Here is a 121,896-nt window from a genome sequence, read left to right on the forward strand (position 1 = left end):
AGATATATGTAAGAATCTTCCTTTAGTGGGGGGAAAAAAAACCCAAGTTAAACCTGTATCAACCAGTTTTAACCAAGGTTTTTTAGATATTGGACATAGGTATTCTTCCCAAAGTCTCTTCTAGCCATCCTGGGTCCACATGGTACCCAGGGCAACCGTGAAAGGCAGGACCCATGAGGATTTACATACCAGGTGCTGAGCCCATTTTTACCTAGGCTTTTAAGAATACGACTGGTCTGTTACAAGGTTGTTAAGAACTGGACAGTTACAGAGATCCAATCCCAAAACCAAGAGAATGTCTGTGAGTGGAATCCCTAACTCTTTCCCTGCTATCAGGGCTCTTCTCTGGTACCAAGCCTTCCTAATGGAGGTCAAATCAGGACTTCCTAATGGAAGTCAAAATCCAAAAAGAAAGAAGGTAAAGGTTTGGTCACTCGTACCAAGGTTACTCACCCAGAGACATCTGAACTAAATGCATTTTTTGTTGCAGAAGTGAAACTTATGCACTGAAGATTGATGGTGCCATGCTGGGGAAAGCCTAGGACAAGTCCCTGGAACAAATCATCCAGGCGGCTGCTCAGATGCAGCCACAGGCTTTTAATCCCAATGAGGGGATGGCAAACCATTGGCAAAACATCCACGTAGGACTGGGTTCATTTGCTCGATGCACAGCAAAACCAAATGCTGAGACACCAGTTTTGCAGGAGAGAAAAGGTTTATTGCCAGGCACTGAGCGTGGAGATGGGAGAAATCTTTCTCAAATCCACCTCTCTGATGGCAGAGTGAAAGAGATATTTATGGGAGAGTGGGTAGGGGTAATGTAGGACATGAGGGATGGTGATCGGTTTGAGGGTTTGAGGAAGTCTTTTATTCATCTCTATGGACACAAGCAAGCTTCATGCCTCTTCATGGGTCACATATGCAGAAAACGGCCATGATAGCATGATCAAGGAAGGAGTTTTTGGCTCTCTGATGTCAAAAGTTCACCTGTTGGTCACTAGCCCAGGTGCAGTCTCCAGGTCAGGGGTCAGAGTGGGTTACAGTGGGTTTTGTCTGCTTCAAATGGAGTCTTCTTGCTTCCTGGGAAAACAACTTTAAGACTCTGAGTCATGCTTAAGTTTTGGAGGTTAACTCTTTGAGGGTTGGTTTCAGAATGAAGGACTGATACATCCTACATCATGCATGAACCTCAAAAACATTATGCTAAGGGAAAGGAGCCATGAAATGTCCCAGATAGGCAAATATAGAGAGACGGAATGTAGATTAGTGGTTTCCAGGGGCTGGGAAGGTTGGGGGCATATTAAGGAGTGTGATTGCTATTGAGTATAGGGTTTCATTTTGGGCTGATGGGCTACCAGCCATCAGCCCATGCAATCCCCACCCTGCTCTTGCTCTGAGGCTTCCACCTGCCCACAAAGCCACAAACTGCCTATAATGAGAACACCCACATCACAGCCAAGGGTGCTCTTCATATCCTCCTGCAAGTCCCAGAATGGGACTGGGTTCTGTGCAGAGGCAGGGGGGAGCACTCTCTCCCCAGTTCGGTGACCTTGGATTTACCTGGGCCCCAAACCTCAGCTGGGCACTCAGCCTCACAAAACATCCCTCAGCAGATTAGTCAGCTTGTACCTCCAACTTCTAGCTCCCCACAAAGGAAGCTAAAGGAGTGGCTAGCCCAAGGAAGCCCAGAGGAATAGACACTGTCTTAGTTCATTTGGGGGGGACAGGGGGGGAGGATGTCTTATAAATGAGAAAAATTTATCTCCCACAGCTATGGAGAGTGGGAAGTCCAAGGTCAAGGTACCAGTATCTGGTGAGGACCTTCTTCCTGGTTCATAGATGCCCATCTTTCTGCTGTGTTTGCACATGACAGAAGGAGGAAGAGAGCTCTCTGGGCCTCTTTGTATAAGGGCATGAATCCCATCCATGAGGGCTGCAGCCTTATGGCCTAATCGCCTCCCAAAGACCCTACCTTCTAACCATCACATTGGGGATTAGGTTTTCAACATATGAATTTGGGAGGTGGGGGAGAGGTACAAACATTCAGTCAGTAGCAGACACTTTCCAGTCCATCTTCTCTTTTCTAGCTCCTTCTTTCCACCAAATAGCCCCATACCCAGGCCAAACAAGTACGTGTGTGTGTGTGTGTGTGTGTGTGTGTGTGTGTGTGTGTGTGTGTGTGTGTGTGTGTAGCCAAATGTGTGTGCATGTGCATGCACATGTGCAGCCAGCCAAAAATGCCCTGTTCTCTCCCCATCTTTCAGATGAACAAACTAAGGGAGGAGCACAATTCGGAATCTAACTCTTAATCCAGTGCTCTATTCCCCTACTCATTGGGTGGGGAGGTTTACTGCTCATCCCATTGCTTGTTGGCCGGCTGCAGAGGAAGCCACAAGAAGTGAATCCTGGGGAGATGTGTTGGAGCCGGGGAGGGGTGCTGCTGAGGTAAGGGAATCTCAGCAGAGGAAGCTGGGCAGCGACAACCCTCAGTCAAGGCATCTTGCTCCCAGATACAACCTAGACTGTCCCCTTCTTCCTCCAACTCATCCACCACTTTAAGATCTGGTTGGTCCTTGGGCCCTAAGAATAGCAGCAGCCACTGAGGGGTGATTGGATGTTCTGCAAGGTATCTTCCTGCCTTTTCCCTGGATGGCTGCAGGGGCCACCCAGCCCTGCACAAGTGTTGCATCCCCTCATTCTGAGGCCCTTGGAGCATTCTTCAAACAAGATCAAGGACAATGTCCAGGATAGCCAGGAAGGGAGTCTAGCCTACCAGCCAGGCAGTGTTTAGCCCTTGGAACCCCCCAACAAGGCATCTGACATGGCCTCCTGGGTGCTGGTTCCCACCCAGTCCAGGTACTCTGGATTCTGCCCCTGCTCCCATTAAGGGCAACCTGGCTCTGTCCAGGGAAATGTCCTCCCAGAAAGGTGACTGAAGCCAGGGGCAGAGAGAGACCAAAAGTGCCACATGCTGCTGAGGTGTACTGGGTCTGTCTGGGGTCAAGAGATCTGGGTTCAAGTCTCCAGCATGTGTCAGTCCCCTTTTCTCTCACTAGGCCTTGATTTTACCATCTGAACAATGAGAACCTGATGTTCTCCAAAAAGAAAACATTCCTCTACTCACATTTCTGACACCGAATACGTGGGTTTTCCATACCAAGCAATTCTCCAGTTCTCTACAGACACCAACTGAGTGTTCTACAATTTAATTCAAGTCTGAAACTAACTACCCAGAGTTAGTGCAGACCCCATGGGCTAAGGGCTCAGTCCCATAAGGCTGCTCCCTACTTCAGATGCCAATTGGAAATCCGGGTCACCTGTACTTCTGACTGATAGGCTATAAGTCAAGGGTTCCCATGACGCCCTCCTCAGGTTTGATAATTTGTTAGAATGGCTCACAAAACTTGGGAAAACACATAGTTATATTTACCTGTTTATAATGAAGGATACAGATGGATATCCAGATAAAGAGGAACATAAGGTGAGGTCCAGAAGAGTCCCAATCACCTGGAGCTGGGATGTGGCAGCCCCTCTCCTGGCTTGTGGGTGCAGTCACCAACCTGGAAGCCCATCAATTCTCATCAGGCAAGAGCTTTTATAGAGCTTATTCTCCAGTAACCCTCTCCCCTTCCCAGAGGGAGGTCAGTGGGTGTGGCTGAAAACCCTCTAATACTTGGTCTTTCTGGTGACCAACTTCACCCTGAGGCTGTGGAGGGGCCCCACCTTAAGTCACCTCATTAGCATAAATTCAGATGTGATCAAAAGGGGCTCCTAATGAATAACAAAAGGCACTGCTATCACTCAGGAAATTGCAATGATTTAAAAGCCTTGTGCAGGGAACCAGGGACAAAGATCAACTAGACAAGAATACTTCAAAAAGTTAGTAGAAAAATAGAACTAACAGATTAACACAAGGCAAAAAAAAACCCCACAAATCTTTCCACAAACTTTTTGAAGTACCCTCATATTTCTTATTATACAGTAGTCCCCCCCAACCCAAGGTTTTGCTTCCCATTTCAGGTACCCACCGTCAACCTCAGTCCAGAAATATGAAGTGGAAAATTCCAGAAATAAACAATTCATAAGTTTTAAATTGTGTGACAAAGTCTCATGTTACCTTGCTCCTTCCCTCCCGGGACATGAAACCTACTTTTTTCTAGCTGTTGCCACTACCTCCCTGTCCATTAGTCACTTACTAACTGTCTGGGTGATCAGATCAACTGTCACGGTATCACAGTGCTTGTGTTCAAATGACCTTATTTAACTCCATAATGGCCCAAAGCGCAAGAGTAGTGATGCTGGTGATTTGAGTATCCCAAAAAGAAGCCAAAAGTGATCCCCCTTAGTGCAAAGATGAAGGCTCTCAACTTAAAAAGGGAATTTAAAAAATTGGATGCTGTGGTTGCTAAGATTGACAGTAAGAACAGATCTTCTATCCCTGAAATTGTGAGGACGAAAAAAGAAATTCATGCTCATTTTTCTGTTGCACCTCAAACTGCAAAAGTTATAGCCACAGCTCATGGTAAGGGCTTTGTTAAGAAGGAAAAGGCATTAAATTTGTACGTGAAAGACGTGAGCAGGAATGTGTTCCAATTGACAGCAATCAGTTTTGGTACTATTTGTGATTTCGGGCATCCATTGGGGGTCTTGGAATGTATCCCTACTGTACCACGTGTTCTCTGCAGGCCTCTGCACCAAAGATGCTGTAGGATTCCAGGTGGGATCAACAAGGCAGTAGCTAGTCCCCATGCACTCAGTGTACACCAGCCCCAGGTCAGCTCTCCAGGCTGGTTGTCAGCCTCTCAGCTTAGCAGGACCTGATCCCAACTTTATCAGTTATCCAAGTCTCCAGGTCTGGGAATTTCCGCATTGCTCAAACTCATAGGAGACATTTATGTCCAGGAACACACACAAGCATTAACCTTGGGCTAACAGAGGGATACCTAGAGGGACCTCAAATGTTGCTACTTCAAGGGGCAGAGAAATTGAGGCAAGACAGAATAGGGACACACCCCAGGGAGGATGCTCATAAATATTCAGACTGAATCAGCACTAGCCTCCTCGTTGTTTTGTGGTTAATGAAACCATAATGAGCTGATGACAGCTTAACCACCCTACCAATCAGCATGCTATACCTGGGACTTGGTGGTTTCCAAAAACCGCAGCTCCTGCACACTAAGAGGAACAAAAGTGCAGATGACCACTATACAATCTTCCACCCATGACACTAGACCAGAAAGGACAAAGTTAAGGGAAAAGTGACCCCATTGCCCATGACCAAAAACTTCAGAAACTCAGGGACACATGACAGGAAGCTGATGCAAACTTGCATCAGCCTGTTAGGCCTTAATTACAGTAGATCCTCCCCCACAGCTGAATATTCCTCCTCTTAGTTAGGATAGAAAAACACCCCCATCCCAGAACAGCATATAAACCCTCCCTCTAAGAATCCAGGGGTGCTCCGCACTCATGGCAATGCCCATGCACACTTCTGCATGTACTTTTGCTTTGTAATAAAGCCCTACATTTTGAATGTCTGTCCCTCTTCCTTTCCTTTTGTTGTACGGGTGTTCACCACAATGTGGGCTCCTCTCAGTCCCATGAAAGATTTTTCTTCACAGTTTGACCAAGAACCTTGAACTTCCATCCAGTAACAAAGTGACACTGAAGGGAACAGGGAAAAGATTCTATAGGAGAAGAGATGTGAGGAGAAGAGCTTCAGACTTCTTACAGTGGGGAAGCAATGAATCAGAGATTCCCAAATACCCAGCACCAGTGCACATGCACTCATTCCTGTCCTCCCAGAAGACATTGCTATTCAAACACCACCCTCTTTCCTGCAACCGTCCAGACCATCATAATCAATCAATCACACCCAGCACTTGAAATGAGATCTCCACTTTCTGTCAGGAGTTGCCTCTTCTGTAGGAGGTAGATTCTAAAGTCCTCACATAAAAGGAAAACAGAATAGAGTCAAAGAACACCCTTGAAAATCTCCGAAATATCAAATAAAGTCTAGGATAGCTCAGGCTCTTAATGAGTCCAACCAGGTGGTTTTCCTCCAGGCTTGCCACAGATCACTGTGTCAATGATGCGCTTGCCTGCTGTTGAGAGTCTGGGGTGTATGAAAATGCCCATCTTTAAAAGCTAGAATCACTTAGGGCAATGTAAGAGGCACCAGGTACTGAGCACTACTGAGGGGACAGCAATAATAGAACCACATTTCCTCCTATTCACTCCCAGGTAATTGGTCACTCACTGGTCAGTTAAAAACAACTGTCCAGACATGCTATTACTTTTCTCTCCTTCAACCTGCAAACACACAGTTGAGAAAATGCAGAATTTGCATTACTTAAATGCCCATATGATGCAAATACACTTAATTTGCATCCCCACAATGGGACATTTGTCCCAGCAAAGCTGGGAAGGAGAAGGAGGTTACCAAATATGTTACGAGCACCTGCTGGGCATTTTATCTGTTCTATTTCCTTTAAGCCCTCAATCATCTTGTGAAGTAGAGATCCCTTAACACTGGGATAAATGTTTATTGTTTTTTGAAGAACAGATTCCCTAGTCTGAGGCCCTTCTGAGTAACTCTTCCCCTTGCTAGATTTGTAGATTTGTTGAGAAGCTGATAACACCTCCAGCTACAGACACTGAAAGTGCCAGGTGATCACTTACTTGGGCTCCCTTGCAGCTAAGGTGCAAGCATGTGACTTGAACTCTCTAAAGCAACTAGAGGTACCTCTCCAGACATACAGATGCAAAGAATCGGAGACTATATTTGAAGGGGAAGCCATGGAGCAGTAGTGGCCATAGCAGCAGAGGCATTGAATTTACAGAGGCAGCCCCAGGGAGTAAAGCAATTAGTCCCACAGATCAATAAGAAAAAGACAACCCACCAGGAAGAAGGGCAATGGAGATGAGTAAACAAGTCACAGAGGAGGGAAGCAAATAGCTGTGAACTAGTGAAGAGATGCCCAAGTGCAGTGGTAAACAGGGAAAGGGAAAGTGATGAAATGCCGTTCACACCCATCAGGTTGACAAAAACACTAAAGTCTGAAAGGTGTGGAATGGCATCTCCTGTAGTTTTACACAAAAAATGTAAAAATACAGTAAAGCTGGCAATGTGCATACCCTACATCCTACAATTTCTCTTCTAGGTATATCCCAAACCCAGAGCACAGAGATCAAACCCTTTTGTGCAGGATGAAGATATTGATCCTCACAGGCCTCAAAGCAGTGATGAGGGGAAGAGGGAGCAGCTCGTGCACCCCGCCAGCTGCCAACACAATCAGCCCACTCCAGGGCTCTAAAGTCTTCACTGTTTACCCCGGGGTATATACACATATTATGATATTCTATCTATACTGCATGATGTGCAAAACAGGGAATTATTGCTCATACATGTGCACAAGGAGAGAAATGTGCAAAGATGTTCATTACAGCATTGTTATGATAGAGAGAAATTGGGAAAAACTTACCTCTCTGTAGTGGATACTGTTATGAGCTGCTCAGATCCCTCTTCAGGACTAGGGTAGTATTAGCTGCTCATGGCTCATAGCCAAGTTTCTCTCTGAGAACGGTCCTCACTTGAAGACAGCTGCCTTGTGCAAGGTGACTCACCCTCCCCACGGGAGCCCATGTCCAATGACTGGTCAGCACAAGAGTATAAGGGCCCAGATCCTTGGCCTCAATCCAACACAATTCAGAAGGCCTCTCCCAGCTCGAGAGCTGCCCCTAGGATCCACTGAGGCCTCTGGTGAGACATGGTTGCAGCTCCACTCCCATTCGACCCTGCTTCCCACAGTCCCTCACAGGTACTGATCCCCCAATAAACCACCTGTGTGCAAATCTCTGTCTCAAAATTTGTTTCCCTTGAAACCCACCTTCAACAAAAGTGGTCCAATGACAGACACTCTAAGTTGGGATTTTGAGGATAGATCAGCCTAGTGGCCAGTTAGCAATGAGGACGCCATAACCAGTAGTAGGTAGAACATAGAAAGCACCTGGTATGTGGAAATGGTGCGATTGTTATAAAGTAACTGGAATAGGATAAGGGTGGAAGAAAATGCACTAGCTAATGGAATAGCTCAAGCATTTGAGAGGTGCTGTGGATAGCTGTGGTTGAGCGCTATCAATGCACTGGAGAAGGACAGTGGAAGGCCTGAGATGAATAATCACCAATTTAAGGTGAAATACAAGACTCTATCTCCTGCAGTAAGAGGGCATAAAAAGCTCAGGATCAAGGCCGGGACTTAATTATAAAAATAGCAGTGCTCCAAAGAAAGTTGAATTCTCAACCCTGAAAAACCTGCTTATGCCAAAATCAGCACCCTGATTGGGAAGGAGCAGGACCCTGACACTTGAGATGGGGTCAACATGTTCAAGAATCTTGAAACCCTCTGGCCCTGCAGAAATGGCCCCTCCTCCCTTTTAAAGGCCAGTGTTCCCCCATGCTCAAAAATGGTGCAAAGGCCTCTACCTTGTAGAATGGCATGTGCCCCCTTAGGGATTATCTCTCTCTCTCCCCCTGGCCACCAGACCAATAACCAGGGTCAAGTCACAACCTGACCAGGGTGCTGGGCCTGCTGAGTGATGGAAAAGACTGAAGGACCTGTGGGTCCTCATCGCCTATAGTGGCAGGAGCCAGGAGAATACATGGAATTGGATCCTTGAGGGCTCTGATTTAAGGGGGTTGGAGAGGAGCAGGCAGTAAAGGTAGATAAAAGAGAATGTATTGATACAGGAGTACTCTCCCATGGTCCTGGCAAGGACCTTGGGAGGTGACACTAACATGCTGCTAGGATGGACCTTGTGAGCTGGGGACCTTCCTCCTTGTGGAATAATTGTGAAGATGCAGTGAGGTGACCATACAGCATGCTCAATCCTGTCCCTGCAGCATCGATGGCCCTCCATAGACGCCAACCCTCAAATCAGGGAGGTTTCTCCCAGAGTCTCCTGCCAGGTGCTCCTCCCAGGAAAAAGTCACTTTGCCTTGGGAATTAGTAAAGAGAGGAGCCCTTCCTAGGCAGTCCCCAAATTCCTCACTCCTCAAACAGGAGGGGATAAAAGAGTTCCTTAATTGGTACCACAAAGACTTTTCCAGGGAGAAAGAAATAGAACTGCTAAATTAAAGGCAGATTTCTCTGCAGGAGGGGCAGCTGGCCTGGAGTCAGAGCCCAGCTGCCGAGCCATTTTCCAGGAGGGAGGCCAGGGTGGACAGAGCATGTTCACCCCACCCAAACGTGCCTAAGTGTCCTCGTGTTTGTTATCTGATGGGCACCTTACAAGTGAGGGGCGGTGCCAGGGATGCACAATAGTATCTCTAGACGCAGCTGGACATGGCCAATCCATTGTGATGGGACCCCAGGGAACAAGATAGTCTCTAGGAGGGTCCAATCCAGCAGGCAGGCAGAGCTCTGCCTCAGGAAGATATAGCTCCAGACAGAGCACAGGCCTGCCAGGGCACTGGGTGGAGGGAGGGGCATCCACACACCAAGGTGAGCTGCCCCACAAGATCAAACACTGTCAGAGACCCACTGAGAGATCTCACAGTGCATGGTCGGACTTCAGTTCTGACTTGGCCTCCTGAATGAACTCTGGCCTGAGAAGGACTGGGGAACCTAAAACCCACGAGCAATTTCAGGAAGCCCAGGAGCCCAGAGATAGGGCTAGATGAGCACGCCCTTACTATACATTCATATGTTCATTTGTCAAGAAGCATTTGTGAGGGCCGCTATATGCCCCAGGGCCTGGAGACTCAACACTGATATGGTCTGGCCTGATGGACATTTCAGTTAAGGGATGCGTGAAGCCTAACTTGCACCCTGGCTGCTATAGGAATGGGTTTCCCGGCCTCCTCCCATCTCAGGCCACCTCCGCCCCTGGACCTGGTGAAGGTGGTTCTAAGACAGATGGTCTGACCTGAGGGGAAATCAGGCCACCAGGGACCAAAGCCAGGCAGATTTCAGACCAAACCTTAGTTTTGCAGAGTGGAAATGCTGGGTCAAGATTTCACCCTGGCTCCTAATGAAGTAATTGATTCAGGCAAAGTTTATCAATTGATGTGTTAAGATAATGACTTGGTCTGTTCTGGCTGCTATAACAGAATACCTTACTTAGACTAGGTATTGTATAAACAGCAGAATTTATTGTTCACAGTTCTTGAGGCTAGAAAGTCCAAGATCTAGGTGAGGGCCTGTTCCTCATAGATAGCACCTTCTTGCTGCATCCTCCTGGCAGAAGGGCAAGAAGGAGCTAACAAGCTTCCTCAGACCTCTTCTATAGGGCACTAATCCCATGACTTAATCTCCTTTCAAAGTCCCCACCTCTTAATACCATCACCTTGGGGGTTAGGTTTCAACATATGAACTTGGTGGGGACACAAACATTCACACCATAGTAGGCCATTAGGAATAGCCAATGCATAACTTGACATTCAAATGGTGCCAGGGCAAGACCCCTCAGGCTTCCTTCTGGCCCTGCAGCAAGTAACAGAACTGGAGTGGTCAGGCTGTCCCCACCCTGATCTAGGAGTCAGCCTTACACAACCAACAGTGGGACAATAAGACATCACGTGTCTCCCCAATGATGCAGTTTGAAGCTCTCGGCATCTCCCATGATTTGTTCCAGCGAAAAATGTTTACCTGGAGTCCATCAAACTTCAGGTTTGATTTGGAGTTCACAAGATGTAGAGGAGACCAAGGAACAAGCTAAATGGTGACAAAAGGAAGCAACCACACAATCCAGATGGTAGAATCTTCTGCAGGATGTCAGACCCACCCTCTTCACCCACCACAGTAAGGAACACTGTGCTACATGGAAAGCAGCAGAGGGACATAGTGCCCAGGGACCATGCATGGCCCTGGACCAGATTCTACTTTGGACAAACCAACTAAAACACATTGGTTGAGACAACTGAGAAAATTTAAAGAGGGACCAGGTATAAGATGATATTTAGAAATAACTTTTTATTTATTAGATATTTAGAAATAATTATTTAGAAACTTAAGAGTAATTATTTATTTTCTTCAACAGGATATGTTATTTTGGTTCAAGAGGAAATGTTTTTATTTTTCAAAGGTGCACACTTGAATGACACCAGAATATTCACTCCAGAATATTCATAGTTGCTTGTTATAGAATTCCAAGACGGCCCCCAAGATTCTCATCCCATGGTGTACACACCCTGAGTGTGAATATGATGGGCTGTCATTTCTGTGATTAGGTTACATCAAATGACAATGGTGAAGGAAGTTTGCAGATGTAATTAAGGTTCTTAATCAGTTGACTTTAAATTAATCCAAAGGGAGATTACCTGGGTGGGCCTGACTTAATTGAGTTAGGCCTTTAAAAAAGGTTCTAGAGGTCAGAGTTGGAAGTCAGAGAGATGTGAATCAGTAGCAGATGTACTCCTTCTGTCCTTGAAGAAGCAAACTGCCATGTTGTAGAAAGGGCCATGTGGCAGGGAAGGTGACCTCTAAGTGCTCAAGGCTCCCATCCTACAACCACAATTCTGTGAACTTAGATGAGGATCCCAAGCCTCAGATGAAATTGCAGCCTTGGCTGACACCTTGAGCTAAACCTGGTGAGACCCTGAGCAGAGAACCTAGTTCATGCATGCCTGGATGCCTGGCCCACAGAGACTGTGAGATAAAACATTTGTGTTGTTTTAAGACACTAAGTTTTCAGTAATTTGTGATGCAGCCATAGAAAACTAATTTACTGCTTTACTCATAGCAGCCAAAAACGAAAACTACCCAAGTATCCATCAACCAGGGAACAGATAAACAAGCTGTGCTACATTGGCGCAATGGCATACTACCCAGCAATAAAAAGGAATGAACTACTGATACATGCAACAACTTGGATGAAACTCAAAAACGTTACGTTGAGAAAAAGAAGCCACACACGGAAAGATCGTGAGTCTACGATTAAAGTCAATGATTCCATTTATGTGATATTTAAGAACGGGCAAAAACTCATCTGTAACAATAGAAACCGGAACTGTGTTTGTTTGTGTGTGGAAGAAGGGAGGGTTCACTGGAAAGTACCATAAAGAACTTTCTGGGGTGATGAAAATGTTTTATATCTTCATTGAGGTGTGTGGTACATAAATTGTACTGATTTGCAAAAACTCATCAAACTGTGCATTTCACTGTATGTAAATTATTCCTCAATTTAAAAATATGGGTAATAATAACTGCACCCCAGGTGTCTAGAAGTCGGCAGACAGTGCTTCCAGAGTCTGGGGGCGAGAGAACAAAGGGAAGGGCGGAGGGGACAATCTTCAACGCATTCACCCTCACATGTGCCTGCACACACAAGCACACACAGATGGTGGCATTCCAGGCCGAGTGCGGGTCCCCTTTGGCCTTTGCCTCGTTTTATGTGGAGAAGGCAGCTGCCTCCCAGCTCCCAGGTCACTGCTCTATGTGTCCGCCTGTCAAGATAAGAAGGCAGAGGCAGATGCTGCTAATTACCTGGCCTTTCAAGTGGTCCTCCCGCCTCACATCTGGCTCCATCTCCAACATCCAGCTTGAGCCAATAAAAGCCAAATAAAATCATGAAGGGCTAATTTGGTGGTCAGGGATATGGCAGGCTGCACAGGAGGAGGTATGGGGGCAGGAGGAGGACATAGGTGGGAGCCTGGGGCAGGAGAGAGGGCAGAACAGGGAAGGGGTGAGAACGCCACGCTCTCCTCGTAGCAAACTGCTTCCACCCTGGTCAAGTCTGGAGCAGGTTCTGGATGAATCTTTGCAGCTTGAATTTGTTGTGCTGGGCACCCAGGGAGGAACCACCTGCCATGCCAGCCAGCAGCCAAAGCCAGAGCCCTCTTGGGAATTTCATGGCTGACCTGCAGATAGAGAAATTCCAGACATGAACCCCAGAGTTACAGGGGTCCAGTCTCTCATGGGAACCAGTTTGTGTCCTAGCAGGTTTATGGTAGAACAGGAACCTATGCCAAATATTGCTGGGGCAGGGGGAGACCTACACCAGGAACACTTAGCATTTGAGGGACTTTTAAAAAGCCCTCACCTCATTGCCCTGTCACTTTGAAATTCCACAATTAAAGAGAGACATTTCTTTACATTGTAAAGTTTTCTAGGTCTCTGTTATTAAAAGTCAAGTCCTGGGGGGAATGTCACAACTTAAGTCTCACATCTTGGGGAGTGACACTGTTAAGTCTTACATTTTGGGGGATAACATGGGGGGCAGAGGCAGTAGGTGGAGAAGAAAGATGAGAGAGATTTCTGAGTGATGGTCCTCAGTCTCCCCATCTGTGACATGAGGTTATTGAACTGGATGACCTCTCAGATTAAATAAAAAAGGTGAGTCTGCCCTCCCCACTTTCTATCTCTGCGCTTTGATCAAAGATTGCTAACTGGCAGCCCTGCAAGCCAGATTCAGCCAGAAAACATGTTTGGTTTGGCTTACAGAGTGTTTTAAAAGAATTTGGGCCAACATTTAAAAGTGGAGAGATTTCACATTTTTAAAATGCCACATGTCTTGCTTCTTTTGGAAAATGGGAAGCTCTGAGGGCACTGGGCCCACATTCCTGCATGGCGACAATGATTCGGCACTGAAGCCAGCTGCCCCATTCTGATAGGGCACGCAGTCTCCAGTTTGCCTCAGTCCCCACCACTCCTTATTGCTTCTGCCTAGCTCATGTGGCCTATTTATGTGCCTAACCCCTGCAGGCATCTCAGTTGGCAACCCTGGTCCTGGATGGTCCTGGCTGGCAGCACAGTGAACAGTGACCCCGAGACCGCACTCTCCTCACTGTTTGACTCCCTCTTTGGACCAGAATAGAGCTGGGGAAAGCGTGATGCTGAGATGCCTTTGAAGGCAATGCCGTGGGATTATTTTGCTAAACATAAAAATTCAAAGGCAGCAGAGCCACTGATATGTTTTTGCAAATTCCAGCAAATTAAAAAAATGTGTGTGTAGAATTCAATTGGGGACCAGGGGCTGGCTTTCATGAAAGAATAAATTGTTGGCCAAGACAAAGCAGCAGATTAATTTTTAGAGAATATGTTTCTTTACGGGATGCCACTCCCACGAGTAGGCTCCTCGTGTCTGTGACGAGATGTGCCGCTTGAACTTTTATCTGCAGCCGGTTGAGCTGCCATGGCCAGCAGTGAGCCTGTGTAGCACTTTAAATGTCAAAGCTGTTTGATCTGCTTTTAGAAAATCACCTTTCCAGGCGCTGGAAGATACTTGACACTTTGCAAAGAGATTAGAAACTTTTCAGCTGACTTGGAAAAAAGGACCAGACAGGTTTGATTCTGTGGAAGCACGAGGGTGACCCCAGAGGTGCCCAAGACCGGGGAGACTGAAGCTGGTGGCTTCACTCTCAAAGTGAAGAGCCAGTTCCCAGCATGGCCTCACTGCCAGTCCCTGCCTGTGGCATTTGGGATGGTCCCGGAGCAGCTTTCCTTTCCGCATCCAAGGGAGAAGAGACAGTTACAGACAGGGTTGAGACTGAAAGTAACAAGTGGGAAGTTGTGTCCATCAGCATTCAGCCAGCTGCTAACAACCTGCCCCACCATCCCAGCCCACCAGCTGATCTGAAGGCCACAGGCAGATACTCAAAATACAAGGCAGGGCCTGGGCTGGTCGGACCAGGATAAAATTGGAGCAGTCAACACAAAGTGGCCCGAGACATGCTGAGTGGGGTTGTGCCACCATGACCACTGCCCAGCTCTTCCATCACCAGGTCTCTCACCACTGTACTTCCCCACCACACACAGGCTGTCCTTGCTGGTCTGGACCTGCAGCAACTCCTGCTTGCATTTTTGCAACTGCTTCCCAGCTGGTCTCCTTCATCTTTCCCTCTCTCCAATCCACCTTGTACAGGGCCACCAGCTTGATCATCCTATAAAGTTCTGCTGCTCTTAAGCTTTCTTGTCACCTATGAGACAAAAATCCTGCCATTCAAACAACCACAGTCTTTCCTTAATAATAGGGACTATTGTGGCTTCCAATTTTTCAATCATGTGTCAAGTGCTTTACATGGTTTAATCTAATACAAGCTCCTTCTTATTGGCCTCATTTACGACTAAGAAAATTGAGGCTTCATGAGATTAATTGACTTACCTAAAGTCATAGAGCTGGTCCGTGAGACTCAAGCTAAACTTGGGTCTCCCTGACCTAAAACCCATGCATAGAACCACCAGACCATACACATGCTTCCTCTTCTTATAAAATATTGCCCCAAAAGCTTCTAAAATCCTGGCAAAGATTGGTGAGATCTCTGATAAACTAAAACAGTACCCACCCACACACCACAAGTAGCTTATCTCCACAATGAAGAGATTTGCATTGTAACAGGGAATGATGCTTTAAAAATGTGGACTAACAGTGGGCTTTCAGGCACAGGGACCATGGGATGAGAGAGTTACTCTGAGAAAAAAGATCCTTCTGGCGTCACATCAGGGTGCCTGGAGATGTCAGGTCAGCCCCTTGCAGAAACCTACAAGCTCTATTAGAAGCCAGTAGTAAAGAATCTAAGACAGGGGATTAGGGATGTGGTTTCCATCCCTATTTCTAAAACCAAATTAGTTGTACGACATTGGGCAAGCTCCTGCGGCTCAGTTTCCTTATCTATAAAACAGGGATGATAGCACTCCTTTACTAATCAGCATAGGCTAGGTTATGCTGCAGTAATGAACAAGCCCCGAATCTCTGTGGTTTACTACAACAAAGGTTTATTTCTCGTACACATTGCACATACAATGAAGGTCAGTAAAGGGCTGTGCTATGCTGGAGTAGTCATCCCTCAAGGACCCAAGGTGACAAAGGCTATCACCTATAACCAGCATCTTGAGACAAGGTTTCAGAGTTCTCTGCAGCAGGCAAAGAGAGGGCTGGGGAGTGAAGCACCAGCAATTCAATGCTTCAGCCCAGTAGTGATACATGTCACTGCTGCCCACATTGCATTGGCCAGAACTTGTCACAAGACCCCACTTAACTTCAAGGAGTTATGGAATCACAATCCTGACTACCTGGAAGATAAGAAGTGGATCTGAATGAACATTAGTCATGTCCACCACGTTCAAGTTGCTATCAGCATCAAATGAGGAAAAGTGATTGGAGAATCGGCTTACAACATAATTCTGATCCCAGATAGATAGAAGTGCAGGTCCAGGAAGCTGCATGTGACCTTGGGAAAATTACTAAACCCTTCAGTTTCCATTTCCTCCCTGGTGAAATGGGGATATTAATACCTATCTCATAGAACTGTTGTGAAAAATGACATGAGATCATGCATGAAGCACTCTGAGCACAGCACTTAGTAAGTCGTTGACAACGGTTGGTGATATACGATGAAATAAGCTTTGCTATGAGTTGGTCATTGTTGAGATTGGTTGATGATTTCATTGGGGTTCCTTAAAATACCCTCCCCACTTTTGTATGCTTAAATTTTTCCATAATAAAAAGTTAATTAAAAAAAATAAAACCCTGGGAAATGTGGAGCGATGTCACAGAAATGGAGGAGTAAGGAACTCTAAGAATTGTTTCCTCCACAGAAGCAACCATTAAACTGGCAAAAACTGATAGAATCAACTCTTCATGAACTCTGGAATCTAGTAAAAAAACTTACAGCCACTAGAGGAGTACTTAATAAAGAAATAGGCTGCTAAATTCAGTAAGAAAGCATGTAGCATTTTTGCTTATCTACCTACCATACCCCAGCCCTCAGCTCAGCAGTGGCCATGAGGATGGCAGTCTGCCTTCCTGGTGTGGCTTGCTGGAGGTGGAGGGCAATGCAGACCATGTTCTTTAAAAATTGTGATGTATTTTGGTCTGTCTGACAGTTCTCTGAGGGATCAGCACAAAGGCAAACTTTTGTCTCACCCCCCTGAGGCTGGAGTGGCTTTCTTTGTGGTATCTGTAGAAAGCATTTAAAAACATACACTACCTATAACCACCTAAGACAAGGGCCAGACAAGGCAAGCAGCAGACAGACCCAAAAGTCTGGGAAGGAAGCTAAGGGGGAAGATTCTTGGGGTAATAAGGGCTTTGAAGGACCCCCACATATACCAACTGATCTTTGGGAACCACTCAAGTAGGAGGTAAAGGCTAAGACAGAGTTGTATGTGGCCTGGCTTTGTACTGAAGGACTTTCCCAGCATACAGCCAATCTGCAAAGACTGGGAGAGTATTTTTTCTACTTTTTGACTCCAGGTATTAGAGGAAATCTCTGACAGGTCACTGGCTAACCAGTGAGATAAAGGAACAAAAACTCCAATAACCACCCACAAGGAATACAGGCTTTGTAAAAATACTTAGAAAAGCCATTAAACAAATGGATGGTTGCAGCCATCCATAATCAACAACAGCAAATCCTGGGAGCGGGGAGAATGTGATTTCTAGAGTTACCATATTATAATATTCAAAATGTCCAGTTACAATAAAAAGTTATGACATACAAAAAATAGGAAAGTATGGCTTCTTCACAGAAAAAAAAAAAGATGTTGCAGAAACTGTCCCTGAGGAACCTCAGATATTGAACTTACTAGATAAAGACTTTAAGTCAACTTTTAAAAATATGCTCAATGAACTAAAGAAACCATGGACAAAGAACTAAAGAAAACCAGAAGAACAATATGTGAACAAACAGAGATTATCAATAAAGGATGGAAATTATAAAAAGAAACCAAATGAAAATTCTGGAACTGAAAAGTACAATAACCAAAACCAAAAATTTACTTGAGAGATTCAACAGCAGATTTGAGCAGGCAGGTGAAAGAATAAGCAAACTCTTGAAGATAACTGAAATTATTCAGTCTGCTATGGACTGCCCGGTCAGCTCAGTTGGTTAGAGCGTGGTGCTGATAACACCAAGGTCCAGGGTTTGATTCTTGCACTAGGCAGCGGCCAAAAAAAAAAAGAAGAAAAGATCTCAAATCAATAGCCCAATTGTACACCTTAAGGAACTGGACAAAGAAGAACTAGACCCAAGCTAACAGAAGGAAGGAAATAATAAATGTTAGATTGGAGATATATAGAATAGACAAACACACACGCACACACGTCAAAGAGAAAATAGAAAAACAATAGAGAAAAATAAACTAAACAAAAAGTTGGTTCTTTGAAAAACATCAACAAAATTGATGAACCTTTATATTGACTAAGAAAAAAAGAGAGAAGACACAAATAACTAAAACCAGAAAAGACAATGGGGACATTACTACCAATTTTACATAAATAAAAGGGATTATAAGAAAATACTGTGAACAACTGTATGTCAACAAATTGTATAACTTAGATGAAATAGACAAATCCTAGAAACACAAAAACTACCGAAACTGACTCAAGAAGAAATAGAAAATCTGAATAGACCTATCACAAGTAAGGAGACTGATTTAGTAATCAAAACCTTTCAACAAAGAAAAATCCAGGACAGATGACTTCACTAGCGAATTCTACCAAACATTTAAAGAATTACTCATTCTCGAGTTCTTTCAAAAAAAATGAAGAGGGAACACTTTCTAACTCCTTCTGTGAGGCCAAAATTACTCTGATACCAAAATCAGACAAAGACAGTATGAGAAAGGAAAACTACAGGCTAAGATATCTTATGAGTATAGTTGCAAAATCCTCAACACAATATCTAGAAAACTGAACTCAGCAGCCTCCTGAAAGGACTATACATCATGACCAAATAGGATTTATCCCTGGAATGCATGGATGATTCAACATAAGAAAATCAATCAATATAATACACCACATTAATAGAATGAGGAGAAAAAAATATCATCATCTCAATTGATACAGGAAAAGCATTTGCAAAATCCAACACTCATTCATGATAAAAACACTCAGCAAGCTAGAAATAGAATGATAAAGGTTATATGTGAAAAACCCACAGCAAACATCATATGCAATGGTGAAAGACTGAAAGCTTTTCCCCTTAAAACAAGAACAAAACACTTTCATCACTTCTATGCAACATAGAACTGGAATTCTATCTAGAGAAATGAGACAAGAAAGAGAACTGCATCCAAACTGGAAAGGAAGACATAAAATTGTTTCTTTTCACAGATGACATAATCTTTTATGTAGAAAACCCTAAAGAATTCACACACACACACACGCGCGCGCGCACGCACACACACACACACAAAAACTGTTAGAGCTAATAAACAATTTCAATCAATACGCAAAAGCCAGTTGCATTTCTATACATTAGCAATAAACAATCAAAAATAAATTATTTTAAAAATTCCATTTACAATAGAACTAAAAGAGTAAAACACTTTAAGGAAGTGAGAGACCTGTACACTGAAAACTACAAAACATTGCTGAAAAAATAAAGATGACCTAAATAAATGAAAAGACATCTTGTGTTCATGAATTGGAAGACTGAATATTGCTAAGATGACAATACCGCCCAAAGCAATTTTCAGGTTCAATGCAATACCTATCAAAATCCCAATGGTGTTTTGTTTTCTTGTTCTTTTTTGTGGAAACAGAAAAACCTATCCTAAAATTAATACAGAATTTTAAGAAACTCCAAAAAGTCGAACCAATCGAAAAATAAGAACAAAGCTGGAGGACTCACTCTTCCAGATTTTATAACTTACTATACCTACAGTAATCCAAACTATGTGGTACTGGCATAAAGAGACATATCAATCAATGGACTAGAATATAGAGCCTAGAAATAAATCCTCACATATATGGTCAATTGATTCATGACAAGGGTGTTAAGACCATTCAATGGAGGAAGGACAATCTTTTCAACAAATGGTGCTGGGAAAACTGGATATTCACATGCAAAAGATGAAGTGGAACCCTTACCTTACACCATATACAAAATGGATCAAAGATCTAAATTATGAAAGACCTGAAACTATAAAACTGTTAGAAGGAAACACAGAAAATCTTCATGACCTTAAATTTGGCAATGGTTTCTTAAATATGACACTAAAAGCACAGGCCACAAAAGAAAAAATAGATAAAATGGACTCCATCAAAATTAAGACTTGCATGCACCAAAAGACACTATAAGAGAATGAAAAGACAATTCACAAAATGGGAGAAAATATTTGTAGATTGTGTATCTGGAAAGGAATTAATATCCAAAAATATTTAAGAACTCCTACAACTCAATAACAACAAAAACCAAGTAACCCAATTCAAAAATAGGCAAAGGACTTGACATTTCTCAAAAGAAGATATACAAATGACCAATAAGCACATGAAAAAATGCTCAGCATCATTAGCCATTAGGGAAATACAAATTTATTTTATTTTATTTTATTTTATTTTATTTTATTTTATTTTATTAAGAATATTCATGAAATACAAAGCTAATTGTCTCCCCTCGTGCCCATGGTATGAGGGCCAGATTCATACCGGGGCCTACCCCTTACCAGAAATTACATTTGTACCCTGTGTCCCCACCCAATTATCTCCCCACCTCCCTCCTCCTCCCCCCACACCCTTTGTAGCCCTAGGAATGCTCCCTCCCTCTGTAAGATCACTGCACTAAGCACATGTGGTATTTATCTCTCTGTGCTTTGCTTATTTCACTCAAACTAAGTTTCTCCAGGTTCATCCATGTTGTTGCAAATGGGAGACTTTCATTCTTTTTTATGACAGAATAGTATTCCATGGCGTATATATACCACAGTGGGAAATACAAATTAAAACCGTAATGAGATACCACTTCACACCCACTAGGATGGCTATTATTTTTTTAAAAAGGAGAAGAAGATGACAAGTGTTGGTGAGGATGTGAAGAAATTGGACCCCTTGTGTGTTAAAGGTAGAAATGTAAAATGATGCAGCCACTGTGGAAAATAGTTTGGTATTTCCTGAAAAGTTAAACATAGAATTACTCTGAGTATGATCCAGCAATGCCACTTCTGGGTATACACCCTAAAAAATTGAAATCAGGGACTCAAACAGATACTTGTACACTGCTGTTCATAGCAGCATTTTTCTCAATAGCCAAAAGGTGGAAATAACCCACGTCCATCAATAGATGAATGGATAAACAAAATGTGATATATGCATGCAATGGAATATTAGTCAGCCTTAAAAAGGAATGAGATTCTGATATATGCTACAACATGAACGAAACTTGAAAAATAAGCCAGACAAAACAGGGTTTATTGTATGATTCTACTTAGACTTGTATGAGGTTCCTAGAGTAGTCAAATTCATAGAGACAGAAGGTAGAATAGAGGCTGCCAGGGCAGGGGGAGGAGTAGGGAAGGGGAAGAATGGGGAATTATTGCTTAGTGGGTACAGAGTTTCTCTTTGGGATGATGAAAAAGTTCTGGAAATAGATAGTGATTGATGGTGGTTACACCACATTGTGAACGTACTTAACGCCACTGAATTGTACCCTTTAAAATAGTTACAATAGTAAATTTCATGTTATGTATATTTTACCACAATAAAAAATAAATAAAAAGTCAGTAAAACAAAAAAATGTTAAAGGAGAAATTAGGACATTGCCAGATAAACAAAAGCTGAGGGAGTTTGTCACTAGTAGACCTGCCCTACAAGAAATGTTCAAGGGAGTCTTTCGGGCTGAAATGAAAGGACACTAGATAGTAACTGAAATCGATATGAAGAAATTAGGAATTCTGGTAAAAACTGTATAGATAAATATAAAAGGCAGTGTAATTACATATTGGGTTTCTAACTCCTCTTTCTGTTTCCGATCTGACTTGAAGGACAAATGCATAAAACAATAAATAAAAACTTATATTAACAGGAATACAATGTATAAAGATGTAATTTCTGAAAATAAAATCATAAACAGAAGTGGACAGAGATGTATAGGAACAGAGTTTTTGTATGCTATTGCAGCTAATTCAAACTAAATTGTTATAGATTTGGGATGTTAATTGTAATCCCCATGGTAACCACAAGAGTAAATCAGTATGACTTTATATTTGGCAACAGACCCTTTGATAAGACACCAAAAGCACAGGTTACAACAACAACAACAAAAATAGATAAATTGAACTTCATCAAATTTAAAAACTTTGTGCATCAAAAGAAGAGAGTGAGAAGACGACACACAAAATGGGAGAAAATATTTGCAAATCATATATCTGGTAAGGGATTACTATCCAGATTATATAAAGAACTCCTACTATTCAACAACAGTGAAAAACAAAGAACACAATTCAAAAACAAAGGACTTGAATAGACAATCCTCCAAAGAAGATACACAAATGGCCACTAAGCACATGAAAAGATGTACAATATCATTAGTCATTAGGGAAAAGCAAATCAAAACTACAATGAGACACCACCTTACACCGACTGGGATGGCTACATTCAAAAAAATGGAAAATAACAAATGTTGGTGAGAATACGGAGAAATTGGAACCCTCAAATTTTGCTGGTGGGAATGTAAATGGTTCAGCTGCTGTGGAAAACACAGCCTGGCAGTTCTCCAAAAAGTTAAACACAGAATTTCCATATGGCCCAGCAATTTCACTCCTAGGTATATAAACTAAAGAATTGAAATCAGGAACTCAACCAAATACCTACACATGCATGTTCATAACAGCACTATTCACCATAGTCAAAGGTGGAAACAACCCAAATGTCCATTAATGGGTGAATGGATAAACAAAATGTGGCATATACGTACAATATTATTCAGCCATGAGAAGAAATAAAGCACTCATACATGCTATGACATGGATAAGAACCTTGAAAACATTATGTTAAGTGACAAGTCAGACACAAAAGGCCACATATTGTATGATTCCACTTATATGAAATATCCAGAATAGGTAAATACAGAGAGAAAGAAAGTAGAAAGGTGGTTGCCAGGAGCTAGACTGAGGGGGTAATAGGAGTTACTTTTTAAAAGGCAGAGAGTTTCTGTTTGGGAAGATGAGAAAGTTCTGCAGATGGAAGGTGGTGATGGTTGCACAATCTTGTGAATGTACTAAAGGCTACTGAATTTCTTGCTTTAAAGTGGTTAATTTATGTTATGTGAATTTCACCTAAAAAACAAAATCTGGGAGACAGATTTTTTCATCTTTATTTACTGATGAGAATCTAATGTCCCAGGAGGCAAGTAACTTGTTCGAAGTCACACAGGCCTTTCTTAGCAGCCAAAGTTGAGAATCGCAGCTTCCGAATCTAAGGGCAAGCCATGGTCAGTCTCAGCATCAGGGGAGGTGACAATAAAACCGGGAGGGTGGAGGAGAGGTGAGACACAATTTGTAGACTCCGCATGGATTTTATGGGCATGGCGGTTTGTTTATTGTTGTTGTTTTAAGATTTTCCAGGGGCACACTCACCTTTACACATGTGTTTTTTGTGCAGATGCCAAAGTATTAAATGAATTTTGTAAACCCAACCATAAACCCAGCAATGCCTCCCGTAGGAGCTGGCAGGCTACCAGCAGGGAGGGTCTCATGCACTGCAGCAAAGCCACCACCCGCACCTCCCTCAGGTTACTGTCGCTGTGGGGACCATAAAGTCAGCATTTTATAGCATAGCCCATTTTTTTCCTAAATCAGTCACTGCCCCAATATCTTTGCTGTTTGGGACCAGGCTATTAAGAGATTTAAGTTTTCGTATGTACTGGAATATTTATATTTTTAAGTTTTTTGAAGACATGTTTGAAATATACTGAAAAACAGACTAGGAAAATGAACTTCCATTAAGTTCCTTCTAGATCTAACATATTTGCTTCATCCATTTTGGGTTTTTGTTTGTTTGTTTGTTTGTTTGTTTGCTGAACCATTTGAAAGTAAATGGCAGATATCATGACAGTAATACTTCCGCCACACATTGCCAAAAAATAAGGATATTTTCCATAATATCATTATCATGTCTAATAAAACCAACACAACTTTCTAATACCATCTAACAATCTGTCCATATTCAGATACCCATTTGTTCCAAAAGTGTCTTTTATGGCTGTTTGTTTAAACTAGGACCCAATCAAAGACCACACTTTGCATCGGGTTATGTCTCTTAGATCCCATTTGGTCTAGAACCATCCCCCTTGATCTTGTCTTATTTTCTTTCCCTGTGACATTGACTTCAGAAATATTCCACATTCTGTATTTGTCCATCTCATCGTTTCCTTGTGGTATCATATAATTTGTCCCTCTGTCTTCCATAGCTTCTATAAATCAGAATTAGGGCTAAAGGATTGGATAGAGGCAGATTCAACATCACTGACAGTTGCAAAATGGCCATTTTCTAATTTTCCCATTCCTTCATTTATTTGCTGGCATTGTTCTGTAAAGAAGAGCTTTCCCTCCTTAATTGGGGCTACTGGGCCATACTGAAATGCAGTTCCTGAAGAAAAACAGGATAAACATTTAGACATTGTAACCTTAACAGAAAATCCAGAACCAGAAGTTGGACACCAGCGATGGCTCAACCAGCAGAACCTGACCCGACACTGCTGAGGGATGGTAGATGTGTGTGGGCATTGGGTCTGCCCAAGATCTACCAGCATCCTTCACCCGTCTGGTAAATATCAACAGCTCCAGGTGAACTGGCAGATAGAATAACAGTCAAAGCAAAAGATCAGGAGCTGGTGAGTTAGCTCAGTTGGTTAACGTGTGGTGTTATAACACCAAGGTCGAAGGTTTAGATCCCCACACAGGCCTTCTACAAAAAAAAAATCGGTCAGAATTAGTCACCAGCTTTCCTTTCTTTTTTGTTTAATTTCTCATAGATTAGTTTTTTCACAAATGAATAGTTTGGCCACAGTTTATTTTATTACAGCCAGTTTTCAAGATTTGGTGGACTTTTGGTTTCTCTGAATTCTGCTCTCACACAACTTTTTTAAAAAATGCACTTACCAGTGTTTTGTTCATCTTTAACATTTTTAATTGCAAAATCATCTTCAGGCAATCTTGGCTGCCCCAATACCTTCACAATATTGTCATGAATATTTAAATTTTTCTCTGGTGCTACAGGAAATGCCCCAAAATGAATCTGGTCAAAATGAACATTTTCATTGATAACTTTGGTTGCACCCAATGGTGATTTTTCTTTTTTTTACAACTTTCTAAATCTTATTTCAAGGACTACTATCTGCAAGCTAAGTTATTTTTGCATTTCTAAATTATAATTCCATGTAAACCCAACATTTCTTACTTTATATACTTAGCTATGTTTCTCAAATTTTTATTATGTATTTACTTTGTATTTAAGTAGTTTTCATAAAGAAAAATAATACTTCCAACAGTGACAAAGGCATGGCCAATTTCTTTCATTGGCTACTCCTGAAAAGAACATTAAGATTTTAAATGTTATCCTGAGATTGGAATGTGGAATAAAGAGGTGAGAAATAGTTGCATAAACCGTTTCTCCAGTTCAGCATTCCAATCATCGGAGTCATTGCTATAGCTGTCACCCTGCAGATGTTCGACAGTGTTCGATGGTGCTGTGACTTCACTTGAACAAATCATTGTCGGAAAGGTACTGAGCCCTTCATTTGGCTATTCTTTGTTTCAGGCAAGCAAAGACACTATCATGAAAAAGAAAAAACTCAAGATTCCAATTTCCTGTGGGTACCTGCCTCACCTAAGGGAGGCCTACAGCAGCCTTCCTGGTCCTCTGCTTCCAGCTCTTTGGCACGGGGTTAGAGTGGGGGCTTTTTACACGAAGAGGGCCAGGATCCATGTTCAGGCATATTCAGGTTAACAGGCTGAGGGGGTTGTGGCAGACGTGAAATCATAAGTGGGGAAGCAGCAGAGAGAAAGAGAGGCATTCTCTATGTGATTGATTCTATGAGCTACCCAATACCCTTCTGATCCATTCCCCCTATGCTTAAGTCTGCCATTGTCCATTTCTGTTGTATGAAACCAGAACTCAGACTAAACAGGGACCCCTAAAATATAAATCCTCCTGAAGGAAGAAAAGACTGATATTATGAGCCAGACTTGGCAACTGGCAACTGGCTACTAAGCCTGAGGGGGGTAGAGGAATAATAATTCTTGTCCTGCTGGCTCTTATTCCAGCCCCTCCCAAGTAACTTCCCTCTCTGTATCTCAGTTTCCTCCCCTGTAAAATGGGGTGGTATCAAGTGTTCCTACCTCAAAGGGTAGTTGTAGGGATTAAGTCAGCTAATTCTTATACAGTACTTATACCATGAACATAGCAAGTATTCAACAAGTGTTGTTATTGTTAGTAATTGATGAATGTGCTATTTTGGCATCTATAGTTCTACATAGGAAGGCAGGAGGGGGTAAGGGGCTGTCCAATCAGGGAAATCAAATGAGGTGACCTCATTTGAACCCACAGGCTGGTGAAGCTTAAGGACATTCAGAACACCTGAAAACTCAATGGTTGGTTGTAAGCCCTAATGCAATCATGGGTCTAGAGTGAATGGAACTCCCAGGTACTGTGATGGGAATGTAAATTGTTTGGCAGTATATAACTAGAGCTAAAGATTTGTTCCTCAAGAACCTAACTATCCTACTCCTAGGTGTATACCTCATAGGAATTCATGCATGTGGTCACCAAAAGACAGATACAAGAATGTTCATTATGCTTAATAGCCAAAAAACCCAGAAATTACCCAAATGCCCAGCAGTAGTAGAATGGTAAATTGTAGAGTGTTTGTGAGTGTGTGTGTATCATAAAATACTTCTTCAGCAGTAAGAATAAACACACTAAAACTGTACCCAACCCACAATACAGATGGATCTCACAAAACGTTGAGCCAAAAAAGCCAAACACAAAAGAGTACTCGCTGATAATTCCATTGATATGAAGTTCAAGTTCACAACCAGGCAAAACTAAGTTATGCTGTTAGAAGCCAGGAGAGTGGTTGCCCTTGGGAGGTGGGGGCTATCTGGGACAGGACAAGAGAGGAGTTTCTGGGGTGCTGGTGAAATTCTACTTTTCAGTCTGAGTGCTGATATCATTGGTACGTTCACTTTGTAAAAATTCATCATGCTCTCATGATTTGTGTTCTTTTCTATATGTATGTCATATTTCAATTAAGATTCACTTTTTTTTTTGAAGGCTGGAAAACATCACTTTTAATTAGTTTATTTTCAAGCAAGTTATTTGCTTTGTGCCATCCAGAGGAGGACCCAGGGTGGTCCAGACATAGCCCTCTCTCCTACAGGGCTCAGATAAAGCCTTGACACTTGGCACATGTAATTAAACCTCTGCCCTTTCTGTTCTAAATCCTTATCCCATTGCAGGCCTGGGTCTCACGTGGCTGATTCCACAGGGGGATTTTCCACCATGCCTTGAGTCTCAGAACTGCTGGAGAGGTTCCTAAGCCAGAGACATCCCATCTCCTCCAGGCTTGTTAGAGCCAGGTCTGTGTCAGCTCCTTCCCCTTCTTTATCTACACCCTACCCCACCCACTTAAACTTCCTGAGCCTTTCTCTTCCAGGCCCACCCCTCCTCACAGAATCCCAGCAAGAGGAATTAGAAACAGGATTCAACTCTGCATTAAAGAAATGTGATTTCATGGCTCGGCTCCACCTTATTCCAGCTGTGTGACCTTGGGCAAATCCCCTCACCTATCAGTTTCCTCAGGAACCTCAGTTTCCTCATCTGGAGAAGGAAATTTCACCCTTACCTACTTCACAGGGTTGTTCAGAGGAAAGAAGGGGCTAATAAATTTAGCACAGTGCTCGGCACATAGTAAATGGCTGTGACAATGATTCAAATATCACAGGTATACATTCACTTAAATTTCATAGGGAAAGGTCTCAACCAAGAGATATAGAACAGCCCAAACCTCGTGGTGAAAGAAAGTCATAACCAGAGCATGAGGGCGGAGAGAGGGGCCTGGTGGCTCCTCTTTACCCTCTTAATCAATGACTTGGAGAATTCTTTTAAGGAGAGCCCAGGGAGACAGGAACCCACGGGCACAGCTCACAGAAGAATAGACTGCAGCCAGTCTGAGAGCAACCAGCAGTATTCAGTGACACTAGGTACACTTATGACCTAGTAAAGGGGTCCACAAACCTATAGGCTCCTGACTGCTACACTGTACAGACCCAATACCTTTCTGTATATTAAAAACACATCCTCTAAAAAGGTAAAGTTTATTTTATGTGTACTTTACCACAATAGAAAAAAAAAAAAAGAAACACACATCCATATACAAAGCAACATTATGTATTTAAGGACATTTACCAAACACATTGGAAGGCTGCCTCCATGCTGGGGGAGCCGGGGGAGGGACTAAAGGGTGGATGTAACACACAGACAAATGAGGGCAGCCTGCTATGAACTGAGCAGGGTGATAAACCTCATTCTGTGCACCTAAGATCCATAATTTTTTCAACTTCATAAAAATGTTAGAGAGAATTCTAGCCCTCCAAGTCCAACAAGGGGGTCCAGTCTGAGGCTGTGGCCAACTCTGCCAGCAGCTTCATCCCCAGCCTCGCCGAGCCCTCCTGCAGCCCAGCAGCTCTGCGGGCTGTCCCAGCAGCCGCCGGCAGTGCAAGGACCAGGGCTGGCACTGTGAGCATGGCAGGGCATGGCAGGCTGGCTTGTCTTATCGCACCGGACAGAACAAACAGCGTGGGGCCTGACACGGGCCCTCCCTGTGGCCGCAGCGGGGCAGCCGGCTTTTTTTCCTGACCATCTTTGAGCTGGAGATCAGACACAGGGAAAGATTAAAACAAATATGAACTTAATCAAGGGATTCTGCTGTCCTGGGGTGGAAACAGGAGCCTGCTGACATAAAGAGAGGCTGGAGCGCTGGGGAGCCCGAGTCGAATCAAAGCCGCTTGCTTACCACTAACCGCTCAGATGATCCATATCATAACAACAAAAAAGAAAAACAATTATTTATTCTTTTTGATGTTGCAGCTCAGCAGCAACTTGCTTTTTGAAGAGAGCAAGGTCAAAACCAAGTTATTGTTTTTGCCTGAAACTTTGACAGGGACTCCGAGTTCTTCCGTGTGACCTACTTAGATGAGAGATGTGGGAAAGTTGGAGATGTTCATTTCTTCTGGGCCACAGATTAGGGCTTCCTTTCTTCTCCTTCCCTCCCTCCTCCTCGCTATTTCTCTCTCTTCTCTTCCCTTAAAGGACCCGAATAAGATGTCATGGGGAACACAAAGGCAGCCAAGAAAGTTTTGTCTCTTCTGGGAGAGCTAGAAGCCAAAGTCTCTAGCTTCACTTCTCCGGGTGGGCTGGAAAAAAAAGTTGCCCTTTCTTTCACTCTCTAACACCAGACATTTTCTATGCAACTGAAACTCAGGCATGGTGCTAAATGCCAGGGATACAACCACGAACAAATCAGACTAGGCCCCACTCTAGGAGAGTTTATCTGATCACAATTCAGGGGCATCCAAGTAACCACAGGGAAAGTATAGGGATTCATGAGAAAACAGGCTCCTGTGACCTAGACTGGGGTTTCAGGAGCATTTAAGCTAAGCCTAAAGGATAAGTGGGAGTTAGCCAGGAGAGAAGTGGAGAACAGCATGCATGAAGGTGAGAAACTAAGTTCAAGGAACTGAAAGCAGCTCGGCTCTGCAAGCATGGGGAGGGTGTTAAGGAGAGTAGAGCCAGTGGACACTGGAGGTTTGTCAAGGACCCGCTCCTGCAGGGCCTTGCTAGGCCACCCCAATGTGTCTGGTTTCCTCTTCGCAGCTATGGGGAGCCACAGCCAAGGGCTTACAGCAGGGTGCCCTGTGGTCAAGGTTGCTTCAGAAAGTTCACTCAGGCTGCAGGAGGGGTTGTCGGGAGGAGAGACTTGGGGTGATAGAGGGTGCTAGGAGGGGCCAGAGAGATGTCAAGGGAGCTGGAGACAAATGGAGAGCTTTGAGAAAGATGCACACAGCAATGAAACAAGACCCTGCATGGCTAAGTCCAGGGAAGTGGAGGTCAGTGATCACCTCATTGCCTGAGACCAGCCATGCAGGAGAGGAGACAGGTGGGTATGGGGGCAGGTGTGGGGGGCAGGGATGATAGTTACATCTTAAGCTTGAGGGCCCAGGTGGAGCCACCAATTAGGGAGCAGGAAAATGAGCACCTGCTCTGGGGCGGTGCACCAGAGTCCAGGCTTGCCCTTACCTTATGCTCCAGCTTCCTCTCCTGCCAGCCTCTGCTCTTACATGCTCCCACACACACACCTGGGCCACAGCCACATCTGAGTCCCCCACCCTCCCAAATAACCGCGGTGACATGTATTGCTTATACCCACCCAGCATCCAATCCCCTTCTGCTGTTAACAGTGCCCTGATTTTCCTTAGGGAAGGTGGTACGTTGTCATGATGGTCCCAATTTTTCTCCCCTTTCCACATCTATACCCTTTACCAACTGACTTTACAGTTTATCTTATTAAAGAAGCAAAATTTATGTCCCCACCCTTTGAATCTGGGCTCAGTCTTACAACTGGCTGTGGCCAAGAAAATAAAGCAGAAGTAACAGTGTCCTCAGTCAAACCTTAGGCCTTGCAAGGACATCACTGTTTCTGCTTGTTTTCTTGTGACTTTGCTGTTGCCATGAGTTAAATTGGTCAGTTGGTCCCAGGAGGAGAAGAAGAGAGAAGAGGCACAGAGCTGTCCCGGCTAACTACCCCAGACAAGCCCAGCCTGGAGCAGAGCCTCCAGCCAACCCACAGACGTGTGAGCAATAAACACTTCCTGCTGTATGCTACCAGCTTCTGTGGTCGTTTGTTATGGTAAAGGGAACCATTCCCACCCACTCTCAGTCCACGCAGTTCAGGTGGAACTGAGCCCATCTTGCAGCTCCAGAAGAAACATGTGCCCATCAGTACACTCCACACCCTGGCACCCTGGCCTCAACTACTATTTCACAAATGAGTGTGTGATCCAAGCTAGGCCAATGAGATACAATCCTGGCACATTTCCTGGAACTCCTGGGAAAGAGGTACTCACTTTCCTCTGGGGTCGCATCAGTGGTGGGATGTCAACCACTACAAAGGAAATGACCTTTGGAGAATGGAGTAGTCACGTGCTGGTAAACTAGCTGTATACACACACACACACACACACTCAAGCCCTGATTTGTAGCAGAACAGATAGATGGATAGATAGGCAGTATCCTGGTGATATTATCTGAGCCCCTAGATCTAGCTATGCCTGAAATCCATTAGTACCCCTTGACTTTACTCTTACGTTAGCCAACAGCTTCCTTTTGTTTCTTCTAAAGTCAGTTTAATTTGGGTTTCTTTAATGTGCAATTGAAAGACTGACTAATAATACACACCCCCATGCTCCCCCATGCCTCTGTGACTTGAGGGATCATAATAAATCATTAAAAAAATAATACTGGTGGCAAAGCAACCATCTGTGGAGCACCAACTGTGTGCCCAGCACTTCATAGAAAAGTTATCCCATAAATCTTTATATCCACCTTTATAAGACAGACATTGTTGGGTCCATTTTTTAGATGAGCAAACTGAGGTACAGAGAGGCTGAAGGACTTGCCTGATGGTCATACACTTGAGCCAGGAGAACCCAGGTCCAGCTGACTACAGAGCCCATGACTCACCCACCACCCTCTGGGGCCTCTCTCACCTTAGCCACCAGCCAGCCCTTCTGCCCAGAATGCTTTTTGAATCATCTCTGACTCCTCTTTTAAGCAACTAAGTAATTTGCCCAAGATCACCAAGACAGAGGACAGCAGAGCCAGGGTGTAGACTCTGGTCTTCAGCCTGCCTGACCCCCTGCATTGTTCATTTTGCTAACTGCCTTTGAGGAATGGAATTTTTAGATCATGTAATTTCCCAGAGAACTCTTAGTAAAGCAAAAAGAGAAACATTGCTGAACGTTGCTGAGATGTTCATTGACAAGTGGTCAGTGAACCATGGGCCTCAAGCCAGTGTCTGGCCCTGGCCTACACCTGGGCTCCACTGAATGAAACCAACTCTGGGCCAGGACGGGTTCTGCAAATGGCCAAGTCCTCAAGATCAACGTGATCTCCTAGAATTTGCTTCTTTCTCCTGACTGTGGCGAAAGGGTTAGCCACCTTTGGTTCATGCTGGTACATTGGATTCTGGTAGAATCTGCATCTCCCCACACACAAAAAATGGCTTCTTCTCCCACAGGCCCTGTCCCTGCTCTCTGTATCAACAACCTCTCAGGAACCCAGGCCCTGACCACTCCTTTCTTCTCTGCCCCTCCTTTTCCTCTGTGCAAACACATGTACACACAGAGCAAGTTGGCACTGCAACCGCAGTCTCAGGACTTCTGTTTGCAAGCTGTAGACAACTCACCTCAAATTCATTGTCTTAAGTACCTGAAACATCCAGGAATATGCCTGATTCAGGGGCTGCAGTCATGGCCTCAGGACTCAGTCTCATTTCTCCATCTCTCACTCTGTTCTCATCTATGTGATTCCATTCTGCCTTGTATAGGCCCCAGAAATTTCAGATTCACTTCCTGTCAGCCACAGTCCACTGGAAAATAGAATTCCCTTTCCCTAACTCATGCGATGAAAATAGCGGCCCTGACATTCATTGGCCCAAACTGAGACATGGCCATCCTTGAACCAATCATTGTGGTTACGGGATAGATACAAAGTTAGCTTAGGCCAGGGTCACCTGCCATGCATGCCCTAGGTCAGAGAGTGGAGTCAGTCCCACCCAGATTACATGGCCAGAGTCAGGGGGGAAGGATGGCTTCTCCAAGGAAAATGAGGAGGTTCTTAAAAGAAGTGAGCGTGGAACATAAAAACAGCAAGTTCCTGTGATATCCACCTCCACTCTAGGTCACCATGCAAGTCTAGATCGCCATTATTTCTCACCTGGTCTTCTAACCAACTCCCTGATTTCACCCTCCCCATCTTAACCATCCTCTGCACAGCTCTGAATCTTTCAACTTCCACTCAAGAAAGCCCCACTCCGATGGCTCCCCACTGTCTGGCCAATAAAATCCAAGGTCTTAGGGCCGGCCCCATGGCTCACTCAGGAGAGTGCGGCACTGGTAGCGCCGAGGCCGCGGGTTCGGATCCTATATAGGGATGGCTGGTGCGCTCACTGGCTGAGCGTGGTGCAAACCACACCGTGCCAAGGGTTGCAATCCTCTTACCAGTCAAAAAAAAAAAAAAAAAAATCCAAGGTCCTAGACCCGAAACTCAAAACCTTCTTGTTCTAACCCCAACATAACTTTCCAGCCTCATTGCCTTCAGCTCTCCTTCACTCGTGTGCCTGACATCTCAGCCAAATAAGACTAGCTGCTGTTCTCCTAATGCGCCTTGCGTTTTCTCTCCTCTGGGCTTTAGCTCATGCTGTGTCCTTGATCTGGAATGCTCGCCAACTCCCATCTGCATTTCTCCCAATCCCCAAAGCCAAGGATGGCTCATTTCTGCTGAATCCACACCCACTCCAATTCTCCAGCCCAATCACACCTGCCTCTGGCTCTCAAGCCTCATCCCCTGGTCCTCAGCACTCTTCTGGTGGTGCAGTTCATCTGAGAAATGACCATGAGCTCTTTCAATTGTGAGAAACCCAACTCAAACCTCTTTAAATGCAAAGGTAATTGGCTCAGTCATAAGCATACACAGAGCAAGAGTTGTAGGCATGGCAGATTTAGAGCATCATGTTCTCTCTCTCTCTGCCTCCCTACCTCCATTTCTTATTTCTGCTTTTCTTGACTTTATGGCCTCATTTCCTCCTACTGTTGATATCTTCCTTCATGCAACTGGAGAAGATGGCTTCTAGTGATTCCAGCTTCCACCACCCTTACAACCTGGAATCACAGAGGATGGAAGCCTGTCTTTCCTGACATTCTGGCAACAAGATTCTGGGGAGGACTCTGGTCTGGCTTGGTCACATGACCTTCCCTGAGCCAATCACTGTGGCCTGCGGTATAGGGTTCTCTGATTGGCCAGGCCTGTGTCACACGCCCGTGGTGCCTTTAGAACTACACAGAATAGGCCCCCCCAGGAAAGAGGGGTCTGTTGCCAAAAGACAAGGAAAGAGAGGAAAAAAGTGGTCATTTACACCAGGACCTTCACAGTACCCAAGCATGAGGACTGATTTACGTAGTGGATTATCAGCTTAGCTGCTGCTGACGATGATGGGGATAACAACCACAACAATAATGCTCACACCTGGTGAGCACCAGTGTACCAGGCGCTGCTCTAAGCACTTGACACGTATTAACTCATTTATTCCTCATGACAACCCTGTGGGGTAAATGCAATTATTAGTACCATTTTACAGATAAGAAAATTGAGGTACAAAAAGGGTACATCACTTGCCCAAGGGCTCTCAGCTAAAACATCAAGGAGCCAGGATTCAAACCCCAGGATTCTGGTCCTGAAGCCTATGTCCTCCCCATGGCCCAATACTGTCTACAAGGAGAGCTTGGTGGTGTCCAGTGAGTACTACATGTGCAGAGCAAGAGAAGTCTACCCCCCGCCCCCCGTGAAACAAACACACTACATCCTCTAATCTGCCCAAATTCCCCTTTATTAAAACAGCCCAGAGGCCTGGCAAGCAGCTTCAGCCGGCTCTGCCCTCTGCCCCAAGGGAGGAGGCATGATATGACACCCCAGCCCTTGCCCCCTGGCCACCCCTTCCCCTCCCAGCTAGCCTCCACCCCCTCAGTCACCCTGGGCTTCCCAGCTCCTCACTCAGATACAGGTGCAGCAGGTAGATGAGGCATGAGAAGTGCTGGGAGACAGGAGACCACGGAGGCTCCTGAGCCAAGAACAGAAACCAGAGCCCCCTGCCAGGACATCCCTGGAGAGGTGAGGAGAGGGAACAGACAGACAGACAAAGTGAGGAAGACACAGGGAGAGACAAAGGCACACAGTACGGAGAAAGGGATGAAGACACAGAAACGGGCCTCCTCCTCGCTTGCCTTTCCAGCAGCACTTGCCATCAGCACCGCAGCACCTCTCTCTCTCCCCACCCCCCACGGCCCCTCCTCTCTGGGGCTGAGGACAACACGAGGAGATAGAAGGCCCTTTCAAAACAGATGTGAGCTGGGCAGCTATATTTATTTAGTTTTAATTCTCCTCAAGTTCTGTAAGCAAGGTAAGAGCCTCCAGAAGTGAAGTTAGTAAGGACAGATGCCCATGGGGGTGGGAGGTATCCCACGCTTTACCCAATCCTAAGGAATGGGCCTGATGCTCCAAGGCCCCAGGATCACCTTGTTCTCTTGGCCAAGGCTCCAGAGGCCAAAACCTATAGCCACTGAGCTTTGCAAAGTGGCCGGGGGTGGGCGGGGGGGGGGAGAAGGGGGTGGAGGAACAGCCTAGGACGAATGCACCAGACCCTGTCCATCTCTCCCCACAGGATCTGAACTCTTCAGATCCCACGACACACAAGACCCCCTTCTCAGAACACCTGATTCCTCCAGTGAACATGGACTTGAGGTCTAACTTTGTCCCTAACCAGCTGTGTGACCTTGGTTACTCCCTTCCCCTCCTCAGATTTCAGTCTGCCATCTCTACAGTGAGGGGCCCCTCCAGGGCTGGCATCCTGTGGTCCTGTGACTCTGTTGCTCCTCACCAGCCTTCAAACCAGAGGATGCTACTCAGGGCCCCGCACACCTTCTACCCTGCCCCTCCCCTGGAAGCCCCCCATACTGTCCAGTTTTCCCCCTCCTGCCTGCTGGCCTATCAAACCTTAGCTGTGTCAATCCCTCAAAGTCTTGCCAAGTAGGTGACCAGCTGTCCATGTAACTAGGAGGACCCGAGGTGAGAGCAGCCTGGTGCCCCAGAGACCTCGGTGGCACTTCTGGGCCTGGCATTTTGGCTGATGGTGGGGATTTTGACCGTGGGGATTTAAGATCCTATGTGTGCTCAGGAAAGAGGGTCTGTGGCCCTTCCCCACCCGTCTAACTCCCCACGGAGCAGGACCGACCCCTAAAACAGAGAGCCGTGGGGCTGGAATGGCAGGTCAGAAAACCCCTCGGCAGGTCCCTAGAGACAGACCTCGACACCTTACAGGAGCGCGAGCGGGAGGCAGGACGGCCCGGGGACACATGGGCCTCCTTCCCGCGACTCACCGGGCGTTGGCGGCCCTTCTGCGACGAGCGACGGCGTCGCGTACCCGCAGCCCGCGCGCCAAATGTCAGCCGCGGAGCGCAGTGCCCCACCCCGTCCCCGAAAACCAAAGGCGCCCCTTCCAGAGAAGAAAAAGAGGGAGCCTCATCATTAATAGCGCTGGCGGCAAGGTAAAGCCGCCCGCCCGCCCCCGCGCCCCGCGCCCCGCGCCCCGCCGGGGCCCCCGCGCCCATAATTATGCCAGCGCGCCTTTCATCCCCACGCGCACCCGCGGAAAGTTGATTGTTGTATTTCGGCCTTTTTTCAGTCTCCTCTGCCTTTCATGCAAGGGGAAGGGTGCTGAGGGGTCAAAGCATCCTCCCCCAGCGCCTCTCCCTGCTTCAGTCCTTTTAGAAAAACACCCAAAGCCATAATTTGTCTTAGAATTTCTTTTGAAACAGCTACAAGAAAGACTAACGACTGCTCTTTTTCCTCTGTTTCTGATTCCAGCCATCCCTTTATCTGGCTTTCATTAGAGCCTCGGCCGCGCCTCTTTTGTGGGAGAGACTTGAGGGAGCCGAGGCAGTTTCCCAGCCGCTGTGATGTTGCTAAAGATTAAAAAGGAGCTTTGAAGCCGCACCAGTTCTCTCTGCGCCCCCTCGGTACAGGACCTCAGAAAGACCCAAGCCATCTGGCAAACCTGACATAAAGACAAAATCAAGTGATTGAAACAGTCTCTTCAAAGCCACAATGGCAGATTTGTTGATTTGGGCGTTATCTTTCATGCGAGGCCCTTAGAAGTCACCAGAACACCTAGGTAATCTCAGGCGGGCCTGACTGGAGTGGATGGAACCTTCCAGTCCCGGGCTAGGAGAGGGGCCCGGCCGCGCCTGGCGGGGGCTGAGGGATGGACCGACTGCCCCTGGAGGTAGCCCCGGGAAACTCAACAATTGGATCCAGAGCCAGGCCTCCACAGTGGCTTCCAGCAAGGCCTGCTCACTCCAGCCCCCTCCTGGCTGCCCCCTCTGGAGGGGCGCTGACACCACCCAGACAGAGTTAGGACAGGAAGCTGAGGCCAAACTGTCCTGAGCAGGAGGGGAGTGGCCAGAGATGAAAGGCCGCTGCCCTGATTGCAACCGACAGCCCGTTAGTAACGCCCTGGCAGCTTTGGTATCAGAACCTGCTTCTCACGGCTCCCAGCTGGGCAAGGCCTGGGCGGATGGCTGTCTGCCAGGGCCCATGGCGGAGTCCCTGGACCAGCAAAGATCCTGGAGGTACAGAACCAAGCACAGCTCTGATCCGGTTCTGCATTAACACCCTGCCTGACATCCACATAACCCCGAGCCTGGCCCACTCTGGGCCTCAGCTTGCCCTCCTGCAAAAGGGACAGGGCATACCCTGCTGGGTGGAGTTCCTCTTATCCTGTTGGGTGGCAGTGTCTGGAGCTTGAAGGCTTGGATCATGGGTGCTCCGCTGGCCTTGGATAAGGAGCCTGGAAGAAGTGGTGTCAGAAATAGTACTACAGCTGAGCAGACCCTTTCACGCTGAGTTTCAGTACAGGGATTTGGGGGACACCAGCCCACACCCCACTACTGATGCAGTCTCAGACCAATCATTCCCCTCTCAGTGCCTCAATTGTCCTAATGGTAAAATTTGAGGGTTAGGGTACATGAGAGGTGTTCAGGTGCTGGGGAGAACTGGGGTTCTGTGAACATTCCTGAAGAGGCTGAAGTGGGGTCAAGAGGGAGCTGAGCAGGTAGTCCTCAGTTTCCCTCACCACAAACAGAGCTGCACTGCTGTTAACTCTTACATACCCGGCCTTCAGAATAAGATCTCCAGGCTTTTTTTAAAGATTCTGCTAAAACACACATACAACTTAAAAGTCACAGGTCTTGAGGGCCTCTGTTCCTTCCTGCTCACCTCCTTGAACCAGTGATTCGAACTGGACGCTGATGAGCGCAATAAAAGCCTAACTTTCCAGTTTTAGCAAAATAAGGAATTCACAAAGTCCCACTATCGATCAACAACGAAGAAACTATTGAAGACCTACTCTGCACTCCCACCCAGAAAAATGTAACACCTGCGTGTCCTCAAACATCAGGCCCAGAAAAGATTTCCAAAGGATGTTCACATTCACAGGATATATAATAAATAGCCAGGGAGAGAGTGCCCCTGGTTACAGGCCTTCGAAACAACTTGCCTGTTCCCATCTTTCTTAGCCTGCTCCCTCTGGCCAGATGCAAGACTAGGGTCCCAGCTCCTGCTCTACTACCCTGCCCCCTTCAGAGGATCCAAAGAAAAAATGTCTCATCCCAGCTGGCTCCCAACTGCCCTTCCTTCCTCCCAAAAACACAGATGGCCCCAGCACCAGGGTGGGAGGCTCACAACAGAGATTTCCTGGCCTCTTGGCAGTGACGTGCCACCCTGAGATTAGACTTCCATCTGTGTGTCCTCCCAAAGAGAAAGGAGAAGTCCAGCTCCCCAGAGAGACAGAGCCACAGAAGAGCAAATGTGGGAGGGGGCAGCCGGCCCACCAACCCCTAAAGTGAACCTTCCAAGTAGACAATTTGCCCCTCTTATTCTAACCATGTCTTCACATCACCTCTTTCTAGTGAACTCCTACTCATCCTTCAAAACCCATCTCTAGTGTTACTCTGTCTGGAAAACCTTTCTGAGCTTTTGTCTCCTTCAACTCACATGCCACTCCACCTACATCTGTCTTGGGTAGCTCTGAAATTAAATGACAACAATTTTTTTCAGGAAAAGAGCACACATCTGGAAGTCAAAGGACTTCAGTTCAAATATCAACTCCCTTGTTCATCAGCTATGAGACCTTGGGCAGGTCACTTTGACTCTTCACACCCCAATTTCTTCATTTGTAAAGTGGAGAAAATAACACATCTTCTAGGGTTGTCTTGAAAATTAAAGAAAGAAATACATGTGAAAGAGCCTAATATTATGACCAGCACATAGAGGCACTCAAAAGAAGTGAGCTTCATTACTTCCTTAGCAGAGTGTGAGCTTCTCAAAGATAGGAACCACGTCTTCATTCATTCATTCATTCACTCATTCATCCAGCCATCATCACTGAACTCCTGTTGAGGACCAAGCCCTGAGCCAGAAGCTGGGTTACTATAGCAGGTCACAAGACAGACTCAGTCCGGGACCCACAAATCTCTCAGTTAGTCTTCCTCACCTGTGTATGTCCAGCACTGCTTTGGCTAACACTGTCCCCACCCTTCCCAGGTGGTTTGGCCAAAGGCAGGTCTTCAGAGTCCGGGCTGAAAGTTGCCTGAGCCTGAGGATGGTTGGCAGGCCTCTTTCCTGCGTCCTCTGAGGACAGAGCTTTGTCTGGACACTGTGGAAGGAGAGAGCTGTTGAAGAGCCATCAGCCCCACTCTTGGGGAGCTCCTGGTCTGATTGATGGAGGAGACATTCACCTCATCTCTGTGGAGTTTTCAGACTGATGGAAGAGACAGACACATAATTCTCAACCTTGAAAACTCCCAAACTGATGGAAGAGTCACATTTTTCTGATTTGGTGAACTCCCAGTTTATACCAAAGAGCAAGTTTTTTCCTGATACTGCTAACTCTTAGACTGATGGAAGACACACATGGTTCCCAGCCCTGGCTCAGTCTATCTCTGATGTGGGTGAGATTTTTCCTATCACAAGGGGACACCTCCTCTGATAGGAGAGGCATCCATGCCCATAGATAGCTTGAGAGTCAGATAAAACATGTATGGAAAAAAATAGGTCAGCCTAGGGTCCCTTTGAAAAGCGAGCTGTGCAATGTCTCTGTCTGTTTGTCTGTGGACTCAGAAGCAATATCCTTGGCTCCGCAGATGCGCCATCCTAATCCACAGAGCTGGACACAAATGACAGAATCGTCCGCCTTATAAGCATCCAGCCAAGCCGGCTCACCAGAGAATCCAAGTCAGAGCTGGCCTGAGGCCCCTGTCGCTGGCATCTCGTGCCAGCCTTGCCAAGGGAGGCTTTCTCACGATCAGGGACATCTGGGCTGGCCCAGCTCCCAGAGGCCACTGACATAAAAAGCGAGGGGCTCAGCGGAAACACCGTCTGTACATCATAAAGCCACTTGGTGGTTCCCAGAGGCTGCCTCCAGCTGCAGCTGTGTTGCCCAGGAAAAGCAGAGGAAGGCACCAAGTGGCCATGATGGGGAGGCCAGGGTAAGAATAAGGATGGCCATGAGGGGAGCGTTGCCCTGGAGTTCTTCCACCTGGTACCCCACACACTTTGGAAATTAATGGCACCTGGTTTGTCTCCCTGTTGCTGCCTGGGACCACAATGGATTATTCCTGAAGGTGACTTGATGACAGGGGCAGTATACAGTAGTGGTTATGCATTCAGATTCTAGAGCTGCACTGCCTAGGTTCAAATCCCAGATCCACTCTTCAGGGAAGTGGATTGACTTCGCTGAGCCTTGGTTTTCATACCTGTGCATTGGAGATAATAATCACACCTGTATTGCAGAGTTGCTATGAAGATTAAAAGTAATACATGCATTGAGCTGTACACTTAAGATCTCTGTATTTGTTATACTTTTGAGATAGGAGGTGCTCAGTTTCCCTGGATTCAGATTTCAAAACCCACCTCCAGGTTTCAAGCCACTCCCCAAGGTCTCAGGCCCCTCCTCTAAGTCCTCCCCTAAAGGAGAGTTACTGTTGCTTATTGCACTTGTCTTTGGCACCAATATTGGAAGACTAAGACCACAAGGGGAAGACTTATGCAAATCTAGTGGCTGAGAATGCTTGGTAGAAAGGAATTACATAACTCTAGTAGCTGAGCATGCTCAGTAAAAGGAATTTATACAAGCTTATACAACCCCAGTGACCAAGCATGCTCAGTGGAAGGGAGTTTATCCTTTGAATGACCTTCCACTAGAGGTGCTAAAGAGTACAGAATATACTTGAATATGTCTGGTGTATGTGATAGGATTTGCCCTAAAAAGAGACCAACTGAGCACGTGCAAGACTATGTTACATAACCAGGAATCACCCTCCCTTAGTTGAATATTAATTACATAGTGTGAATATGTATTAGATAGTGAAACTATAAAAGTGGAATCCCAGTTGGAGGCAGAGCTGTTGCTCACTCACTGTGGGGCTAGCTCGCACTCTGCCTGTGGAGTGTGTACTTCTTTCTTTTTGTATCAAACTTAACTTTAGCAGCGTGCTGCTCACTCTAGAGCCAGCCTTCACTTTGTCTGTGAACATGTATTTCTTTCTTTCCTTCTTTCTTTCTTTCTTTTTTTTGAATGTGTATTTCTTACTTTTGTATTAAACTTGGTGCAGGCCCTGCTCAGTCTCAGGAGCTAGGCTGCACTTTCTCTGTGAAGTCTGTATGTATCTCTTATTCATTACATTAAACCTGTTCTTATTTCCCACCATGACTCTGATATTGAATTCTCTCCTGCGGCAGAGTCAAGAGCCTGGTAAGGGGAAAAGGTGGGTTGGGGCTGGCCATTGGGCCTCCTCAAACCCTCTCCTTCAGTATCATTTTGATAAAGTCTAGTTATAAAAGAGGTAATGTGTGTCCCATGTCTGATTTAAAGTAAATGCTTAGTCACTATTGGCTCTTGCTTCATCATCGCATGCCTCCTAGACCCTGTCCTGAAGCTCTTGGAGCAGACATCTGTCATGGGCGGAGCTGTTGAGGATATTTCTTTGGATGTCCTGTCTAAGCCCCCACCCCAGCACCAAGTCTACCGCTGATTGGGCAAGGGATAGGGCCTCACCCATGAGAAGCTTTCTAACTGGCAGTTGTGCGCATTCTATCAGAATCACTGTGGAGAACTTGAACTGGGGTCAGTTTGCAAGGACTGGTGATCACCTTGGGCCATGTGGAAGCAGAGGAAGGAAGCCAAGAGGAGGAAAAAGACACAAAGAAGTGAGAACAGCAGAGATCAGGGAGATACAAGTTTCCTGAGAGACAGGAAGGATGAGAGAGGGAGAGAAGGCCACTAGTCCTGTATTTTGGGTTCCCACCCAAGTTCCCAGTAGACAAGGCCGTACCTATGAGACAAGTTCTGCCAAGAAGCACAAACACAAATTCGCACATACCGCACATCCCCCCCACATCCCATCATATCAACATACACACACACCTTTTTATTTTTCTTTACAAGTCACCACCCACATCTGAACAATTTCCAGAATGGTGACTCTCAAAGGAAACTAATTTTGTTTAGTGGGGCTCAGAAGCCAAGAGAGAGAGAGAGAGAGAGCAAGAGAGAGCGAGCGCTGAATACTTCTGGACAATAGAATTTTGGATGGAATGGAGAGAGGAGAAAAGAAGAGAAGGCTGGCTGCAGGGGAAAAAGTATAGGTGTACAGAGAGATCTAATGGGGAATTCCATAAAGCATCTGAACTGTGGTATGTGGTCTTTATAACAAAACATCATCAAAATCACATCACTTGCCATCTCTCCATTCTGCTCTCCCCCGTGTTGGCCGTTCTGGGAGGGTCTGCCTCTTATGGCTGACAAGACAACTGCCAGCTCCTAGAGCTGCATTGTCCCTTAACTATAGACAATAGAAGGGGCTCCAGTGTCTTGGTTTGAGCTCTCCCTGAAGCAGACCCCAAGTCAAGGACTTGAGTGCAAGTGGTTTCTTTGGGAAGCAATCACAGGAAACACTAGTAGGGGAATGGGAAGTAAGCCAGGGAAGGGAATGACGCCTATAAGAGGTATGTGGGCACCCAGAGCCTAATCCCACTAGGGAACTATGAGAGACAAGGTGAAACATGCACCACAGAGGGAACTGGGGTATCTATCCACCGCCTCCCACTAGCCATTGGTTGAGGGCTGTGCCAGGGCTGGGACTAGGCCTCCTTAAATTTTGCAGCTGGTGCCTCACTTGCCTCCTTGGCACTCCTTGGTGGCATTAACTTTCTGACACTCTAGCCTGCTGCACACATGGACAGAGTGGGCTCCAGCAGCCTGAGAGATCCCTCAGGCAGGTACCCAAGGACTGGCAGTTGGAAGTTCAGCCAGCACTCACGGAAATGGCAAATGCCAAGGGGCTATGGGCAGGGCACAGACAGCAGCTTCTCCACCCAGCAAAAATCTCATCGTATCTCAAAGGTTCTGACTGGATCATATGTTCATCCCTGGACCAACCACTGAGACCAGGGGGATGTGATGTGCTAATTGAGGTAGTCATACGGTGGGGGTGGGAGGGAGTGGGGTAGAGGGAATGAGAGGGGAATGGGGTGTGCTCATCGGAATGGATGAGGGTAGTTCAGAAATAAGGTGAATAAACACTGGGCAGCCAAAAAAACAAGACACACAAATGACCACTCCTCAGCCCCAAGTTGCCAAGTTAATTGGAAAGTGAGATGGTTAGGTTTGGCTTGTCAAAAGCCCTTCCAGCCAAACTCTTTAGTTGGCCACTTGCCCTTATCAGAGTTTAAAGCATTGATTGAGCACTGACCCCTGCCAAACATTGTGCCAGACTCTGAAGGGGCACAGGTGAAGAGGTGTCATTTCTGCTCTCTGGGAGCTCACGGGCAAGGGTGGCAATGGGGATGGAAATGACAATGACTACTGTTTCACCAATCATTTCATCCAGTCTCTTCCTGAGATGCTACTGATTGCAATACACACACATAATTACTTTATGAGCCACCAAGAAAACCTGAAAGCTGCTAATTAAATTGTTACACTATGAATTATAAAATTTATCCCAATTGCAGAGATAGAAAACGTTTAAAAAAAAATGTGTCTTAGAACTGATGGATTATGGTAATATTTTTATAGTTCAGCAAGGATTTTTTTCATAGACATTATCCCATCAGATGTCCACTACAAACCTGTTGGAGGTAATATCTGTGCTCTTTTCCATTCCATGAAACTGCATTCAGAGAGGTCAAGTGACTTGCAGAAGGTCATTAAGCTACTAGATGGGCAGTGTGGAACTCAACCTCAGGTCTGTCATGTTGCAGAATCAGGACACCACTAAGTCTCCCTGGCAAACTTCTTTAACTCCTGGTTATTCTTTTTACAAAATACATACTCCACCCACCTCTGCTTGCCTCCCAGCTCAAAACAGGGAACCCAGCCAGCACCACCTCCTCTGCTCCCACCCACCCACATGCCCAGGCTTGAAATATTTGTCTTCCCTTCCAGGCAAAATGGTCTTCTTTTGTGACCACGGGCAGATGGTACAGTTGCCCACTCATTTCCAATTCCCCTCAAGACTCCTGCCATGGTGAGCACTTCTCAAATCTGAGTCCCTGCCCAAGATTCTATTTTTAAGGAGCCAGACCCTTGCTCCTCCAAACACCTTAAATTAGACCTGTTTGATAATAGTTTATATGATAGTTTCCTCACAAAGATGCCTATAATGGTCCCAAGCTGAGAAGTAGCGCTGGCTTTATGAGTGAGTAACATGTGCAGTTCCACAGAGGGCGGCACTTGCTTTAACTCTCTGCTGTTGCCACCTTGCAATTCTTAATAATTTTGAACAAAGGACCCCGTGTTTTTATTTTTGCACTGGACCCTGCAAATTACATCGCTGGTCCTGCTGAGAACTATCCCACTGCTCTTAAAAGCAAGGAGTTAGCCTTGTTGCCCCCATTTCTGGGACTCCTGAGGTCAGGAATGGCATTCTGCTCACCTCTGTGTGCCCTGGGAAGAGGCAATGCTCAGGTCCCTGAACAGAGGGAGTGCTCAGTAAGCAGCGAATGAAGAAATGAATGAAGTGTGTACGCATACGCCTGCAGGCACCTGCACACATGAGTCAGCCTATGTTCTTTCAGTTGCAAGTGACAGAAATATAGTTCAGAGTAGCCAAAACTCAAAGGGGCAATTTATCGACCCACTGTATTGAAAAGCGTAAGAGGTTGATGAACTTCAGGCTAAGTTGGACCCAGGGACTCAAGTACTGTCACCAGGACACTGACTCCTGGCTCTGATTTCTCTACCATTGACTTTATTCTCAGGCAGCGCCTCCTCTCAAGCCTCAAAAGCTCTAGACTGACATACCACTCGCTTAACAACCTCAGAAGAAAACTTTTCATGGCAAGTTCCCACCTAAGTCAAGCTACAGTCACATGCCCACCTCTCTACCAATCACTAAGCCAAGAACTATTCTCATTGGCCAGGCCCCGGTCACATGCCCACTCTCTGAACCAATCACTGGCTCTGGCAGCTGTGATACTCTCATTGGCAGGCTTGGGTCACATGGGGAAGAGGAGGCTCTCCAGGTGAAAGTCAGGATGCTCTTCTCAGAGAAAGAGGAAACTTGGTGCTGGATGAGCAAAAACAACCCGTGATACTAGGGCTTCTCTCTGCCCATCTCTTGCCTGCTCCCTTAGCTCTGAGCAACCTGAGAACCCTGTTGACCTGAAACAGCAGCCTTGGGAACCTAGCAAAAGGGGGAGGTCTGGGAAATATCACGGGCCCAGGCAAACAAAAGGCCAAGACTGAAATGGTCAGCAGGAACAAAGTGGAACAGGCAGGTGCCAGGGGCCCGGCAGTCACTCTACATAGTTACTACCACAGGGTAAGCAGGAGGAGGTCAGGTAGCTACAGGGACATCTGCCCCTGCCCAAGGCATGACTGATAGTAATACTTACTGCCAACCCTTATTGAGCCCAGCTCTGTCCTAACCACTTTTTGTGCATTACCTCATCGAATGACCACCATTGAGGTTGGTACGTTTATTACCCTCATTTTACAGATGAGGGTTTGGAGAAGTTGAGTAAAGAGCTCCAAGAGCATACGGCCAGAAAGGGGGCAGGTCATGTATCTATTCCACTAAACTCTGAGCCTCCTGAGGTCAGGCGCTGTGTCTTGTTCTTATCTGAGGTCCCCATGCACCCTAACACAATCACTATTTGTTTAATAAATACCTGTTGAAGTGAGAGCTTGGGGGACTGAGGGGCTGTCATTACATTCCCCACCATCCACACTCCCAGATGAAAGCACTAGGCACAGCTCAGGCAATATCCCTCCCAGGTGTGCTGCATCTTGGAAAATGATTCTTAGAATCTGCCCTGACTCTGTTGCAATGTAATCTCAGGCACTACAACAAATCGATGGAAGGGAGAGGTTTAGATTTTGCTGTGGCTTGGCAACTCTGAAATTTTAAGTATTGCTCACCGTCTATGCCTCTTCCAGGCTGGCCGTGCAGTTGGGGGAAAGAGGAAGAGCATACTTAATGTGAGTTCATTCAGCAACCCCTACTGGGTTCCCACAGTGGATCTAACACTAAACTACGTGCTTTGAGGGGGACAGAAATAAGCATGACACAGCTCCCTCCCCTCATTCCTCTCTTGGGAGAAGAAATAAGTCCTGATCAGAGGAAAAACACAGAAGGAGTCCACCCCCCTAAGAGGGGACCTCAACCATCTGATCATTAGGGCAACAGAAATGGTTTATGGACATGCTCAGTACCAGGTAGAAGGGATATAGCAGTGAACAAAACAGAAAAATAGACACAGCTCTTGCCCTCATGAAGTTCTCAGTCTAACGCAGAGACAGGTAGTAAACAAATAAATATGTAATTGTGAATGTGATGTGTTTTAAAGGAAACAGGAAAAGCACAGGATACTACGAGAAAGTAAAAAGAGACTTGTTTGAGCAGGATTTTTAGGATCACCTTTCTGAAATGGTGAGAGATGAGAGGGAGCCTGCCATATAAAGAGTGTGGGAACAGCGTTCCAGAATAAGGGAACAGCAAGTATCATGCTTTACCATGTGCCATGCTGTATGGTGGAAGTGTAGCATGTTCAAGGGACAAAGATTAGGTAAGTTACGTCTGGAGGAAAATGAGTAAAAGGGGATCATGACCAAAGATGGGTAGAGAGGAGGCCATTGGGGCCTGGCCACACAGAGCCTTGTAGGCTACGGAAGAGAGCTTGGGCTTGATCTAAGTGGGATGGGAGCCCACTGAAGGGTTGTGAACAGGGCAATGATGTGATCTGATCTAATCTACATTTCTAAAGATCACTCTGGCTGTGGTGGGGAGAGTGGATTGACATAGGGCAGAGTAGAAGTTGGGAGACATGGCCGCTCTTGCTAAGTCAATGTCAAGGGTGCACAGATGAGGTGGCTATTTCTCCCTAATAAAGACATCTAGAAAGGCTTTGAGGAGGTGATTTTACCCCAAGGTGAATGTTGGACAGGCAGAAAGGCAGGAGAAGGCTACATTCTCCACTCCAGACTTTTTCCTCAAATAAAGGGAAATCTTGTATTTCCCTTTTCTGCCTCAGAAACTAGAAGGAGATGCCCATTCATTAACAATGCCTTCCAAAACACCTACTGTGTAGCATTAAACACTAACAACAAACCAATCAGCAGCTTCAAGTGCGAATAACTCAATGATGTAAAATTTGGCATAAATGGATCTGGCTGAGCCTCATAAATTTTCTCCTGAGGCTGACAACGTCAGCAACTCTAAGTCTGATCCCCACTGGCTCTGAAAGGCAAGAGGACAGTAGAGAGAGGGGCAGAAAATTTCCCTGAGCAAATGGGGACATTTGCCTCTGTGATGAGCAGGATAAGTGTCGACCAAGCCAATCAGAGTTGGATCAATAGGAAAGAACCTCTCTGCTAGCTCTTTATTGATGACCCGTCTCTGGACGGGCAGCAGTTAACATTTTGTGAAGCACGTTGTGTTTGTTAAATACAGTGTGTCTCTATTCACCAAGGCATTCACTTGTCAGCCCTAGTTTGCTCAGGGGCAGGAGGTGCTTCAGGGCTCCACTCATCTCTGAACACATAACAGTCCTCATTGTTTACATCTTCCTCTCACTGGATCCTCACAAAAATAGTCCCCTTGAGGCAAGGAGAGAAACCAAGTTTAGAAACTGTTTTGTTTTTGTTTCTGCGTGGTTGCTTTGCCTATTCAGCATCCATGCTCCAATCCTATGAGAAAAGCACCCTAGTTTTTCTTGGGGATCCCAACTTAGGCTATGTGGTTTAGGTGGCACTAACCTCCCACTCAAGCTGCAGGGACAGAAGATTTGTGATCTGGGTTTGGCTTGTTTCTGAATTCCATCACCACCATGACCACCCCCTACCTCTTCATAGTGATTGATTCCGGGTGTGCACATAATCTAAATCCATTCAATCAGATAATCCCATGACTCTTGCTGGGACAATAGAGAAAAGGACATTCTCTTTTCTCTGGACTGGGACCTATGAGGATGTCATTCTGGAGGTCCTGGAGGCCAGTGAAGCCTGTCTGAGAATGTGACCAGTGCAGAAAGAAGCAGCAGAGCCAAGAGATAGAGAAAGCCTGAATCTTGTGACATCATTTGAGCTCCTGGATATAGCCATACCTAATATCCAACCTCATTAGGGGTGTGTTTCTGACTGTCACATGGAGGCAAAGCAATGCAAGGACAGGAAACAGGCAACCTAATTTCCAGGACAGTGCTCTTACCTGCCTGGTGTTCCAGATGACTTTATCCAGCCACACTTACAAACTCAACTAATCTGTGTGTGGTTTTATGGTCTGCTAAGAGATGGATATTTCAAAAATAAAAACTTCTGATCATAACAGTGTTTTATCTAGCTGAGCTGTGGAAGGAACCCTGAAGGTCAGATCATTGAATAGTTTTCAAAGATTTTAGCAACTACTTGTTTCAAATGAAGTCTTAGGCAGAGATCCTGTGTGTAAGAAATAAAAGCAGAATCTTGCTACTGCAAATGTATTTTTTTTGTTGTTAAAAGTTTTTAACATTTACTTTTTAAAATCAATGAAGACCCAAATTTTAATGTAGTTGTTTCCAAGGTATAAAGTTTGATTATATAATATATTTGCATGTGCGGAGGCGTTATCACTTTTTTTTAATAGTTAAAAATACTTTTTAAATAATTGGGGTAAATGAAAAAGTCCCTCAGATCTTTTCCATCTTTCTGTGGGCTTCCAAGTTTAAAAAAAAAAAGGACATTTGAGTTTGTCTGGCTTTGTCAAAGGGCTCCTTTTGTTGTCTAGTCATTCTAACTTTAGAGAGAGGATCGTTTTTTCTTGTGCAAGAAAATAAAGTCTAAGTGTATGCTAATGTTCTAGAACGGTGCTTTTCAAACTTTAATACATGTACAAGTATATGAATCACCCAGGGATCTTGCTAAAAATGTAGATTCTGATTCCACAGTTCGGGGGGGGGGGCTGAAATTCTGCATTTCTAGCAAGCTCCCAGGTGCCACCAATGCAGCTGATCCACGGACCATACTTTGAGTAGCCAGACTCTAGAACACATAATAAAAGAGTATCATGAATATATCTGCTGAGGGAGGGAGATGAGAATCACTACCAAACTCTAATTTCAAAAACAAATTGGAAAATATCTGAAATACAATATATCAAAATGTTACAGAAATGGTGGGATTACGAAAAAATTAAAATTTCTTCTTTATCCCTTTCATTTTCAAATTTATCTATAATGAACATGTATTACTAGGCAGAAAATAAGTTTAAAATTAAATAACTGAATCAAGAAAAATCTAAAATACACACCTATTTTTAAAATAAAACTTTTATCCGACATGGAGAGAACATCAGAAGCACTTTCCCAGAACCAAGAGAGTTGGAAAGCAACGAGCCTTGTCCTCTTTCTACAACCCTGGATAGACGGATAGGGTGGGGCCCAGAAAGGGAAGAGCCCTGCCCAAGTTTCATAGCCAGTTTTCAGCAGAGCCAGGACTATGACATTAGAGATCTGGGTGACACGGTGCAAGCCCGTGTCCACAGTCTGATAAGTTCATCAAGCACACAGCGGCTTTCTATGCAGGGAATTTGATCCTGGCTCCATCACCACAGCAGGGGCAGCGTGAGCCTGGGCCTGCAAGACCATTTCTGAACCACAGACTGACTGTCCCAGCCCAAGCCTCCTGGAAAATGCCCAGCTGTCCCCAAGGAGGCCATTTGATCTGGTTTATCCCATTTTACAGAGAGTGAAGGCCACACCCCATAGCCTTGAGTTCAAGGCCTCAGCCATCCCCGCTCTACTTCTCCTTCTCATCATACCTCACCCCCAGCACCCCCACCTTGAGGGCCTTGATGCACTATTCTCCTGGTTTGATCCACCCTTCCCCAGCCCTGCAGACCCTTCCAGGGCTTGAAGACTCCCTGCGGCCCAGCTGGCTCTCCAGCCTCTGCATGTCCTCCTGGGTGGTCTCATTTACTCCTGAGGTTCTGGCAGGGGTGCTGGAGCCACCACCTTCTTCGGAGAATTGCCCTGAGACATACTGGAGTCACCTCTGTATCAGGGGACCACCAGGCAGACCCCACTGCCTGACATAGGATATGGAGGGGCCTAGCCCCCTCCTCTCAAGGCAGGACTATTTTGTGGTGCAACTCATGTTCCACGTCCCCGCTCACATGCCACCACCGTGGGGCTGGGCTGGAGCTGAGACCATGTCCTGTCCTTCTTCTCTCACTGCTTTGCAGATTTTACCTGATTGCTGCCCCAGTGAATCCCCATCTCGGGTTCCATTGTTAGAGCACCCAACCTAAGATTCATCCTCCAGGTCAATTGTGGATTCTTCAGGGAGGCCTTTCTTGAACCCCTGGGCTGGGTCAGAGCCCTACCCTAATGGCACCCTGTTGTTTTCCTTTATAACACATAGCACAATTGTAATCAAATCATCTGTGTGATTACCTGTTTACCATGTGTCTCCCTCATGGAGACTGTAAACTCCATGAGAGTAGGAGCATGTCTTTCTTGCTCCCACCTTACGCCAGCACCTAGCACCCCCTGGCACATAGTAGGCCTGCAACAAATATTGGATGGAAGCAGAAAGGAAGGAAGAGAAGAAGGAGGAAAGTAGGAAAGGAAGGAAGGAAGAAAGGGAGGGAGGGAGGAAGAAAAGAAGGTCCTTGTGTTGCCTCTTTCTTATTTGATTGAGGGACTCAGGTTTATTTTTGTCATGGCCAGGATCTGAGTCCAAAGGACTTTTTGGGTTGGCAGCCACCAGCACATGGCTTGGACTTGCTGCCCTCCAGCAAGCAGCCCTGAGACCAGGCAGCAGAGGCAGCACGGGATCCCCCCGAAGACAGCTGCCATCACCACCTCTCTCGCTTGCACATGCAGAGGCAGGCAGCTGGGGCTGCTCTGCCAGTGACCGTGAGCAACCCTGGAAGTTGCACTGTCAACAGCTTGTCATAGCAAATCACCTCAGGCCACTGCATCCCCAAAGAGCTGCCCACTGAGCCAGCCGCAGCCCCCTGGGGGTCTCTCCCAGCAGCTCACAGGCAGTCACCAGGAAGACCCAGACCTGCCCAAGCTGACAAAGAGGGCACCCGCTATGGCCACTGGGGGTCTGGGCTCAGGAAATGCCCCCTCCAGTCCCTCCCCAAGATAGAGGGTGGGGCTCCCCCAGAGGACCCAGGAGGGAAGGTCTTCACCGTGCCACCCACCCTTGCTGACTCTCATGCCAGCCCCATAGGCTGTGCAGGGCTGATTCTGCTCATTCCTCAGAGGAGAACACTGAGGCTCAGACAAAGCAAGACAAGAGAAGAAGTAAGCGGACTGTGGACACCCTGCCTCCCCGCTCCACGACGGGGCTTGGAGGAGTAAGCCAAGCAGCTATGAGAGGGGCTCAGAAGCCCTTTATGGTCAGGGCTTTTCATCTGTCTGGATCATGGGCTGGATCCCAGTAAACCTTTTTGGCTGGGGGCATCCACTGGCTATGGGAGATACCTGTAAAGTGTCCCTAGTAGGTGTCCCAGAACCAGGCACTGACCTGTATCCACCCCTACCCTCTCCAACTAAAGAATCAAGTGGCCAGAACCTCAGTTGTGCCCAGAGAACCTCTTCAAGAAGGCCCAGCTGCGGAGGGAGCGTGGCACACCTCAGGGCAGTGAGTCTGCTAAGGGCCTGGGCCTGCCCCAGCCTCCGGCGCCCTGGGCAACTCCTGCTCTTCAGAGAGGCCAGGCCTGGAGAGGGGCCACCCAAAGCCGAGCTGGGCAGGCATTTCCTGGGAATGCCACACCCCCCAGTGGCCAGCGTTCCTCAGTGCCTCTCTCCTGTCCCCAAAAGGAAGCCTAGGAGAGGAAAGAGGCAGAGAATCGTTTTGACGACACAGTAACAATTAGGCAATTCATTCATGCAGCAAATATTGCTCAAATATTGAGCTCAGCCTATGCTAGCTGTAGGGGACACAGCCTTGAGTGAGATAGATCCAGTCCCTGTCCTCGGGGTACTGGGAGTCCAGCAGGGGAGATAGATGATGAAAATGCACACAGATACCTAACAGATATGTAACATGTTGTCGGTGGCAACAGGTACCACTAAGAGAGGCCAAGCAGCTCAGGAGCCAAGGGCACAGGAGAAAGGCTTCTGTGAATCACTAGTCTGGAAGCTTCTCTGAGGCAAGCACAATAAAGACTAGGATAAGATGAGGGCAGGTGCCAGGCCTGGAGCAGAGAAGAGAGTTCTCTAGGCACAGGGAGAGCAGAGGCCAGGGTCCTGGGGCAGAAACCTGGTGTGTTGGAAAGCAAGAGAAGAGGCCATGTGGCTGGGCCAGTGATGGGGGGGGCGGGGTGGGGGTGGGGTTGAGGAGACAATGGGGCCAGACCAGGTCCTGAAAGCCAAGGTACTGATTTGGCTTTGACTCTGAGTGAGAAAGGGAGCCATGAGACAATTTCCAGCAGAAAAGTGACGTTACCTAAATTATGTTTCTAAAAGGATCACAAATATTTAAAAATTAATACGAGCAGCTGATATTTATTGAGCACTTAGTATATATCAGACATTATACGTGGCACTCTGACCACATTGTTATCTTCCTGCACCCTTTCAACTGCCCTGTTGCTATAGTAGGCCCATCACCTCGCCTTGTTCCAAGGGGGAGATGGAGGTTTAGAGGAGGGCAGCCCTCTCAGGATGTGCCCAAGGCCACAGAGCAGGTAAGTGTGAAGCTGAGGCTTGGGCCAGCTCTGTCCTACTCCAGAGCTGTAGGGTTTCCCCGGCCTGGGTCCTAATTCTGATTCCCACCAACTAGCTGTGTAACAGGTGATTGCTGTCTGGTTCTGCCACAACAGGGGCTTCTCAACCTAGGCAAAGGAGACTGGGGGAGGACCCTGGATCCAGGAGAGCTGCAGTCAAACCAGCTGTGTGGCTTCGGGGAATTGCTGCCCTTACTGGACCCCAGCTCCACCCTCTGTAAGATGAGCAAATATATCCTCCTCCCAGAGCTGCAGAGAGGACGCTAAGTGCAGGATGTGGGCTGGTGGCAGGTGCAGAGCAGGTGCTAACTGTGTTATGTCGGGTATTCAACCCCAAAGCTTTGGGGGCCACGTTCTAGAGATCTGGTAAAACACGTGTCGGGCAGGAAGAAGAGAAGGCAACCATTAGGCCTCCACAGTGGGGCTCAGTAGCAACCAGGGTGCAGGAGGAGTGATGAAGGCCTGCAGATGTGGGGAAGCACAGGTAGGACTAACCAAAGTGCACAGCCGGTCTGGTCCTCTCCTGAGATCTCCTCCCTCGTCTTCAACCAGTAAGTATGCAGCAGAAAAGGCTCTGCCTCCTACAGTGCAACGTTCTGCTGCCAAGAAGCCTCCCCTTCATGGCCCAGTTCAGGATCATCCCCTACCCAGGTGGCACAATACCTGCAGTTCCACCATTCCATCAAGGTAGGCAGTCATCTTTTAATGGTCAAGTTCTCCTTCTATATTTAGCTCCACAGGACCCACCAAAATCCATAAACAGCAAATAACAACTATTTTCATTCTTTAAATGATCTTCTGACCCTTTTCAACGCACAAACATGTATACAAGCATATGCGTCCTCTTCTGGAATTTGTTTTAATTTAACACTATTCCAAACATGCAGGAAGGGACATTGGAGATGATCTGGACCTTTTTTAAAGAGCAGTGTGGCGTAATGATTAGAAGATGGGGTTTGGAGGTAGGCAGGCATGGATTCAAATCTCAGGTAGGCAAGCTGTGTCACCTTGGATAAACCACTTGACTTCTGCAGGCCTCAGTTTCCTCACCTGTGGAATAGGAATAACAGTGCTCCTCCCACCAGGTCACAAGGATACAAAGGGATAATGTGGGCAACACGTTAGCCAGGTGCCCTGCACAGGCTAAATTAACAGTAGCTGTTGTTACTGTCACTTTAGTCCTTCTTATTGAGATTTGTAGCAGGCTCAGAAAGTTTTCCTGTTTGGGATGATATTTGTATAACCTATCTATTGCTGTGTAACAAATCACCCTAAAACTTCGTAGCTTCAGTAAGCACACATTTATTACCTCCAGTTTCAGTGGGTCAGGGGTCTGGGCACAGTTTGGCTGGCTCCTCTGCTTTTGGGTCTCTCACAAGGCTACAATCAGGATGATGGCCAGGGCCGAGGTCTCATCTGAACATGCCACTAAGGAAGGATTCACTTTGAAGTTCAGGTGGCTTTTAGCAGGATTCAATTCCTCAAGGGCTATTGGACTCAGGGCCTCAGTTCTTGCTGGATGTTGGCTGGAGGCAGGCCTCAGTTCTTTGCCACATGGGCCTCTCCAACATAGCTGCTTTCTTCATCAATAGTGCAAGCCCAGAAAGCAATAGAGAGAATCAGGTGGCCATACTGAAGTCATAATCTTACGTAACCTAATCACAGAAGGGACATTCCATCATCTTTGCCATGTTCTGTTGGTTAGAAGTAGCTCTCTAGGCCAGTCCACACTCAGGGGGAGGACATGAAAGCCAGGAGGCAGGAGTCCTTAGGGGTCATTTTAGAGTCTGCCTGTCATACATAGCATGATGCATTTCAACTAGCACTCTGTGGTGCTTTCTATATACCAGGCAATATACTGGTGCTGGAAATTAAAAAGTGAGCGAGTTGGGGTTCCTACTTATCAGGAACTTTTCTGGGAGGTGTTTTCTGTTTCGTACTTTTACCCTTCACTGCTGTGAACACTTTGTGTCCCATGAAAAATCGCTCTTAAGGGGGAAAGGAACTTACTAACTACATAGTGCAAATGCGTTAACCAGATCCTTTTTCTCCATCACAGGGTGAACAGAAGAGAGAGAGAAAAAACAAAAGCTCTGAGGGGCATTTGGAGTAGGGGTCATGTGCTGGGTGATATAGGCACCAAGGAGAATGAGACCAGATCTTGCCCTCAGGGAGCACACAGGGTAAGGGGGAGCAGAAAGGTAAACTCGCAGGTTCAGCCTGCAGTGAGACATGCCACAGTGAAGGGGGAAAGGGGAAGGTGGAAGGGGGAGGGGGAGGGAAGGGAAAGAAGTGCAAAGGAAGAGAGAGAAATGGCAAAGGAAGGGAGAAATAGAAAAGGGAGATTCGAAGCGTTGCATCCCGCCCCTGGTTTCGTCCCCAGGCCCGGCTCCGCCCCCGGCCCGCAGGCTGCAGCGCCACCTCCGACCGCCAGGGGCCGCCCGCGCAGCCGCCCGCACCCTGCGCGCGCGGCTGGCCCTCTCTCCGGCTTCTGCGCCTGCCGCTCGCTGTCCCACCGCCACCTCTCTCGGGCTCCGGCCGGGTCTCGCGCGTCGTCTTCTCGTGAGGGTCCTCGCGCCGCCAGGCGCGCGCCGCCCCCCTGCCTCGTGGCTCGGGGTCTCGCGGGCCCCGCTCCCGCCCTCCACTCGCCTGGCCCGGACCGGAAGCGGCGCCGCACGGCCTGGGCCTGGCGCGGGGGGTGGGCACCGGGGCCCGGTCGGACATGGGCAAGAAGCACAAGAAGCACAAGTCGGACAAACACCTCTACGAAGGTGAGGAATGGGCTGGGGTCGGGGGGCTCGTAGCGAGCCCGTGTCGGCTCTGTGGGGTTTTCGTTATTTCGCGATGACCCTAGAGCGCCCGAGGCGGACCGCCCCTCCCACGGCAGGCCCCGGCCCCCCAGGGGGCGCGGTCCCCCCGAAGCCACGCAGACCCCAGCGGGGCGGCATTCGAACCTGCCCTGGTGGGTCTCTGCTGGGGCGGTGTGAGAAGGCCCCGAGAAGCCCGGGAGCGTTGGGGGCGGCCGGCGCCGCCGCACCCCTTGGCGAGGGTCGTCATTCAACAGGTGCTTCGTGGGGCGCCCACTGCGCGCCCAAAGCCACCTCGGCCTTGCTGTACCTTCGCGATCTGATCGGCGGCCACCGGCGAGCCCCTCCTCTTATCGAGGCTCTTTCCTTTTGTTTAAGAATATGTAGAGAAGCCCTTGAAGCTGGTCCTCAAAGTGGGAGGGAACGAAGTCACCGAGCTCTCCACGGGCAGCTCGGGACACGACTCCAGCCTCTTCGAAGACAAAAACGATCATGACAAGCACAAGGACAGAAAGCGGAAAAAGAGAAAGAAAGGAGAGAAGCAGGTTCCAGGGGAAGAGAAGGGGAGAAAACGGAGAAGAGTAAAGGTAAATGTGTTTGCATCACTTCAGCGTTGCTGATGGCACCGTTTTCTAAATGGTCCCGCCTCCAGCTGCCAGCCTAACTTTTCTCTGTGTCTAATGAGCCTCTGAAGTGCCTGTAAAATCTGGCTTGTTTGGGAGAGGAGTAGGGCAGAATAGAAATGTGAATCATCTGTGAGTTTCAGCAAATCTTTAATTATACTTTAAGGGCTTGTACTCACACATCAGATTGGACAGAAGCTGAGTCCTGATTTTCAGGAGCTGCTTCAAAGAATGCTTTTTCCATCTAGGAAGGGTAAAAGGTCATGCTCAAGAAAGCCTCAGTGTTTGAGGTTTTTCAAAAGGTCATTTGAAAAGTGAATGGGATTTATTGGGGCTCAGATTTTGTTCTGAAGTAGTTAATATAATGCCACATCTATAGTGAGCAACTTTTGTCTTCTCAAACAAAGTTTGAGTCTGTTGAGAAATTTTGATCAGAGATTTGTAATGGATATAACACCATTTGCATTTAGTAAAAAAGAATAACTAGCTATCTTCTTGCTTTGCAAGCTGGGCAAAATAATAATAATAATTAACTTTCCTTCCAAGTATGACTATATACATACCTGGAATTATCCCAGATTTCTGCACTTCCCAAATTTAACCTTTTATTAAGTGGCATATTAAATCAGTTCCTGTATTTTGAAGGTAGAGTTTTCGTAGGTTAGTTTTATAATTTTTCTTATGTTTAAATATACAACAGAAGCTCTGTTCCATATGATTAAACACATTGATAAGTCACTAAGTCTTATAGATTTTCTCTTTGGAAATTCTTACGTTTATTCCTTCCTTTCTGCGCCAGTTTTTATTACCTTTGCCTAAACTGTTTCCTTTCCTAAGTTATAAAAGCCATGATTTTTTATGCATGTGATTTTATTTTTATAATTCAAGTGGTACAGAAGTGGAAAAATGAAAGAAAGAAAGTTTTTCTCACCTCAGTCCCTCATACGATCTTCCTCTCCAGAGGTACCAGTTGTTTTTTTTAAAATTAATTTTTATTAATAGTAAAGAAATTCATGAACATAGTTTTGAAAAATCAAGAGTACAAGAAGACTTTTAAAACAAAAGCAGTCTCCTGCTCCACTCTGGAGTTTTACTTAATAAACTTTTTAGGTTTTTTGGTTTTGGGTTTTTTTAAATTTATCTCCATTTCTAAATGTAAGTTTATATTGCTATTTACTGATTTATCAGTTTACATCTTTTACTGATACAATGTTATAGATTTGAGAATTTATGAGACTGACGCGCTGCCTACTGCGCTAAGAGGGTGATTAGATTTGAGAATTAAAATTAGCATTCTTATATTGTTCCACACCCCCAATTTCCCTTCCTCCATTCTCATAGTATAGGTACATCACAGTTATTGGTTGAATTAATATTCAGCGGCTGTTTTTAATTGTTGTTCACTGGAGACAAGTACAATATATAAATACAGATCTGATCTTGACCAAATATGAATTGTTTTCATTTGTTTGGTTATTCCTTACTAATTCTTCCCCAACTCTAACAGGTTTGTAAAACCCATCTGAGTTCTGTTTTTCAGATGGCCAAACACTTCCTTTCTTTTTTCTTTTTTGACCTCCATCTTATAGTCCTCTGTCTCCTGCTCGAGGCTGGACTAGTTGCTCTCTAGATCTCCTAGGTCCCATGTCTTCCTCTTTCTTTATTTACTCCCTTGTTCTGGTAGAGTCTTAACTCTAGGAACTTCCTGAGAAAAACATTCATAGGAAGTAGATTTTTGTAAATTCTTATTTGTTTGAAAATCTTTATCCTCTCCTCATCTAGACTACTCATATAAGTTGATAATTTGACTCTGTAGAATTTTAGACTGAAAGTTATTTTCTTTCAGAATTTTAAAGGCATTGGTCTGTAGTCTTCTGGCTTCCAGATTTTCTGTTGAGAAGGCTGTTGCCATTCTGATTCCTAGTTCTTTGTGTATGACCAGTATTTGCTTCCTTGAAATTTTCAGGATCTTCCCTTTACCTTCCGTGCTCTAATGTCTCATGGTGAATACTTGCGCCTTCCGTTCTGAGATGTTTGCTTGAAGTATTTCTGTGATAATTTCCTTCCCTTCATTTTTCTCTTCTCTTTCTGCAATCCCTTCCATTTAAATGTTGGACTCTTGGGCTGATCCTTTAATTTTCTTAATGTTTTCTTTCCTATTTACCCTCTCTTTTTTTGTGTGTGTTCTTCCTTCAAGGAAAGTCTCTAAACGTTATCTTCTGACTCATCTATTGAATTTTATTTCAGATCTTGTATTTTGAGTTTCCACCAACTCTTTCTTGTTCTCTAATTGTCCTTTTTTAAATATCTTGTTCTTATTTTTAGATGTAATATTTTCTTTTTTTTCTCTGAGGGTATTAACTAAGTCCCCACCTCACCCCTAAGTTTTCTTTTGCTCCCTGTGTTGTCTCTATCTCCTCCAAGTTCTTCAAGTTATTTGTTTGTCTCTTGAGTTTTTGTAGTCTATATTTAAACCTTGAGCTTTTGTAGTCTCTTGAGCTTTTGTAGTCTGTATTTAAATCTGCAGCACAAAAAAGCTGATTAAATGCTTTGTGCCTAGACAAGTTTTGTCAACTGATGGACTTCACTGTAGAGTGACTAAACAGAGACCTGATAATTTTGGTGGGGAATCTCCCAAATATCTGTACCCTACAGATATTTTCTCTGGGCTTTACAGTTTCTCCGGAGAAAAATCCTTCCCTCCTAAGAGAAGGATTTTACTTGGCTGCTAGTATTTCGGGGACTGAAGATCTTACTACCCAATCCTCTGCTTTCATTCCATCATCTCTCCCCACTTTGACTTATCTCCAGGTCTGGAGACTCTCTGGTTTCTTATGTTTTCCAGTTCTGAGTTTTTCCAGGATTCTGGAGTTTGGACTTTTCTCATAGGTGTCCAGCTCTTAACATGCAGGAGGTATCTTGCTTTCTAGGTTCTGCAGACTCCTACTTTTGCCTTCCATCTTCCAAGTGCGTTGATCCACTATTATCTCTTCTGTACTCTTTGTTCCTGCCATCATCTTTATAGAAGTTGAGGTAACCACTTTTAACTACTTCTCATTTTAGCTCTGGTGGTTATCACCATAATGCCAATGATATATTCTTCACTTCTTGTTTTATTAATTATCTTGTTCTTTTTAGTGACTACATAGTACTTAGTTATATGGATGTACCATATAACTTTATTTTGTTTAATGTTACTTTAAATGTAACAGATAATGCTGCAGTGAACTTCATTGTACACCCATCTTTGTACACTTTTATAAGGATATCTTCAGGGTAGATTCCTGGAATTCTCCCCTTTGTGTTGCAGCCATTCTGCCCTTCCTTGAGTGCAGCTCTAATTATCATTAAACACCTTTATGTTTTTATGCCATTGCAAAGTAAGATACAATTGCATCCACAGTCTTGTCTGGGCATAACACCCTGCAGGTAGGTGGATGGTTTCCATTTTACAGGAATAAAGTGGAAACTCAGAAGTGAAGTGAATTTACCCCAGGTCCCAGGACTCAGAGGTAGGGACCCGGGGACATTTCCAGATTTTCTGGGGGATTATTGGTTCTCTAGGGGCTGTTTGGGTCATCACTTTTTTCCAGGCCAGACCAGGAATGGGGAGAAGGGTTCTTTTTGCTACTGTTGTCTAGGGAGGGAGAATTCAGAAAGAGATGTCTCTCTGAGCTGTGTTCTGGATCTTCAGGGAGTTCTCTTCTTGGGAAGGGTCAGCTGTGTGATACCCATGGGCCTGGGAAGGGCTGAAATATGTGTGGTTCTGAGGGACTGGTGGCTCTTCTCTCAGATCCTTGCAGCAGAACAGAGAAAGGGCATCAGAAAAGGATGAAGGATGCCCTTTTCCTCTTAAAGCATTTTTCTTTTTTTTTTTTTTTTGGCGGCTGGCTGGTATGGGGATCCAAACCCGTGACCTTGGTGTTTTAAAGCTGTGCTCTAACCAACTTAAAGCATTTTTCTAAAAGACATACATAACTTCTGCTTATATCTCATTAGCTATATCTTAATCACCTGGCCATCCTAGTTGCTAGGTGGGGCTGGGAAATGTTATCTTTTAATTGGGGGAGTTGGTAAGGGAATTGTACCCTGCTAAAAATCAGGAATCTGTTACTTAGGGAAATAAGGAAAAGATAAAGTTTTGGGGAAACACACACACATAAAACACAAAGTCTTGTAATTTTTCAAAGGTGTCTTAGTTAAGTGATATTCTTCTTTTGAGTAGGATGACCCTGACTATGTTAGTCTAAAATGCCCCAACAGGTAAGACCAATATTATTTCTCCCTGCAGAGCAGTGGTATTTAATGCCAATCAAAGCATTAAGGGTACAACATGCCTTGGTTTCAACCAGACGATAATCTAGACACTGCTCCTATGAAAGTATGTTGATTTTTTTTCCTTAAACATTTGGATGCTGAGCAGTTGGCAAAGAATTTGTGTGCTGACATAACTCATATAACATTATCCTTCCTAAAGATTCAGCTATAACTTTCAAGTCACTTATTCCCATATATGAAGGATAAAATAACATCATGAAAAAAATGCTCAGACCATTTGATCTAGTAATATATGCTCAAGAGGACAGTTAGGTAAAACTAAGGTGCAGTAGGTAAAATAGGCCATTAAGTTGATAAAACAATGATTTATGGAAATTACAGGATCAAATGATGAAGATAAATCGGTTAAATAAATAAATAAAATTCTATAAGTGCTCGAAGTTGAACTGGGGAATCAGACACAAAAGAACAGATAAACTGGTAAATCCTAGCAGAGGTATGAGTAAACTGAGGAGTCAGTGGAAAGTGTTTATTTTGCCGTGGGAAGCTGGATGTATTAGTCCATTTTGTGTTGCTATAATAGAAATACCTGAGACTGGGTAATTTATAAGGAAAAGAGGTTTATTTGGCTTACGATTCTGGGACAGCTGCATCTGGCATGGGCCTCAGGCTGCTTCTACTCATGGCAGAAAGTGGCAGGCAGCCGGTGGGTACAAGCAGATTACATGGCGAGAGGAAGCAAGAGAGAGAGAGGAGGTGCCAGGGTCTGTTAAACAACCAGCTCTTGCAGGAACTAATAGAGCGAGAACTCACTCATTACTACCCCAACCTAGGGAAAGCACTAACCCATTCATGAGGGATCCGCCCCCATGACTCAGTCAGTTTCCAACACTGCCACATTGGAATAAAGTTTCCACATGAGCTTTGGCGGGGACAACACATCCAAACTCCATCACTAGGGAAAGCATCATAGAGGTGTAACAGCTAACCTGTGTGGCAGATACTGTTTTCATCCTAGGCCAAAAATGAGGTGTAGCTGCAAAGTAATGAAACGGGATTTTTCATTGGATCCTAAAATCATCTGTTAAGGGGAATTCTGAAATTGTTTTGCACGTTGTAATTACTGTGTGTGTGTGTGTGTGTGTGTGTGTGTGTGTGTGTGTGTGTGTGTGTGTGTGTGTGTGTGTGTGTGTGTGTGTGTGTGTGTGTGTGTGTGTGTACACACGGGGTCTTCAGAAACTCCATGGAAAGATTTGAATCACACTTTTCAAAATAAGTGTGTGTGTGTATTACATATATCTCTCTTTCCTCCAAAAGTAGCGAATCTGAAGGATGGTACTTATTACTAAGGACTTCAGCTGTTAATTTGCATGCTTTTATGTTCCTATTTCATGCTGTCTCCTGTAATTAATTAATTCTGCAAATATTTATTTAGCAAATACTATGTAGTAGGCATTAAGAGCTGAATAAGACCAGGGCCCCTCCCCACAGGGATCTCCAGTGAGAGAGGCAAATTTGTCTATAATATAGTGTAGTGAGTGTTATAATGCTAGTAATCTGAGCAAAGATTTGCTTCAAAGATCTTACAAGTTAATAAAATAACTTGCCGTTGAGAATCTAGTCTGAAATAAGTACAGTGTGTTTATGGTTGTGGAAATGGCCACTGCTCCTTTCTCCTGCCTCAGACCTCCATGCACACAGGATACTTCCGATACCTGGGATGCTATTCCCACCCACCCACCTCCATCCACCCTCAACCTGGCTAGATTCTTTCTCCTTCAGATCTCAGCTCAGATATTACTTTCTCACAGAAGCCTTCGCGTATTTCTCCAGTCCAAATTAGATTCACTCAAAATTTATTCTGTCCTGGAAATGTTTTGGGGGTTTTTTTGTTGTTTTTTTTTAATAGATTGTTGGGTGTCCATCTCTGCTGTTACATTATGAGCTCCTTAAGAGCAGGGCCATGTGTGTTTTATCTACCACTGTATATCCACACAATAGAGCCTCATTTATTTATTGAATGAATGAATGAATGAATGCCCTTTGTATGCTAGGTAATACACTAAAATTTCACTTACACTATCTTATTTAATCCTCAGAACAGTCCTCTGAGGTATGTGTTGTTGTCTCTATTTCAAAGATGAGAAAATTAGACTCCAAAAAATTATATAGTTTATCCATGATCTCATAGCTAATTATATAGTTTATATGTGATCTCATATTAGTGGCAAAGCCAGAATTTGAACACATTTTATAAGCTGTGACTGTAAGCTTTTCTTCCTTGGCTAAAGTTAAATGGCACTAATGTTTTTATTTAGCTGTCTATGTGTAATTAACAAAATACAGTATTATAACTATTAACCAGAACTACGTTAACTTGCAGTTTTACATATCTGTTTATTCTAAGTGACATTCACAATAGAACTCTATAATACATTCTGAATCATTAAAAAAAGAAAATTAGAAGGTTGAGATCAGAATTTTAGGTAGAGAGACACATGTAGAGACCAAAGCTTCTTGTATAGATGAGAAACTGGGACTAATACAGTGGCGTTACTTATTCAGGGTCACATGGTGGTGAATTAGAAGCTAGGTCTCCTGATTCCCAGTCTGGCAATAACATAATATAGTATTTCCATTCAGTTTAGGGTAGTTTTCAGGTATATGTTTTTATAATCTTTCATCCTGGACTCCCCAGCCCAGAAAGCTATATTCTTTTGTTGTACTGAGTAATATTGTAGTTACTGTAGACCAGCCTCAGTAGGTAAAGTTACTAGGTAGGGGTAGTTCAGAGACACTATACCTTCCTTTGGTACTTTTCAACTTTTCCATTTCACGTCCTTATTTGACTGTTTCATTGACTCTGTAAGATAAATAATAATCAGATCTCCATCTTGCAGGTTGTAAAGTGATCTGGTGAGAATAAATGAGTTGCCTAAGGTCACAGTGTCTTAAGGATTAAGCTGGACATCTAGACCATGGGTCAGCAAACCGTGGCCAACACTACCTGGTTTTGTAAACAAAAGTTTTATTGGAACACAGCCACACCCATTCATTTACATATTGTCTATGGCTGCTATCATTCTGCAACAGCAGAGTTTAGTAGTTGTGCTGTCACAACTTACAGACCACAAAGCCTCAATATTTACTGTCTGGCCATTTACAAAAAAAATCTGCTGACCCTTGCTCTAGACTCTTGGCACTGGCGCTAGGCCTTAGTTCTTTACACCTGGGAGAGTGTGTATTGCCTTTCAAGCTGTCTCTCTCTTCACGTTTCCTGTTTAGTAGGAAGGAATCTGGGTCTCTATGGGTCTTTTGCTATAGAACAGAAGTTCTAAACCTGCCGACCTATGAAAGATCCATGCTGGATTTTCTGGGCAAAGGATAATAAAACTTTCCAGTTAAGAATTATTGTTAAAGGAAGGCTGGTTTGGTTGCCTTAGTTGATTAGAGCATGGTGTTGTAACACCATGGTCAAGGGTTCAGATCCCCATACCAGCCAGCTGCCAAAAAAAAAAAAAAAAAAAAAAATTGGTGATTAAAAGAAAAAGCTGAAAATAAATAAACAAAAACATTTTTAAAAATTTCTATTACAGAATATGTCCTGAGGCTGTAAAAAACAGACGACAATCAACTTACATTAATGATAACTGGGATCAGGTGCAAGATGAGTACAGTTTATAACATGGTTCTCTGGGGCTTTTAAACCAATCGTATATTCTGTATATGCTTTGGACTCTGAAAATAGAGTGCAAAGCTCTGTATCAGTGACTCTCAAAGTGTGATCCCTGTACCAGCAAAACCCACGTGGCCTAGAAACTTGTTAGAAATGCACACTCCATACCTGCTGGATCAGTAAGTCTGGGGACAGGGCCTCGCCTTCTGTGTTTTCGTAGAAACTTCGGGTGATTCCAATGCATACTAAAGCTTAAGAACCATAAAAACAGTTGTCTCATAACAGGCAGTTATTGTGTAACTTTTTACTCTAGACATTATGCTTCTGAATATTATCCATGTTGATACAGTATAATTTTAGCTCACTTATTTCACCTGGTATGTAAATATGCCATAATTTATTAATCCATTTTCCTTTTAATAGGCATTGGATTCTTCCTTATTTTTTACTATTTCAAACAGTGCTGCAGTAATGTTCTTATACATGTCTCCATGTATACTGTGCGAAAGGAAGTTTCTCTAGAGTATATGAGCAGAAAGGAATAGCTGAGAAGGAGGGTACAGGCTTTGCTAGCTTTGTTAGATACTGCTAATTGCTCTCCTAATGATTGTGCCTATTTACTTACCCATCTGCAAGGTATGAGTCCGATTTCTCTATATTTTTTTAATCAGAACTTGACATTTTAATTTTTGCCAGTCAGAAAGATATGAAATGCCTTCTAGGTTTTAAATTTATAATTCCCCCAATTCTAGGGAGCTTGAGCTAGTTTTCACGTGTCTTGACACATCAGGTTTCTTCTGTGAATTACCTGATATTCTTTACCCATTTTCTTTTGGGTTCTTTGTCTTTTTACATAGATTTATAGATGTTCTTTATATATCTTTTTTAATATCTTGTGAGTTATTTGTGTTTCAAGTACTTTATGGCAGATTTTTTAAAAGTACTTTTTCTCTGGATCTTTAGCTTGGTTTATGGTTTTTGTTGAGGTGCCAGAATTTATAAATTTGATGTCTTATTGACCAAGTTTTTCCTTTAAGATTTATCCTTTTTGTGTCTTATTTAAGAAAATCTTTTCCTAATTTTAGGCCTTAAATATTCTTTACTTTTATCTGAAGTTTCAAAGCTTTGCTTTTTGTACATTTAAGTTTTTATCTGAAAACTACTTTCATGTATGGCATGAGGTAGGGATCTAATTTTATTTTCTTTTTCCATGTAGATAACCAGTTGTCCTAGCACCACCCTTTTGTCATTGATTTTTAATTCTGCCTCTGTGATATGCAATATTTTCTATGTACATAGGTCTGTTTTTGAGCTTTCTTATCTATTCTGCTGGTATATCAGTCAATCCCTATGTTAAACCTATGTTGTCTTATCACTTTATACAAATAATGTCTAGTAAGACACATTCTTTTATTGTGATCTTTTTCTTTTTTCTCGGCGGTGGGGGGGGGGGTGCGGGTCATGCTGGCTGGTACCAGGATCCAAACCCATGACACAGAGTTATCACTTTTTTTTGGCACCTGGCCATTATGGGGATCCCAATCTTATTGTGACTGTTTTCAGAACTGTTCTAACTGTTCTTGATCTTCAAGATAAATTATATGATTGGCTTGTCAAATTCTATGAAAAATCCTGTTTTACAATTTTGATTGGCATTACATTGAGTTTATTGATGACTTTGGAGAGAATTGACTGTCTTTCAGTTCATGAACATGGTATATCTCTTTTATTTAAATCTTCTGCTATGACCTTCAGTAACGTTTCATAATTTTTCCCGAAAGAGCTTGGGCATCTTTTATTAGATTCATTTCTAAGTATGTTATATTGCTTTGGGAAATAGCATTATTCTAATTGGTTTTTTGTGGCATAAACTTTCTTTTTCTTTATGAACATGTGATTTTCTCTTTTTCCAGTAGATGGCAGTAAAATACATTAAGATTTTGTTAATAAGAATGTATTTTCTTTTCAGTGGTGTCTTTTCCTCCCACTGAAATTAAAATAATTTGTGTACTTAAAGGTATTGATTCTGAAATATTTCTAAATTATCTCTCTCTGTTCCATTTAGGAGGATAAAAAGAAGCGAGATCGAGACCGAGTGGAGAATGAGGCAGAAAAAGACCTCCAGTGTCATGCCCCTGTACAGTTAGAGTTACCGTCTGAGAAGCCTCTCACAAGCTCTTTAGCCAAACAAGAAGGTTGGAATAACTCTAAATTAACTATCCTAGGCCGGCCCGTGGCTCACTCGGTAGAGTGCGGTGCTGATAAATTAACTATCCTGAAAGAGGAGGCTGAAATTGTTGTAGCCCAGGGAAGGTGACTGGGTTTTAGCTTCTCAGTTAAAGTTTAAAAGCTTTTTAGTTAAATTTTTAAAAAATTTTCTACTCTCTCTCTCTCACTGCATAACAGCTTTAAATTAGCTTCAGTTTTAAATTGATATTTAAAAACTTTAACATTTTTTAAATGAATAGAATTTTTGTATGAGCTATTTAATAGTAATATAGATTAAATCATATAGAAAGCTAAATAGTATTCTCTAGAGTCTTCCTTTTTAAAACACCCTTTTCCTTTCTTCTTTGCTTTAGAAGTAGAACAGACACCTCTTCAAGAAGCTTTGAATCAATTGATGAGACAGTTGCAGAGGTAAATGTTTTTTTGACATTTTTATAACATAGAAATCAAAATTGTAAGTGTATAGGATTCGAACCACTTCTCTATCTTTTGATTATTTAAAGCCACATTTTGTGGCTTAAATCCAAATGTACTTGATTTTAAAGTAGATGGTAAGTATTTTGCCTGACAATAGAAGTACTCGAAGAAGCTAACTTTTAGAAGTTCTTGTTTGATTTGTTTTAACTGGCAACTTGAAGGGTGTTACATAATACTCTTAATGGCAAATTCTCTTTATCTAAAGTAGTTTCTGATGTTAAAACTTTAAACCAGGAGTAAATAATACAGATATTTCTACTTTGCTAATAGACGGAAGTACTTTCTATTTGTTTATTCAGTGCTTATTATGCTGTGAGTCTTTAGCAATTATTAAGTATGGAAGAAAAAACAAAATACTGTATATAGAATTTATGACTCTTTTAAGTGCAGAAATTTGTTCTAAAAATTTCTGTATATAGATTAAACCAATGTTAAATTCTTTATAGGGAGAAGAATAATTCAATCTTTATTAAAATGTTTATTTTGAAACTTTACTCAATTTTTAACTCAAAGATATTTATGTTATTTGCAGAGGATTCATGGTTATAGTATGTGCACAGTAATAGTGGACTTTCTTCTCACTGTCTTCTACTTATATATCAACCCAGAACACATCGTCAGTAATTTTTAAGATAAAGCCTCTAGTGTAATCTGTATTCAACACCTGTTCCGCTTTGCAATTAAGGTCAGAATTATTGGCCTTTCTTCTTTTTTGGTGTTACACAGTAGTTGAGAAAATTATATCTCTAGTCTTTATACTAGAATAAAACGTTCATTACTTGTCCCAAAGGAGTGAACAGGTAAGTACTGGGTATTTCATCCCAATTAGAAGATATGACTGTAATCTGTTTTGGCTGCCATTTAGTTTTATTTCTTGTAACATAAGACTAGAATGTAGGTTAATGACATTACCTTAAAAGAAACACTTAGAAAAGTATCTCTTAGTCCAAGGACATTAGCATTGCTAAGAACATTTTGGGAGTTAGAACCCAGATTCACATTCTTTTGATTAGCCTTAGTGATTAGATGAGTCTTCATCCTTGAGGCTCAGAGCTAAGCCTGGTTAAAAAAAATAATAATAATAATCGATCATGTTTGGTAATTCCATTTTTGGTCAAAACTAGGTGGAGCTCTATATTAAAATAGCTAATTTTAGCAAGTGTAGATAATTTGCTGTGAAAAGTAGTGGCAAGAGATCATCCAGAGATGAGCACTGTTCTTATTCCTGGTAACTCTAGGACAACACACATTGTGATGTGTAAGTTCCAGACTGGATTTTTTTGCTTATTGTCATTAGTTTTTCATTTCACTGCTTAGGCATCCTGTGAAAAACAAAGGCAGGTTTACATAGTCCTGAATTCAGATTCCAGCTCTGTCTTTTATTAGCTTTATGACCCAGAACAAATGATTTTGACCTTTCTGAGCTTCAGTGTCCTCATCTGTAAGTGAGGATACCACCACCTTCATGGCTTTTGGGAGGAATAGATACAGAATACACGAAGTACCTACTACTGGGCCTGGCAGTATGGTAAATATGTTTTAAAGGTTGTTACTGTTTTTTAAACCATTTTTACTGTTGCTATTATTTGGAGTAAGGAAAACTTTGGTATGAAAAGTTTGCAGAGAAAAAGAATCAGTCTAATGACTTAATCATATAGAGCATTGATTCTCAACTCTGGCAATACTGGAAATACCAGTGCCAGATAGTCAGATACCAACACCAGTACTCAGCCCTGGAAATAGCAGTGCCTGGATCTTTCCCTCCTTCCCCAAGAGATTCTGATTTAATGGTTCTAAGATGAGTCTTCCTGTCTCCCCCATTGGAGTTTTTTTAAAGCCCCTCTGATGATTCCCATGTACAGCAGGAATTGAGAACCCGTGCTAAAAAGTGCTGGTTTTCAAATATTGGGGTATTAAGAGGACCTTTTTTAAGGTTAGTTTTTTGAACACCTCTATATACAAACAATAGAATTTGTATCCACAGATTGAGAAAATATGCATACATGGACCAGGAGTTCAAGCCTGTTAATTAGAAACTAATATGGAGGATTGTGGGATTGTAGATGTGCATACATAGTTATTATTTCTGCCTTTTCCTCTGTGGTTGATAAAGAATATGCAGTACTGATCTCCCAAAGGCCAAGACATTGGTCAGTTAGTCTAGATTATTTATTTTGCTTTATTTTTCCCTATGTGAGAGGTGCTACATGTTTAGGAAGAAAGATTCTCTGTCTTAAGGGTATAACTGGTGCATAAAATGTTTTAACACTTGTTAAAATAGGTTGTTATTAAATAGGTATTAGTCTTTTAAATCATTCCTTCAGTTTTCAGTGAAAAACATTAGCATACTACAAGGTTTTTTTTGCACCTGAAGGGTTTCATCTCACTTCTCTGCTCTTAGACCAGTAGATTTTTTTGTAGTGGAAATAAAATTAACATTGTCTTTTGCATGTCTTCACAGGAAAGACCCAAGTGCTTTCTTTTCATTTCCTGTGACCGACTTTATTGCTCCTGGCTACTCCATGATCATTAAACACCCAATGGATTTTAGCACCATGAAAGAAAAGATCAAGAACAATGACTACCAGTCCATAGAAGAATTGAAGGTAATTATAATTTTTTTTTTTTTTGGTGGCCGGTCAGTCTGAGGATCTGAACCTTGGTGTTATAGCACTGTACTCTAACCAACTGAGCTAAATGGCCAGCCCCTAATTATAATTATTCATGTTTTGATTGGAGAAGTAAACTGAACGATGTAACATATCTTTATTAAATTGAGAGTCAAACTGTTGGGAACTCAGTACACAAAATCTTGGTAGAAACCTGCATGTCTGGTATTCAGAATCTTTCCTAATAACTAACCTTTTGTGTTGTAAAGAATTAAGTTTTTTCAAATATTCAAAATCTTTGTATTTTTCTGCTTTAGAAAATTTTTCATGAGCTCAGTGATAGAAAACCAGATGAAATAAGTAAGCTGCTTTTTCTTTGTTACTTTTCTTTTCTTTTCTTTCCTTTTTTTTTTTTTTTTTTTTTTTTGTGGCTGGCTGGTACAGGGATTGAACCCTGGACACCATGCTCTAACAAACCTAGCAAACCAGTGAACCCTGTTCTGTCTTTATTATTATTTTTGTTTTTAGTCAAATTTTGAGTTTGATACGTATTCTATGATATATCTTTCCCAGCCTTTAAAATGAAAAGATGTTAGACTTTTAACTTCAGATCAATACAGGTAAAACTGGTATTTTAACGAAAGTTTGATTACTTTGTATTTCTAGACATACGTGGTGTGCATTTCTTCTAAAATAGGGAATAAATTAGCTTGTTGAGAAATACTAAAGAGAAGTTTAATTACATTTTCTAGTTTGATGAAAGTCAGTTGATCCCTGAGTCACTTTGGCTATGTTTGTTGAACATATTTTCTTCAACTTTAAGAAGAGAAAAAAAAACTTACATGTAAAGAACCTAAAAGCTCCCAAGATAGTGTATATATCCAATGTTATAGTTGAGGTTTTTCCACCTTTAAATACTCTTGCTATGTGTTGATTTCAGGGGTACACTTCTCATTTTAATCTTCCAAAGAAAAGAAACCATGTATGTTTAAAATTTGCTTTGTACTAAAGCACCACAAACTTAATTGGTTTAGATAATAACTATTTTACCTTGATTGTTCCCACATAAACATGGTAGTACTCACCTGACCTAAGGGCTAGACTCTAATCAGTTACAAAAGGAAAATAACACAGTAAATATTATCTTTACTTGGTCTCTCTCTTTTTTCTCCATTTGTATGTTGATCAGCTGAGATTTATGAAGAACACCAGCATTTAATTCTCTTTATCATCAGTTTGAGTGTATAGATAATATTCCATTTACTCTGAAAAACCTGAATTACTTTCTTTCTTTTTCAGAGAAATGGAAACTTTTTCCAACTTTTCATCTGGTGAAAATTAGGCTAAAACTGTTTATCTCAGCATATTTCTGACCTTATTGTTGCTTAATGGAAAAGAATTTCACAGTTTTTTGTGTTTTTTTCTTTCTGTGAATGTCTTTCCTCTGATCTTTCTCTTATGGTAACAGGAAAGAGTAGAAATGTGTCCTCTGTGTGTTTTTAAACAGGTTAAGGTTTATAATAATTGAAATGAGCTGATATTTTAACTCTTTGGAGTTTTCTTCATTACTATGCTTTTTTTGTAGTGAAAGTTCAACAGCCTGAAGTAATATTTATTAGCTTATTCAGCTCATTTGGCTGTTGAAGTTATATATATGTGAAAAGTGTTCAGAAAGATTTAACTTTTTGAATGATTAAGTGCCGTTACATAAAGTCCAATAAAGCCTAGCACAATACAGTTATGATTTAAGGAGTCTACAAATTGCCTTAACAGATCAGACCTGTGATAACTAGAATGATCTAGTACTCTCTTGCCATTTCATTATTTCAGGCCCATTATTCTCTTGCCAGTTATAGGCCATATGGGCATTTCAGTATGATTATACATAGCCATCTAGTGTCTCCCCTCATTTGCCTCCCCTCCCCCCAAATATATATATATTTAATAATTCTCAATGGAATGTAACCTTTTCATAATACCTGTAGCAAAGGTCCTTAATCTGGTCCTTTGGGTAGGCATGGATGAGCCTTTGGGATGACCAGGAACCAGCTGAAATAACATGGATTTTTGTGTTCAATTCTGTGTGTATGCGTGAGGTGTGGGTCCATAACTTTCATCCGATTCTTAAGGGATCCAGTACCTAGCAGAATCCTAACTGATGAGAGACTTGAGTGGAAATTAGGATCCACATATACTACATGCACTTAAATTTAATATGAAATTTATTGTGACCCTTGAATCAGTCTTCTCATATACTTTTAAATTTAGAACTCAGTCTTCCTATTTTCATTCCATTTAAGTGTCATAAGCTGTCATCATGATTAAATAGTGGAATTTGAATGTTTTTGTTTTGGATTTGGAGGAGTTGGGGGGGGCGGGTTCTTTTTTGTTGGGTTCTTATCATTTTAACTTAGTAAAACCTTGGCGTAATCATTCTCAAATTTATAAATGTAATAATTACTTAATCATGAAAAACTGCAGTGGGATTGAGTTCTATAGCACATGTATATACTTTGAAATTTTAGCCAAAAATATAGTTTTGATAATTTGGCTACTCCAGTTACATGTTTTAACTCCTTGAGGTGGGTGGTATGGTTTATTTCACATTGGCATGATTTTGCAACTTCTGCAAATGATGTTTAGTCTATGATGTTTATGATGTTTAGTTTCTTTTAGTTACACTTAAAAGAAAAATAGTGTAAATGTTTTAACATTTTTGCATTTAATATGCATTTGGCAGGAAATATTGTGAAAATTTAGTACTTTTCTCAATTTTCAGTCAAGATCTGAAATAAAATACTTAACTCCTAAGGTGTTTTTTTTAAAACTGAGAAAAATATTTTTTTAATCATGAACTACTCAGCTAAGATTATTAAATATTAGGTAGAAGCATATTTTTCAAATTATTTTTATGTGCAGTAAAATTATCTGAAGAAACCCATTTAAAAATTTCATTCTGGTGTCTAAAGTTTATATACAGTTACTATAGAATATTTAAGAATTTGGAAAAGAATGTTATAGCATTTTAAAATATAATTTAGCGGTATTTGTCTTGTTGGCAAGTCTTAAAACTTAATAAATTGCTATTAGTGTTGTTTAATAAATAGTGAAAGAAATGGATGTTGCTGTTTTTTTAAACTTTTAGAGGACCTGTGTGGTTTTAAACCAGGAGGTGGACATTTGTTTTGTTTTAATGTATTTCTCCTCTTAATACTCTCTCTGCAGGATAACTTCAAACTAATGTGTACTAATGCCATGATTTACAACAAACCAGAGACCATTTATTATAAAGCTGCAAAGAAGTTATTGCACTCTGGGATGAAAATTCTTAGCCAGGTAAAGGAAACTCTCTGTCGTAAATAATAATTATCCTAAAAGCTATATCCTATGTTTGTTGGTCATAGTGATAAAGATCCAGTACAGTATTCATTTTATTTTCTTGGCAGATCACATTAAAGTTGGAAATACTAAGTGAAAAAATTTTTTAATATAAAGAAAATTAAGGCAGGAAGATTCTTGTTTGGATCAATACAAATAAATATTGGCCTTTGCTTGTAATTATTTTTTTAGAGGCTCTTGAACCAATATTCACTGAATAGACTTATTTTTGCTGTGAGCAGCATAATTTTGCTGTGGAAGAAATATCATCCTGAATTTCAGAAAAAGACTGGATGAATTATGAGATCTTTTAGGAACAAAGCTCTGTTTCCTTTGTAGTGATAAAATCTAACATCTGGTCAGTCCTGTGCTTCTTGGTGAAGCACAGAACTCCTAGAAGAAAGAAACAAAATATACAAATGAGAAATAATTTGGAACTCTCTCAAAGCCACCTCTCCACAAGACCAGACTTCCTTGAAAGATAAGAATTGGTGCATAGTAAGGCATTTGAGGTGGGAGAAATGTGTGCAGAGGCACAGACACATCATCATCAAGTGGCATGAGAGGGTTTAAACATGAGATACCATAGATAGTGGCAAAAAATTTATGAGAGTGTTATCCCAGAATGACAGCTGATGAAAGACCTTGATGGGTAAACTGAGGTGATCTGTGTGCATCTGCTAGGTGAAAAGGAGAACTTCCAAGGTAAGTCTCACAGCTCTGAGTAGGATGAAACTAGTAAGAGACTACTTTGGGGGAACTAATTGAGGGTGATCCAGACACCTTACTGTGGTAGGTAGTCAGAAGACTGAGTTCTAGTTTTATCTCTCTTCCACTAACTTGTGCACCTTAGGAAAGACATTAACCACTCTGGACCTCAGAATTCTCATTTGCAAAGAAGGGTTTAATCTGTGATCTCCAAAATGATTTCTAGCATTAATGTCCTGATTTAAGAGGTAGAGTAGGGAGGAGACTGAAAAAGGGCAGCAAGATAGAGGAATTTTGCAGAGAAGGAAAGGAGTGGGTTTAAGACACAGGTAGAAGGATAAAGGAACCAGAATTGAGAACTTAAGCTCAGCCTCAAGGGAGTTAAATGATGGTAAGAATGAATCATGTGTAGTTTCATATGGTTTTCTGCTTTTTATGTTGATCATCTACATCACGGTTTTACATTTAAAGAGATGTCTTGGTGCGCAGATGTCTGAGTATCTATGTTTGGCTCTAGATTCTTGAATCCACTTAACAAGGGAGAGAAAAACATTTGGATTGGTAATTATTCTTGCACTCCTAATATTTGGACAACATTAGTTCCCACACCTTCCTGAAGACTTGGGAAACTGTAATGTAAGCCAGTTACCCATCTTTGGCAAAATTGGCAGAGGAAAGGAGAATATAAAATGTTTAGGGCCGAGCCCGTGGTGCACTCGGGAGAGTGCGGCGCTGGGAGCGCAGTGACGCTCCCGCCGCGGGTTCGGATCCTATATGGGAATGGCTGGTGCACTCACTGGCTGAGTGCCGGTCACGAAAAAGACCAAAAAAAAAAAAAAAAAAAGTTTATCCCACTCTTTGCAGGAAGACTCTCAGAATCTAGAACCAAGCCATATTCCAGGTTTACCTACCTGAAAATGCTTGTTATTATTGTATTTGAAGTAAAAGTACATTCAGTAAATGCAATCATTCATCACTCCAAAATATGTTCATTAAATATTTGGGGAAAAGTCTAATTTTTTTTAATCAACTTTGATTTACCACTATTTTCTCTTCTTTAAATAATGTAGCTAATATAGCATGTGAAAGATTCCAACTCCAGACTGTGGATTCAGCCCTTTTACCACCATGGCCTGGGTTCCATTCCCAGGCAAGGAACCATTCCCTTAAAGATGTATCCTTTAACTCAGGAAAAAAAAGAAACACTTACAAGATTCCAGTATCTCTTAAATTTTACTGGGGATGGGATGGTTGGAAGCACCAAAAATAAACTTTCGCCTCTACTCTCTCTTTCTCTCTCTGTGCTGTCTTCCTTTTTTTCAGGAAGACATCCTGTTGAGGGGCCCTACCCATCCTGTGTTATAGCTTCCTGTTGACTGTTCTCTCCACCCTAGACGGGAGGAATCCTTACAACAGTGATTTTTAAATGTTTAAATTTAGACTTTCTGACTTAACTCTTCTAATAGCAGTGCTCTTGAGAAAGACCTGCACACCCCATTCCATGAATGGTGACTTTTCAAATAACTGTTTTTGAACGTTAATTGAAAAGACTGTATAGTATTCATTCATCTTGTTTTCAGTTATACCCAAATAGTGATAAAGAATGAACAGATGGAAGATAACTCTTTTGATCTCCTAAATAAATATTTGAGTAGAATGCTGAAAAAAAAAAAAAAAAAGTAGTACTATCTGTAGCATAATGACTTTGGAATCAGACCAACCAAGGTTCAAGTCCTGGCTCTGCCATTTAGAAGCTTTGTGACTTTAGGCCACATAACCTTTCTCAGGCTTTTTCCTGCCCCATGAAATGAGGATAATAGTAGTACTTACTCATAGAGTTATGCCTGGTACCTGGATACACACTCAATCAGTGTTAGCTATATTAATGGCAAAGAATCAGCCCTTTCAGTCATTTAGTATTGTAAAATTGGGGAACAATAAATAGTGTGTTGATTTGGAGACATTTTAATTACCAAAAGAGAAAAAGACATTGATTTCGAAGTAAAATTAAACTTAACTCTTTCTTGTGACTTGCTTCTAAATTTAGTAAATATCTGTAATTGAATTCTTTTAATTTTGTATATGTTAAAAAAAAAAATCCAAAATCTTTTTAATGTAGGTTCTACTTTATAACATTCTGGAGTGGAAATAGAAAGGTTACTGAGAACTTTCTGTGATCTAAGCCTATTTATTTAACCAACATTTATTGAGTGCCTACTATGTGCCAACCCCTGTTTTAGGTACTAAGGATACAAAAATGAGTAAGACATGACCTAAGTGACACACAAGGTAAAACACAATGACCAATAAGTAGTTATAGAAATAATGAAGCTAACTAATATTTTTAAACTGTGTAGTAAAATAAGACATGGTTTTAAAAATAAAATTGGCTTTAAAAAAAAAAATACTATTCAGTTTGTCAGTGATTCAGAGAAACCCTCAAACACTGATATAAATTGATACAAGTTTTCTGGAATGCATTTTAACATTAAGTGTCAGAAGCCTTGAAAATATTTTTTCCTGTAATCACTACAAATATAAATGTTTAGGTGATGGATATGCTGTCTACCCTAAGTAAATCATTGTAGAATATATGCATGTACTGAAACAATACACTGTACCCCACAAATATGTATAGTTAAAAATAAATTTTTTAAAATTCCCTTTCACCTAGTTTTTCCACTTCTAAGAATTTATCTTAAAGAGATTCCTGGAGAGATTTATTTAAAGTGATATTTATGGGAATTTTATTTGTAATTGTGGAAACTTGGAAATCTAAATGTCCAGCCATGGGTTGTTAATTAAATTATGATATATATATGAGTAAATACATCACAATTACTGAAAACATTTTTAAAAATGTTCAGTGATATGGAGGGGAAATCCTTGTAATTTATTAACTGAAAAAATGCTTTTTACCAAATATTCAGTATAATTCCAATTTGTTAATACATATAATGCTTAGAAAAGTACTGGAGGGGCTGGCCAGTTAGCTCAGTTGGTTAGAGTGTGGTGCTGATAATACCAAGGTCCAGGGTTCAACCCCTGTACCAGCCAGCCCCCAAAAAAGAAAAAAGAAAAGTACTGGAATATGGGCTGACCTGTGGCTCACTTGGGAGAGTGTGGTGCTGATAACACCAAGGCCACAGGTTCAGATCCCTATATAGGGATGGCTGGTTAGCTCACTTGAGAGAGCGTGGTACTGACAACACCAAGTCGGGTTAAGATCCCCTTACCAGTCATCTTTAAAAAAAAAAAAAGAAAAGAAAGAAAAGTATTGGAATGATAAACCTTTTAACAGTGTTCCTCTCTGGATTAGCAAGGTTTTTATTTTCTCCTCTACCCATGTATTTATTTGTATACAGTAAAATATTGTTTTAATAGTTTTAAGATTACTTTAAAATAAACGTTCAATAAAAATAGCAGGATCCACGTTCTTGAGGATCTCACATATGTTCTACTAACAGCATTGTGTGATGAGAAAAGGCCTTTCGGCAGTGACGAGGGGCCTGGTCTTAGTCACTGATTCTGTGTCCTTAGGTGAGTCATTCAGCATTTCTGAGCTCCATTATTCTTGTGTGCATGACCTCTGGTCCTTTCCCGTTCATAGTTTCTGTTGTTCCACAAGTCTTCCCTGCTGTTGTTTATGCAGCCCAAAGGAAGCTGTATTCCATATTTTATCCAGTGACAACTCAGAGTTAAAAGGCAGAATAGTTAGTAGGAACAAATTTGCCTCTTCAAAATTTACCCCAAAACCTCAAGCCCTTAATCATAATCAAAATTTCATAGCACATCATTGCAGTGGAAAATTCAGCACATTTCACAAAATAGAAACAAGACTTCTTTGGTTCATAAGAACATTATGCACTCTAAGAAAGGAACTATGCTAGCAACATTTTATTCTCCAAAAGGCATGTTGTTTTCACAGAGCAAGATGCCAAAGTCATCAGTGATCACGATAGGATACCAAAATATAAAAGCACTTCACATGCTTTAGGTTTTAATATACCTAATAATTCTTAAGTTTCAAAAGATAAGCCAGTCTGTTAAATATAAAATTTTAACATACTGTTAAACTAAATGTTACTTTTTAAATTTAGTACTACAAAGGATACCTAGTCTTAATTTATACTTTCTCTTCTGTTAGCTTTCTGATGGTGCAATAAAGTTGTAAATTTTCTCTTATACTGGAAATTAAATTATCTAAATTGAAGGAATAGATTTTATTGTCCTAGTTCCTAAATATAATTCAGTCTTGGTAGAATTACATTTAATTGTTTTTCTTTCCTAGTGAATGGCAATGTAAGTGCAAACTCTTGTGGGAAAAAATGCACTACTTTAAAAGTTAATGCCAAACATATAATAAGAATATTTTTGAATATTTTTAGGAAAGAATTCAGAGCCTGAAGCAGAGCATAGACTTCATGGCAGACTTGCAACGAACTCGGAAGCAGAAAGATAAAACAGACACCTCGCAGAGTGGGGAGGACAGCGGCTGCTGGCCAAGGGAGAGAGAAGACTCTGGAGATGCTGAAGCACAAGCCTTCAAAAGTCCCAATAAGGAAAATAAAAAGTAAAGAATCTTTGGACTATTAAGGTTAAACTATCTTTTTCAAGCTAGTAAGGGGGAAAGATACTGCTTCAGGGCCTGACTTAGGAAGACCTAGTCCTAGTATGTCAATGGTGGTTGTTTTTTGGTATTAAAGTCCAGTTTGATGATGTGATACCATTGTCATAAAAAGCACTGTATGGAATTGTCCAAACGTAGCTCAGAAAACAGTCCTGAAAGTGTATTCTTATTAAAGTAGTTTTAAAACCAATAAGTTATCTTAGAGACTTATATTGTCAGTGAGTTTGTTTAAATAGAACTATTTGCTTAAGAAAAAAACATGTGTTCCTCACCTCATTTCATAAAGGAGCAAGGAGTTCAGCAGAAGCACAGTGAAAACTATCCCCAAAATAGATGGGCTGTCACTGAGATGTGTGCGTGTTTTCCACTACACATCCGTTGTAGGAGCAATGGTGAACCTCTGGTTCTCCCAGACAGCGAGCAGCATGGCTGGACAGCCGTGTCCATCCTGCTTACACCACTGCCAGCCAGCCCCAACTGCCTGGCAAGTCACTGATAACTTTCGGGAGGGCTGTAGTTAGCAGTTTGGGATTTTTGCTGTCATGATGCAAAGAAAGTAAACTTGTGACAAGTTTCTGAGGTTCACACTTTTTTTTTTGATTGAAACATAGTGGATTGTGCATATCTGTGGGGTACAGAGTTGAATATCAGTACCCGTGTGTGCAATATGTGATGCTCAAATCAGGATAATTAGTATATTCAACATTATACAATGTAATCATTTTTTGATTTACCAATTCCTCCTTACCCCTCAGTCCCTCCTCCTTTCCCACCTCTGGTACCTTTTGAAAGTTCAGTGTATTATTGTGATTAAGATTTACACGTCTATTTATTTTAAATTTAAATTCTAAACATCAAACTTTAAAAAAAAAAAATTATATACCCCACCCCCTTCTAAATAATGTTTGAGGTAGAAGTCATTTTTGTGACTGTACCCAGAAAAAGCTTTAAGACAAGTAATACTAGACAAAAAAGGGAGGGAGATAACCAACATGTTAGGTTTGCCTTACTGTTTGTGCATTGTTAGGGGCTCTTACCAGGTCATATAGGAACAAAGTTTTAATTGGTGGCAGCAGTACAAATATCTCCTCTTTAGTTGTATTTGTACTTGGAATTCATTTTAATGCTTTCATCTTATTTTTCTTTTTTTTAATTTAGTATTAATGTGTGTTTTCAGGAAAGACAAAGATATGCTTGAAGATAAGTTTAAAAGCAATAATTTAGAAAGAGAGCAGGAGCAGATTGACCGCATCGTTAAGGAATCTGGAGGAAAGCTAACTAGGCGGCTTGTTAATAGTCAGGTGATTGAGCTTTTCCTTTCTTTTCTCTACCTACTGATTCAGGTCATCTGAAACTTTTAGTTTTCAAATTGCGTGTGTACTTGAATTCATATTTACTGTAGAGCTCTTCATCAGTATAGCCCAGAAGAAAAATTAATAATATATTTGTAAAGTACTTAATTATTAATCTTATCCTCTATTATCAGTTTTTTGCTTTTTTTTAATTTAATGTATTAATGTGCAAAGTGAGCTATATATTTTAAACTTACAAAAAAATGGTTACATTCTAGTCTTTTGAAATCACATTATTTAGCACATTGGTTTTAAAACAAAGTGGATTCATACATGACTTTGGGCAAGTCACTCCCCTTCCCTCGTTCACAGTCTTCTACTTTTTGGATAGAGTGGTGGCCTTAAGGGAAACCACACACTCTTTAAAATTCTGAGATTTCCTTAACCTCCATTACTCCACCTCATCAGCACCTATATACATGGAAACAGGTGTGAAAATCAATATTTGAGTTTAATGATTATAGCCACCTATAATATTAGTTTGATTAAAGTAAGGCTGTCTGATGTGCTACATATATATATATATGATCTGTACAAAACGGTTTATTCCATTTGAATACTTCGGATCATTGCAGTGCGAATTTGAAAGAAGAAAACCGGACGGAACAACAACGTTGGGACTTCTCCATCCTGTGGATCCCATTATTGGAGGTAGGATCACAGAGTGAGACTGTGTGTGAACTTGATGCTGTGTGGCAAGGAACAGTACCTGGGTTAGCATTTTAAAGCAATAAGCCTGAATATGGATAAATCCAGTCATGTCAGTATCCCACCAAGAACTTGACTAGACATTGTGTATTTCGTGGTAACAGCTAGCCTAACATTCACTTCATCTTAAAATAGGGTACTATCCATGAAGTTTTCCTTAAAATTCAAAGTCCCCAGAATATTTAATACCCACCTTTAACAAAGCCAAAAAATTTAGCCAGTAATTTCTAGCCCTGACTGTGGTCATATATGCCAAGTTATTTGTAGCAGTATCTCATATTCTCAGATTATGACATAATAAATTTAACTGACTTTTTTCATTTCAGTGAATAGAATTAATGTATATGCCACATACTACCTATAATGGAATATTTGTACTTAATGACATTATGACTTTCACTGTGGTTGGTAGAAGGTTTACGAAAGTTGAGAATTGCTGTTTTAGAACCTCAGTCAAATTTTTTGTTTTCTCAGGATGTTTTAATGGAGATGGTATAGAAAATATTTTGAAATTTGATTAAGAATAGGAACTTTTTGTCATTCATCTGAGGGGGAAATCATGTATTGTGATAAGCAAATGTGATTCATTGTCATACTGTCATGAGAGAAATAATTAGTGATACAAAAATGAATAATGACAGAATTTGTACACTTCAGGAAATAATCTCCAATATTATTGTTTCCTATAGGCAAGGCATTGTCTTAGGAGCCATAGGTGGAGTTAGTCATATAATATGGAACAACAGGGAGAGACGAGTCCCCTTACATTCTTTGGGGAAGGGGAGGAGGACACAAACAGAGAGAGTCTATAAATGCTACATAAGTACTTGTCTGTCATGAATAAGTACTACAGATGGACAGAACAGCCGTGATTTTATGTAACAGAAGGTACCTACCTAGTGTTTGGGGGTTAGGGAAGCTTCCTTAAGGAGATGGTGTTTAGGTTGGTTACAAAAAGGGGAGTAAGGGATGGGAGGACACCAGCAGCAAAAGCAGCCAGCAGCAACAGCAGGCAAAAAAACCTTGAGGCAGGGAAGGAGCTTGATGCATTTGAAGACAGCAAGGGCAAGCCAGTTAATGTTCTCTGAAGGAAGAGAACATAACAGAAGAAAAGGAACCAGTGCTACATTTTCAAAACAAACCTTATTTTTACTTTTATGTGAACTTTTCTTAGTAGAATTTTATATGGTCTTAGGTCAAAGAACATGCCACAGGATTGAGAACATTGCTTTCTAGTATAGCTGTGGTGAAAATTTGGTGATAGGAGATGCAACTAACTTGACTTAGGTGATCCCTTAGGATCTGCCCCTTTCTTTGAAGCCAGGTGTCTGGTCCCTGCTCTTGGTCTGGTTTGCAGCTCCTATGGGCATAATCAGATGTGGCCAAAGCTGACATGACCCCTCCCGTGAACAACAGCTTCCTCAGCAGGCTGCTGGTTTCAGGTAGAAGATGCCCTTGCTCATCTTCTCAGCTTCATGCTCTGGCACCAGTGTCCGTTAGGAAACCAAATTCCAAACTGTTCACCAAGGAGGAGGGAAGATTTGATGTTGATGAGTGAAGTTTCTTTTTTTTTTTTTTTTTTTTTTTTTGTCGTTTTTTCGTGACCGGCACTCAGCCAGTGAGTGCACCGGTCACTCCTATACAGGATCCGAACCCGCGGCGGGAGCGTCGCCGCGCTCCCGGCGCAGCACTCTACCGAGTGCGCCACGGGCTCGGCCCGATGAGTGAAGTTTCTTACAGGTGCTTCTACCACACTGATCACCTGTGGCGATAGCCTGTATTCCGGGGCTATCGTGTTACAGAAACCAAGACTCTTCAGGAGAGAAAACGCTCTTTCTATTGGATATTGTTGAAGACCATGTTTTCTCCTGATATCCTTTTTAGTCCTCTTAGGTGCCCACCTCATCATTTCTGCTTATATCACATATTCCCAACTTCATTACAGGTCTTGATTTATTCCTGGTTTACAGAGATCACATTTTTAGAGGCTGTTCCTCGTGGCACTAAAAGTATGCCTTTCATAGATATTTATTCTTGATGTGTTATGAGTTCTTGTTTTTAATACAGGCATTTTCCCTTACTCAGTCTTTTACTAACCTTTCTACTGTATATTTCCATCATCTTAACATTAAGGCCCAACTTTAAAATGTTTTCTTAGTTGTAGTAAAAGGTTTTTTAATAAAGATCTTATTTGGGGGGCTGGCCGGTTAGCTCAGCTGGTTAGAGCACAGCCTTATAACACCAAGGTCATGGGTTCAGATCCCCATAACTTCCAGCTGCCAAAAAAAAATCTTATTTTTAAGTGAAGTGTAACATGATTACAAATAATTCCAGGAAGCTGTAGAGTATAATGAAAAGGTCCAGGTTTTGGTCCTGGCTGCATTCCTGCCTTTCTAAGCTCTGATTTTCTTGTCTTAAAAGTGGGTATAGCTATGCAGCTTCCTTCACAGTCATGGAAATAACATGAAGTGATATACATGAAACACTCAGCAGAGTACCCTATGGGTCATTGTCACATGTGCCCCCTTCACTGTGCTCGGCTGTATGTTTTAGAACCAGGCTATTGCCCTGTAAGACTGGGAATGACAACTGGAAGACTTCAGTCTGGAGTGAATACTTTGCAGGGATTCAAAGAGGATAAAAGGAACAAAGTAACTCCAGGTGAGGCTCCTGCACAGTAATGTTTTTCCTCTTCTGTTTCAGGGAGTTAGGAAGAAGGCATAATTACCATTCATTGCTTTATTCACTAGCTCTCTAGATAGTGTTTTTGCCACATCAGTTAGCTATTTTGTTAACTGTAGAAGAAAATGAAAAATAGAGAATTATTATTTAAGACGAGTTTTGTTCTTTCTTTTTTTCCTCTGTCTCCTTTGTGGGGAAAAATTCACTTGAGTTGCAACTTCACAAATATCTGTTTGGGAGGAAATATCTATCTTAGATTGGCATACCAGTCAGTGAAGTAGTAGTTAGAAGGGAATAATTTTTTAAGAAAATAAGAAAATAGATTGACATATAAGTTAAGGAATAGTATTATTATCTCATTGAATAGTTTTTAATTTTTTCAACAGTGTTATACTTGAATTATGGACCCTACAGTTCTTATGCACCGCATTATGACTCCACGTTTGCAAATATCAGCAAGGATGATTCTGATTTAATCTATTCAACCTATGGGGAAGACTCTGATCTTCCGAGTGATTTCAGGTGAGTCACCAGTTCATCAATGTTCCCAGTACCACATTTTTCTAAAATATATTTGTGGATAGATTTATAAGGTTATATAAATGGTAGAAAATGTGTTTAGTAATTTTTTGGAATAATAATAGATTCATAGTTACCATCACCCTTTAATGGACACTCAATATTTTACAGAGAGCACATAACTCCCTGATATTGTCATCTGCAGTATTTTAATTCTTACAAAAATATATTTTTAAAGATGCTGTGTGCCTCAACTGATACTAACGTTCAGGAGGTTGTTACTTCAAAATGTTGATGTGCCATCTGCTCTACTGTAACCTTTTTGTGTGTCAGTGAGTTGTGTTCCAAACTTAAATCAGTTTGGGGACAGCACATTTTCCTTAAGATGTGAGGCAGGCCATGATAATTTGATCCCTAAGGCAACCCACTTAGAAGCCTGTTTGACCTATCATGTACCAGATAGACTGTTGCAGTTACACTCAACCATCCCTTCTTATGTGTTTCTGTGGGAAGATAATTTCTGTGTTCCTGTTTAGGATGCTGAGCTCTTTGCATCTCATCAACATAATGAAATACCATTCTGATTTACCAGGATTTTGGCTTAGGGTCGGGCATTGAGCTTGGGTTATTTCTTCTCAGCACTGGTACGTTGTTAATTTTCATTATGTATACAGATTTTACCCTGTTTATTAACGAGCCCCCTAGTTTTCTGACAAAGGGGGAATCTGTTCTCTTTTCTGTAAGTATGCATGGTTTTGTTGTTGTTTTTACAAGGCAGGGGTCTCTAAGTCAGAGATTGACTGTGGTTTCAGATCGAAGCATTTATATCCTTTAGACTTCACCAGCTAGAACAAACTCTATCTGGATTATTCATGTTTGCATTCCACAAATAGGCATTGCATGCCCACTATGTGCCAGGCATTCTTCTAAGTGCTGAGGATTCCACAGGGATACAGTGCTAACAAAGAGCCCTGCTCTCCTGTTACTCCCTGGTAACAAGTGCTTTTGAGAAAGGAAGATACAGGGTGCTGGGCTTGGGAGGGTATGCAGTAGGGTAGTCAGGGAAGTCTGCTGAGACAGTTAAAGTTGAATAAAAACAGAAGGAGGTGCAGAAGCAAGCAGTGCCACCACCTGAAAGGAGAGTATTCTAGCTGATGACACGGCTGTGCAAAGGCCCTGACATGGGAGCCTGACTGTTGCATTCAGGGAACCCCAAGAAAAGCAGTGAGGAGCAGAGCAAGTGAAAGGGAAAGTGGTCAGAGAGATAATAGGTGGGAATACCAAGATTTGTAGACTTGGGAGTTTTACTGTAAGTGAGATGGGAAACTACTGATGGGTTGTGACCTGATCTGGCTTATAATGTTTAAAGGATCACTCTGGCTGCTGTATGGAGAATGGACTGCAGAGGGGCAAGGGCAGAAGTTGGGAGACTGCTGTCATAATCCAGATGAGAAATGGACCAGGGGAGTAGCAGTTGTGGTGTTGAGAGGGGATCAGTAGTTAGCCGATGGGATTTCTTTACTGATTGAAGTGGGATGTGAGAGAGAGAAGTCAAGGATGACCTCAGGGTTTTCAGACTGAGCCTGAAGGATGTAGTTGCTGTTTACTGACAAAGGGAAGAATTTGGACACTACCCAAGGGGGTGGGATCTAGCATTTCAGTTTGGGATTTTTTTTTTTTTTTTTAGTTTAGCAAACTTAACAGGAACAGCACAGAAGACAGACAGCATTAAAAACATGTACTTGCATGTAGGACAACTCAGAAAAGTATAGTGAATGCCATACCTCTCGCCGTATACTAAAATCAACTCAAAATGGATTAAGGATTTAAATATACACCCTGAAACAATAAAACTCCTTAAAGAAAACATAGGAGAAACACTTCAGGAAATAGGACTGGGCACAGACTTCATGAATACGACCCCAAAAGCACGGGCAACCAAAGGAAAAATAAACAAATGGGATTATATCAAACTAAAAAGCTTCTGCACAGCAAAAGAAACAATTAAAAGAGTTAAAAGACAACCAACAGAGTGGGAGAAAATATTTGCAAAATATATATCTGACAAAGGATTAATATCCAGAATATATAAGAAACTCAAACAACTGTACAAGAAGAAAACAAGCAACCCAATTAAAAAATGGGCAAAAGAGCTAAGTAGGCATTTCTCTAAGGAAGATATCCAAATGGCCAACAGACATATGAAAAAATGCTCAACATCACTCAGCATCCGGGAAATGCAAATCAAAACCACACTGAGATACCATCTAACCCCAGTTAGGATGGCTAAAATCCAAAAGACTATGAACGATAAATGCTGGCGAGGCTGCGGAGAAAAAGGAACTCTCATCCATTGTTGGTGGGACTGCAAAATGGTGCAGCCTCTATGGAAAATGGTATGGCGGTTCCTCAAACAATTGCAGATAGATCTACCATACGACCCAGCTATCCCACTGTTGGGAATATACCCAGAGGAATGGAAATCATCAAGTCGAAGGTATACCTGTTTCCCAATGTTCATCGCAGCCCTCTTTACAATAGCCAAGAGTTGGAACCAGCCCAAATGCCCATCATCGGATGAGTTGATACGGAAAATGTGGTACATCTACGCAATGGAATACTACTCAGCTATAAAAATGAATGAAATACTGCCATTTGCAACAACATGGATGGACCTTGAGAATTATATTAAGTGAAACAAGTCAGGCACAGAAAGAGAAATACCACATGTTCTCACTTATTGGTGGGAGCTAAAAATTAATATATAAATTCACACACACACACAGACACACACACACACAAACCGGGGGGGGGGGGGAAGAAGATATAACAACCACAATTATTTGAAGTTGATACAAGCAAACAGAAAGGACATTGTTGGGGGGGAGGGAGAAGGGAGGGAGGTTTTGGTGATGGGGAGCAATAATCAGCCACAATGTATATCGACAAAATAAAATTTAAAAAAAAAAGAAAAAGAAAAAAAAAAGAAAAGTATAGTGAATGGATGGAATCTACTTATGATAAAAATGCTACAAACACCATTTAGTTGCCATCAATAAGACATTTCCTTGTTTTAAAACAATCCAAATGTTAGCATCGTCCAGAAAAATTTAAGAGGTTTATTTATAATTGTTATAAAGTTGAACTGCTGAAACTTGTTCACTGAAAAATTTTTACTTGTATTAATGCTTTACACCCCCACATTTATATTAAAAATTTATACACAAATGGAAAAACTGCCAATACCTGATTTCCGTCCCCTATTTTTCCATTTGGAATCATATACTTAAGGACCCTCTGACCCCATGGATAAAAAATATCTAACGTTCAGGACTACAGTTTGGGATATTTTAAACTTGAGATGCCTGTTAAGACATCCAGATGGAGCTTTCCAAAGGATGTGGTCCAAACTGGAGGCGAACCTTTGAGAGTTCTTAGTACATATGAAAGTCCCGAGGTGAATAAGATCGCCCTAGGGAGGAAGTGGGGGGAGGAGGGAGAAGCACCGAGGACTGAGCCCCGAGCCCCATCACTGAGGTCTTACTTTTCTCTGGAGCATCCTCAGGAATATTTCATTCTGACTGTGTTGTTGATACTTTTTAATTCTCTCAGGATGGAAAATTTATTACTGGTAAATATGTAAGTATAGTGTTGTGTCTAGATATAAAGTTTTGCATTATGGTGCGTAAACTAAGGGCCTCTAGTACAAACACTTGGCTATAATAGGAGCATTAAGTCAATGGGGATGATTTATGTGGAACTGATTTTCCCAACTCCCTCTTTTTCAGTATCCATGAATTTTTGGCCACATGCCAAGATTATCCATATGTTATGGCAGACAGTTTATTGGATGTTTTAACAAAAGGAGGGCATTCTAGGACCCTACAAGAGTTGGAAATGGTAAGAATGCTGGTAAAGACACGGGGTAATTTATTATTGGCTCCTAAGCATTAGTCACTCAGTGTTTTGAAACCATGGGATTAACCAGTATGTCAGCTGAACTCCATTCCCCTGAAAAGACAGCCCAGCCTGGGTGGAGGCCATGGGTGGAGGACAATGAACGGAAAGGAGTAACTCAGCTCCCAGTATTTGTGAGGGCTGGAGCATTGCCATTATCTCCTCATCTTGGGAATACAGGATTCAGAAATGGGGTTTACAACTCAGAAGTCAGTGGCTGCTACATACCCTAACAAAAAAGGGAAAGTCTTGCTCACTGACTTGAAACTAAGTTGGGTAAAGTGGTGACGAATGTTCTCTTCCTTATTATGCGGTAATAGCACAGTGGTGGGAGCTCAAGTTAAAAAGTAAAAAGCTTCCTCGTTGCTATCTTTTTTATCTCCAGTTGGAGATAGTTCACAATCTTGAAAAATTCAGAGTCCACTCAAAGATAGGAACCACAAAATGTTCCTACTAACGCAGAGGGGAGTTGATCTTCAGAATGTTCTTGTCAGTATTGTTAGAGGAATCCTGTATCGCTTAGAAGTCATAACTCTTACTAGTGGCTGTGACTGTAATGCTATGTCCCCTGCCCACAACTGCACATATGGTTATTGTTCCTTGGGTGACCTGTCAACAAAGCTGAGGTTAGTACCACAGTCAAGACAGGCTCAGTGATAACTGCTCTAAAATCCTAGCACATGAACTGCTTTCTTGACATGACCTAAAAACTATTAAACTTTACATCAATTCAAAAATATGTTCTTATTATGTCCTTCCCATCAATTAATCTGAAGTAACTAATAGTCTAATAAAATTGGATATTTTTCAATTGGTGGATATGGCAGTATATTTCAAAATGTAAAGTTTCTCTGCCCTGTCATCCAGCAGTTCCTCTTCTCCGAATTTATCCTAGAAAACAGAAGAGTTATATATAAGGATACGTTGTTTATAATTTTTAGAAATTGGGAATTGGTTAAATAGTTCACAAAACAACTTGCAAAGAAAGGTGGTGATCGATGTCCATGATGCATGTCTGTTGTCTGTTTATGCATTCTGTCTCTGAAGAATAGGGTTATGGGAAGCTGTCCCACTCTCTGTAGCATTTGAATATTTTACAGTAGTCCTCTGCTGTCTGAGAATATTGCTCTGTTAGTGAAGAGCAACCCCTAAGGTTCCTTCCTGTCTTCTTCTTGTCAGAGATTTACCTGTTGTTGAAAACAAACTTTTTTTTTTTTTTTTACCAAATACCTTCTTTAACATGTGTATAGCTTTTGATCAAGCAGGGAAATATCTCAACATCCAGAAATAAGTACCCCAACTCACAAAATACTCTTAAAATGCTAATAATTATATTCATTTTGGCTTTAAAAATTATATTCCAGTAGTTTATATTCTAATTCATTTTCTCTTGCCATGAAACTTTTGACAGTTCTCTATTTTCCTTGATATTTGCCTTTGCATGTATGTTTTCATATCAAGTTGTTTTTCTTTACCCTTATAGTCATCACCTGAAGATGAAAGCCAGACTAGGACGCTTGACACAGCAAAAGAAATGGAGGTGATTATATTTTATTCTTTACAAAACATATTTAAATGGAGAATAAGCTAAAAGGCCTAAATGATAACACTCTGTTTAGTATCATATGCTGTAAAAGAACTTTTTTTTGCCGATGGGGAGCTTATTGGTAGCTGGTGTAGTAGACAAATATGTAAATGAGATAGCCAAAACCAGTTACCATACAGTGTGAATGCAGGGGTTGTGGTCACCAGGTTGGAGAGACTCATGCTTGGGTAGCTGAGGACATCCTCACAGAGGCAATACTGTCTGAACTGGGACTGGAAGGCTGAATAGGCATTCCCCGAGCAGGCAGGGCCAGGTGTCTGATGTGGGCAGAACTGTGATGTGTATGTAATGACATTGATAGAGCGGAGAGAGCAAGGCACGTGTGCCTCCAGCTCAGAAAGCTGGTGGCCAAGGTGCCCTGAGGAGAGGAAGAGTGGGGAGGCTGTGTGGGTAAGGGCCCAGTGACAGTCTTCTGTGCAGGGCTAAGAAGTTGAGATTTTATCTTGTAAGATAGAATATGATAAACGTGGAGGGGTGAGGGAACAGTGAAAATCCAAAGGACTTGTCTAAACAAAAAAATGACTAGCATACCAATATAAAGGAAGAGAATAAGGATTTGGAAAGTACAGTAGAAGGAAAGTGGACATGACCTGGTGCATGACGTAGGCAATAGAAGAATTAGCTCATCTAGGAAGTACAGGAAAAGGAGCACATCTTTGACAGGGAAAGAAGTTATATTCGGTTTCAGATGTGGTGAGTGTGATTTGGGACACTGTTGGAGGAGTATAGGCCGGGAATTCCAAAATCCGGGCTATAGTTGTTGATAAAGTGCATGAGGCTGTTCAGGGAGAACATGTGGACTGGGGAAAGGTCGAAGGACAGACCTTGAAGAAGACCCGTAGTTAAGGTAGGAACGGTAAGCAGGAGGAGAAACGGTTCAGCAATGTCAGATACTGCATAGAAGCCCAGTAAGAGGAGATTGGTAAGTATCACATGTAACTTTGATCAGAGCAAGTTCACTAAAATGCTGGGGCAAAAGGTAGACTTTAGTGAATTAAATGAGTGGAGGGAAACTGGCCTAAAGGGATGCTTAAGACTGGAGAGACACAGCCCTTCAACTGAGGAAAGAAAAATTGAGAAGTGAGATCAATTAAAGATAGAGATGTAGATGGTAGTTATACAACCGTGTTGTTTTCAAGGAAAGAGGAGCTGAGCAAGGTCATGTGTTTAGTGAGGGGGCAAGATTGAAAGAAATCTTGAGGATAGTACGGGAAGCTGAATATGAAATGACTATTGAGTTGAGTTGTGAAGGTCCAGCTGAAATGGCAAACCATAAATACACAGTGTGCCAAGTAGTGCCACGTTGTACAATTACCTGGTTTTTCTCCACCACATATTTTTAGTCCTTATGTAGGTAGAGAAATCAAGTGTTCAGATTGATAGAACTTGGAGTGCAATACCATAGTATAAATGGAGTCATTAACTTTTGGTTACTTATTATCTGGGTTGATCTATTCCTGAAAAATAGTGTTGAGGTTATGAAAACTCTGAGTAATAAACCACCCTCTTTTTAAGATTTTGTTTTTCCCATGCCATACTGACTAGCTTTGGGGCCTGGAGGAGACCCAGGAAGCATCTTATGTCAAAGATCTATAAGAATGCAACTATGTGGACTAGGTAGGCTGGAAACATTTGCCTTTGAGTCTGAGAAGCATTGTCATAATTGCCAAAAGCTCTTCACAATAGAGGCAATAACAAGGCTCTTCTCATCTTTTGTATGACACATCATTACATTACAGAGAAGTGCGGATTTATGGACACTTTTTTGCCTGGGTTTAGGAAATGCATTTTAGAAGGGTGCTCTGGGAGGAATTTTTTGTCAGCATCAAAATGATGACTTTAAAAAAAATAGGTGGAGTAACTTTGCCTATAAACACAAGCCATCCTACCAATTTCTAGTTAGCACTGTTGTGGTTTAGCAATCTCAATGATTGCTCTTTTGTGTTTTGAAGCAGATTACAGAAATAGAGCCAGCAGGGCGATTGGAGTCCAGTTCTCAGGACAGGCTCATAGCGCTGAAAGCAGTAACAAACTTTGGCACTCCAGTTGAAGTTTTTGACTCTGAAGGTGAGTGTCTCCAGAGGATTTGATGGAAACACTATGTTAACATAGGCAGTGATGATGTAATGTCACATTAGTACAGATTAACATAGCCATGCACCACAAGAAAATCTTGGCTAACCAAGTTAAGTGAATAGTAAAGCATGGCTATGGTGTTGATTTTATTTGAGGGGGATTACTCCTATGAAGTGAAAAGGCTAATCAATTAGTAGCAAGGCCCTAGAGCATAGCACTCAGTTTATTATATAGTATCAAACACAAGTATGTCCATGTTTTCTTTAGTGTGTTCCTTTTTTTTTTTTTAACCCAACAGAAGCTGAAGTGTTCCAGAGGAAACTTGATGAGACCACCAAATTGCTCAGGGAGCTCCAGGATGCCCAGAACGAGCGTCTGAGCACCAGACCCCCTCCGAATATGATCTGTCTCTTGGGTCCCTCGTACAGAGAAATGCATCTCGGTGTGTAGCACATCTGTAAGAGAAGAGTCAGGGGCTGCTTACAGGAAAAAACTTCTGAATAATGATACTACTTTAAAGTAACACTGAAATGAGTACCTTGGACAGTTTTTTGCATTCATACATTTACTGTTGAGTTTTTTAAAAAATTATCTTAAAAGGGCCACTTTTTAATACCTGAACTATTTTTTTTTTTCTAGCTGAACAAGTGACCAATAATCTTAAAGAACTTGCACAGCAAGTAACTCCAGGTGACATTGTAAGCATGTATGGAATTCGAAAAGCAATGGGGATTTCCATTCCTTCCCCCATCGTAGAAAACAACTTTGTAGATTTAACAGAAGGTACGTGTCCTATTTATCCAGGAGAGTGGAAGGCTCCTGTGAGTCAAAGGATATCAGTCCTCTCCCTTCAGATGACATTTGAAAGGTTCTGTCTCTGTTTTTAACGTATAAGACTACCTTTTGGTTTTCTTTCTATCATCTTATCTGAAGAACTAAAAGATTTCACACATTTTCCACAAAAGCTACAATGTTAACCTAATAATGTACGTAGTCTTTAACCTTGAATGTGGTAAAGAAGGGCTGTCAACAGTTACTCTTCTGGATGCTAGCTTTACTTTCACTTCCTTTTTTTAAAGTAAGTAAAAGGGGAAAAAAGTGCTGAGTGAAGTGCTGTCTTTCTTTCAGATTTTGAAGAACCTAAAAAGACTGATATTGCTGAATGTGGACCTGGTGGGATTTGAAGCTAACTGGTATTTGATTATATATTATTTACATATTTTTTTCATTCTTAACTTGGAAATGCTTTTCAGAAGATATTAAATATTTGTAAATTGTGTTTTTAATTAAACTTTGGAACAATTAATTTTAATGTTCCAGAGATTGGACTTCTTTATTAGGTAATAAAGCTGAACTTGGGACTCTGAGTGTTATGCATATCAACTAAGTTACCCCTGGACCTTTCCCTGGGGCTGAATCTGAGGATGAAGAGATAGAGCAAGCTCAGAAAATAAAACCGTTTTCTTTGATCGTCCATTAAAAGAAGCAAATCCCCCAAATAATTTAAATCCCGCATTTTTAGTACTCCCCAGTAAAGAAATTATAATGGAATAATTCCTCTTATCAGATCTCATCTTGATGATTAACTCAAAAAGTGCTCATGTTTATCCCTGTCTCTCCCAGACGGAATCATAATTAAACTTTTTAAAAATAGCCCCACCCGGTGACGTTTCCATTGTTATACCATAAAAACAAATACACTTTAAAATAATTTTAGAATTTACAAGTATGGTTCTGCCCCTTAGCCACCTGATGAGAATGATGTCCTGTGTACAGTAATTAGGTGCCTCCCCAACTCACATACCCCCACACCCAAAAAGCACACTGAGAATTTTATAGCACTATAACATGACTGGTGTTTTTTGTTTGTTTTTCCATTTTTTAGAGAGTTATTGGGAACTATAGCAAAGGGATAAGCCAAATAAGATAAATCATCCTTGAATACGTCAGGGAATTACTGAGCTTAAATGTAAGTTTAGGTTTCTGTTTCTCAGAGATCACCTAGGCCTCAGCCATGCCCTATGAACCAGTAATACTCATCTACTTGTACCTGAAATACAGAGGTCAAATGTCCAAGCAATTTATTTAAGGAGGAGACATGAGACATGTGGTCCCCTTCTATAACCAGTCACTAGGCTAAGATGAATGATTTTTTTTCCTGAATCTGGTTCAGTATATAACCTGTTTAAGTTTAAGACACTTATACAGAGCCCTTCTGTAAAATACCCAGGCAGGAAGGCATTTTATTTTCTTGACTTAGAAAATTAACATTTAACAAGAACAAGTAGGGTGAAAAAATTAGTTCTCTCTAGAGGCTTAAGGATGACCTAGTCTTTAAAAAATTTACTTAAAACTTTATGCTAAAAGAATCAAAAAATCAGTTATGTTTGGGATTTTTTTTTTATTTCACATTTGTTTTTATCAAGCCTTTTTAGAGTCTAATTTTAATCTCTCAAATATAATTTAGTCAGTAACCAGTTCTTAAACTTTAGTTCTACTTAACTAAAATAAGCTCCTTAATAAATTCAAAACACCTTAGCACATTCAGGTTTTCCAAAATGCAAATTTAATGTATAATAAGCGGCTAAACACTGGCACTTCATAAAAATGAAACATAACATTTTGAAACAAATGTTACGGATCTATAAATATTCAATATACAGAATAAAACCAAGTTATTTGCATGTTCCTTCTCAAAGCATATTTCTGTACATTGAGTTATTATATATACAAAGTATACAGTTGTTGATAATCTTTTCTGTTAGAAAATTTCCTTGAGTAAACCAGAAAATTTCAGGTGTTATTTTTGCTAGTCAGTGAGGCTGCCTTAGTAGAAATTTTAAGCAAGTCCTTGACCCATAGAGAAGGTCATTGTTAGAAAAGATACCTGTTCCTGTCATAAAACAAAATGACACCTCTGAAGAAAATTACCTGATAATTTGAAAACAGATTTATAAAAATAAGTGCAAGTGATTTTTATAGTCAGTTATACACTATGACCTGAATGTTGAAAACTGAAAACTTAACAAAATACTCTTATCTGAGCATAGTGCTTTAATTGTTTTTAAAACTCCCAACTGGGATTTCTGTTGCCAAAGAAAAAAAGGAATTTGAATGTTGTAAGAAATATGTCGGCCTCAGAGAGGCACAGTGCACTGATGTGTCCACATTATGTCAGCAACAGAAACCTTCCTGACTTCCCAGGAGAGCCCCCACTGGGCAGCCCTGGTCACTACTAGACTTCAAGAGCACACATTTCAGTGCAGTACTCACCTGAAACCAGGCCTTTATGTGAAAAAGTGCTATGTAAAAGGGGCAATTTAAGCAAGACTTATTTCCTTTGTCAATGTTTTTGCCGTAAAATTCCTTACATAGCAAGTTGTTGTAATGTATTCGTACTGATTCCAATTACATGCAGCACATCAGAGCTGTCACTATTAGAATAAGCCCCCCTTCCTCAGGCTGATAAAGCCCTGTAGCAAGACACAGCAGAAGCAGACAGGTTCCGTTTCGGTCCCCTCCACCCGCCTTGGCTGTCTACAGCTCTACTCTGTAACTAGGATGGCAGCTCATCCCAGGACCCGGTTGGTCACAGACAAACCTGGCTTAGTCTGCAACCAGGCTGTCTGCAACCCTGTAAAGTCTTTTAAAGGCAAGGCTGCTGTATGCAGAATTTTCTGAGTAACTTCAGGGGGTACATGGACAACTTCTAGCTAAGAATCCCTGCTATATAGTGAAATTCAGTTGCATTAGAAATCGTGGGGATCCTCTGGTTATGAGGCAGTGAGGTCATTTCAAAAAAGGAACAGGCAGCTTAGTTGTATCTCACCTTGAAACTTAGGTCGACTTCTGTCACTTCCCTCTGGAATTGGAGCTTGACAAGACATCGTCTCACAAAACTGGCTTCCTGCCTTGGCTCATTGGGGTTCAAAACAAGAACATCTAGCACTGTGAGAGAGCTGGCTTCTCAGATATGGGAACCTCTACACGTGCTTATGCTGAAAGATCTGGCATCTAGTTTTGAAGCTCTCCAGAGTTAGCTATGGAGGCTAAAGTACTGCAGGTTGTCCAAGTTCTCTCTATACAGACTCCATTCCTTCCCATTTAAAAAAAAAAAAAAAAAAGACATATTTGAAGATTGCAAGGGAGAGCTCAAAACTGCATGAGTTGTCAGGAAAGAGCTAAAAGGTTGTACCTTATTTTTTGGGCTTTCAGTTTATTGAGCCTAACCCCAGAATGCTTGCATCAAGCCTGATTTAAAGCCAGGGCTACACTGCTCCTTGCCTTCTTGCTGTGAGCCATATTCCTCAGAACACTCCCTGCAGCCAGGCTAATCCTATGAGCTGACACTGGACAGTAGCCCTGCTTATGTGTCAGTGGTTCAAAATGTCTAGCCTCTAAGACATCATTAAAAAGGACAAAACGGGGCAGACCCCATGGCACACTCGGGAGAGTGCGGCGCTGGGAGCGCAGCAGCGCTCCTGCCGCGGGTACGGATCCTATATAGGGATGGCCGGTATGCTCACTGGGCGGCCGGTCACAAAAAACGACAATAAAAAAAAAAAAAAGGACAAAACGCCCATTAATAATGTGTTCATTTAAAACAAACATTGCCAGAGATGGCAAGAAGTAACAAGTGTCAATTACAGTTTTTTTCTCTCTACTGTTTGAGACCATTTACAGGTGTAAAACACCCTTTTCACCTTTGTTTGCTAGAAATGTCTGTGTGAGAAACACTGAATCCCAAGGCCAGTCCCACGATGGAGAAGGGTATCTCCAGCCCAGGCTAGACAACAAAAATAAATCTCCCTTGTGAATGCTCACAGGCCATGGAGGTGGATGTTTGTTTTGGTCATGCTATAAGATCGCCTCCACAGCATCTTGGGAACAAAGGTCTCAAAGTCACAAATACAGTCGTCATACCAGTGATCCTTTTCCTGCTGACCTGGAAACCTTACAGAGCCACAGTACAGAGGTTCTGGCTACCACTGCATCTTAGACTCAGTGGTCCCTTCAAGCAGCATCTGGCACACGTGTCCAAGAAGTCCTCTAGCATAAGTCCAAGGAAGCCACATAGCCATCTTCCATGGCTACGCCCTTAAAATGCATTTGTGACTGGCACAGGACTGAGCCCTCTCCTTGGCTTGCTTCAGGGAAGGAAATTGGCTTCCCAGCATGTTCTGAATCCACCAGAAGCCCTCAGTTCAGCCCCAACCCTTGAAACTTGGCAGTGTCTGTACAGACAAAGTACGTCCTTAGTTCACCTTTGCCTTTGACATTAATCAGTCCACGGCATTCACAAGAATAACCTAGTCCCTGGAGGATGGTACAGGTCTCTTCAGTAACCTGAAAAGGAAAAGAAAACAGTCTTCAGAAGAAGGAAGCAAACCTGCCGTGGTAGGGACAGACAGAAATTGGCCAGTGAGCAGAGTAGGTGTCTGCTTTCTCTCAACTGTTTGACAGGTAGAAGCACACAGCTGAATGGTGGTAGAGCCAGGTCTGAGGCCCAGGTCCCCTCACCTCTGGGGACATTCTTTCCCCTTTGGTCACATGCTTCCCTGATGCGTTTTTACCTGGATTTTCCCAAGTTCTCCAGTGCTCTCCATGCGGCTGGCAACATTGACCGTGTTTCCCCAGATGTCATATTGAGGTTTTCGTGCCCCAATCACTCCAGCTATCACAGGCCCATGATTTATGCCTAAAGATCATAGAGGCAAAGCCTCAGGCTTCTGCCCTTAGGGGAGATCATAGAATCCATCCCCCAACCACAGAAGGCGGTAACAAAACTAAAATGAAGGTTAGGTTGGGACTGCTTCCTAAATTCTGCACAGGAGATTATACTTGGAATGTAACAGAGGCGTTCCCTGGCCAGTTCTTTAGACTTTCCAATGCTCAAGAAGGCTGGATTTGATGTTAACACTTTTCTACTATCTGCTAATATCCCTTTTAACAAAATAGGCTTTGAGCACCAACCCTTTGACTAGTTAAGTTTAATAACTTTGCTTTGTTCTCTGTATTTTAAGGTCACCTATGTATAATAGATGGTGGTTTTGGTTCTCCATTTTCTGTAGTGATATATTCTTTCTTTCTTAAAACTTTCAAAATAACTATGTAAGTGGTATGGAAGGAGGTGAGAATAATTATCCAACCACTGGGCTTGTGGGATCAGAGAGGGGTTTCTAAAACTTTTCGTGATAGATGGCTTCACCACACAGACCGAGCGTGGCTTGTCTGGAGGCAGGGTCTGCACGTCCCTCCCCATAGATCCCAGGCCTGGCCATCCTGCCCAGGCCCTCACCGACTCGGAGGCGGAAGGAGTTGAAGGAGTGCCTGTTGATGCCGTCCAGCTTGCTCATCAGGGCGATACTGAACTCCACCATGACACCAATGTGGGCGTGCTGCCGCTCCAGGTCCTGCAGGACAGCCCAGCGCACCCTGACCTGGCAGGCACTAGCACACCAGCATCAGTGTGGTTCCTGTGCAGAGAGGCTTCTCCACAGGGCTGCCCTGCTCCCAGGAGGGCACCTATCCCTCCCCTCAAAAAGTCTCCAGGCTGAGTCTTACAAGAGCCTTTGTCCCTCCCTTGCAGGACAGGATAGGGAGGCATTCCCTTTAAGAATGGTGACAGGTTTGGGGACGGTTGGATTTCCCCTCAGGTGGGGCATGAGTACCTGGTTCTCATGCCCTGGGGTGACACTGAGCCCTGCAGCTGCCATGTATGTGCTGCCGATGGTCTTGATCTTTTCCACTCCACTGAACTTGGGCTTTAGCAGAAGCTGTGGAACCACAAGGAGGCAGAGTAAGGCAGGGCCGTGCCCCTCCCCAGCTGCAGCGCAGGCCTGCCACAGATTCTGAGGAAGGGCATGGGATTCCTCCCCTCCACCTGTCATGCAGCCATGTCTCGTTTGTGGCCCTTCCCGTCAGAGCTCATAACTAAGTGCAAGTGGGAACACGCCTCTGGGCACTCTCCTGCTCCTGTCATCTCAGCCTTCTCTGACATTCTCTCTTTTTCATCCCTTCCATTGTCTTTTTAAGGAGCAAACACACAACTCAGCATTATCTACACAGGAATGTGGATTATTTGTCTCCAGCAAAGAGTTAAGGCCAAACTGATGTCTTCTGAAACAGTCTGACAGCATGAGCTTAGCTGGAAACCAAATTATTCTACAAGGACCTAGATCTAATCTTAGCAAGCTGCCCATCACAGAGCACATGTTACAAATATTTGCTGAATAAAACAATGAAAAAGACAAATTTATGCCTTTTATACTTTGTGTAATGCATGTTGCCCCCAGGGGAGCCATGTCACATTTTTTCTTGTGGTTGAGAATGCCCTTGTCTCCCCCGTGCCCTTCCCAGCAAGGTGGGAAAGCCAAGAGCCGCCATGTGCAAGGCTGGGTTGGAGGCTGTACCTCGTCAAAGTCAGCAATGATCTCGTTCAGCAGGCGCAGGCACTCGAGCCCTTCTTTGTTGACATCACACTCTGTGTAGAACACTTTGAAATCCGGCACGGATGCAAACATGACACAGACGCAGTCGTAGGACTGATGGTACCAGTCCTGCATTCAGGGTAGGGAAGAAACAGGACCTATGGCCACTGAACCTCCTGCAGGGACAGGGGAAGCAGATGGTACTGGGGTGCCTCACGCTGTGAGGGGCCAGGCAGGGCTGAGCAGCCGTTCCCAGTCCGGCTGTGCTGAGATCTGTCTGGGGACTGTCAGATCGTAGGGCGGTTCTGAACCAGCTGGTCGGGGAGGGTCAGGCTCAGGTTGGTGTTCTGCTCTTTTGAGTGTGTAGCTGAGGTTGAGAACCCCTGGGGTAGCAGGAGGTAACCATCAGGAGACCTGGGTTCTATACTAAGAAATCACTGGACCTCAGTTTCCTTACCTAGAAAAGTCCTGCTACACAGAACTGGTGGAAATACAGACGTTTTAATGAGTATAGAATGTCCAGATTACAAACACCTGAACACTCTGACCCTCACAACAATCCTGCAGGTAAGTACAGTCAGCCCATTCCACAGAGGTGAAAATCAAGGCCCTGGAGAGTGAGGTGTCTTGTTCACAACCACACTTGAACCTGGTCTCTGATTCCCAGCCCATGTTCTTACAGCTAATACTACACATTTGTCTGCTGGGTATATCATGAGGCCAAGACCTCAGGAGGCCAACATGGAAAGTACTTTGCAGCCACACCCCTTCACCCGTGGGACCACACACTTATACCTCAGTCTCCTCCCCACCCCAGTGACTGAGCCCCTTCCCACCACACCTCATTTAACTTGTCACCAATGAAGTGGGCGGCCACATGGGCTGGCAGGACATTCTCCAGAAGGAGGCGGTTCACATTCTCCATGGTTTCAAACTCCTCATGCTCCTTCTTGAACTTCTTTTTCCACAAACAATCCAGGCGGCAGTAATAGTCAATCTGCAAGTGTGCTGTCCAAGGGTGAGCAGGGCAGGGCGACATGCGCACCCCAGGGCTGGCAAGCACAGCGGGAGCCCTCGGTGCTGACCCCCCACCCGTGCTGCCCACCCTGTGTCCATGACCGGCAGGCATCTCCTAGTCAGTGCAGTCTGTCCCTTGTGTCCTGGGGGAGATGAGGACACTGACTTGGAGCCCCCGGCCCTGGGACCAGAGCTTCTGAGGCCACCCCCACCCCAACCCTGTTCCCTCTCCAAGTACAGCAAGGAATGCGGGGCAATTTCTAGGTCTGTACCTGTCTGGAGAGCATGAGGAGGGTGACGTAAAACAGGACCAGATAGAAATAGATCATGGTTCTCAGGTCACTCCAGGAACAGCTGGGGGCACTGCTGGGTATAAAGGGAGGCTAGAGTCACTCCCAGTGCCCGCCAGCCCCCAGGACAGGAGTGTACAGCCCAACACCCCAGTCTGCCTGCCTACATGTGCTGTGTGGCCCATAGTGCTGTGGGGTAGATGGTACACAAGACAACTTGGGCTGTGAAGAAAACAGGGTGAGGGGAGAACGGGGAGGTGGGGTGAGCTCACCTCTGAGTGACGTAATCAGCCACGGAAAAAGGCCACATGGGGAGCCTGAGCAGATGGCTAGGCAGGGAAGGGACTTGGAGATTGGCATAAGGGTTCTGCAGGGGCAAGCCAGACCCACAGCGGCAGGTTTGGTTCTGGGTCCACAAGCTTCCAGCCTTTTAATCTGAGGAGAACCAGGCCCCTTGCCCCCATCTACATGCACACACCACCCTTCCCAAGCCTCAGCTATCACCACCTGTCCAGGAAGAGACCAGAAACCACCACTCTTTCCATAACCCTGGAGACCCAGGATGTGGCTCAAAAAGTCCCCCTCTCCACCCTAGAGTGGCCTAGAACAGAATGGCCTGGTGGCCTCCATAGGGCCAAGGACTTCTTCCAGATAACCTGCAAAGAGTCACATTCCTCAGCTCCAAGTTCTGGAGACCTGGGACCTGGGCAAGTCACTGTCCCTTCTGTAAACTGAACACCATGCCATCTGTCAGTCCCACCCCAAAAAGTGTCCAGTCCCAGTGGGACTGTGAGTGCAAAAGTGCTTCAGTTTGAATAGGCACCAAAACAGTCACAACTGCCAGGCCACCTCCAGAAGCACCCCGGGCACCCAAGCCAGGGCAATGGGGGACCGAAGTCCTCAGCTGCACCTCCCTGACATCCTCATCCAGCCCAGCAATGACCACCAGCTGCCACTGGAAGTGCCCTGGGCTCACAGGTTGGGGAGATGCTGAGGGCCTCAGCCACACATTCCCAAAGGCTACATCCAGCCAAGCCACGACTAAGCCGCTGCCAGAAGCCCCTGGACTCCCTGCCAGGATGAGGGGGGTGCCACGGGCCTCTACCATGCCCCCTTTTCCTCTTCCTCCCACCGTATCCCCCTCCCTCTCCTCCCTTCCCCCAACCGCTCCACAACAATATTTTAGAATGTAAATAATAATTTTTTAAAGATTTCTATTAATAATTTTTTAAAGATTATTTCTATTAATAATTTTGGTGCCTCAGTTTGAATAGGCACCAAAACATGTTGGCCAAAGGTGGCACCATCAGCCGCTGTGAGGACAGGCAGCAAGACCGCATCCTGGCAGTGAACTGCTTTGGGCCCTACCTGAGAGTGCCATTGGTCTCAGTGAGGTTCCCCAGGCCGAGGCCACAACAGTCCCATTGCCAGCACGGGGAGAAGTTGAAGAGCACCAGGTAGGCCACCAGGGCCACAGTCAACAGCACAACCTTCAGCTCCAAGCTCATCCGCAGGAAGACGGAGCAGGCGACAAAGCCCAGGACGCAGCTGCAGGTGTAATACTGAGGAGGTGGGGGGGCGTTACTGAGGGCAGCAAAGGTCACCCCACCATCTCCTGTGAGCAAAAGCATAGCTTTGGTGACCAACCCACACTGACTCCCAGGAGCCCTTTCCACCTGGGGGGCTCAGGCGGAGCCCCCAGGGCTTCAGCACCACTCTCTGGCCTTGCTGACCTCCATTTTCAACAAAGAGCAGGCAACCATGACCCTCACTCCCTGCCACCCACGTAGCTTAGACTAAGCACGCCCAGATGCAGGATGGAGGCCAGCCTGGCCTGTGTGGGTCCCTTTCTCTATCTCTCCTGGGAGAGGCTGGACTCAGTTCCTCCACACCCCACAGGCTGGGCCAGGGCCCGGGGCTGCTCAGAGCCTGAGAGGGACACACTCACCGGAAGGAGCTCACACAGGGTCTTCTCTGTGCTGCTTCCAGCCAGCAGGCTCGTCTCGTTGTCACCAGGCAGTTCAAGGGCTGGGAAACACGTCAGTGGCTACAAAGGAGACAGGCCCCTGTTAGGGTTGGTCCAGGGTATGGGGACTCTGGGACTTGCTGGGGCTAAGGAAGGCAGGCCTGGGACCACCAGGAGGATCAGGCCTGGCTCAGCTCTAAGCATGGCCCCAACAGCTGTGCCCTGACTTCCCACAGTGACCATCAGATTCATGGTGCAGAGGGGACTCTGGGGAGAGAAGGTGTAAGATAAAAAACACACGGATGCCACCCAGGCGTGTCAGAGGTTGACTCAGGGTGGGGATCTCAGTGAGATCAGCATTTTCAGTGAGCCCCCATCTCCTGGTGGTCACAGGACACTTCAAAACCCGCAGCTCTAGAGTGTCCAGGGCATGGAGGTCGGGGGAGAGGCCCTGGCTGTAGACGTGGGAGCTGGGAGGAAGGCAGGGGACAGGTGCTCCTGCAGCTGCTCTCTGCAACAGCAAGCACACCAGCACGAGCCAGAGAAGTAGGGCTCCCCACTAGTGAAGAAAACAGTCTCGCAGAGGGTGTAGCAGGACCTCCTCAGGGGGCTGGGAAGAAGGAATGGGATATCAGGGCATTGTGGTGGCTCAAAACATCATCCTTGTGAGGTGGCCACATAAGCTCTCTGGGCACCCAAAGTTCTCATTTGAAAACCGAAGGGTGAGGACCTCTCAGCCTGCAACAGGGACCCTCACAGGGCCACCCACCAAGCTCCAGAAAGGGTTATACCAGATGCAGCTTTTAAGGCAATGAGATTGTAGGATTCTGGAATCTGGAGGTTCCCAGGGTCAAAGACAGCTCCCTGCACCCAAGAAGCATGCCTGGGCAGGAGGGGTCCTGCCAGGGCCCACCTTCCTTGCCCCAGAACCAACCAGGTTGACAACAGCCACAGTGAGCAGGCTGCCAATGGTCAGGACCGCCAGGGACAGTCTCAGCAGGGGCTGCATCTCCACCCTCTCGGAGATGGTCCGCAGCATCCCCCAGGTGGAGCAGCACCTCTGTGGAGCAACAGGGGTTGAGTCACCAACAGCCAGAGCCAGGACAGGAGGACCAGTTGAGAGCAGGCCTGGGCAGGTGGAACCCTCAGGAGAAGCCTCTAGCACACTAGAAAATTGTCCTGAATGCAGGAGGGGCAGGCAACCATCTCCCTAACCAGAGTGAAGGGCTCAGACCTGCAAAGCTCCCCAGGAGGGTCCTGAAGGGAGTTTTAAGACAGGGAGGGAGGGAGGGGCCGTGGGCTCACAGCACTGCTGCTCAAGGCCCCCACTCACCAGGAACTCAGTGGCAAAGCACAGGCCGAGCACCAGCCCCAGCACACAGGCCACCAGCCCAAAGGACACACCCAGAGCCACCGTCCTGGAGAGGAGGTAAAAACCCAAGTTCTGGGGATCATCTGCCTTAGACCCCTCCCACCACCCCAGTTCTCTGGCTCACAGTCACCTCCCCCTCACCCCCGACTGTTATTCTGCACACAGCAAAGGGGATTTTTGCCAACTGTGGTCCAACTGGCCCACTAATAACACAGGAGGCCTGGCCAAAACACGAAGATCAAGGTCAACATCGTGTCCCCTTCCAAGTGTATAAGAAATGAGCAATATCTTTGCAGCCTTTAGACTCATATCTAGCACACAAAAGTTATATAAAAGTGTTCCCAATTTTGTCTTTATTAAATATATCCAAAACCACAATTTTGGTCAATCCTTTGGCCTAAATGACCTTCTAGAAACCCCCCAGTAGCTGACCTCACCCCTCCTCATCCCTGTCCCCCACACCAACAGGGCCCCAGAGCCAGAAGTATGAATCTCAGTGACTCCTGATCCAGGCTATGCCACCCTGGATAAATCATTAATGCCCTGAGCCTCAGTTTCCCCATGGATAAGGGAAAGAGGTGGTGCCAAGAGTTTTTGGAATCGCCACTTCTAGAAATCCAAATGCCAAAAGCAAGGGTCACAAACTAGCATGCCTACAGGGTCACAGAGATAACAGGTGATAGACATTAGGGCACAGGGAGGCCTGAGACAGAACAAGCACATTCAAGTAAAGATAAGTGCTGGTGACTCCGGCAGCAGGGGCCACAACCCCAGGACAGATGCTGGGACTCCAACGGTCTAAAGCTACTGAACTCTAACAGCCAGCGCCCTCCAGCCTAATCAGGCAGCTCCTTGCAGTTTTCTGGTGGGTGCTGCCAAAGTCACCGCCCCGCCCGGCCTGGACTCCAGGGGGCTTGACCGTCCTCCCACCTGACTGACCTGGGCATCAGGAGGACGTGCACGAGCAGGATGCAGATGAAGATGAGGCTGGCACAGGCAAAGTCGTAGCGGGCTCGCGGGATGGGCGCCAGGCGGTACTGAGAGCGACAGCAACCATAAAGGGTGGCCATGTGCAGGGCCACCTGCTCCAACCCCTTCACAGGCCCTGCCCAGCTCAAGTTAATCATCTTGAAAATAAAAACCTCACACCCCTCCTGAAGTTCTGGGTGATGTTACATTCAGTAACTTTCATTCATTTCCATTTTGCAGTTTCTTTTTTGTATTTAGAGACAATACCTTCCTCTCCCCTCTACCCGCCCAGGTCTCTGACTTTATTTCTGAGGTCCCTGAAAAGCCCACGGTCCCAAATCTGTGGATGAGAACTAAGTCTGAGCTCCCAGGACTGCTGAGACCACGACTGGCGATGGGTCTGTCTTCACCCCAAACCAAGGAGTAAGACTGGGCCCGCGCCCCTGAGCTGGCAGGTGGGGGGACCCCTGTACTGCCCCTGCCACACAGGCACCATCTTGTGGTCACAGCCCCATGAGGGCTCCTACTGCAGGTGAGGTGCTCCTACCGCTTGTGTGAGGATAAATCACGTAACACACGTGCCCAGGACACTGCCAACCCAGAGGCACTCAATAAAAAAAGTCATTACCATAAAAAAAAATTTTTTTTAAAGGCAAAAAATCATGTAGCAGCCAGGTGGGACCCTCCAATGTGACACCCAGTTTTGGGTTTTCTTGTCATTGTGAGGCTACCATGCGTTCAATGGCTCGTAGCAGCCAAGGTTCTGGCATTTGACAGAGCAAAAGTCTTCCAAACCCGCATGGGGTACCTCAGGTCGAGGGCTGAGGCAGCAGGGACAAGTCAGGACTGTGCCGAGCCCCCATCCACCCCCAACAGCCAGCTGTGGACACTCCCTGCACACGTCTGTCTCATGGGAGTGCTGGCTCCCGTGGCCGCACCCCGGCCCCACCCCAGGCCTGGGAGGCCCTGCTCCTCTGCGGTGGAGGCTGCTCAGGGGGCCTCACCTCTCGCTCAAAGCCCTTCTCCAGGAAGATGGACCCGAAGGTGTAGAAGTCGTCGGACTTGGAGCAGCAGGGCCTGTGGGGCGGAGGTGGGAGGCAGTGTGGGAGGGGGCTGGGGGCCACACCCGCGGGGGGAGGGGGAAGGGGCTACCCGGGCCCACAGCTGGAGCTTGGCCACCAGGCCTGAGGGCACAAGATGGGCCTGCTCACATGGGGATCCCCATCTGAGGGGGTCAGGGCAGAGGTTAGGGGCCTCACCTCGTGGAGCTGAGCCCCTCGATGGCCGATAGCATCTCGTCATCATACGAGTCATCCTCTGACCGCCCCTTGGGGGACGCACTCCTGGAATCAGACACCCCCAGCTGCATCACCCGAGACCCCACATCCACTGGCCCAGAGGCAGGAGTGTAGATCAGACAACGAACCAGTGGCATTACCAGGTGCCTAACGGGGGTCCGGAGTCTCACATGGGACGGTGAAGGGATGGTGGATATCCCTGGGGCCCAGAGAGGGAAAGTGAAGGCCCAGCATCACCCAGCTGGCCAGCAGCCCAGTGAAAGGCAGAGGGAGACCCCGACCCCTCACATCTGAGGCTTCTCCTGCTATACCCACAGGGTCAGCATAGAGGCCAGAGCACCCACCAACACCTCCTTCCTTCCCACCACCCCACTGACCCCACCACAGGGTGGGTATACGACAGGTGCTTAGTCACAGCCATCCAGAAGAGCCAGGGACCAGGAAGTCTGTTTCCTAGAAACCCTCTGGCCTGAGCTGCAGCAAACTCCACAGAGGTCCTGGGCTAGGCCTCATGGAGATGTTTCCCTGGATAAAGGCTGTTCAGGGCAGCCTACCTGGAGGAGGTGACTGGGACAGGACTTGGCCAGGAGGATGGGGTACAGTGTGACAGAGGGGAGAGGCAGTTCACATACCTGTCTGGGGTCCAGTGGCGCCGCAGGGGAATGGCCTGAAAGGGAAGGGAGGAGAGGAGACAGTCCCAGGGCGCGGGGCCTGAGTCCGTTGCTGCTCTGGGCTTTCTAGCTACGGCTCTCTCAGATACACGGGCAGGGTTCTGGGGACTGCCCAAGCTGCAGGCATCCTGAACTAAAGCTGAATGTGGGCTGGGGACCAAGGAGGACAGGGACATTCCCAGCCACCCTGGGGTATTCTCCAATTACCCTCCCTTCACCAACAGCCCCAGGGGACCAGGGCAGAGACTGTAACCATCTTCCAGAGGGAGAAAGAGAGGCTCCAGGGGAAGGATGCCTTCAACATGGCCCTCCCACCCCTCCTCAGGCCCCTGATCCTAGCTCAGCTCTCTGGGCAGGAAGGGACTACCTTGGGCCTCCGGCCATTGGGGACAGGTGTCTCGCCACTGCTCACGCTCTCGCGGTGGTTGAGGTGCGCAAAGGGCCGCGCGGCGCCCCAGGACTCAAGGTAGCGGGTCATGCGCACCGATGCCCGCATCTTCAGCGCTGCGTCCCCCTTGGGCTTGGGGAGGTGCTGGCTAGGTGGGGGCGGCTGCTGGCTCTGTGGGCAGAGGTGGACATGGGCCGTCCCACCCCCTGCCCTCTCAGCCCAGGAAGGGGCTTGCACTCCCGTCCTGCACTCCCCAAAACACAACACTGCCCAGAGCTCTGGGAGAAGGACAAAAAAGTTTCTCAGCTTGTGGTCCCCTTGGCATGCAGGCCACCCTTGGGGACCAGCCAAGGCTGGGATGTAGGGGAGGCCCAGGCTCAGTACCCTGTCCCTGCCCTGGGTTAGGAAAAGGCTGGTGGTCACACACCACCGTGCACAGCCCCAGACCCTTCTCTGCCTCCCCAGGGAGAGATGCAGGTTACGGTCCTAAGTCTAAGACCCCACTTGGCCCTTAAGGTTCTTTGGAACCAGACCGTTTAAGGGGCCTGAACTTCCACCAGCCCCTCTCCATGGAGGCACCCTGGGGAGGTGGCGCCCAGGAAAGCCACAGGCATCCTGCCTCACCCAGCCACATGTGGCCGGCACATGTTCGAACAGTCCCTTCCTTTGGGGAGCAGCTGGAAGAAGAGGGGTGCCGGCCTGCAGCTCGGAGCAGAGAAACGTCCAGCCAAGGGGCCAGCCCCACCTCCCAGGGCAGCATTCTCCTGAGTTCCACTTTCAGGGCCCCCAAATCACACACGGGCCCATTACCTGCCACATGCCTGCCATGGCCCAACACCACACCAGTGACTCAGTGGCTCAGCCAGGCCCTGAATGAGAGCCCAGCTCTGCCTCCTCCACTAATGCCACAGAGCCCAAAAGCCCCATAGGAAGGGCACACCTGGGGCCTTTCCCAGTCAGCATGGCCAGGCAGGACTGGAAGAGGGGGAAGGAAGAGAAAGACCCCCAAGGCCACCAGATGAGCTTGGGCCATCTCAAGGTCTGCTGAGTATCCCTGCCCACCCCCCAAAACTCCTGCCCTCCAGGAGTCCCCATCTCCTCCTGGCCCCTGCTAACACCCCCAGGGACCAGCACCTACAGCCACAAACACTTGCTAAGCCACAAGCAGCAATGTTCCTGGAAACTTCTAGCCTCCTTATAGGATAAAAACATGTTAAACCCTTAGATGGGTCTATCTGCCTAAACCAAGGGAACGATGCAGAGTTTGGCCTCAGTGAGTATCCCAGGGTCTGAAGAACATGCTGGGCCCTGCAGTGAGCAACCTGGGGGCTATGGGGAAACACTGCATATTTCTCTGTCTTCCCCTCCACTATTGGCCACTCCACCTACCCGGCCATTCAAGGTCAAGGTGGTTGGCACTTCTCTTAGAGCAGGGAAGCTATACACCAGCTCCCTGAGAAATAAAGTAAGTGTGTTCTAAAGACCCACTGGTTCTAAGCAAAAACACGCCTGTTCAGAACGGATGTAGACTCAGTGCGAGCCCTGTGGGGGGGCACCTCCACCTCCCCCCAGGTCACTGTGCGCGACCCAGACCTGGACAGGCCCCCGCTAGACAGCCACCCCTGCATGTCCTCACGCACGTAGAGACGGCGTGAGTCAGAGTCTACAGAGGCCACTGCTGGGAAGCAACCTCCATGCCAACCAACGGGAGCTACATCTGAACGCCAGGGCAAGTGCTATGCACACAGGAGCAGTGTGTCCAAGCCTCCCAGGGCAAGGAAGCCAGGTGCGCCACTGTGCGCAGGGCACGCACCATCACCTTGGTGAGGAAGGCAGGTAAGCCTCTCAATTTGCTTCCACGTGAGTAAAAATCTCAGTGGGATACAAGAAACTCACCAGACTGGTCCCCTTTGTTGAGGGGGGGATACCCTGGCCGGGGGACAAGATTCAAGGAGAACTTTCTACAATGTGCCCTTCATACCTTTTGAATTGTCAACCATGTGAATGAATAAAATTAAAGAGTGAGGGAAGGGAGGGTTGCCGGGTAAAACACAGGCTGCCCAGTTCTGTCTGGATGTGCAAGTGTACTCCAAAAAGATCATGGAAATACCTGTATCATCTTTTAATTCTATTTTCCCATGAACTTTTTGATGTACCCTCATGCTTATGCTAAAACACCATTCACTGTTCATCTGAAATTCAAGTTCGACAAGACAGCCTGTAGTTTGACTTGCTCAACCTGGCAGGTCTGCAGAGGGTCTCGGGGCTGTCTGCCACTGCCTTTTGGGTTAGGCGCTCGGCTTCATTCATTCAAAAGCTACCTGAGCACAGGGGGTGCAGCCTGGAGGGGGAGCCTGCCATCGTGGTGCTCACACTAACAAGCAAGGAAAAGGGATAAATAACAGGAGCATCTGGGACAGAGGAAGGAGTATCCTGGGTGGAGGAACCAGCAGTGACCAGGGTCTCGAGGTGTCAAAGGCCTATCAGTGGAGGGGCAGGAGGCGGCCACAGGCAGGTGGTGGGTGAAGCCAGACAGGACAGGACAGGACAGGAAGGGGCTAGGAGGAGTGGGCAGGGCTCAGAGCTGCAGGTCCAGGGTGAGGAGGCTGGATTTTATCGTAGGAGGGTGGGTGGGCGCAGGGCTGAGTAACCAGGAGGGGTTTTCCCAGATGCTAACTCAGTGTAGATGACACGCACGGGGGGCCCTGGAAGACCCTGGCCCTGCAAGACAGCAGCAGGATGCGGCCCACAGGGAGCCACAGGAGGGGCCAGCGTCAGGCAGCAGATGCTGGGGAGGCTCCTGGGCCGGCCCCCGGATCCCTCAGGGTCTGGCAGTGAGGCCAGCCCGAGGCTGGAGTGAGAGGGAGCTGGAGAGAGCCTGCTGTGGCCAACATTCTTGATCCAGTCCCAAGGATGATTCACGGAGCAGCCGCCAGAGAAGCTGGTCTCCTCGAGCAGAAAAGAATGGCCTGGCAGGCTCCAGGCAGCAGACAGGACAGGGACCACCCTGCACCACTGACCCCACTGGGCCCGGGGACAGCGGAACAGCCTCCCCCACCACAGGGTCCTGAAGAAAGCTCGCCCCAAGGAGAAGGCGAACAGACATGCAGGCCAGAATCCAGGACACACTGGCTCTTTCTCGTGGCGAGGTCAGCACTGTTGCTACTCCCACTTCACAGGGAAGAATGTCAAGGCCAGAGTGTTGTTACTTGGCGCCTCGGACACTCCAGGGACAGGTAGCGCACTCCTCCCGCAGGCAGACCCTCCCCACCTTTCCACAGCCTTGAAGAGAAAGACATTCTCCCTCCCCGGGGTCTCCCCCCAGGGGACACTCTGCCCCCACCCCCCACCTGCTGCATCTGAGTCCTCGTACCCTAGGGTCAATGACCAGGTAGGTGCGGATGTTCATCTCCTTCAGGTAGGGGTCCCGCTGCTGCCCGTGCCCGTCCTCCACTTCGTACGCCTTGTCCAGGTGGTTCAGCGTCGCCTCCGTGATGTGCACCCGGCTGAGGGAGACCCAAGTCAGACAGAGCAGCAGGGCCCAGAGAGGGCTGGCACCCACCCAGGGATGCACAGCAGGCAGGACCAAGTGGACCCTGACCCCAGGCCAGCTCCACCCACTGTAAGGTCATTGATTCTGTCCCTTGCCTCCACACCGGACCCCAGCTTAACCCACCTAGGCCCAGAGTCAGCCTCTGACCCTGCCGCCGCCCAGCCGAGCCTCACCCAGGAACCCCAGCTGCCTCCATCCTGTTGGCCAGGGACACGTCGTGGGACCAGACGTCGTACTGCCACTTGCGCAGCCCAATGACCCCGCAGAGCACATTCCCCGAGTGTATGCCCACACGCATGCTTATGTCCACACCCGTGGCCTCCCGCACCTGCCTGGAGCAGAACAGCCCAGTCACCCACTGCTGGGGCTGCGGGCAGCACAGAACCCTAAAATACCATCAGGAGCATCTCCCATGCCCAGCAGCCCTGGCTGGGCTTTGAAGGCTGCTGAGGTCTACAGAGGGGGCCCAGGTACCACCAAAGCCCAGCACAGACAAGGAACGTGGAGACCAACCCTCAGGGGCCTTCTGTGCTCCCCAGTCTCTGAGTAACAGGAGCCCTGGAGTCACTGTCACTGGTACCACTCAGCACAAGGAGCTCCAAGTTAGAGCTTCACCAGGGCACAGGGCACCCCAGAAACATGAGCAAGGCCTCTAGGTCCCTCTGGTAAGTGGCTGAGGGACACAGGAGCAGCCAGCACTGTGTGCCCACCAGCAGAGGTGGGACAGACCAAGCCTGCCACAGCCAAAACCAGAGGGAGCAAAGGGACCTGGGGCCTGAGGTCACACAGGCAGTAGTGGGGAGCCAGGCTAGCACCGAGACCCGACTCTCTTTCCAGTGTGTTTCCCAGCAGCACCAGCCACTCCTGGTGTGATTTCAGGAGGAAGACTGAGCTGGAATGGCGTTTACACCCAGGAGCCGCACCGTCAGGCTCCCCAGCCATGCCCTGCTCTGCCCCAAACATCAGTCAGTTTGGGCGAGCCCACCCGGCCCTCCACCACCCATCTGATCCCCATGGCGTGTTCTTCCCACAGACCACAGAGTTCATGGGGAGCTGCATACTGGCAGGAAAGAGTTCGGGAAGCCGGGGGTCACCCTGAAGCCCAAGGGTCAGTCCCTGACTCCAGAGTCTTCATAGGGGAGCAGAAAGCAGATGGAGCCTTGCAGCTGGACCCTGATCTCAAAGGCCCTCCTGCTGCCTTCTCTGAAACCTCCTGAGTCCTTGGAGAGGATGGCGCCCAGCTGCCCTGTCCTCATATCACCCAACTCCGGACTCAGAGACACTCTCTGAGACTTGGAGTCACAGGTGGACCCAGAGGGAGGGATGTAAACAGACTGGATTGGAATCCTCTGGCATGATGAGTGACCCAGGCAAGCCACATGACCCCAAGCCTCAGTTTCCTCATTGGTAAAATGGGCATAAGGGATTCCCCGATCCCTCCCTGGGAAGCAGGAGGGGTCTGTCATGGGGCCAAGAGCCAGCACTCAGGCCTGCCCTGGACCTACTTAATGGCTTCGCACATGTCCAGCCCCATCTTCACACAGTTCCGGGCGTGCGTGGGCAGGGACACAGGCAAGCCCGACACACAGTAGTAGCAGTCGCCCAGGATCTTGATCCGCATGCACTCGTTAGCCTGCAGGGCCAGGGAGAGGCCTGGTCAGTGGAAGGCTTGGAGGTCTGGGGTCACACCCACCAGCCACCTTTCCCGCCCTCCAGGGTGAGCTGTGCTCTTTCCTGGCCAGGGGCTTCCTCCTGGCTACCAGCCACCAGGAGCTGCTTCTGGGCCTGGTGAAAGAACTGGGGACACGGGGCTCTCCAAAAGGAACCTCCATCCAAGCATGAGGGCTGAAAACAAGTGTTAGTAAGGGCCTCTGGGGTGGGGTTGCCTTTTCATTTGTCCATGCAGGGTTTGAGCACCTACCGAGGCATTGGAACATGGCAGTGAACCAAACACAAAAGCCCCTGCAGCTGTGGAGCCTCCATGCTGGTGGGAGGGCTGCACGCTACCCTAGATAGAAAAAACCCACAGCATGCCCAGTGGTGAGAAGTGCCCAGAAGGAAGATGAGATCCGGGAGGGGAGAGGAAGCTCCCGGGAGGCCAGAGAAGGTCACATTAGAGCAAAGATCTCAAGGAACTGGGAGACAAGTCACGCAGTGTCTGGAAGAAGATAAGAGCATTCCAGGCACATGCAAAGACCCTGAGGCCAGAAAACTGTTCCAGACCCAGCAAGGCAGCCAGCGTGACCGAAGTGGAGTGAGTAGAAGGCACAAGGACAAAGGCAGCAGGTTCCATAAGCCGAGGGGTCAAGGTCACCCAAGAGATGGCTGTGCTGCCAGGATTTGGGGAGTGGGGCGAGGGCAGAGAGGAAAGATGGGGGTGGAGAGGGAGGATCCAAGAAGGACCAGGATAGGGTCTCAGAGGAAACTGCCCGCAGGGGGAAGGGGGGCCCAGGAGGGCTGTCTGAGTTTCCATCTGGGGCGGCGCTGCAGCCGCGGGCCTTCCATAAGCCCACAGCAAGGGCAGCAACGTGTACCAAGGTCTTGCAGGTGGGGTTTTAGGGAAGCAGAAGGAGCTATGTGCTGGACATCTGTCCTTCTCTCCAGTCCCACCCCCCACACTCAGCTGACCCCCATGGACTGGACACCCCAGCAGGCAGCCTTGCCCTCTGGCCTCTGGAGGGGAGGGACCCAAGGGGGCCAGTGTGCTGACCCCCAGCTCCCTCCTGCAGGGTCTCTGGGGCTAGTCATGCTCCTGGAATGACATCTCTCTCCAGGTCTGGAATCTGTCCCATGCCCATCCCCAGTGTCACTGCCCCAGGCACCCTGAACAGCACCAGCCCTCCCTCAAGCTTTCCCTGCACCTGCTCAGCCTGTGAACAGTCCCTTGACTGAGCCCTGCTCCGATGACTCAATTTGTGTGCTGCATGTTTCCTGGTGGCCCCTGTCTGGTGCACACTGAGTTCTGGGTGGCCAGAGGGACACAAAGACAGTTGTTTTCCTAGAAAGCAGCAACCTGGAGAGCTCCAGCACCCTTATCTCCTCTCGGGCCAGGTGCAGGACCCTCCCTGGCCGTCAGGGACTTATGGAAGGCCACATTCCCCAGGCTGCTCCTCCACGTGGCTGACACTCCAGCTAGGTAGCTGGCACTGCCAGGGCCTCCCTTTCCAACTGTACAATAGGGTCACCCCTCCTGGGCCTGCTGGGGAAGGAAGGCTGTGTCTAAGAGGACATGGGCAGGTCCTTGGGCATCAAGGCAGGGAAAGACCAGCTGTGGCCCAAGACCTAGGTCCCCTGCCACATATGCCCCAACCTCTCGGGGCTCCCTCCTGCTGGTTCAGAAGTCATACAGCTCCTGAAGAAAGGCCCTCTGAGTCACTCAGTCCACAATGTCCACGATTGGACAGCTCTCCAGAGCACCCCTGGCCAGTGGTGTCCTACAGCAGTTTGGTTTCCCCCTGCGACAGGGAGCTCACCTCCTGGCATGGGAGCCCACCTGTGGTGAGCAGTCCCTCCTAGGATCAAGCAGCCCTGATCATGGAAAATTCTTCCCAGTGTGGGGCCAGAACTTGCCTCCCATCATGTTCTAGACCACTGATTCTCTGCATATAGAGTCACCAAGGGTGGGTGTGGGCACTGGTCCTGGTGTTTAGTTTAAGCCTTCCACATGACGCAAACGTGCAGCCAGGATAGAGAGCCACTGCCTTCGATCTCACACTTCTGACTCTACTTAGTGGCCACGACTTCCAGGAAGCCTGCCCTGACCATCTGGAGCTGGGCTAGGTGCCCCCCAGGATCCCCAGCCCCCTACGCCCTCTTCAAAGCACATGATATGGGCCATGAGCAACTGGAGGGCAGGCCCAAGGCCCCACACCCACCCTCAGCAGACCCCAGGACCATTTGGTAAATGAACGAATAACCCTCCTTGCTCGGTGCTCCCACCCGGCATCTGCCGTGCTCCTCAGCATCTTCAGGACAAGTCCCACTCCTCACCTCAGCCCTCATGTCCTTGTACATCTGACCTTGTGACCTTGTCCCTCCCACACTCTGTTCCACACACACTGTGCCACGCTCATTGAAGGAGCACACAGAGCTTTCTTTCACTTCAGGCCTTGCCCATGCTGCTCCCCCCGTCTGGAACACTTTTCCTGTCCCTCCTCAGGTCTCTTACCAGGTTTCTCAAACTTCAGTGTGCATACAGTTCAGCTGGGATCTTGTCACAAGCAGAGTCTGGGTAAGGGGGTCACTCCACAGTTCCCCAAGCTCCCAGGTGTGGCAGGGCTGCCAGCCTTGCATAGTGAGACTGGAGCCATCTCCCCCTCCAAGCAGCCTTCCCAAGCCCCCGTCTGAGCTCCCAACCTTCCGTGTATGTCCCCCATGTGTACTCTTGCTCCCCCCACCAGTCTCACTCGGGATGGAGAGGATTCTGGCTGCCTTGGCCACCATTTGACCCTCACCTCTACCATGGGGTACTGGAAAGCGTTTGCTGCCTGGATGCTATAATTCAGCCAAGGCCTCCCCATCCTGATTCGAGCATGGTGCTGGGCACGTGACACCCTGGCGGCAAGGCCAGCAGGCTCACCTTGGCGATCTGGTCGAATTTGCCGAAGAGCTCGTTCAGCATCACCACCAGCTCCTTGGGGGAGCAATCGCTGGCCAGCCGTGTGAAGCCCACAATGTCAGCGTAGAGGATGCTGGGGGTGAGGCAGGGCCAGTGGGAAAGTCAGAGCCAGGCCCCTGGAAGACGGGTAGCCAGAGCAGCACAGAGGACTGTCCAGCACCCCCAAAAGCCCACCAGCCCTGAGCCCCAATCAGCCTCACAGGGATGGGAGAGATGCTCCCAGCCATAAAGACAAATTAAAGTTCCAGAGGCTTCACATTAAAGCAAAACGGAGCAAACTTCAGAGTCTGCAGGGGCCCTTTAGACCCGCCACCAGGCCCCACCACTGCAGAGGATTGAACGGTGCTCTTAGAGGCAGCTCAGTACTCCTTTTTCCTCTCCTGTACCTGGATTTTCACCTTAAGCTCAGACTTTAGAACTAAACCCACTGGTGGGATGCAACTCCGTGCTCCCTCAAGCTGGCCTCCACACCCAGCACTCTACACACATCCAGTCCCAACACAACCCTTGCAGGACTCCCAGTCTACAGACGAGCAAACGGAGACTCAAGGTTGAGACCTGCTGGGAAGCCAGAGCTGACATCTGCGCCAGATCTCCCTGCTCAAAGGTTGGCGAGTTCCTGGACCATCGACTGCCCACACAGGGACAGCAGGTGTCACGCTGACCATTCAGAGGACCAGGGCAGAGCTTGCAGTACCCACTTCTACACTTAACTCAGGTCAGCTCATCCAAGTAAGAACCTGCGGCCCCTTCCAATCAGCCCAGGACAGATGTCAGGACTGGGGGACTCTGGGTCACTGAGCCCTGGGGCTTCGCCTCCTCCCCAGGGACCCATCCCCCTTTAAGAACCATCTGAAAGGACCCCTTCCCAAAAGTCATGTTTGCTCACACAGAGTCCTACAATTTCAGGGGGCTACCAGATCTCCCCCAACACCAATCTGAATTCTCTAATTTAAGAGCCCTCATCTGTTCCTACTTCTAGGGAAACAAATGGGGAGACTGAGGCCCAGGAAGGGCCCCCGGTCCCTAATCCCTGTGTGGGCTGAGGTCTGAGCCTCCAAATAGGTAGGCAGGGGGGACACCTGCTTGGTGCTGGGGGAGGGGTGGCCCAACCCCCGGGAGACACCACCAACACATGCAAGGCCCACGGCCACCACCCACCTGACATTCTGGTGCCGCTTGACGTAGAGGCTGTGGAAGTTGTTGTCAGGCATGTAGTGGCGGTCCCCGCGCTCCTTGAGCCGCTCTATGATGGCCAGCTTCATGCCCATGGAAATGTGAGCAGGGAGCACCGAAAGCAGCAGGTTCTCCTGTGCGCAGGTGGGCAGACCAGTGGGGGACAGGTAGGTGGCGTCAGACTCCAGGCCTCTAGTCTCCTTGCCTGCTGTGCCCACAACACCCTCCATCTCCCCTGCCTTATGTCCTGCCACCAGCCCGGCCAGGCACAGTCTCCTGTGTCCCCAGCTGCCCCCCAGGGTAAGATCTACATGAGTGTCTGGCATGCACCTATGAACAGCACACAATTGCTCAACAAGTGTCTGATGTCCAACACAGAGAGGAGGAGCACAGGGGTGTGCAGGGTGAGGGGTGGGGGCCAGGGAGAGCTAGGGAGGACAGGGCAGGGGCCAGGCTGTGCTCCAGGTGGAGGCAGGGTCCCCACCTGCTGGCGCTTCTCGATGCGCAGCTTCCGACGGATCTGGATGCACTTCACGGTGTAGGTGAAGAGGTCGTGGGAGGCGTCCTGCATCTGGTGCTTGTGGAAGGCGCCCGTGAGGTTCCCACACAGGAAAATGACAGCATTGGCCAGCAGCTGAGTGCAGCCAAGGGCAGGACTCAGTGTTTGGCCTGGCCTATGCACTCAGGCACCAGCCCTCTTGGTGGACTGGTGAGGGCACCCCCTCCCCATTCCTGGACCCCCAACCCACTCAGGCTGGCACTCTTCCTGGGGCAGGCAAGACTGAGGCACAGACACAGACTGCCCTCTTAATGAGTCACTGGGACTACAGGACCAGGACTCGGGCCCTTCTCCACATCCACCAGGCACCTGCCCTGTCCAGTATGACTTGGGCACCAGATACCAGGGAAGCCAGTCACTTCCAGGGATGCAAAATCAGCCGCCAAGTCCCGAGGGGACTGTCAGGGCAGCCATAAAGGCACAGTGCCCAGCCACAGCCCGAGCTGTCCCACACCCCGGGAGAGGACACCCAGGCCAGTCAGGAGGTAATACATCTCTACGTCCCCACCAATGATGAATAAAAGTTTCACTCACTCAACACAAAGACACTAGACATGGTATCCTAGAACACAGCCCCCCCAGTCCCATCAGGACAGGGGCTCTGAGGAGACAGAGGAACCTGGGTAGCGGAACCTCATCCCACAGAAGCGCGCCTGACCCGGACGCAGGGCCTGAGCATGCAGGGCGCCCTGGGCCAGCAAAGGAGATGCCGGTAGGGCAGGGCAGGGCAGGGCCCCCGCCTGGCCAGGGCTATCTTCTGAGCAGTCTGGAGAAAGCCTGGCCTTGAAGCCATCTGTCTACAAACATGGCTCCAGGGCTTTAGCCCATCTCCACCCCCAGCAGACCGCCATTCCGCCCCTCACCTGCAGCCCCACCCGGACGCTGGGCGTTGTAAAGGCCCCCATCAGAGTTCCGAGCACCAGGAGGTGGGAGGCGGTGGAGACCACCCCCACCGTGATGGCTCCCTGCATGCTGAAGGGCAGCAGCGTGTACACCACGAAGATGATGAACAGGAAGAAGGGCACCTGGGGACAGGGCATCATGAGGACGAGGCCCCAGCTATGCCACCCCAGGGACAGCACCCCCCACCCCCAGCCTTCAGTCTATGGTTTCCATGAGCCTCACCCCACCCCAGCCACAGGAGCGGTCACAGCACCCAGGCCCACCGGTCAGAGTGTGCCACCCCTTGGCAACAGTGACTCTCCAAACCAGGCCAGTACAACTCAAGCCTTCAGCTAGGGTGGCTAAGCTGACAGGTGGAAAGCCTGGAGCCACTGCGGCCTTCTCTGCACCCACCTGGGGATGGCATGCCCAGGAACAAAACAACACAGAGGAGAGCACAGTCGAGAGGAAGTGGTTCGGGCTATCCTGCTGGAGCCCCAGGACTGACCCCTCAGCCTTTCCTGGTGCATGAGCCAATTTGTACCTTTGAGCTGGGGTTCTGTCATCTCTAACCAAACAGGGGTCTACCCACAAGTGCCACAGCCAGACATCTGAGTGCACACTCTTCCTACCTCAGCCCCATAAATCCAGGGAACTGGGAGACAAAATCAGCCCAGGGCCCCTCCTGAGACACAGCGCCACAGTGCTGGGAGCAAGAAGGGCCTGTGGCCAGCACACCAAATGCATCTGCCACAAGCACAGAGCTGCTAAGCGTGCAGCTGGCTGGCATACCCAGCCCCCAGGATACCGGGTCCCCCACCCTGTTACCTGCTCCCACGCACAGGCCGCCTTCATCCATGAGTCGAACACCAACACGTAGCCCAGCGTCACAAGGCAGACCCAGATGAGCAGTGCCAGGGCCCGGAGCCATGGCCGGAGGAGGCACTCGACGTACACCAGCACATAGAGAGCCACGAACACCATGAGTGTCACAAAGGCTGTGCCCAGGACAGCCTGCTCTTTGGAGGGATCCTGGGTGGGGCACACAGACACAGAAATGCCTTGGCATTCCCCACTGGGGCACTACCTCTTCCAGAAAGCCTGCCTGGGTTAGCCTGCTCAGACTGCCCTACCATCCTCCACGTGGGTGATACCCACGCCCCTCGAAAACCTGGGTCTTGCCCTCAGGCCTTTGTGCTGTCAGCTCTGCTAGGACCGCTTTTACCACCCCCTTCCCCAGTCACCTCAGGAGCCCAAGCATCCTGCACAGCCCAGGCCCGTGATGCTGTCACTCTCCACCTGCCCTCTCCCACGAGGCAGAGCCGGCCTTCACTTCCCCCGGGTTCCTACGGTGCTCTGGGCAGACCTTCAGGTGACAGGTATAACCACAGCAGCACAGGGCAGGGCTTATTCCCAGGCAAAGCCTTAGAAAGCCACCTGGAGAAGACGACATTGCTCCTGACCCTTAAAATATGAACAGAGATTTATGAGAGATGGTGGGAAAAGAAATCCCACATAGGGGAGGAGCTGGAGCAAAGCTACAGAGCTGTGATGACAGGGGGCCAGGAAAGATCGTCACACAACTGGCACAGTACCCAGTAGGCCCCAAGTCCTCCCAGAAGACCCTAAGCTCCACGAGAACAGAGGCACAATCTGGGAGCTGGCACACAGTAGGCACTCAATAACTATTTGTTGAATGACAGGAAATAAATGTCCTGTGGTCTATACCCACACAGACCCAGGCAGCACTGACACTTTACACATGGTGCCCAGTAATGCCCTGTAGTCTCTAATGTTTTATTCTAGAACTCTAATTAAATTTATATTAATTAAAAAGAAAATGAAAAATGCAGTTCCTCAGTCATACTAGCCATGTTTCAAGTACTCAGTGGCTACAGCAGGCAAGTGCCCAGGTCAGAGATGTTATTAATGGTGTCTGCCTGGGTAGTTGCGTTAAGAAGGATTCTGAGGATCAGTGAGGTGCACAGGAATTGATTAGTGATGTCTGCCACAGTATGGGAATCGAGAGCTGTCATACACATGTCATGCCTGACTCAGATCTTCAGTAGAATCAAACTTCATCGAGGAGAAAATTGAGGGTAATTTATTTGGCCTAATTAATGTAACCACCCCAGACATCAAAACTACATTAAAATTAAAAACCTATCTTCTACCTGTCTAAATGTGCTCCATATCATTTTACAGAGGAGGAAACTGAGGTTTAGAGAACGTAGGGACTTATCCAAGGCCTCACAAGCACAAAGTGTCAGAGCTCGGATATGAAGCCCAGAGAAGCCCCACTGCCCATGGGCTGTGCTCACTCACGCCGTGGCTGAAGGCGATGACAATGAGGGCAACGCAGGCAGTGACAGCCACCAAGAGCAGTGTGAGCAGCAGCGGCCCATGCTGGCTGGTGAGGCGGTACTTCTCGTATAGCGCATCTTGGTCCGGGCCCTCCTCGCCCTCATTGAGGAAGTAGCGTCCCTTGGCCGGCATCCTCCTGCTTGGCACACTTGCTCTCCAGTCTACTCAGGAGACCCCACAGCCTGGGGGCATCTGTCTGCCGACACCCTTCTCTGTGGGCCTAGACTGGCAAGCTGAGCTGGGGAGAGGCTCCTGGGGCCTGCAGCTCCATGGGTGATGCAGGGACTGCACTGCTCCAGCTGCCAGCTGTGCACCCAGACCGGGCTGACCAGACACACGTCCTCAGCTCTGCAGAGACAAAGCAGACCCAGGATTTGACCTCAAAAGGCCAAGCCAGGGAAGGGCTGGCATCAGGGGAACATGGGCCCCAGGCTCACAGCATCTGTGTCTGGTTTGTCAATCTTAACCCTCATCTAATTTCTACATCCTGTTTAAAGCTTTGCCCACGCCCAGGTCATAAAGCTAGTCCCGTTTTCTAGAACTGCACTAACCAATACAGTAGCCACTAGCCACATGTGCCTATCTTAAATTAAACTTAATTTAATTGAAAATAAAATTAAAAATTCAGTCTTTCCAGTGCTCAAGAGCCACGTACAGTGGGTGGCTACCATACTGGACAGTACAGATATAAGCACTTCTATCATCACAGAAACTTCTACGGGACAGTGCTGTTCTAGAAGTGAGACTGTTTTACTTTCACGTGTGGGTCTTGATCCATCTTGATTCATTTTGTGTATGGTGTGAGGTAGGAATCAAGGTTCATTTATTTTTTCCGAGTGGATATCTAATTATCTCAGCAGTATTTAATGAACCGACCATCCTTTCCTCACTGAATTTTGAAGGAGCTGCTTCTCAGCTGACCCTGCATGTGGGATCTGTTTCCAGGCTCTGTTCTATTCCAATGGTCCTTGTGCAAATACTACACTCACTCAATGACTGGGGCTTCTCTGTGAATCTTGTGTCTCCCGGTCCAGAGGGTTCCAGACCATGATCCTAGGAGCCCAGGGATTTGGGGACATGCCCCGGCACCCAGATGGGATGAGGAGGCCAAAGGGCACAGGTTAGCTCCCACACCCATTTCAGGAAGGGCATCCCCTACATCTGTGTTAAGTTTCCACGTAAGACTGCATTTTCTTAAAAGGGCCTACTAACACAAATTTAAGAAGTTTCAAGCCCTGCTTCAACAGAAAAGGATGCTGAGTCTCAAAGAACACAGTGGATCCTTTGTGACAAAGTTGGGGGGTGGAGGAAAGGGCCATTCACCAGGGGTCCTGGCTCCTTCTGGGCCTGGGCAGATGTCCACAGGCCTTGATACCTGTTTAACCAGGGACAACTCTTTGGGTGTCTGGCCCAGTGAACAAAGCGCCCAAAGTGTGTGGACAAGCTACAAATCTGATTTCTATATGAAATAATGATTTTTGCAGCTAATCTTAAAATTTAAGTATAGCCCACTAGTTTGCAACCTCTAAGTGTAAACTAATCAGTCTTTATTCTACAAGAGACATTTATTGAGTACAACTATATATATCCAACCCTGTGCTGTGAGGTTTACAGAACAAGATAAGGTCTCTGCCCTGAGAAGCACCCAATCTAGGACACCCCTAAAATAGCTCTTTGCAGTAATAACAGCACTAGCTCCCGTCACCCCAAGCATCTGCACACACATTTACTCTCCTCTTCATAACCTGCTAACACCAAGATGTTACAGCCAGTTTACAGATGTGGAACTGAGCCCAGAGAGGCAGAGGGGCTCATCTGAGACCACACAGCTGGAGCTGGTGGGTAGATGGGCCAGGATTCAAACCTGGGTCTACCAGCTCCCAAACCAGGGCTCCTCGGCCCAGTCTTCCCCACCGACATCCTAGGAGACTGAATCAGATGCCATAAGCATACAAACACCACCACCACCTGCCCCTCTGGCCTGGTGCCAAACACCAGGGCAAGGGAATTTCCAGGCTGAGAAACCCCAAACAATGAGGGGCCAGGAGAACACCCCACAGCTGCTCTACCCTCTGGGCAAAGCCCTTAGAACAGAGCTGTGGGTGGAAAGTGTAAGGGTACATGTGACCACACATACATACCCACACACGCTCAACCCACACCACTTTTCATCCCCAGATGTTGACCTGCCCTGCCAGGCAC

General features: G+C 45.4%; 2 protein-coding genes across 3 annotated transcripts; one reads left to right on the forward strand and one right to left on the reverse strand.

The window, feature by feature from the left end:
- The first annotated feature begins 55,333 nt into the window (after positions 1-55,333).
- BRD7 (bromodomain containing 7) lies at positions 55,334-98,349 on the forward strand. 2 transcript variants are annotated; one of them, XM_063109222.1, is made up of 18 exons: positions 55,334-55,597; positions 56,012-56,220; positions 66,276-66,405; positions 66,793-66,850; positions 69,378-69,522; positions 72,751-72,861; positions 78,000-78,184; positions 79,419-79,542; positions 80,169-80,244; positions 82,855-82,962; positions 83,370-83,505; positions 87,291-87,402; positions 88,943-88,999; positions 91,018-91,132; positions 91,440-91,583; positions 91,781-91,924; positions 92,270-92,334; positions 98,177-98,349. In XM_063109222.1, exons 1-17 carry the CDS (start codon positions 55,549-55,551, stop codon positions 92,323-92,325), a joined length of 1,959 nt encoding a protein of 652 aa, XP_062965292.1. In that variant the 5' UTR covers positions 55,334-55,548; the 3' UTR covers positions 92,326-92,334; positions 98,177-98,349. The 2 variants fall into 2 exon arrangements, with proteins under 2 accessions (XP_062965292.1, XP_062965293.1); XM_063109223.1 differs by having other exon boundaries at positions 91,021-91,132.
- ADCY7 (adenylate cyclase 7) lies at positions 96,333-119,826 on the reverse strand. The gene is made up of 25 exons (XM_063109221.1): positions 119,656-119,826; positions 118,159-118,362; positions 117,312-117,473; positions 116,374-116,523; positions 115,875-116,023; positions 114,675-114,786; positions 111,601-111,728; positions 110,269-110,427; positions 109,916-110,048; positions 106,522-106,713; positions 106,116-106,150; positions 105,445-105,528; positions 105,190-105,262; positions 104,156-104,253; positions 103,178-103,262; positions 102,779-102,904; positions 101,827-101,925; positions 101,247-101,440; positions 99,861-99,954; positions 99,413-99,568; positions 98,554-98,700; positions 97,813-97,917; positions 97,440-97,554; positions 96,715-96,839; positions 96,333-96,487 (listed from the first exon to the last, which is right to left on the reverse strand). The coding sequence occupies exons 1-25, from the start codon at positions 119,824-119,826 to the stop codon at positions 96,341-96,343; spliced, it is 3,243 nt and encodes a 1,080-aa protein (XP_062965291.1). The 3' UTR covers positions 96,333-96,340.
- Positions 119,827-121,896: the final 2,070 nt, after the last annotated feature.

This window comes from Cynocephalus volans, chromosome 10 (assembly GCF_027409185.1).
Source record: "Cynocephalus volans isolate mCynVol1 chromosome 10, mCynVol1.pri, whole genome shotgun sequence".
NCBI lineage: Eukaryota > Metazoa > Chordata > Mammalia > Dermoptera > Cynocephalidae > Cynocephalus > Cynocephalus volans.

What these genes read in the sequence shown, in the direction of transcription:
- BRD7 (XM_063109222.1), top strand. Translation starts at nt 55,549, where the DNA reads ATGGGCAAGAAGCACAAGAAGCACAAGTCGGACAAACACCTCTACGAA. An exon ending in GGACAAACACCTCTACGAAG is followed by an intron (nt 55,598 to 56,011) that starts GTGAGGAATGGG and finishes CTTTTGTTTAAG; the next exon opens with AATATGTAGAGAAGCCCTTG. An exon ending in GAAAACGGAGAAGAGTAAAG is followed by an intron (nt 56,221 to 66,275) that starts GTAAATGTGTTT and finishes TGTTCCATTTAG; the next exon opens with GAGGATAAAAAGAAGCGAGA.
- ADCY7 (XM_063109221.1), bottom strand. Translation starts at nt 119,826, where the DNA reads ATGCCGGCCAAGGGACGCTACTTCCTCAATGAGGGCGAGGAGGGCCCG. An exon ending in CGGCCTGTGCGTGGGAGCAG is followed by an intron (nt 117,474 to 118,158) that starts GTAACAGGGTGG and finishes CCCTGTCCCCAG; the next exon opens with GTGCCCTTCTTCCTGTTCAT. An exon ending in AATTCGACCAGATCGCCAAG is followed by an intron (nt 111,729 to 114,674) that starts GTGAGCCTGCTG and finishes CTGGCCCTGCAG; the next exon opens with GCTAACGAGTGCATGCGGAT.